The sequence below is a fragment of the Harpia harpyja genome, chromosome 6 (assembly GCF_026419915.1).
Source record: "Harpia harpyja isolate bHarHar1 chromosome 6, bHarHar1 primary haplotype, whole genome shotgun sequence".
NCBI lineage: Eukaryota > Metazoa > Chordata > Aves > Accipitriformes > Accipitridae > Harpia > Harpia harpyja.
The window spans coordinates 40335665-40479843 of record NC_068945.1 but is presented as its reverse complement, the minus strand read 5'-3'; the positions used below and the strand labels follow the sequence as shown (position 1 = coordinate 40479843).

General features: G+C 39.7%; 2 protein-coding genes and 1 long non-coding RNA gene across 3 annotated transcripts; 2 read left to right on the top strand and 1 right to left on the bottom strand.

Moving 5' to 3' along the window:
- The first annotated feature begins 71048 nt into the window (after positions 1 to 71048).
- Positions 71049 to 108805, top strand: BMT2 (base methyltransferase of 25S rRNA 2 homolog). The gene is made up of 5 exons (XM_052789784.1): positions 71049 to 71350; positions 84649 to 84790; positions 92782 to 92955; positions 100336 to 100450; positions 105337 to 108805. The coding sequence occupies exons 1-5, from the start codon at positions 71134 to 71136 to the stop codon at positions 105964 to 105966; spliced, it is 1278 nt and encodes a 425-aa protein (XP_052645744.1). The 5' UTR covers positions 71049 to 71133; the 3' UTR covers positions 105967 to 108805.
- Positions 108806 to 110625: 1820 nt separating this feature from the next.
- Positions 110626 to 139639, top strand: TMEM168 (transmembrane protein 168). The gene is made up of 5 exons (XM_052789688.1): positions 110626 to 110735; positions 114775 to 116041; positions 127727 to 127869; positions 130308 to 130582; positions 134944 to 139639. Exons 2-5 carry the CDS (start codon positions 114905 to 114907, stop codon positions 135489 to 135491), a joined length of 2103 nt encoding a protein of 700 aa, XP_052645648.1. The 5' UTR covers positions 110626 to 110735; positions 114775 to 114904; the 3' UTR covers positions 135492 to 139639.
- LOC128142949 (uncharacterized) lies at positions 116691 to 123086 on the bottom strand. The gene is made up of 3 exons (XR_008235573.1): positions 122223 to 123086; positions 121080 to 121352; positions 116691 to 116808 (listed from the first exon to the last, which is right to left on the bottom strand). It is a non-coding gene; the product is annotated as an uncharacterized LOC128142949 (long non-coding RNA).
- Positions 139640 to 144179: the final 4540 nt, after the last annotated feature.

Sequence of the window (144179 nt, the reverse complement as noted above, 5' to 3'; positions counted from 1 at the left end):
CTAATAATATATTATACTGCATATCATACAGTCATTCATACTGAAATCTTGTTGCTGGGGAAATGACAGCAGATCCTATGACAAAAGAATGTTAGGTTCTAAAACAATGATTATATGGAAGATAGCACAGTCTGTCTAAATGAAATCTGAAAGACTAGCATCCCATAATCTCAATTCACAGTCCTAAAAATATCATGCTGTCCTTTCTGAAAGTAATATAAACCATCACATTAACTCACTCTGAATATTCTAATGGAGGGTTTAGCTTGGAGATGGAATAGATTGAACATGCAAATTCACTGCAAGTACTTCAAACATCAGTTCGAAAGTCATCATTTTTACCAGAACATTCACTTTTATTTGGAAACAGTGGGTTTCAGCTGATGCCCAATGCACACGATTAAATGAAAAGTTGAAAGATTACTTTAAATGACCTGCATAGTTTTCCACTTGTGGTTCAAGATAGTTTTGTACGCATTTTTCCTTCAGGGTTCCCAGGCTTCTCAGGGTTCCTGGAAATTCAACTTACATAGCATTAGCAAAAAATTATATGTAAAAAGAGCATATTGAATTAAATGGATGGAAGTATAATGCCTTTCTAATTGTTTATTAATATCTTAAAATCTCTCTAATTACAGCTATGTTCATAGTAATTATCAAACTTGTTTACTAATTCTTTGGATCTCTTCAGGCTACAACATGTCTTTTCTTAGGAAAATGCCTGAGCTACTGGCCATAAGCATTTTTAGAATAAAAGAATTATTAAAATTCCCTGTCATAACAGTGCAGGAAGGACTTCAAGAGTGGTGGAACCAAAGGGAGAGCGCGTAGGCAAAACCAAGCATGGATTCACAAAGGGGAGGTCATGCTTGACCAACATGATATCCTTCTATGATGAAATGACTGCCTTGGTAGATGAGGGGAGAACAGTCACTATTATCTACCTGGACTTCAGTAAGGCTGTCTCCCATAATATCTTCACAGAGAAGCTGATGGGCTGGATGAGCAGACAGTCAGATGTACAGCTAGGTCCAGAGGGTGGGAGATCATGCTACAAAGTCTTATTGGAGGCCAGTACCCCAGGGGTTAATACTGTGTACAGTCCTGTTCAATATGATCTGGATGATGGGGTAGAGTATACCCTCAGCAAGTTTGCTGATGTTACAAAACGGGGAGGAGTGGCTGGTACAGAAGAGGGTTGTGTTGCCGTCCAGAGGGACCTTGACAGGCTGGAGAAATGGGCTGACCGGAACCTCCTGAAGTTCAACAAGGGGAAGTGCAAAGTCCTGCACCTGGGGAGGATCAGCTCCAGGCACAAGTACATGCTCGGGGCTGACCAGCTGGAAAGCAGAAAAGGACCTGGGGGTCCTAGTGGACACCAAGTTGACCATGAGCCAACAATGTGCCATTGCGGCAAAGGCTAATGGTATCCTGGGCTGCACTGGGAGGAGTGTTGCCAACAGGTTAAGGGAGGTGATTCTTCCCCTCTGCTCAGCACTGGTAGGGGCCACCCCTGGAATACTGTGTCCAGTTCTGGGCTCCTCAGTATGAGAGACATGGACATACTGGAGAGAGTCCAATGAAGGGCCACGAGGATGATTAAGGAACTGCACCATCTCTCCTATGAGGAAAGGCTGAGAGATCTGGGACTGTTTAGACTAGAGAAGAGATGGCTTGGGAGGAATCTCACCAATGTATATAAATATCTGAAGGGAGGATGTAAAGAAGACAGAGACAGGCTCTTTTCAGTGGTGCCCAGTGACAGGACCAGAGTCAATGGGCACAAACTGAAACACAGGAGCTGCAGGCTGAACATCACCTTATGTGAAGGTGACTGAGGCCCAGCACAGGTTGCCTAGGGAGATTGTGGAGTCTCCATATTCAAAAGCCATCTGGACATGGTACTGTGCAACCTACTCTATGTGGCACTGCTTGAGCAGGGAGGTTGGACAAGATGATCTCCAGAGGTCCCTTCCAACCTCAACCATTCTGTGGTTCTGTGATTCTGTGAACCAGAACTCTATTATTATGGTCAGAGATAGTCAAGAGAACAGAGTTGTGATGACTTCTGCAAAGACTAAGTATTTTACCCAGTGACTGTGATGCTGACAGTGTTGCACTTCTTACTGGCTAGACTGAGGCAGTCCCAGAAGCAGTTGGAAGCTCAGACTCAAGTGTCCAGCCTCCTAGTAAAGCCTACACTGTCCATATCTGTACAGCAATGCACGCAGCATGGGCAACAAACAGGAGGAGCTGGAAGCCATTGTGGAGTAGGGAAACTATGAGATAGTTGCCATCATGGAAACATGGTGGGAAGACTCGCACAACTGGAGTGCTGCAATGGATGACTATAAACTCTTCAGGAGGGATAGGCAAGGAAGGAGAGGCAGTGGGGTGGTCCTGTATGTTAGGGAGTGTTTTGATTATCTAGAGCTTAATGATGGTGATGATACAGTTGAGTGTTTATGGGTAAGAATCAGGGGGTAGGCCAACAAGGCAGGTATTATGGTGGGAGTCTGTTATAGACCACCCAACCAGGATGAAGAGGCAGATGAAATATTCTATAAGCAGCTGGCAGAAGTCTCACAATTGCTAGCCCTTGTTCTCATGGGGACTTCAACTTACCAGATGTCTGCTGGAAATACAATACAGCGGAGAGGAAACAGTCCAGGAGGTTCCTGGAGTGTGTGGAAGATAACTTCCTAACACAGCTGGTGAGGGAGCCAACTAGGGAGGGTGCCCAGCTGGACCTGTTTTTTGTGAACAGAGAAGGACTTGTGGGTGATGTGATGGTTGGAGGCTGTCTTGGGCATAGTGATCACAAAATGATAGAGTTTTCGATTCTCGGAGAAGTAAGGAGCGGGGTCAGCAGAACTGCTACCTTGGACTCCCAGAGGGCAGACTTGGCCTGTTTGACAGAGTCTCTTAGGAGGCAGTCCTGAAGGGCAAAGGGGTCCAGGAAGATTGGACATTCTTCAAGAAGGAAATCTTAAAGGCACAGGAGCGGGCCATCCCCATGTGCCAAAAGACGAGCCAGCAGGGAAGAAGACCAGCCTGGCTGAACAGAGAGCTTTGGCTGGAACCCAGGAAAGAAAGGAGACTTTATGACCTTTGGAAGAAAAGGCAGGCAACTCAGGAGGGCTGCAGGGACATCATGAGGTTATGCAGGGAGAAAATTAGAAAGGCCAAAGCCCAGCTAGTACTTAATCTGGCTACTGCTATAAAAGACAATAAAAAATGTTTCTATAAATACATGAGCAACAAAAGGAGGGCCAAGGAGAATCTCCATCCTTTATTGGATGTGGGGGGAACACAGTGACAAAGGATGAGGAAAAGGCTGAGGTACTTAATGCCTTCTTTGCCTCAGTCTTTAATAGTAAGACCAGTTCTCAGGGTATCCACCCCCCTCAGCTGGAAGACAGGAACGGGGAGAAGAATGAAGCCCCCATAATTCAAGGGGAAATGGTTAGTGATCTGCTACACCATGTAGACACACACAGGTCTATGGGGCCAGATGGGATCCACCCAAGGGTACTGAGGGACCTGGTGGAAGTGCTCACCAAGCCACTTTTCAATCATTTATCAGCAGTCCTGGCTAACTGGGGAGGTCCCAGTTGACTGGAAGTTACCAAATGTGACACCCATCTACAAGAAAGGCCGCAAGGAGGATCCAGGGAACTACAGGCCTGTCAGCCTGACCTCGGTGCCAGGGAAGGTTATGAGCAGATCATCTTGAGTGCCATCACATGGCACATACAGGACAACCAGGTGATCAGGCCCAGTCAGCATGGGTTTATGAAAGGCAGGTCCTGCTTGACTAACCTGATCTCCTTCTGTGACAAGGTGACCCACCTAGTGGATGAGGGAAAGGCCGTGGATGTTGTCTACCTAGTTTTTAGTAAAGCCTTTGACACCATTTCCCACAGCATTCTCCCAGAGAAAATGGCTGCTCATGGCTTGGACAGGATTACTCTTCACTCGGTAAAAAACTGGCTGGATGGCTGTGCCCAAAGAGTGGTGGTGAATGGAGTTAAATCCAGTTGGCTGCCAGTCACAAGTGGTGTTCCCCAGGGCTCAGTATTGGGGCCAGTTCTGTTTAATCTCTTCATCAATGATCTGTTTATTAATATCTCTATCAATGATTTGGATGAGGGGATCGAGTGCACCCTCAGTAAGTTTGCAGATGACACCAAGTTGGGCAGGAGTGTTGATCTACTTGAGGGTAGGAAGGTTCTACAGAGGGATCTGGACAGGCTGGATCGATGGGCTGAGGCCAATTGTATGAGGTTCAATAAGGCCAAGTGCTGGGTCCTGCACTTGGGTCACAACAACCCCATGCAGCGCTACAGGTTTGGGGAAGAGTGGCTGGAAAGCTGCCCAGCAGAGAAAGACCTGGGTGTGCTGGTTGACAGCCAGCTGAATATGAGCCGGCAGTGTGCCCAGGTGGCCAAGGCGGCCAGCAGCATCCTGGCTTGTATCAGAAATAGTGTGGCCAGCAGGAACAGGGAAGTGATCGTTCCCCTGCACTCGGCACTGGTGGGGCCGCACCTCGAGTACTGTGTTCAGTTTTGGGCCCCTCACTACAAGACAGACATTGAGGTGCTGGAGCGTGTCCAGAGAAGGGCAACGAAGCTGGTGAAGGGTATAGAGCCCAAGTCTTATGAGGAGCGGCTGAGGAAACTGGGGTTGTTTAGCCTGGAGAAAAGGTGGCTGAGGGGATACCTTATCACTCTCTACAACTACCTGAAAGAAGGTTGTAGTGAGGTGGGTGTCAGCCTCTTCTCCCAAGTAAGAGGAGATAGGACAAGAGGAAATGGCCTCAAGTTGCACCAAGGGAGGTTTAGATTGGCTATTAGGAAAAATTTCTTCACCAAAAATGTTGTCAAGCATTGAAACTGGCTGCCCAGGGAAGTGGTTGAGTCACCGTCCCTGGAGGTATTTAAAAGATGTGTAGATGTAGTGTTTAGGGACATGGTTTAGTGGTGGGCTTGGCAGTGTTACGTTAACAGTTGGACTTAATGATCTTAAAGGTCTTTTCCAATGTAAATGATTCTATGATTCTATAAGACCTCAGCCAAAAGGCCAAGTAAAAATGTTTACTTGAGAGTCATTTAATTACAGAACTGTGATAAACATCTGAGGATAGTAGACATGGATTCATTAGCTTTCCATGCTGTGATGTGTGTTTCTTTAACGATGTCAGTTGTTAGAAGTGTCAGTTTTCTTGTTTTCCTCACATTTTGTATATTTAACAGATGGTCACATCTTAAAGATCTGATCCTAAATGCTCCCTCCTATAGATGTAACCTTCATCACCACTGTCATCTTTTTCTTCCAGCGAGGCTGTTTTCAGACTTGGGATCTCTTCTCATCAAGTATTGCATTTTTTTTGTTATGTTTTAGGGACAGAAAGAAAAAAATGTTTTTTTCACAGTTGGTAATAATCTCTTAGTATAGCAGATTTCAATGTAGCTTGCCAATGTTTCCTACTGATTTCAAGTGTCTGAAGTGATAACTCACCATTAAACAATCTTTGACATTATTCCATGTCTACACCATTATATAAAGTAGTAGTTATTTCAATCATGGAACACTTCTACTTCCACTTTCCTTTTCAGTTAGTTCAAAGATATAAGAGAAAGTACGAAGTTCCATCTCCATTCAAGATGACAGTAATTTCAGTCCCTATAGCAAGGTTCTTTTGTCAATTTATGACTTCCAAAAAAAGCAACTTAAAACAAATAAACAGTAAGGAAGAAGTCTCTATAAAAATTAATAACTCATAACAAATTTATTTCTGGATATACTACATCAGAATAATAATTTGCATATTTTCTGCCAACTGCCATTTGCAGATCCCTGGGATGGTTTTCATCTAACTGCGATCATAACAAACCTCTCCATCTGTGTATTTTTCTATGAGAAATGTTCATCAGAACTGTTCCCAAAAGCTTGTTTGAGCTTATGGGCTCAAAAATCTCAGTGTGGTTCCATCATTCTCATAGGAAAAGTGATACAGAATTTAAGAAAAAGTTATAATTGTTCCTTAAGCTTGCTCAGCCATTCCAATGAATAGATCAACTATAATTTTGCTTTGAAAGCACTACAAAACGTATATTAGCAATACTATTTCATTAAGTCCTTCTAAATTCTAAAATATGTTTTCTAACAATTTATGTGAAATGTTTGTCACTTCAAATCTACTAAATTCCATACAACTTTATAAGCAAGGATAATTATTCTGAAAAATGATAATTCCACATTTCTATAGCATTTCTATAATATTTTCTGAAGGCTCCAAAAGTTCTCCCCAGAGAGTTGCAAATTAAACACATCAGTATCCCAGAAAATATGTTAGCTCCCTTTTACGTGTGGATAAAATGAGGCCATAAGAAGAAGGTCTGCCACTTACTAAGGTATTTCTTACTCCTGGCAATAGTTGCCTGTGGTGTTGGATACAGACATACTTGACAAGTGATTTATAGCAAAGTCCCAGAGAAAACCCTTGTTAGAATGAGAAAAAGATCTAGATACACTGAATCTCAATTCTGTTTTAACCTTAAAATTATCATTTGACTTTTTACTGATGGAATGGGAACAGCTATAGTAAATTACAACAAAAGGTTGTATATAAAGGAAAGATCTTATAGTCTCTTTTGAAACAAAAGTCTCAGTGAAATGAAATTCAGGAAAGTACTTCAATGCACATGTGAACCCACCCTTGTTTACAGAAGTGATTTGCAAAAGTGAGTCTTCTGGGTTTCCCAATTCAGTATACAATTCTCCTCTGTTCCAGAACCTTGCAGGTAAAGAGGTAAGCAGAACTAAGGGAATGAGCATTCTTCCAAGAAACAGGAAGATTTAGGAAGGGAGTAAGGATTATCTGAAAAACGTGTCACGGCTTCTTTTAAAATAAGCCATCTTTTAAAGTTGGCCATCTAATAAAAATGTGCATTTTCCTACTTTCAGACTGAAATAAATACATCAAAAGGAAAACATTTAAGCAAGTATTAAACTTCAGGAGTGTGCCTAAGTGAGGTACTGAGTAAAAAGACTGGCAGAATCAAAGCCGAATACGGGCAGGGAATTGCTTTTGCAGGCAGTAGGACTTTCCTGGAAGAACACAAGGACAAGCCATCTGCTCTGAACCGGACAGGAACACTAATCTAAATGAGAGATCTGACTTAATACTTTTATTTATTATTTTCTATGAAGTCAGCCAAGCAAACATTTTCATATCAGATTTACCTTGCAAATCCGGTAAGGCACATTTCTCATGTGAGGCACCTTGCCAACAGTGGAGCAGTAAGTACTATATCTAAGTAAGTGTGCCCTATATCTAAGAGGTAAAGGAGGCACTATACCAGCTAGCATCGACTGGCACCAGTATCACAGGAGAAGGACATCAAGGCATCAAACAATAAAGAAACAGATAAACTTACCACGCGCCACAGCACATAAGCAGCATCTAGCCACATTTGCCAGTGCACTCCTAAGACCAGAAACACAGCCCTAATTTCATGGGAGATGCTATCATTTTTGCCATATGATAGAGGCACATCTATCTAGTCATGGGTTGATGAAGGGGCTGTGGAGAGAGGGAACGAATGAGGCAGGGAACACGTCACAGGCTGGCAAAACCGTGAATTCAACCACCATCCCACTCCTTGCTCATGCCTGCGGGTGCTTGGAAAAGAGGCTGCAGGAATAGGTTGTGGGCTAGGAAAACTGTTAGGCAGGCTGGATCCATCTGATGGGTCATACTTTGGGGAAAACTGAGCTAAACTATCAAAGAAAACAATTGAGAAGCTTACAGGTGTTGCTGAGAAGTTACACTTTTTTACATTGCAGCTCATCAGAGAGCATACAGAAGCACCTCCTTGTTCTAATAGAGTAGATGGTATTAAAGTCATGTGTCCAAAACAACACTAAAATAAATTAATAAATTAAGGGGAAACTAGTCACACAGTCCAGAATGCATTTGCAGTGAAACTCAAAACGAAGTTAAGATAGAGAGATAGTCTTACTTCTGCTTGGGACATGGAAATCTGAGTTCTCAGCCCTCGCACTGATCTCCTGGCTGATTTTGAGACAGTCACTTCACCACCCCATGCTTCTATTTCCCCAGCTCCAAAGTTCTGACAAAAATAATTGTCTCACTTGTTAAGTACTTTTGAGATCTGACTTTATTGATATAAATCAAGGAGAGTGTTTAAGAAGAGGAGATGCAAGCAGAGGTATATAATCTGTTGCTAAAATCTTTATTGGAGGATTAGAGCAGAGCAAGTGTTTTACTGCTTTTTTAAGAAGACACTCAAAGGGTGAACCCAAGAATTACAGATCAATAAGACTTAACCCAGTTCAAGGTCATTCTAAATGCAAGGAATGATTAAAATCAAAACAAAAATAACCCCACTATGGTAGTGACAACAAAGCTCTATCATAAAAAAAACCCAAAGCACAAATAAACAAGATCATGCCTCTTAAATCTATTAGAATTATTTTGTTTATGGATAAAATAAAAGAGACATTGTTGATATTTATATGTTTACTAGTTTTACTGTGGTTTTGGACTATTGACTCTGGGAGAAAGAGTCAGGTTTTGAAAGTTCAAGGCACTTTTGGCTGAATACTCTGGAATGCAATGGCACGGTGATGGATTCTAGATTAGCTGGAACCATACAAGAGAAATGTCTAGGTTTTCTGTTAAAACTAAGTATTTTGGACAGCTGAAAAAAAAGAAAACAAAAAAAAAGAAAAAGGTAGCTTTCATTTAAAAAGGCATAGAAAATAATCAACAATATTTCTAATCCACGTCCTTGGCTAACCCTCACAAAATAGTAAGCGGAGATTAGGAGGATCAGAAACACAGTGACTATTGGGAGAGAGAGGGATGACTAGAGCCCTGTCCAGAGGGTTTTACAGAGAGAAAGGGTCTGGGACAAGCTTTGCCTTTTATTGCATACATAAAAACACCTTGCATGCTGCTGAATTATAGTCCTTCACTTCAGAGAGCCTGCAGGCCATACTCATGAACTACAGTACTGAAAGTGCTGTAATGTCACCACAGGCATTGTCACAATTTCCCCTTGAATATCGTTATAGAGCTCATGAGTAAAGCAGTTTAATTTCCAATAATTTTTGTGATCAGTTTGTAGTAAGAAGTACATTTTAACACTCAAACTTTCAGATTGCCACAATAAATAGGCTACAATTTTCTTTCAAGAGTTCATTTAATTATTTAGACTTGTAGAAATACAAGCAGTGCTATGCTGATGAAATTTGGTAAGATACAGTTTTCACTCCTGGAAGAAATGTTTTAGGAGACTTTGAAAATACATTTCTGGGAACTGTGATTTGATTTAAAACATATTTTATAGAGAGTGGGATGGGGGAGTGTGTTGGATGCAATGAATAATATGGAAAAAAAATCATATCACTGCACCAAAATGCAGTGGATTTCAAAAAGGAAGGTGATCCCCTATAACATATTTTATAGGAATGCTGTAATTAACTAAAGCCTTTTCTGATGTCTAAGATAGTGCAGCAAGTAAACAGAGTGTAAATTTGGTGTTTACTCAGCATTTATACAAGGGATTATGCACTGTGATACAAAGCAAGGAAAGATTTGATTTGTGACTTTATATTGGTAGATCACAAATTCATAGAGCTCCTATGATCAAGGAGCCATGATGATTACCAGCTCCTAATAAATGCCTAAACTTTCTCTGACGCACAGATTTTCGTTTCCTTGATAGGAATGTTGTCAGACTAGGTTTCATTAGCCATGTTTACTTTTTTGATATCTTTGCTCATTAAAAAAGGAGTTAATTAAATGAGTCCCAAATAGTGAAAAAAAAATTCTATGTAAACCAAAAAATGTCTGGTTGGAAGGCTGCTATTTAGACACGATATTGGCAATGAAAAAAAAAATTCCTGTCCCTGTGCAAGCTTTTGCAAAGCATTTTTAAGGACAGTCTTAATGTTGCATTAAATAAAACAAGCAGAGCAGCATGCAAACTCTTTGCTATGGCATTTTTTAATAGCAGAATTTACTGTAATTTTGAGGCAGTCAGGTTTCCCAAATTCCCAAAAGAACATGAATGTTTTCAGCCTAATCTTTGTGAGGCTCAGGACTCTGCCACAAAGCACAAGTCTGTATCATTAAGATAGCAGTTCTCGGCAAGTGACAGAAATAACAGCTCGCTTTCTCACAACAAAAGATGCTGAAGTACAACCAGCATTTTCTAAACTCTTTTAAAATGCCTTTAAAATAAATATATATGCTTATTTACCTCCAATGTACTATAAAAAATCATGTCCATTTTCTCTTACATTTTTAGAAGTAGCATTCCAGGATGCCATGGCTAAAGCACACTGATGCTGTCAGAAATTATTATCTCAGTGGCTTCAAGATGTCAAAAAGTCTCTCTTAACTGATAGGAGAGGAATTTAGTGTCAGACATTTTCAAGATAGAAGATGACCACCTTTTCCTTCTTAAATAAGAAAATGCTGTTAACTTGGGAATCCTCAATTAAATTAGAAGCTTATGGCAGTGTAGCAAAGAGCTGGGCTAAAGACAGATCCCTTTGTTAAATAGAGAGATTTTATTAATACACATTGTGCTGTGTAGGAGAGTGACACAAGAGAGACCTTTGTTAAGGTTTATTTTACATAACGGCAATTTACCCAGGGGAGCAGTGCTTATAGGTAAAGTGCATCCCCATGCAAGCAGCTCTCCTTGGTGGGGGATTGATTCTCCCAGCGATGGCAGGCAGCAGCTGTGTCACTATTCTCTGTGGGCTTCCACGGGGGTACAAAAGCTGTATTTTATCCAGGTTTTGTGCGAGCCCTGCCAATAACACAGAACATCTCCCAACTTCTGCCCCTCCTAAAATGGCCAGTTCCCAGTAAAGAAGAAGATAGGAAATACAAACAATGGTCTCAGGGTCCAAGATTTGTAACTCTCATCAGTGCTTTCATCCACAGCAGACTTTTTTTGTCTTTCTCTAGACTACTTCAGTTTCAGAGTATTTGTTATTCTGTTACCCTCATCTGAGAAAAATAATAGAAGTTAATATTTTCCAAAAATTCACCTCAGTCTCACACACAGCTGATATCTTACATTTCTCTCATTAAAACTAAGGCCTGTATTTAAAGGATCTTGGTATTAAATTATAACAGTGCTCCTATGGAAGTACATACATTTATTCGAGCACCCAAAAACATTCAACATGATTAATGTGATTGCAACCAATGACAAGGTAATTTAAAATGATCACTAAAAATATCACCCTCACATACATACATTATTTTTAGAGTATCTACAGCAGTAGCAAAAACAGCACAGAGAACTGGGCACAACTTTCACAGACACAGTATAAGATGTTAAATCTAAAAAGAATAAATTAAGTTACTGGCATCTGTTTGTCTAGAAATAGAATCATCTTACAGTATGCTCTGTATAGAGATGGAAAACACACACTTTTGAAAATGAATCAACATTTTCAGAAAAAGCCACTAATTCTGAGTATGTCATATTCTAGTTGCTCAGCTTGGACACACAAAGGCTGGTTTGTTCCTGAGCCCCTCTCCATGTTTGAAGTCCTCTGTCCATGTGTTTTCTCTTGCGTATAAAATGGAAAGCATGGCCTCATATACTTGGAGGTCCCAGGCACCAGACCCCATCTACTTCCCTCCCTGCTTAGTATCTGCCCAGCATTGAAAGAAAATAACCATTTTTTAAATGTGTTGATTTTAACCATTAATTTCTCTTAAATGTTGAGGGGAGGGGAACAACCTTTACTTCACTCAATAAAATTCCTATTAAGACCTGTAAAATTGCCAGGGTGGTTGAAAGTCAAGCCACCTTACAGATCATGGAAAGAAAATATTATCATGATCTCCAGAAAATACTACTACAGTAACAAAATAAATATATGTTAATACTCACTGTATAATTTTTCTTAATTTTCACTAAAATTTTCAGGTGCACAACTCCTGCATCATAGAGTAGGATACAGCTTGCGAAATCTCAGGAAAATCCAGTTCTCTTTTTCCTTTTCCAAAGTAAATTAAATTTCTATAGACAAGTACTTTGTCAAGATGCTAATGCCAACAATTTACCCAACTCCACAAGTTGTGACAGTATGAAGTTATAAAATGTCAAAAAAGGTAAAGGCCATGTTTCATGATATTTTTAAAGAGCACATTTCCTTTTAGTTTAATCCATGTTCATGAAACTGTTTTGAAGATTAAAAGTTCTGTGTGTATGCATTACAGCTATTAACAATATTAATTTATTTGTATTTGGGCAAAAAAGAAGAAATAATGCGTGATATCGGTTAAGCAGGGTAGGCAACAGGCATTACAGCTGTCTACTTGTTTATTTGCTTGATAATATTTTGCCATTAAAATTAAACTTAAATTGTGAGAGCAGCATATTCCTGTAGCTTGGCTTACATCTTCCCTCACACACTTCTTGCAGGCTCCTGCCCAGGAAAGCATCAGTGTGATGAATTCTGTTGGACTTAACAGGATTCAAACACAACCTGAAATTAAAGCACATGTTTGAGTGTTTTGAGAAATGTTTTTATGCATGCTTTTCATATTTTTTTTAAAGAATTTAAGAACAACTGTTATTTAAGAGGTTAAGGACAATTACATCATTTTGCTAGTTACATCTATTGCATTATTTTGTGTTACACCTTGTACTGCTACTTGCTGGAGAAATACTTGTGTAGGGTCATAATACCTGTGCTTGGTGGGACTCTGCAAAAGCCTGGAGATAAGTTAGTAAGCTCAAGTTCAATTGTAAGTATACTGTGATGAAAGCTGTAAGTAAAATCACAATTTTGCCAAAGAGAAGATGAATTTTACTGTTTGTCTTTGCACCATAGAATGTTTCTTCATTTCACGCTAAATGAAAGTCAGTCATGACTAAAGACAGCATGTGAATGTTATTCTGCAGCAAACATTAATAAGACCATGTTATTTCATAAAGACTGTCCCATTTTCAGTGTCAGTGAGGCTGGTTTTTGTCATTGATAAGGGCTGTCAAGTCCTGTAGAACTGTATAATTAGAGACCAAGAGAACCGTTGATAATCAATATGGTCCAACTGAAATGATTCCAAAAACTTTTTGAATGTAATAGACTATGATAAATCATTCAAAATTCCATACGTTTAGTTAAAAAAAGGTCTGTAACTATGGTCCAAATTAAATTCTGTAGCACTTTTTGCCATTAGTCCTCTCTGTGATAGTTAACTGCTATCTGTTAACATTGACAGAATATTGAGAAAAGCAAGATAGCTCTGTTATTTTGACTGCTATATGAGTAGGCAATTTTTTCCGTATCTCTTATCTACATGCTTGTATATAACTGTTAACCTATTTTCTGGACAGAGTTACACCTATGAAACTTACTCTAACAATTTTCTCAAGCTTCAAGTAAGTACCTTGTGTTTTAGTGAGCCAAATTTGTTTAACCAAATCAAGTTGTATGCTTTGTGTTGTTTGGTTTGGTTTGGTTTTCCTAAGTATTCCAGATCATTATTGAGTGGTTCCTAGGACACAACCAGAAATACTGGAACAGAAATATGAAGTACTCATTTCCACTCCCCAGTGAGAAATTAACTTGTGAGAGGTGGCTCAGAAGGACAACTGTGCAGATGAATAGGGAGAGCAGAGTCTTTTCAGAAGTAATCTAAGCCCCCAAAAAGGATGGAATAGGTTTTCATTCTATTCTCCATAAGGTGAAAGAGGTGTTAATGAAGAACTTTAACTCAATTTCCTCCTGAGATGGTTCCTGGAAGAGTTACGTTGTTGATGATGCAAGGTAAGACAGAAAACTTCAGTCATGCTCAAAATATGGAAAGGTCAGACTAGTCCCAGAATTTGCTTTCTGTTGTAACTTATAATTACATAGTGCTCTTCCATTACAGTATAATTGGACAGGTCAAAACTGCAGACTAATTCACAAATTAATTAATTCCCAAACTGCAAACAGTTAAAACTTGCTACAGGTTTGTCATTTGTATTCAACTCACATACAAATTCATAGATTCATGTAAAGTCATTAAAATGTTGTGAACAGCCAAAGACTATGTCTCACAATGCCTTTAGACCTCCATTTTACTACACAAAGATATAATCTTTAAGATTCATTTGTGGTCCATAATTTTTCCATATGAAATGTCAGTCTTATTTTTAAACTAGGAGATGGATGGATGGATGGATGGATGGACGGACAGATAGATTTATTTCTACAAATCCTTTTTCCAAAAATGTCGAAGTTGCATCATGTAAAATATCTGGCATCAGCTATAAAGCGGGGGGCTGATCCTTGAATAGTTCTATACCTTTGTGGAAGGCGCTCTGCCAAGTCAGTCTCTTTCAATGACATGGAGAGCAGTGCCGCACACTTTGCATCATCGAAAGCTCTCCAAACAAGAGTTTGAGCAACTGTACTGGCCAAGGGACAGTAGAGAGGGGAAGGAAGCTGACTTGTGCACCTTTATCTGTTCAGCTGTTACTAACAAGGCAAAGAGACGGTTATTACAGATTTGCCCTAGGAAACACTACATATTTTCCCTCATCTCAAAACTAAGGAATAAATTTCTCTCCAACTACTAAGTGACAAGCAACTTCACGTTAAGTATTCTTCCAAGAACAATGTTAGAATGGGATCTCCAGTTGCCAGTTCTCAGTTCTAATCCAAAGCAACCCATTTGTTGTGAGCTGCATTGTAATAAAATCAGTTTTGCAGCCCTTCCTCAGGCCTTAGTAAGATAAATTCTCATTGATTTCTTTTTTGAGTAATCATGTTTTAGACATAACTTTTAATATTTTTTAAATGTGCTGGCATCATTTCTCTAATGTAAGGGAAAATAAAGCGTGAAATGGATTGTCAAATTCATCTAACGACCTACTAACCCTGGGAATGTTAGACGGTGTTAAAGGCTTTGAAACATTTTATACCTTTCCAAAAAAACCCTGGAAACTGTAGCCTCAGACTCTAAGTCTCCATTTTTTATGGGCACTGATATGAGTAAATGAAAACCCTTCCAATACATTATCCATGTCTGCTACACTTCCATTCTCACTTACAACTTCAGAGACCAGAGAAGAATTAAAACATTGTGAGTGAAACCCTGGCCCCACTGAGACAATAGATGATTTGTCATTGATTCACTAAGATCACCAATTCTTTGGATTTTTTGCAGCTTCAGTGGGTGTTTTCTTAGTTACCTGGTTATGCTGGAAAATTCATGTTAAGTCCACAAAAGTATATTAAAAATGAGAGTTTTCTTACAATAAAATTTGGACCAAGCTTCTGCAATTATTCACTATTTGTTTGTATTTTTTATGTAATCATATACTCAGATGTCTTATGAACTCTATTGCCATTGACATAGTATTTCCAAAAATTGGAAAAATTGGACACTTTCTCCCTTCCATAGCAAATACTAAAGATTTCCATTTTAAAAGAATTTTTTGTTGTTGTCATTCTATCAGATATTTAACCAAACACTCTATTTGTAGCTATTGTACTTTAATGGCCAAGCTACTGATATCTCAGTATGTTTCACAGCTCTAAGTAAGGAAATAGTGTCATCCCTATTTACCAGAGACACAAAACCTTCCCATTCTAGCCTCCCATATTTTTAGGCCATTCGGTTTTATTTAGTGACTCCTAGACTGAGCTGAACAACTCATAGTCTGAAAAGAAATCTAGAAAGTTATTCGGCTCTGTTTCAAAAGTAATAAAAACGATGAACTGAAGCAGAAACAATAAGCTGTCATACAGGAAGATTATGGCAGACCTGAAGACTGAACTTGGTTCTCCTGGGTCTCAAACTAACCACGCTAACATCTTATTCTCTGTTCCATTCTGCTCAAGGCAGCTTCCAATAAAATAAGGGAGAAACTCCTCTGAGAGTTTAAGAAGTGTTAGAGCTGACAAAATGTTCCTAACTAAATGCCACCTTGGCAAGCTTAGAACTTTGCAAAAAAATTATTCAAGCTGCATGCCTGCCAAAACTCACCTAAAGACAAGTGGTCTAATTAAGGCACGGGTCAAGTGCTTTTCCCATGGATTGTTTACTAGATAATACACCAGAGGCAATCAGAGGTGTAGGTTCCTGGTGATCAGGAAAACTGGGTCATTTGCATAATTTTTACTCAGGGGTCCTGTTTTCTGACATCTAACTTCGCAGACATAGCCTTGTGCCTCTCTTCATTCACAAAATGTGTACAAAGGGTAGGCTTCCAACTAGCTTTACGCCAAGACACAGTTCTTCCATGAACTAAGTTGTTCCATTCCTGGAAGAATTCCTCTGCAGGAGGACGTAATCCCAAACACCCGTCTACTCTCCAAGCAAGAACGATGCAGGAGCATGGTGCCTGGGAGTTAGCTATCTGCGTCAGATTGCCACAACTACCACGTAGCTTTGCTTGGTGATCGTGGAAGAGCACAGCATTTGGTGGATATCTGAGAGGGCACAAAAGGCTTTTACATGGCTTAGCCTTTGTCTTCGTAGATCAAACAACAAACTTGTTTGGCTTGCCCTGAAACACACTCAAGCTAAAATACAAAATTTTTCTCAGGAAATTAAAAGGACTAAATATTTGGATTAGAAAGCTATTTCAGTCTTAACCTCTATATTCTATCAGCGTGGTGTCTCCATAATCTTTCTCCCTTTCTTTTGTCTCCCTCAGGCTAAAATATTTTGTGCATCCAGCTGAGGAATGTGGCTGGGCAATGGAGAACTCTGCAGCAGGAAAAGAGAAGAAGTTTTTCCTTCAAATGCCAGTTCATTTTAACTTCCTCCATACTCCCTTCCTCCATAGGACCAGGGTACTTGGCTGTCTGCAACTATCCATAGGGCTCCCCTGTCCTGTTTTCCGCCCTCTGTGATGTTTGATCTGTGTTTGTTTACAGTAAACGGTACAGTACAGTATATGTTTTATATAAAATAATCCAGTGGCTGTGCAGCAGAGGGGAAAGTACCACAGATGGTGAGGTGGAACCAGAGGAGGGGAGGGAAAGATGGAAAGAAACTGCGCTTTCCTCAAACGCAGCTGTGCTTGCTCAGTTGGAGGAAGCTTTGGGTTTGGAGGACGGAGCAGGTAGGAGGGAGTCAGCGCAATCCAGGAGATGCTTGAAAGGAGCAGGGCACAGAAACGATGTCAACCTCAGGGGCGGTGGAAAGCAGGAAGCTTCCTAGGGAACTCAGAGAAGCCCCTACAAAGGGAACCCCTGGAAGTTGCTGGGTTGGAAAGTGAGACTGGAAGAAAAGACTTGTCCCGCAAAGACACTGGGAGATTTGTTTTCAAATCTTGGTATTTAATGCTTCCTCCAGTTGGCTTCTTAGAGTTCACTGGCTGTAGTTTATAAGCCTGCATTAAGCCAAAGCTGGGAGCCTTCTAATGTGTTGGTGTGCTCACCTCAAAGAAAATATTGACTAATTCTACTCCCAGGCTCTGTTAATTGGGGTCTGTCATATTCTTTTTTCCTAATGTGGACAACAAGCTGTTTCTGGATTTCCGGCTGTTGCTATATGACAATATCTACAGAAAGGGTTGTGTTGTTTGCACTTAGAGGTGCACCACAAAATTCAGGGACTGTCGTCTCTTTTTTTGTTTGCTTGTTTGTTTTTTGGAACAAATAAAGCTTTACAAATCCCTACTCTAGACCACACTGGGATTCCAGATATTTGGAACTTGCTATTTGTTTGCTGTTTATTTTTATCTCACTTTTGTGATGGGTTGACCCTGGCTGGATGCCAGGTGCCTACCAAAGCCACTCAATCACTCCCCTCCTCAGCTGGACAGGAGAGAGAAAATATAATGAAAGGCTCGTGGGTTGAGATAAGGACAGGAGAGATCACTCACCAGTTGCCACTACAGGCAAAACCAGACTCAACTTGGGGAAATTAGTTTAATTTATTGCCATTCAAAATCAGAGTAGGATAATGATAAAATAAAAACTAAATCTTAAAATACCTTCCCCCCACCCCTCCATTCTTCCTGGGCTTAACTTTACTCCTGAATTCTCTAACTCTTCCCTGCACAGTGGCACAGGGGTACGGGGAATGGGGGTTGGGGTCAGTTCATCACCCCTTGTCTCTGCTGTTCCTTCCTCCTCAGGGGCAGGACTCCTCACTCTTCCCCTGACTCCACCGTGGGGTCCTTCCCACAGGAGACAGTCCTTCATGAACTTCTCCAGCGTGAGTCCTTCTCACGGGCTGCAGTTCTGCATGAGCTGCTCCAGTGTGGGTCCCTTCCCCAGGCTGCAGTCCTTCAGGCACAGACTGCTCCAGCGTGGGCTTCCCACGGCGTCACATCCTCCTTCAGGCACCCACCTGCTCCGGCGTGGGGTCCTCCCCAGGCTGCAGGTGGATATCTGCTCCACCGTGGACCTCCCTGGGCTGCAGGGGGACAGCCTGCCTCACCATGGTCTTCCCCACGGGCTGCAGGGGAATCTCTGCTCCGGTGCCTGGAGCATCTCCTCCCCTCCTTCTGCACCGACCTGGGGGTCTGCGGGGCTGTTGCTCTCACAAATATTCTCACTCCTCTCTCCTCACTGCTGTTGTGCAGCAGTTTTTCCCCCTTCTTAAATATGTTCTCCCAGAGGCACTACCACCGTCGCTGATGGGCTTGGCCTTGGCCAGCAGCGGGTCCGACTTGGAGCTGGCATTGGCTCTGTCGGACATGGGGGAAGCTTCTAGCAGCTTCTCACAGAAGCCACCCCTGTACCCGCGCCGCTACTGAAACCATGCCATGCAAACCCAATACAGCTTTGTAATTCTTGGGACAAAGCTTCTTTTACAGGTAAAGGTAAATGTCTGAATTTCTGCTGCACTGGGACCAAATCACTTGAGTTCCATTTTGTGAACAAATGCAGTTTCACAGCTCATTGCTCAGACAGTGCCCAATGGAGAGGACATGAAGCAAACAAAGGGAAGAAGTGTAGCCATTAGTAACCCTGGTGGTACCTAACCAGAAAAGGGTTTGCATTCCGAGTAGGTATGGCAATTTCCCTGAAATAAAGCTCTCAAGGTGTGCAGACAGAAGATGTTGCCACTTCAGTTAGGCAAATAGATGCAGGGACTGTTTTATTCCTTAAGCCATCAAGAATAGGTTTAGGTTTGTAAAACTTTGTCCTTTAGTATCTTTGCGAGTAAACAGATGCAAGGCAAATTAAAACAGTTGAGACGACTGTATCTAGACTCACTTCAGCAGACTGCGGCTTTCCACAAGGGAGTTATACATCAGCTGAATAATGCAATTTATAAAGAGCATGAGGTGATCTGCATTTATCTACATTCAGGAAATAACTGCATAAAATGAGCCTGATTCTTCTCGCATTTACCCAGTTTTCAGATGAATTCCAGTGGGATTTCTCCTTACAGCACCCTGAATGAGAATCAAAACTCATGGTTTCGCATAGCAGCGATGAATCCAAATAAGCTGGTCTGCCTTTCAACAGGGATGAAAATGGGCACGCTTTTTCAGAGCACCCTATGCAGCTGCCATATATGCATTATACGTTCATGTGACTTCAGTCAGTGTAAGGGAAGGTATTACAACAGGTGGTGCTTGTGAGAGACATGAATTGCACTGTGCATGCAAGCCCATCTCCTGCTCCCCCCCCAGGCTGGGGATCACACGGGGATGCCTGTGCAGGTCCAGCCTGCCCTTCTCTTAGGTCCTTCTCGTAGGAGGTGGGATCCAGATGAGCCTCTCTCAGGAGTGACAGCAGCATTTCAATGCAGCAGCCAGGGTCCAGGGGAAGTCACCAGCTCTCCATGGGTGTCTGCATGCCTCAACAGACCTGCCAGACCTGGGAGTGGCTCCTGTGGATGCTCAGAGCTGCACAAAATCCAGCTCCCATAGGAAATGCCAACAATGAATGCCTTAAAAACATCTTTATGGAGATTTTTTCCAGGTAGCCTTTTGGGTAGAAATACTTCTGAGCTACTGCAGAGGCTTTTCTTGCATAAAATGTTCAACATACTGGTATTCATCTCATTGCCTGTGGGAAGTGCTCTTTAGTATCCAAGAGCCGTTCATGAGTGGATCTATGACTGTGTTCCTATCTCCTCCCGTGAGCATTCGTATCTTTTCTCAGCTGTTAACATCTTGGTTAGTTTTCCGAGGAGATTAGAAGCAAGGCCTTAGGAATGATAAATGCTGCTGAAAATAAAGGGGAAGAATTAAGAAGACAGGCCCAGCAGACAATATCTGTTTTGCTAGGATTTGATTCTACTGAGGGGTACTTTCTTGTGGATAAGAATAACAAGTCATCGCCTTTTCCGGATGATAGGAAAGCATAATAGTTGCACTCTTCTCTGTCTGTTCTGAGTATCTGCTCTTTACTTTTTTGCAAATGAGTTCCTTGTAAAAATGTCACATTGCAGTGCTGCTCAAAGGCTACTTAATATTCTTTTCTTAAAAGAGCCATGTACTCCCTGACATCTGAAGTTTCTTTAATCAGCTCTGAAGACGGCCCATCTTCCACATTGTTTTTCTTGCTAAATTAGAAAGAAACGCACCCCACTTACCCCACCCTCTGCCCCCCACCTACCCCACCCTCCGCCCCCCATCTGTATATTTCTCGTTTGACTTTTGGGGAAATAACTAGCTTTGGGACCAACACTTTAATTGCTGAGATTCTTCTGCTGCCTAAAATATTACTAAAGATAAAGGATTTGGCCTAGTCATGCTTTTAAGAATTACTTACAAAACTAAGCGTTTCACAGGATCTGATTCACTATCTTCAAGCTAACAAGGCACCAAGCATGTCATTATGACCTTCTTGTTCATGATAAGAAGAATTTTCAGGCTTGAACTGGTTTTAATGGCATTTTTCAAACAAGTAAAATACAACATGTAAGAAAATAGAATGTTCATTTCTGTGGAAATTGTAATGTTTCACTCCAAACAGGGATAAAAAAGTAAAATCAGAATTCTATTTATGCTGAAGTACTATGATTTTTTAATATTGGAACACTTAATATTTTATATAGGGACATTATGAAGTATTATATATGAAAAAATACCATATTCAAACAGATACTCTAGCATTAAAGTCTAGAGTGAATCAAAATGATAGTTGAACTAAGAATTTTATCTCATAAAAATGAGCCATTTTTCTCCACTTGTACTTAATTAAGTTTAATCAATTTAAAGAAATGCTTTGTTAAAAATGGAGAAACATGTTTTACTAACACTTAAAAATGAATAAAATTATAGGGGCAGCTGTTTAACCAAAACCCTTTCTGATCAATTTTAAAGTAAAATAATCATTGAAATTCCTGGTCAGCTGCAAGTTTCAACATGTATTTTGAACCCATGAATGGAAATAGGCCACAATTTTCCATGTGGACAATTTAAGATGGTGTGACTATACCTCTTCATTTCCAAAGGGGCAGGTAAGGACAGTAACTGCATTTAATATTGCTTTATGGAGCCATGTAAGTACTGTTGAATGTGTTGAACTGATTTTAAAGAAAAGTCAAGTTATTTTCCTTCCCTCCACAAGTATATCTGCCTTCTAGAGCTCCAGAAGGCACAACACTGCAGGTCCATTACATATGTCCTATAAAAGCCCCCCCCCAAACACTAAGCACAGGAGCTGTGATTTATAGATACATCCCATGATGGTTTGTTGGACCAAAGAACAAAAAGCAGATAGAGAAGAATGTACAGCAGGATCAATGAATCTTTGCAGATTCTGCTGTTCTCCAGTACAAAATGCAAGAAAAGCAACACCTACAAAGTTTGCTTGAGTTATAGTATAGGATCAGCAGCAAAATGGATTCACTACTGCTCCTGCAAACTGTGAAGAAATTCCATCCATGGATCCTTACAAGAAATTCCATGTTCAGTCCCCAGAAAAATGAATGAGGATCGTATCAATAGTCTCAAATATTAACAATAACCTAGTTGAGCCAAATTATATATTCCATTTTAATTTTTCCTTTTAAAATTAATTACTTTTTTGAATTATTTTTTAAATTTTTCTGTAAGTATGAAGGTTGTAAAAATAAAAATGTTATAAATATTTTTTACTTAATTGTTATATTTGTGTTTATGAACAGGTGGTATTCTATATGTGCCATAATTTTAAGTAAAGTAATGACTAGGTTGCTACCAGAGCGGCTCCATTGTGCTAGGTACAAGAAGGAAGATAGAAAGCAAGATCCTCATGGTTTGGGTTGGGTTTTGCAGGTTCTATGCTTCAAATTTATTGTAAATTTAAGGGAAAAGGATGATGGAAATTGCAAAGATCATAATGATGTTTGGTCTGTAGAATGAAAAATGTCACAATTCCTGAAAGGCAGGAAATCTGTAAGCTTATAAAGAATTCACCCACACTGAAAAAGAAGAATACATAAAGACTCAGCAGCACCTCTTCTGTGACATACTCTCGCCTTAAAATGAACTTTGGTTTGGCAGAGAGCTGCAGAAAAATTGTGTAAGTAAGTGCTACAGAGAAGCAGCAGTGAGTGTGTTAGTAGGAAGGGGGTATAGGCAGCAGGCAGGGAAAAGCAGAGGCGAGCATATATATATTATATTTATTATATTCTATATATAAAATAACCTAATACCACCCCTTACCTGCCACATAGCATTGTAGGGGATTGTTGTGGTTTAACCCCAGCCGGCAGCTCAGTCCCACACAGCTGCTCGCTCACTCCCCTCCGGTGGGATGGGGGAGAGAATCGGAAGGGTAAAAGTGAGAAAACTCAGGAGTTGAGATAAAGGCAGTTGAATAGGTAAAGCAAAAGCTGTGCACGCAAGCAAAGCAGAACAAGGAATCCATTCCCCACTCCCCATGGGCAGGCAGGAGTTCAGCCATCCCCAGGACAGCAGGGCTCCATCACGCCTAACGGGGACTGGGGAAGACAAACGCCATCGCTCCCAACATCCCCCCTTCCTTCTTCTTCCCCCAGCTTTCTATGGGGAGCATGACGTCCTCTGGTCTGGGATCTCCCTTGGGTCAGCTGGGGTCAGCTGTCCCGGCTGTGTCCCCTCCCAACCCCTTGTGCCCCCCCAGCCTCCTCGCTGGTGGGGTGGGGGGAGAAGCAGAAAAGCCCTTGGCTCTGGGTAAGCACTGCTCAGCAGTGACGGAAACATCCCTGGGTTATCGACATGGTTTTCAGCACAAATCCAAACCAGAGCCCCATACCAGCTACTGTGAAGAAAATTAACTCTATCCCAGCCAAAACCAGCACAGACATCCGTGGGCACCCTCAGGGCTTGAAATTGCTATTTCTGAGCTATTGGGGTTCTTTTTCAGCCTGCTGTTTCTTCATATTTCTGACATACAGCATTTAACCCTGTGCAGCTATGGGAACCTAGTTTTCAATGAGCAATGAATAGGTTCCTAAAATTTTAATAGGTTTGTTATTTCAGGGAGGGGTGTACAAGATTTCCATATTAAAGGATGTATCAGAAGTACTGGGAAGTGTAGCACATAAGACCAAAGGCAGCACTAAATGGACAGACTTCTCTAAAGGACTTCTTTTTCTTGCTGAAGCATCAGATCATATCAGCTTCTGTTCTTGCTTGTTGTAAGGCACTTTTAAACCATACTGGCAGTATAAAGAACTTCAGTATTACTTGGAAAAGATCCCATACCTCTTTAAACATTGGATCTAGTCAAAAGAATAATTCTGTAACAACAGCGCTGTATTTCTTCCACCCTCTACTCATCTCCAGAGCCAAAGTATTTGTTGCACGATGCTCTCTAGCTCATTCTGCTATCAGCAATGCAGAGCCATTACAGCAATCAGATGTAATCTGCTTTATCACCAGCATAGCAGTTGCGAGGAAAATTTCAGATTACCACTATTTTTATACTAATTCAGTGAAAGCGTACACGGTATTTAAAGCACGTCTTGTTTTTCAGTCCCAGAGTTGTATTTTCAGGCATAAAATTTGGGTGGCTTACTTAGCAATTTTGTTTTATTGAGCGAGCGCATAGTTTGCACAAATTACGAAGGTTGAGTATGAAGCACCAAGGTGGCATTTTTAGCAATTAAATTTTGCAGCCAGGCACGTTTAGCCAAAAGCCAAACTTTTAAGCTGATTTTCATGCCGTGTTGAATTGGTAGAAAATTAGCTGTGGCCAAAGCGAAAACTTTGGCAGTTAAGCTTTATGGCTAAAATAGCTAATGCCCTTTCCCGTGCCAGTACAACCACTGGTACTGTATTCCCACGACTCCCTCTGGTGGCAAACGTCCCCATCCCAAGTGCGGGATAGCATCTTCCCTCTTTTTCTTCTGATGCTACACATGGGTTAGAGGCATGCTGGTGGATTCTCAGCTCATTCGGGCCAGTGGAAATGCTGGTAAAGTTTTTGTTCGAGTTATAAGATCTCTTTTTCTTACTTTTAGTTATATATCTACAGTTCAACTGAATAAACAAACTACTGTTAAATCTGCATAATATTGAAAAGACTGCAGAAAAATGTTAATTTAAATAAATATTTTGTAAAAGAAACAACATTTCTGGTTTACCTACTTCCCTTTCACGTAGCCCACCATTATATAAACACCTCGCAAATGGTCCTGGTTTGTCTCAGGCTAGGCTGCTGAGGCAGAGAGGCATCACAAATCCAAAAATAGGGAACTGCAGCCTAAAGGAGGCAAGTGGTTTTCCCGGTTTCACATGCAAAATCAGTGGCATGCTGGGAAAATTAAATCTGAATTTTCTTCATACCTGGAGCAATTTACACCACCTAGTTATAAAAAGGGACCTTAACGTCTACTAACTCACTTTCAAGGTTTTTCTTTTCCCACCATTGGAGACAGCACTGCCTACCTGCTGCAATCCTCGCCAGACCATCCCTCACTACCTGCTGCCTAGACACGTAGTAGCGGAGCCTGACAGTCTCTGTGTGTCCAAAATCCTGGCAAATGTGGTAGGAATTTGATGGCAAAAGACCCATTGTGGTCCGGTCGCCCGACTTTATGAAAACTGATTGGTACCAAAACTATCTTACATAATTAAGTCACTTTAATGACCGCTAAACTCCTTTATAAACATTGTGTTGCAACTTTTTTTCACTTACGACTTGTCCTTTCTTGTGCACATCTGACCTCACTTTCATCAAGCAATGCCATCATGGCTAAAATATCAAGAGAAATTACAGATTTTAAAGAAAAATTGATCATCATCAAACTCACTAGCTGAAAGGAAGATGAAAATATTTCTGGTTCTGCTGTCAAATCAACTGTGTTTTATTTGTTACATTACACAGATTAGAAACCCGGGTTTTCACAAGGGCACTGTGCTGGTAAGTCCCACTCCATACCCACACCGAACATGTAATTCCTCCTCTTATCATGAATAAATCGTCTCAGCTGAGTACATAAGGATGATGTGCAAAAGCAGCATGACTGGCCCAAAAGGTAGAATGATATGGTGGTATGTCTGAGGCATGAAAGGAGAATGTGGTATGAAGCACTGTAATGCATGATGATGTACTGGGGATCAAAACAGAGCAGTCTGCCATTAAAGAATAGCGTGCATTACTGGAGACTGGGAGACTAAGGAGGTCTCTTATGTCACCTCTGCTAAACAGGATCCTACTATTTTTAACATTTTAATTCAGGTTAGAATTCAGGTCTCTCTTTCAGACACACACGCCTCCCTGCCTATATATACGTACACAATATACGTGACATAATTTTCCATTGCCTCAAATGGAAATTTTTATTCAGTGATTTCTTATTCCAAGGCTGTTGTTCTGAAGAAAGGTAGTCCAGTTACGTGATCCTAGTGAATTCATTATGACTAAGGCTCTGGTCTTTATCCTGTAAGTACCTATGCATGGGCTTTTTATGCTTGAATTTTATTTTTCTAGATGAATCATACCTATTGCAGCTCCCATGAAACCGAGGCATGCCTGCCCCTGGTGATGTGGAATCAGGATAATGGTGCAGATGGAACCTGAACACATCAGTCCTGTCCCTGTCTGACAGAGAAGAGTCAACTCTTGCAACACTTTTTGCCCTGTTTAGGTTTGCCCTGAATTATAACTTCTTAGAGTAGTCTGACTGATATTACAAAAGAACGAGGACTGCCAACTATAAAAATTCATCAACACCAGAGGCCATTCCCATCCCAATATAATAACCATTTGGTTGCATTTCTCCCTCCTGAGTTTTTTTCTCTGGCAAGTGAATCTTCTTTTTCTAGCTGAGTGGATCAACTACAGGTGAAGGCAGAGCTACCTAAACCAGCTAAAAACCAGAGCATTCTCCTGGTACAGGGACAGTGTGGATCCAAACACCTGCAAGCTCAGGAATGGGTAGAAATCAGAGTTTCCTGTTCCTGGGTAAGTGCTCCCAAATGTCAGGTGTAAGTAGGACCATGGCAACTAATGAATTAAACAGCAATATTCCCTGCAAAGCCTCTGGATTTTGTCTCAAGCATTCAATACTGGGGAGCCCTAAACTGAACTACTCATGTGAAGTGTTGAGTTATTGGTATCACACTCTGTGAATGACATGAACCAAACAGAGAAAACACAATAACAATGCGAATGGTGGAAGGGCTGAAATCCAGAACTTACAAGGAAGGTTATGGAAGAGTTAGGGTTGTTGTTGGAGGTCACGATCAGAAACTTGGGTACCTCAAAGACTGACTGCTGCTAAGTAAGAAGGATCTGTTATCCATGTGTGTGGTGATAAGACAAGAAATAGTACCCTTAATCAAAGAAAGGATAGTTAGGCCAGATATTGAGGCACATTTTCTTGCAGCAAGGTAATTATGCACTAGAACAGCTCACCAGGGGAAACAGTAGATTCTCTGTCACCAGAAGTCTTGAGCAACAGGTCAGATGCAGACACAAACTCATTCAGCCTGGGGCTAGCAGAGGATTAGATGATCTCCAGCTCTCACTTTTAGTGTTATTTTTCTAGGTGTTAGGATTCTCAGAGCACATGTAAGGGGTGAACCTCTGAGGTGGAAAGGCATCCAAACTCTATATTGCAATAGGTTGTTCATCAGGAAATAGAAACATGCCCGAGTGAAGTAGTTGCTTGTATTTAGGTGCCTGAAGAACTTTCAGACTGACATTGCAAACATCTCCAGGATAAGGCAAGAGCAGGGATGCTCTCTGCAAAAATGTATTGCACACAAAGTTTACAGCTGAGCACAGTAATACTCATTCACAGCATATTGGCATGTGACAGGCAGGGAATTTTAGACTTCAATGAAGCATGACTAGCTAATAATAACAATTGCATAGTTTATTTATGGATGTAAATTTGCATAGGTTCCTTGGGGCCAGTGAGGTCAACAACCCAACAAGTTTTCTTTTCCCAGCTCTGCGACAAAATTGTGCAATCATGTATACCAAGATATACAGTTAAGTCTAGACAGATAATGTCTCACCTAAGCAGTAAATGTGTATAACTCAGGTTTAAACATGGTATAATTCAGGCACAAACTCTTTTCCATACCTGAGTTATACAAAGCATCCACAGCCTATCTGTTGCACCTTTTCTTCCTGTTCTGCTTCTTTAGTAATCCGTCCAGCATTTAACCTGAGTGTTTCAGAGGCACTTCCTCTCTTAAATTGTCCCCGAGTTCAACCATCTGAATGAACAGAAACTGTAATTGTTTCCTGTCCATATCATGACCTCCTTAAATATCCCTATTTTTAAGTACAGTATGCATTGATGGTGGATCCTTAGCTAAAACTACAGCATCCATGATCATGTACGCTTAACCAGTCATCAAAGGATAGTATAAGCATAGATTCACGGTCTGATTCATCTGGGGTTTTATGTACACAAGTCCCTGAGCCATTAGCTGTTGACACAGTCCTGGGTAGAAGTACTTATTAGTGGATCTAATTTTTTGTACAGAAACATATATCAGCGGCACCATATAGCTAACTGTGATAAAGACACGCAGAATACAATTTGGATGATACCCTTGTTCTTCAGTGATTTTATTCATCAAGAAGTCATATGGAATAGATATAATTAACATTGCTCATGTATTTTCTTACAGCATTCGCAGCATTTTAACTGACTGTGTTGCACAGAGGCACTAAAGAAGCCCTGCAGTGTCCAGCTGAACAATGCAGCCGGGAAGAAGAAGAGTCGAGCTCCTCTCCCTTCCCTGTGAGAGGTCCCGCTCGCCACCTCCGAGGAGTCTTGCAGCAGCATTAGCTAGAGCACTTGCAGTACAAAATACTCCTTGCTTTCAACCGAGGTGAAACAAAGTACTGGCTCCAAGAAAAGATAAATAAGCCTTCAAACCTGTGATATAAAGAAAGTAATGTAAATGAGAAAGGGATGAACTGAGCAGGAAATAAAAAGGAGATGGTTTTACACTGCAGCTGTTCTACTTACTGTGTGGTAGAAGCCTGTATGTTGAAAAATGCTTATTTCTCCCTGGGACTAAAGCACTAACCCTGTCACATTATGCCCCAGCCACTATTTCTAGCCCCGAGCCCATCTCTCCTCACCCCCACATCACTTCTTCCCCTTCCTTGCTGCTCCCTCAGCTGCAAGCTGCAGCCCGGCCACAGAGGCGCAACAGCAACTGGCCAAGGGGAAAGGTCTCACTGTAGGTTTGCAGGCAGTGGGTACAAGGGTACTTATCGAGGTTCTGCCTTTGTTCAGTCCCTTTTGCTGAGAGCCTGGTCCCCGGGCATGCTGCAGGCTGGCGCCAGGACGCTGGCTTCCCTCCCTGGGTCCTCTTCACTGCTGAGTTTTTAACTCGACGAGCCGTGGCTCGTTCTGCACACGCAGCCATGGGTTGCAGTAGTACGTGGGCGGCTGCCGGAGTGCCAGGGCAGAGCAAAACTTCTTCTCATTAAGGTCTGTGGTCATTCCTACTAATGTAGCAATGTTACTGAGACACTCAGAGGAGGGTGATTTATTGATGTATTGCAAAAGCGTGTACCTTTGCTAACAGGTAGTTGAACGATTGAAGGCAATGTTTTCATTCCTGTAAACTTGCTTATTGGCTCAGTCTAGGAGAAACAATGAGTACACAGAGGAGAAGGCTTCAACCGCCTTTTTTTTTTTTTTTTTATAAAATGTCCCATAATTAGTTTGTCAAGGTTGAAGGATCATATTTATGAACAGGTTGGTTCTGGGAATAGTCTTTGCTTGTTTTTGTGGTCAGATAGGAGCAAAACCTGCTTCCCACATGTTTGTCTTTCCATCTACCAGAGTAACATCTTTCCCTAAGGAACTTCTGAATTATCCTTTTTTCCGCATCTTCTTTTCTCTGTTTTTCTCCAGTCACTGGATATTTTGTTTTCCCTTTTCACTTACTGCAATATTTTCATGTACATTTTGAATCTACTTCTTCTTAAACTCCTTGGTGATTTAATGAAATTCATATGTCTTTGATTTCTTTCCAGAATCACAGCCTAAAACTTATTTCCTATCCTCTCTTTGATGTTTTGCTTTAGGGGAATGTTCTTTAGATGGACTATTCTTAAATGGCACCCTCTGTGGAGACTCTATTCCTTTCCGTAAGTACATTTTAAACTCCATCTTAACAGCGCACTCTAGTATTCACCTTTAATGTCACCCTGCTTATCACATCAAAGTAATGTTTGTCCGTAGTGCTTCACTGAGGTGTAATGAACAGTATATCCGACAAACATCCGATGATTTGCATGTGAGTACGCTTCAGTGTGGTTTCTCCTGAAATCACACCCTGTCTGAAACAGAACTCACTTTGCTTCTTTACGAATAAGCAGACTCGTCTCCAAGCTGAAATAACAGAATCTCCTACCAAATTTCTAGCAAGAGGATTAAAACTCTTCAGAGCACCCTATGGGGAGACAGATGAAGCCTCGAGAGGGCTGAGCTCCTCCAAAGCCTTGTAGACCATCTCCTGGGTGGGAAGAGCCGGGTGGAGCAGGCGTGTTAGTCGGCACTGCTTCCCCACGCACAGGTCATACGGGCCCCTGTGCTACTACTCGTGCGGTTACCATCCTCTCTGCTGGCGTCTCACTATTTTTGAATCATAGGAAGGTCAGATATTTCAGATTAGAATCTCACTAGAGATGACTAAGTGTTTCCATAACATATGCATCCCTCAGTAGGCTGCTACCACGGTAATTCGGGCTGCTTCAGCCCTAAAGACTTGCTCTGAAATAGTCTCTTCCCCAGGCAAGCACCTCCCCAGTTGAAGAGTTCAGAGCACCCGGGCAAGGGCAGGCTGCCGAGCGCTGCTCCAAAGGCACCTTCAGGGCTAATGTGTTTGACATTGTTTTGCTTACGCTTCCTGCTGCAAATCAAGACGACACTTAGGAAATTAATATATAAAGCCCCTTTATTGCACCGCTACGTACCGTTAGCAGTTCAGAGACCAGCTGTGAACACTTGCTTGCCAAAGCTTCCTACTGACTTTGTGAAAGCATAGAGCACTTCATCGGACCATACGGAGACAGTTTTTTAACCTTTTTTCCCCACATCTTCTCACTTTTCCCTCCCCAGTGTTGCTAGCCTCAGCTTTTTGTAACCCGGCAGAGATGCACTCTCCTTAGAAGGACGAGGCAAATCCATCAAAATCTAATGCTCTGCCCCATTTGAAGCCATTCAAGAAACAGCACACATGAAATGAGGCTTTCTATTATGGTTTTCAGTGAATAAATATACATCAGAAGGGTGTCACGGGGGCACTGCGCTAAAAAATTAATGTTTTAAGGGGGTAGTATATACATATTTTCTTTAACAGAACATTTTCTGTGAACTTTGATCAGAATACACTTATTCGCAGAGATCATTTTTCAAAAATAATTACTATTGGAGCTGTTCATATTATTAGTTTTCATAAATTCATCCAGTCACAATTAATATCTGCCTGTCAAGGACCTAAAAGGGAAGGCATTCAATATTTCTTGTCTCTAATTTTAGTATGATCTGATTTTCCTCTGGTTGCCTTTCCAAACACCTGGGGCCAGCCATATGAGTAAATTAGATAGTGCTAAAATGCATATTAATGAAGCTCAAGCAATGGTTCCCTAAAGGGACAGTAAAACTATATATAGCTCCTTTTTTTCCCCTCTCTTGGCTAATGTGCCTTTCAACACATTTAGGTCCTAGTAAAGTCACGCCATTTTGGAATAGCCAAAAAAATACAAAGAAACTGTTAAAATAAAAACTGAGAAGCACATTTATTTGAAGTGTATAAATGATCACACCTTTTAGCACTTGCATTTTAAAATTACTTCCTATTAAAAATGGATTGGATTTTCTTTTAATTGACTTATCCTATGAGAAAAAAATAATATCAAGATATTTGGAGTGGTAAAAAGTGACATATTCGTTAATTGCCTACAGTGATTTCTGCATTTTCCTCTCCATAAAAAACCATAGTGCTCATTATAATGGATAGCAGTGGAGGGTGGACAACCAATTACCACGCGTGACCCTCAGGATATGGAATGAAAAGAAAGAGTTTTGGGAAAAGGGCACTGGAATAAATCCCAGTTCCTCCAGGAAGTCCCGTGGTGTTATCGGGGATTGTCTACAGCAGCATTTCAGTCTGGAGCAGGAGGGTGATTTTTAAGTGAATCACTGCTGATGACACCTTGCTTGGCACCACAGAGTGGTCATAGAGCACATGCACCAGCTTCATTCAGGAGAAGCTAAACTGGAAGATAGACTCCAGAGGCACATTTAAAGTGCACCGACTGCTAATGGGCATTCAGCTCACAGAAACAGACTAGATGAAGTCCAAAATGGAAAACTCCTAAATGTGTGGGCACTGGGTCCTCAGCACCACCACTTTTAAACCAGGTGGATGCAGAGGGAACTGCTTGGATGACTAGGGAATACCAGGTTATCATACCAGAAAAAATTGGTTTCGTAATTAGACCAAAGGTTTAGAGAGGATGTGACTCAGTGATAAACAACAGGAAGGGAAAAGAACTACCAAGTCACAAAACAAACTGACACAAAAACAAGTGAGTATTAATTGCTCACATCCTAGAAATTAGAAGGAAGATCTAAACACAGATCTAAGGATTAGAAGGAAGATCTAAACAGAACTGAACTTTTGGAGCAACCTTTCAACTGGAATATCATGGCTTAAGGGAGCTCCAAATGCTTTTAAAATGCAGTTTATGGAAGGAATTGTATAATATGGCTGCTTTTAAGTGTAGGGGGCAGAATCTGACAGTTTAATCTGTTAGAAAGTGATGTTTCATTCCTAAGCATTTTCAAAGCACCGATGTAAGTAAGTCATCCATATTATTATAATCAAACCACATTTTAAACAGATTCAAGCCATTTTTAAGTGCCTTTAAGTGTAAAAAGAGGGGAAAAATATACAGATGACTTCTCACTGTAAAAAAAATTGGGCAAATCTTTAGGATGAGGAATAATGTCTCAAACTCTAATTGGATGGAAATATTGAAAGTGGCATATTTGTTAATTGCCTACAGCGATCTCTGCATTTTCCTCTTCACAAATACTGTAGTGCTCCCTATAACAGATAACAGCTACAAAGAGTGTCTTTAGAAACAATGCAATGGTCATGCAATTGCAGCTTGTGGATCTACATGCCAGGTAGCAGTCCTGCCTATTTATGTATTTATTTCTAATGCACAGTGTAAGGCATATCAGAAGAGGCAATCAAGAGCAGAGACACTCAGAATCAGTGGCTACTTCTCCAAGTGTTGCATGTCAGCCAGGGGCTTTGCCATGCGTGATTTTCAATTAGAAAGAGGAGATGTGGATTCAGGAAGCATTCACGTAGTTATTAAGGTTTTCATTTTCTTCTGAGCACCCTTCAGAGTCAACAATTGAAAATACAGGATAAGAGCTCTCTCTGTATTTAATAAAAATTTGCTTTCTCCATTCTACTCTTCTGTCCCAGTGAAATGAAATTTTTAAGCGTGCCAAAGTGTTAGCTGCTACTTTAAAAAACAGCATTCAATTTTACAACTATTGAAGTTTCATTCTGAGTATTTTATTATTCCTATTATTGGTTTCCTTCCCCCACTACCTGTGCTAGGTTTCCTTCTCTACCCTCAAATACCCACCCTCTTGCTCTTCCCTCTGAAGGTAATCCCAGCCTCCCTGCCAGAATCTCCCCTTTGCCACCATGGGCAATGTTTGGAGCCTACTGGTTTCCAGCATCAAGAACTGCAGAAGCAAGCAACCCTGCTACCTGCCTCCTCCCTCCCTCCCCACTACCACTCATCTCTAGGGGCAGGCAAAATGTGTCTGTCTTCTCTTGAAGCTGAGCAACAGTTCTTGAGGTAGGATATCTTGGTAGGAAGTGGTTATTTGCTTCCATTGATTGCTCTGGACACCCTGGACACTGGCAAAGCTTGACTCAGGTGCTATCCAGCCTTGATGTGGGTAAAACTGGAACTAACGCTGGCCCCTCCAAGAAGTAAAGATTTTGTGAAGATTTGGGGGATCACTCACGATGAAATGGGCAGCCAGCTGGGAGAAGGAAGGTCACCCAGATGCAGGTGCACAGGCAAAGGATGGTCTCATTGAGAAGCAGTCCATGGGTGCTATGAAGAAAAATTGGCAATTTCAGTGTGGTCTCCTAGGGTAGGAACATTAATTCAGGGCTCCCACAGAATTTCCTGGGAGCTCTGCTTTTATTCTGTAACCATATGATGGTTCAATTCGGCTCTGAAAAATTAAAATGCCAAACATTAAGTTAGTGCATATTAATAAATGCAGAGTTAAAAACTAAAGAGAGAATGGAAAGAAAGCAAGATTTGGCTAAGATATTCTGACTACATCACACAGTGTCTTTCTATAAAAATAATTCCAGGTCAGTTAAATTGCTCTTAGAAAAATTAAATCTTATGCATAAAATATGCAAGACCTTTAACTTTTCATCTTTTATGTTTTAATTGTATGGTAAAACATTATTTTGTTAAAGTAATTTTGTGCATTTAATTTTGAAGCCGTTTTCAAAAGTCAATGACATGGTTTTAAAATATAGCACATCAAATGATATTTCCATCGATATACAGCAGTTGCCATAAACAGCCTTAATTTCCGGTCTAAATTACTGATCTAAATATATTCAGACAAATTAATGCAATGGAAAATTACAGAACCCAAATTGTATATTTATTTATTGCAACATGTTTCACTTGCATCTTGTCTGCCATTCATACAAAGTTACTTCAATTTTAGTAATTTTTTTCCATTTTCATGCTCAAATTGAGAGGAAGACGTCTCCAAATGTTCATAACCGAGTTGAAAAACAGATTTTTGGACTAATCTGTTCACTGGAATATTATTTCCTATATGTCATACATTACAGCTTCATTTAAACTGTTACCACTGTGTTCAGCTGTTTAAGACTTCAAGTAAGTGAACAATAAGTAAAAGTGGCCTTTCAGGTTATGTGTGGGGTGTTTTTGAAGCAGCAAGCCCTCCAAAGAGTACTGAGGCACAGAGAATTACCAGTACACGTGTGGGTATTTTTCTCAGCCTGTCTCCTGATGACGGCTTCGTAATTGGTTTTGGAGTGACACACAGTGCGGGCAGTCTGAACCAGGGCACTACTGAGACTGGCTTCATTGAGAAAGGGTTGTATTCATTGAGGACAGGATTTCTAATAGCAAAAATATGTCTTAGCCAGTGATATACCACTAATCATCTCAGGTTGGGACAATAGAAAGTATATTAGCTCCCACAGCAAGCGTTAATGCTGAAAATCAAAAGCGGTGAGTGGTAAAATTTATTTCATAGTCCTCAAGAAGAAAAGACTTCTACTTTACTACAAATTAAGACCTGGTTTCTATGAGACAGCAGACCATCCTCTCACTCTCCAGACTATTTTAAAATTAAGTCTTTTTCTCTTCTTTCAGACATTGTAGCTTACTATGAACAAAAAACCTTAATTGTTCGGTATGTCACCTTCTGTTTGACAGGAGGAAACGAGGAACGATTACTGTGTCTGTGGATTTCACATGGAGCTGGGGAAGACAATAAAAAATGAAGTGACATTTTTTTTATAAGGGAAAATGAAAAGAAACCATTTATGAGCAGCAGAATGAATGGCTGTCTTTGATTTTTTTTGTGTGTGTGTGTCTCACAATTGAATTGGGTTAGCCTCACCTTCATTCTGTTACTTCTTAAATCTCTCACTTGTCGCACTTTGATGTGGTGCAGGGGGCTAGAGGTGGGAATGGGTATCAACAGACTGAGGACCTTCTGCACCTACATGCCCGTGTGAGCCGAGGAGAACCGCTCTGCTCATCCCAGGGAGGAGAAGGCTTTGTGAGCAGCATGTGTTGTGTGCTGGCCCCTCACAGGAACTCAACATCCTTAAACATCATTAAACTGATTGCATTGCCAGGTGTGGCTAATGCTGGTCCAACAGATCAAAAGCTGGTCAAGGGGAGCTGAGGTAAACAGAAAGCATCATATGAAAGTGGGATAAAAATACAGAAACAAAGAGAATAAAATTATATAGAGTAAAGAGAAATTGATTACAAATACAGTTGAGTCAGTGCAAAATCAGCTGGCTCTTCCACATCTCCTGTACCTTCCCCATCACCTTTATCCCTTCTTCCATTCACCTCATAGTCCCTTCGCCTGATGAAAATACTCACTTTGTCTCATGTCTGATATCAAGTAGGAATAATTTGGAAAATCCCATCCGGGACTTCTTCAGGACCAGGTGTCTCCAAACATCCAGATTTGCCCTGGGCACAAATTGGAATTTGAGGTTCTTAAAAACACATAAAGCTTGTGGTGAATGACTTCAGGTTGGGCAACCAAAGGTTGGCTGTCTGCAATCTGTCGGAGCATTGAATATATAGCAAATTGGGAGCCACTATCTTAGGACACAGATAATATTATTCAGTCTGGGAAATTCCCTGTCAGGTGTGTGATTTGTCACAAAAAGCTGGAAGAGCCACTACTGCTGGCACGCAGGTCAACCATGGGCACGCAAAACTGATTTGTATGGGCAGTATACGGTCACCCAGCCCCAGGTGTACAAAAGCTCCTTTTCCAGATGCCTTGCAACTGCAAAAGCAAGGGGAAAGCCATGTCCTATATGCTTTTCATGCAGTGCATGGGATTCAAACATATAGTAGAGGAAATCTGACTTTTTCTCTGACATCTGGCAACCCTAGCAGCAACTGTGCTGCCTTGCAGGCCTTTTCAAACCAGTGCCCAGAGCGTGGACCTTGCAGACGCGGGTCTTGAGGTGGCACTGAAAGATGTGCTGGTGTAGACACAGCGTCAAGAAGGTCCGAGTCAAACTTCCAGCCACAGCCTGTGCTTCCAGCAGCTGAGAAGGCCTACGAGAGAATGATTTGGGGGTCGTAGACTGAGGAACGAAGCCAGAGATGGCTGCTGACAGGACGGGAGGGAAGCAGGGGCTCAGGCAGGAGCAGAAACCCCACAGAAGTCATGCCGGGCGGGAGCAGAGGCGGCACAGAGCCCGGGCCAGGGGTCCCGCGCCGGCTGAGGGGGCCAGCACCCCCACCAGGCCCCGTGCACACTATGGCCGCAACAGGGACGGTTCTGGGGCCTGGGTCACCAGTGCTATGGGGCCACACACCCGTGAGACGTACCAAACCACCCCCCACCCCTCTCCTCAGGGGAACGAACGCTCGGTTTGGCTAGCAGCAGCAGGACAGGACAGGGGTTGGTGCCCAGGGAGAGGGCCGACGCTCATCAAACTTGGGGTAACGAGGCCCCGGACAAGAGCTAGAGCAGTCCTCAGCAGCTCCGCTTGTCCTATGCTTCACATGCGCTTTTGGAGGTGGCAACCTCCTAAAAACAGGCTCTGGGAAACGAACGCCCGGCGGACATTTTAACCATCGGCTGCGCCAGTGGAGATGACCATGAATGTGTTTCAATTGTAATTTCCTTAGAAGGAAAAAAGTTGGCCACAGAGAAAAATAGAACTGGGTTTAGGCCTGAAGAAACAGGTTAAAAAGTTGTTCTGTTCAGGGTTTGCAAAAAGTCATAAAAGCAGGTACAGAAGCGAGGTACAGCAGCTTCCAGCAGCATGCCATCCCAGGTAAAGTGCTCCAGCATGGTTTTTCCTCTTACAAAGGTGAAACAAATGTAACAGCAGCTCTAAAACAAAAAACAGATTTGCCCCAAAGCCTCGTAATGTAAACAAGTTTGAAAATGGTTCTCAGATTGAACTCTGCTCAAGTACAGCATCTTTCCTGCCTTGCTCCTCCCTGCCTCCCTACCTTACCCAAAAATAATGGCCTGGGAAAACAAGGAGTTCCTATAGCTACTCTTGAAGACTGTTGTATTCAGATTTTGGTGAAGTAAGGCAGAAGACATTAGAGCCACTGAATATTTGAATTAGTCTCAGCAGGTCAATTACTACAAAGATTTTCTGCTCTAGTTGCTTGTAGAGAGACGTGCACTTCTTAAAATCCCAGCTATTTTCTGTTTAATTTATTTGCAAAGCAAGACATAACAGTGTAAAGCAAATCAATTGAACAAAACAATTTTATTGGAGTTCATATTCTACAAGATGTACGAGCACGAGACCTCAAGCAAGACAAGCAAGCAGTCCTGTAGCTGTTTTCAAAGACCTCTGCTGTTTGCAGCAAGGTAGGCTGAGCACACCAGCTGTTTAACAGGTTCCCCCCTTGATCAATTATTTAGCCTTTCCTTTTATTTTGCTGAAAGTCCTTCTTTTTTTTTATTTAGTACAATCACTACCTTTAATAAAGGGTGTATGCCTGTACTTCTGCACATTTGAATTTAGAGCACTATAAATCCCTGCTTTCATACCTCTGTTTCAGTGGTTCCTCTCTACCCCCAGTAGTTTGTCAGGCAGGGGAAGGATGAGAAGTCAATAGAAGTTCCAGCAGATCAAAGAACAGGATCTGTCAGGCCTCCACGTCCAATATTGTGTTGCAGTCCTCAGGGGCTGAAGCAGAACCTTTCATTTGAGAACTTGCACTGAAGAAGTTCCAGAATACCAAAAAATGGATGAAAGCCAAAGAAAGTCTGTAGGCTTGAGATCTGCAGGAATAAAGGGAGAATTAACACCATCACACACAACCGCACTTGCTGTCGTTAAGCAGAGGAGATAGATAATAAAGAAAATGTCTGAGGGTAATTAGCTAAAACTGTACTGTAACCTTCAATAGAAAAATAGATACTTTACAAAAATTCCTTCCAGAAATCTTGTAGCTTGTGTTTATTTCTACTTTTTTTTTTTTGCTTTTATTCAAATACCTTATATACACTTTAGATGCAGTTGATATTTAAATTTTGTTCAATCCTTTATGAGGCTCAGTGGACAGAAGCAATTCAATCAGAAATAAAGAAATTATGCGAATAAGCAGCAAGGGAGTACCTCTTCATGCAGTGTACAGAAAAATTAATATCCACAGAACAGCTATTAAATAGGGCAGATCTTTTTCATTGCTTCAGTAGTAAAGCCACACTGATTTTGTATTATACACTCGAGAAAGATGGGTGACAGAGCTGAAATTTGCTAAGAGGGGGCAGGGGAGTAAGAGTTCTACTTACTTGTAATGATAAATCCCGCAGTAAACCACTAACAGCTGTTATTTTACTCACATTAATGATTTCTGCTTTCTTTTTTTTCTTAAAAAAGCTGATTTTGTCAATAAAACAATACACAAAACACCTAGTTTCACACTTGAGAAGTAGAGAACACTGAGTAAGAGATAATTAGTCAAACAAACTTACCAGTTTATATCCCTGTTAGAAGGGAATTATCTCACCATTAATGATCAACAATTAAGCAACTATCCTAGAAACAGTCTTCCTTAAAGACCACAGGGCCAACTGTAGCAGAGGGAAACTGGACAAGCAAAGCAACAGAAGAGACACACGCACTTGCAAAAGCTGCACATCAACAGGAGCCCTCAAAACCCAAACGCCGGGCAGGCAGGTGCCTCGGCGCCGAGAGGGCAGGGGCAGAAGGAGCTATGCGCCCGCCGCCAGTCACAGCTCCTCTAAGCTCAGTGCAGCCAAACTGGGATTAAAATACCACATAGTTACATGCCGCCCTCTTTCATGTCTGAGCTATGAAACAAGGCGTTATAACTGCATGAGCTAAAGCCGGAAAGTCGAAACAGGAGAAGCCCCAATCTGGGGAGAACCTTTCCAACATGCTGAGCAGAAATACAGGTCTGGTCAAAGCAATCGGCTTCCTTGCAAACTCTGAATGGTGAGAAATAGCTGAAACCTAAGCTATTCAAATAGTTTCATCTTCTGATGCGCCGCCATTACATACCTTATTCTCAACAGGAAGGTTCTGCATAACGACACCAGCTTTAACTCCTTAATACAACCGTCCAAAAAGGGAATTTAGAAGTACAGGATAGGACAAATCCCCTCCATGGCTCCAATGCAGACTGGGGTAAAACCACCTTTTCCCCATGGGTCCTGAAGCTTCTTGTAACGTCAAGGTCACGTAACAACCTCTTCAACACCGCATCTAATCTCTCCTCCCTCAAAGGGAGGACCACATTTTCGGAACGTTATAACATGAAGATTTATAATTAGTTGAACTGGGAGGACAAATATGGCCTATTGTTCTTCATCATCTAGTCAATGCTTCTGCCAGTTCAGGGCATTAAAATTATAATGCCTTTGCCTAGTACTTGCATAAAACGGTGAGATAGACACCAGCGGAGAAAACATACTCTTCAAAATTCTCCATACTACACTAGTGCAAATTTCCTATAGTGTGGAAGAAGAATCCATACTTGCACAAAACCCACAATAATGCAAGAAATAAATTCAAAAATAGCTGTTCCTCCCAAGCATAGAATGAAAATTGGAAAATGGGCAGGGGGGGAACTGGAAAGGAACATTTACATGAAATATCTTTTCTCAGAACAGTGACAGAAATTTAAAATAGTATTTGAAATTCTACTCTTATAGTTGCACTTCAGTTTCACACATATTTTGACATACTAATTATAGAAAGACAAGTTATTTTAATTTAAGATTGCATATGAAAATTCCTATGAAATATACAGATGTAACACCCTGGTGTGTTACACTGGTTTATAGGGTGGTTGGCATTGCATACAGTGATGACATCCTATATGATATTTACATTCTATTAAAGTAGCTGGTAGCGGTAATAAAGCCTAGATATATCCTCAGTTTTAAGGTTGTTTGATAACACACTGTTGTTTTAATAACTTCATAATGAATCTACATAGAGATGGTGTGCTGCCAAAGAAAAATTAATATGAGTTTATTCTGTATCAGCACTATAAAATTAGGTCTCCTTTTTAATCCTATTTCTGGGCCATACAAATATAAGCTTTATACTTGCTTACAGGTCATTAATAATGACACTTTCCGCTTTTTATTTTGTCACTGTAGGGATATATAAATAGGAAAAAAATGTACTTAAGTACATTGTGTGCGCACCAATTTAAAGATGTATATATTCTTAGTTATGAATGTGCAGTGCTGATAATACATCTAAGTAAATGATATATATATTTCTTACTCCTCTATTAGAGCTTAGTTTTCCTGAACAAGTAATTAGTGTAAAATTTTCATTTTTTCATGTTTCCTAACAAGGTAGTGGAAGAATGCAACCATGCAGCCACCTATTATTTTGTAGTAAAAGATACTGCAATGGAAATCAAAAGCTACATGTTGCAATTTTTAACAGTTAAAAAAAAAACCACAACAAAAAAACAAAACCACAAAACCACATTCACACAAATCCCCAAATGCAGCTTCAACACTGTGAGAAAGCACTAGGTTTTTCTGACAGTTTAATAGCTGAAACAAAAGTGAGAAAGGAGAACATGACACCTACAAGTAAGCAGGGGAAGGTAATGTAAGGAAAGATATCTGATCATTACCATGTAATCACAGCTGGCAAAAAAGAGACAGATTTCACATGCAGATTTCTATTGAACTGAAAGACCCAGCGAAGGCTCAGCTCAGTCCCAGCTAATGGGATCTGTCAGGAGGTAGAAACCACATGAGACATCGATTATCTTCCCCGTTAGAGGAGAATTGCTTCTAAGCAGGAAATGACAGAAAATTTCAGTATGGTCCCCAAAACCCCCGCGTGCCTTACACATTCGCAGCGCGCTGACTCTGAAGAGCCAGTTGCTGTTTTGTGCAGCACAGCTGGATGCGGAGGACAGGCAGACACTGCTGCACGGGGCTCTTCACGCACAGGAGAACAGGAGGGGGTCTGGGTAGCAGGTTTTTCCCCTTATTGAGGAGGTACCAGCATGGCTTAATCTGTTCTGTACTTCAGCTGGCTGGTGTCAGAGCGCCCTGCAACATACTGCCTACCTACAACTGGCCCCTTATACCCATTGCGCTTATGGAGATAACGCAACTGGGCTGGAGGTAGCCAAGCAGACGAGCTAAGCCACCTCTCCAGAGCCAACAATGTGTGACCCACCACAGACTCCCTCTGTTCACATAAACATATAATTTTTAGCTTTCATTTGTGAGGTAAACTTGTATTTTACTTACTTTGCAAAAAAAACACCTTTCACAAGATTTCTGGGATGACTGAGAACAAATAAACAATAATTTTACTACTCTAATGTCTTATCTCTTATGCATCTCACACACAAGTCACCTCTGGATAATTTTTATGGAAGTTAAATGGAACCAGAAATATTCATATACAAAAACTTTGATGTATCCTTTTCAAGTTTCACATTACTGTGTCTTATGAACTGGGAGAAGTTAGAAACGGGGTTATGTCCTTTTTAGAACAAGGATCAGCAGATTTATCATCATTGAAAAGGACCTTCCAAAGTGCCTCTTACCCATGACATAACATTTAATTTGAACAAAATATACGAGGTTACTTAACGGCAACACAGATCCAGGAGTGGGAGAGGCCTGAGCTGAAGGTGTATGTGAACACTTGTTTATTAACAACTGCCTAAACAGAACCATTAAACTCCAGCAACCTCTGATTTCTATGCCAACAAAACCCACTCAGTCTGTAAACAAGACAAGTTCAGTTCAAGCTTGAGAAAAGTATTAATATTCCAAAAAGTGATTTCAGAAAAGTTTGTTATGAGATGGGTAACAGCTAAAAAAATAAATGTTTGAAGGAAGAGTCTGACTGAGCAGTCTTGTCCCGGTTATTTTTAGCTAGCGTGACATTCTGGAAAACTAGAGGCCGCTACAATCAGCTGCAAAATATGTTAATTCTAAAATTATTTTTCTACACAAGCTGAGGGGAAAATGAGGTGTAAAATAAATGTTACACTACCTTGTATCAACTAGTCAATCTTATTAGGGCACAAAGCAATTAAGGCGATAGGCTGAAAATTGGCCAGGGCAGAATGCAGACAAGACCCAATTAAGACAAAAAGCAATTTGAGTTTACTGAATAATCTATAAAAGCCAATAACAAATTACAAAAGCCAGAGAAAATTACAAGTAGGTTTTGTTTTCAGTGCACAATTAGAAGTATTGAAAGAAAAAAAAAAAAGCATAACGTTACCAAATAATTAGAGTGTGGTTACTTCACATTCAGTCTTCAATGGTGAAGGACAGAAAATGTATTAGCAATTTGAATAGGTTTCTGCATAAAACCAGCTGGTTTTTGTTAAACAGAGGAAAGCAAGGGCTCTGGAGTACTGAATCCACAGAAAGACAGATAACATAGCACCTTCTTTTTAGATGCTGGGTCATGAGCTGGGTTTCTTGCTCTGTTAATGGCCCTGCAGTTGGTGCTCAGGCACCCTAGAGGTGGGCAAAGTCAGGCTACAGTTCACTGATCAAGCTGGCTTAAGGATTTCTAATGCCAAATCAAAATGCATGAAATGATCCCAAAACAACACATCAGCCAAAAGATCTTACAGGGTTTGTGTCATTAGTCCTTCAACAATGATGAATGAAGACAAGGAATAACCCAAAGTCATGACTGAGGCAGGCTCGTGCTGCCCAAGCAGACCAAAGCTTCTCTTTCCCTGCCACGTAGCTTGGAGATACAGGAACTCTTGCCATAAGAGAAATAACTGATATAAATTCCCCCAAGCCAAAGATGAAAGCAAAAAGTTGTGAATTTTTAACTGGAAGATTTAGGCATGTCCACACTCATGTGCGCTGGTTCTTGTGTATCTTTTCCGAGGCAACTTATCCATGTGCAAGAAACATAGACACTTAAATGAAGGTGACTTCTACAAAGCAACTGACTCTGAGGCACCTACCTGCCACAGCTCTCCCCATCAGAGTATTTAAGTGTTTCATTAATGTATGTATGTGCTCCATCACTAGCAACATTAGCAGCTTCAGTCTGACATACAGTATCCTGGTTCATCAGACTTGTCCTGTACAAAGCTACAAAAAGCACAGTAATATTATATATTTTGTTGGCATATACATTTCAGAATACTCAAAGTAAACTTTGAGTGCTTGGTGATGCCAGTGGGCAGCTACCGGAATTCCCAAAGGCAGTTTGATGCCTCGGCTGTTAATTGGAAGGATAACTTCACAAGTCTGGTTGCAAGTCAAGCTTGGAGCTATTCTCCAGACCTTTATATAACTTGCACCACCATGGCACAGGCAAACGTTATCTCATCCAGGATAAAGTTTTCAGGCATAAATATAACCCGAAGGGTTCTTTTGAACTTGCAAGGTATTTTTGTATTAAATCAGGAAGTTGTACTAGGCTGAAACGTGACCAGAGAGAAAACTGAATAGTCTTTTTTTCCTTCACAGTTCTGAAAACAAGTTCTAGCAATTTAACTACTAGGTAATAAATGACTATAAATGAGTAAAGATGATACTGAAAATACACAGACAGGATTTGTGACAGGATTATCAGTGGCTGATTTATCTTTGAGTATACATTAGAGCAGACCTATACCAAAGAACAGAAGTCCTTAATGTTTTAGTACCTATTTCTCGAGGGAAAGATGCCATATTATTATTGCAGTACTTAATAGAATATTCACTGCAGTTGCTTATTCCATTTCTATTTTAGGTATGTCTTCCTTTATCAGGAAAAAAAACGGCAGTAGGAAATGCTTATTAGGGCCAGGGGCTTTTTTATAAGGAATATAACATGTGAAATTAATTTAATCTCTTTTTGCTTTGAAATATGTTGCAGACAGATTGTGATTTTCTTCAACACATTATACAAAACCATTCAAGGATTCATTTCAACAATAATTCACATCCTAAACCTCATTAGTAAGTAGTTTGCTGCCAGTAGTCAGTGTTAAAAATGAACTGTTTCAATTGATTAGTCATGTTGCTTTGTTGGGCTTTTTTTTTTTTTAAACTTGATTGCACTGATGTAAATCAGGCAATAAATTTGCCCATGTGAAGACAAGAATTCAGCACTATGTTTCACCAATATTTTGCAATATTCAGTCAATCTCGATTTTAGCAATCACTCCTACTAGCTAACTTACTTGCTATACTTGCAGAATGCGACCACCAAAACAGTATGAAAACAGGCTAAATGAACTTCTTAACAAATGGGGTAGCTAAAGCTTCACCCAATCTTTATTCACTGTAGAGTCAAACTCATCTTTTTTTTTTATTTCACATTGTATATTCATTTACATGAACATCATGGAGGTACCAATGGAGGTGTCACTTTCTATTTGTACAAGTTACTACACAGGGACTGCAGCCGTAGAGAAGGTGGAACAAGGTTTCTCCACTTGCAGGCCAGGGAAGTGTTATCAAAAGCAGAGTGCAGCTTTACAACTAAAGCTTCAGTGACAAATAAGGTAACTCAACAGAAACAGGAACTTCCCAAGAGCAGCATATTCCATAAAATCGTATTTAGTTTCTCTACCTTTATACGTGCAACTTCTAGAGAGCCATGCTGTGCTGGCTTTTCTTCAGAAGGAGGGAGGGAGCTGCAGTACTTCACCTTCTCTGCTACTGCGGCTTCAAAGACCCCGTTAAGGACACAGAGCTCTGCTTTGATACCATTGCCCCATTCTTGAAGACAGGTAGATGATGGTCTGCCCTCCAGGTCTTACAAACAGAGTCCCTCTGGATCACAGAGACACACCTGCCCTATGTCAAACTCTGGGAAATTGAACTCTGCAGCTTCTATTATAAATTGCCATTTTGCTCCTTAGAAAATCACTGCTACCTTACCGGAACAAGCCTCAGCATTCGAAAAGCCACCTCAGATAGCAAAAGACATACTAGGCTAAGTGAATGCGCTGACCATACAGGTGCTGTTTACAGGGCTGGCAGACACAACCCCAAAACATACTGCAGGATTAGTTTTTGGCTGTACTTTGTATAACTTAAGAGATAACAGTTTACATGCTCTAGCAGTCATTCAAAACACAGTGTTTCCTCTCTCTCATTTAAAGAGTTTAGGAGGAAAAAAAAGAAGTAGTAATAGGAGCTTTCTTAATATTTAATTACTTTTTTGCATAATTGCAAACACCTAGAGCAATGATTCAGTCCTGAAGACTTAACCTTCATCTGCCGAAGGAGGGTTGCCAGATTTTAGTAGTACTCCTTGTAACTATGTAGTGCTCTGTACTTCAGGTCAGTTGTGAGCTGAGGTTCACAAAGATGAACTGGATGGGGTCTTGTAGCAAGCATTTTGTATAACATTTCTCATATGGTTGCTAGAGGAAGGTTCATCTCTGCTCAATAAAGAGCTATGAAGCAAAAAGCAATCTTTCAGTCCTTACTGTTCCTTTCTGGTAGGTTGTTTTCTTCTACTGTTACTCTGTGCTAGAAGACAGCAGTTAGATTTTGGAAGACCTAAACACTGATGTCACACCAGGCTGAAACACGAGTTACAGCTGTTCTTCTGAAGAAGAGGGTGTCTCCCCATTCATCACTCAGCCCCTCATTGTGGGGAGGCAGAGCTGCAGCTTGGATTTCAGCTTCTCATGACATGGCTATGCCAGCACTCCCGCAGGCTGCAAAGACCTGACCTTTCAAATGTAAAAATAGAAAACTGAATTCCCTGGACAGAGAACACAGCTAGAATTTGAGGCAGGAGGATATTTAACTTGTTTTCCTATCAATTAGATAGATTCCTTAGACTACATATACCCTTCAAACTCTCCTAAATTAATAACATTAAAATCTTAATTGGTAACCAGCCCTTTCTGCTTCCCCCAGGCAATTACAACAACAGAATTAGACTCAGGTAACTCAATTAGACACCAGCCTAACCCAGCGCTCTCCAAGCAGGTCTCTAAGCAAAACTCTCCATGAGCTTGATGAAAACAGCATTAGGATTGCTTTGCTGAGGTCAGATAGCATATGCCTACAGTAATCAAGAGTTAAACTTTCTCCTTGAAGGACAAATGCTGTCTTGTTTTTTATGCTATAAACCTCTCTGTTCGGTGCTTGGACTCCTCATCTATTCTGACCCAGAAATTCTGCTGATCTGCTCAGTGCAGTATGAGGTTGACTTTGTTCTTTTCTTGTTTCCCTTCAGTCCTGCTTTTTTCTCAGACTTCACATATAAAAACACATGAACATGGAGGAGGCGTAAGAAAGAGCAGCTCCAAAAATCTGTACGGACATGGCCTCGGACCTCAGTCTGACATAGAGCAGGTCTGTCTCTGTGATCCAGAGGGACCTGCTCATATGAGCTGGAGGGAAGACCATCGTCTACCAGTCTTCAAGAATGAGGCAGTGGTATCAAACTTGGGGCCATATTAAAATGAATCCTTAGCCTCTTGCCTCTAAAGGGAGCCGAGGATAAGGCACAGAGGCATCAGTACAGGTGTCTCCAAAGTACCACCGAGCCATCCTATTCCCTGAAAACTTGATGCATTGCATGTTGTTTTATATTCACTGGCTAAAACGCCATGACTTTGCTACAGAACAACAATTTCCTTGCTCTGGGGAAACACTCCACCCCTAAGCTACCACCCTGGACTCCCACCTATCTGCTCTACAGACACGTGGTGACTTTGCTCGTGCTCCCTTGTACCCTACATCTGCAGAAGGGGCAGGAGGTGCCTCCCCTGGTGAGACAGGCAGTTACCAGTGGCATTTTCCCAGGCTGAGGAAAGCTGACGGCCTGGGCTTGCTCCCCTGGCCTGGGCACCTGCTCCATCTGCTCGGCTGTTATGCAGAAAGTGGGAGGCGCAACCAGACGGAAGGCAAGGCTTCTAAAATTATGTGTGTTTGCAGACATCCAAAAATGAGTTGGAGCTCTTGACACAGGTTCACACCCCCTTTTTTCAGGCTAGGCATTAGAACTCCAAAAGGGGCGAATATTCAGATATCCCCCTGTGCTCAATATCCCCCATCACTAACTCGGAGGAGATTCCTGTTGTACAAGGGCTGATCCAAACCCCCTCTCAGGCACTTAATTCTTCCCGTTGTCCGTACAGGGAGCCTGTATGCTTCACTGTATGATTGCACTTTACTCCAAGCACTTAGAATTCGGGCACTGAAGCACTTAATTCATGAGTACTAAGCCCTTTATTATACCTGCTCTCCATCAGTAACTTACTGATTTTGCTTAAGAAGCAAAATTGATATACACAAGGGTTAAAAGGATTAACGGAAATCTACATTAGAGATTTGCACCAGATGAACCAGATTGATTTTTAAATCCACTTGATTAAATGGGTGTACTTCTTCAAGACTGATTCATTTAGCAATTTCTCCCTCAAAGGCTTCACTGATATTTCGCATACAGTGACTAATTACTTTTCAGAACACTGTGTACTTGTTCTCTGCTTCTGTGGACTTTAGTGACTTCTGCACAGTCACTACATCTGGGTAAAGTGGGTATAAAGTGCTATTCTGCTTGACAGTATTTCACACTGCTCTGCAGGGATGTATGCGGGATCACAAAAGGGGCAAGAGAGCGTCTGACAACTGCTGTTGAAGGTAGAGCTGCAAACAGTGGAAAAATACCTTGGCAAAGCCTTCCCAGGTGGTGGGGCCGTCATACTGGCTTTGTAGGGTGAGAAAAGCAAAGTCAAGGTGGGAGCAGAGTCTGGAGGTGGTTGAGCCCTTGCTGTGGAGAGCACAGAGGAGGAGGAGGAGGAAATGCAGCCCTCCACCACCTGCCCATTCCTCTGCCGCCATGCCGTAGGGCACAAAACAGTCCCCAGGATACCTGCAGGACAGCTCTGGGAGAGCTGGCATCCTGCTGCCCTCCTTATGACAGAGGCAGATGACAAGTGATGATTTAATACCAGCTCTTCCCCTGTTTAACATTCTTTTTATACTAAATTCTTGAACCCCTCTGCTCTACCACTGCACCTGGGGTTTACTTCCCCCTCTTTCTTAACTTTGTAAGCAGTCTTTGTGCAGCTTTGTCTCAGGTTTGCGTAGCTTTTTTTTTTCCTGTCTTCTTCATGTACAAGTGGATTTCAATATAAAAGTCTGACAAGTCTTCAAAAATCCTCTGAAAATTCTCCTCCTCAGTGAAGTGCATGTCAGTATAAAAGTCTGCAAGGTGTTCTAAAACTTCTCCTCCTCAGTGATGCCCACAGAACCTGGACAGGCAGCAGGTTTGGCTGGCAGTCATATCGTTGTCCATCATGCTAACTATTTTCTCATTGCCAGCTTGTGCTCCCTGCTCCTTTTTATTTTATTTCTGTGCTGTGCCTCATCTTACACAGGAACTGTTTACTTCATGGGACGGGCTGAATTTGTGTTGTTTGAATCATACAGATTTAAGGGATCTACAGCTAGGAAATACCTGGGTTTTACCATCCACCTTTTCCTTATGCAAACGGGAGTGTATTCAGATGCTCCCCTTCGGAAGAGAACAGGGTTTGTCGACCAGTCTCAAGGTATGTTTGAAAAGGACAGTTAGTCCAACAGAGAGCTCACTTAGACGGTTCCTGCTTTGACAGGTAGAGGGAGATCTGCATTCACTCACCTCATGCTTACCCCAGTGGCAGAAGCACATTAGATACAGCGCTGGAAGATCTGACATAGCTGGATGTGAGCCAGCACAGCTCTGGCTTTAATCTAGATGCACTTGACTAACATGGGCACAGCGACAGCCTCAGACAGGGCTCCAACAAAGAGGTTCAGATCTCTGAATTCATCCAAATTACAGTAGTCATATGCTGCCCTAAATTCACCTTCTCATTAAAATTAATGCACCATACTAACATATTTATGTAATACCAGTAGTCTCACGTTGCCAGTGCTGTCATGAGCAGGAGGAAGAAGGCCTGTGGTCAAAAGAAACCCTTTAGAAAAGTGTACAGAGGGGATCTTATTTCTTAAATAGCATCACCTTGCTCATTGTAGTGGTTGCACTCACATGCCCCGTAATGACAACAGAAGAAAAACTGGGACAAAAGTTCCCCAGAGATATATCTCCAAAGCACTGAGATATATTCTTTTGCACTCCGTTGCAGTGCAGGAAACCTGCCTGATGTCTGTGGCATTAGTGCCGCTTCACCCGAGCACACACAAGAGGAGGTTAGTGTCCCAAAGCCTCCCCAAGCCAGACTGCTCGTTTCAGAGCCAACCTCTGGGATCCAGTTGCTCTCCTGCTTTGGAATTGCTAGAACATCAAAATTCACTCCCAGCATGTTCACAGGCCTTCTCATAATGTTCTGAACTTAATAGACAAAGAGATCTCTGGAAAATTCATTTTAGTTTTCTTCCACATAGCCAGGCAGGGCCAGAAGGGCAGTTTATGGCTACAACTCCTCTGCTTCTTGGAGGCAGCTTAAAACCAATTCTGAAATTTCCAGGGCTGTTAGTGCCACAACATGCTAAAGCTGCCAGGAGCCTCTTGCAATTGTATACAACCTCTGTTGTGACCAGTAGAGTGTAAGACTCTGCTTGGTCTAAAGGAATAGAGACTAATACTTCAGTGAGGAAGAGCTGCATGCCAAGCCCAGCTCCGACTGGACTCTGACCCTGACTGAAGGAATGAAATTCCTGTCCCAGGGTCTTCAGCTACAAAACAGATACCTGCCTGCATTGGGCTGATGTGATACTTACAGCACCGTGTAAACAGTGTAAACCCCTGTCATACCCTAACCATTGACTTTAGCATTGATGGATAAGGTGTGAATCACGGTGGAAATTAGTTTGGCTTTTCTAATTTGTTACAAATACTGAGCAGTGGAAAGAAAGGTCTCGCCTGACCTCAAAGAGGCGATGCTGCAGAGACAAGGGCCTTTCAAGGTCATGTAGCTACAGTGGAAAGGAAAGACAAAACCAGGAAGGGGACAAGAAAAAAAGTATGTAAAATTAACTAAGAAAGGAAAAAAAAGCCAAGAAAAGGAAAGCCTTTTTAGAAGGGAAATTACAAATTAAAAAAACAACAGGTTGAGGAAAATCAACACACTCAAATAAATTAAAAAAAAAAAAAAGGAAAAAAACCCCAGAAATAAAAAACTCCCCGAATTTTTACAAGAGGTCTTTCCCACAACACTACTCTTGATTCTTCTTGTTAACACTTCATGCGCATTCCTAATGTACTTTTAAAACCACAAGACCTGATTAATCAAATATGGGTATAATATGGATATCTTCCTTGCTAAAAAGCCCAGGAAAAATACCATATAAGGTCTAGGATAGGACTGGTATCTGCTTTTCCCATTAGCCCTATGGATTTGAAGACTAAATGAATATGATTTCAATACATAACGATTGTATTCCTTCTTATTCCCAACCAATCATCCATTAGAATCCCTAATATATTTTGTAAGAAAGACACCACTCTTAAGAGTTGACAGCACTCAATAGAAGAAGATATTCATAAGATTTAAATAATCGCTATGAGATTAATCTCAATTTTGAGGTTGTTCTCCCTTATGATTGACAAGGTTAGCAATTCCATGGTCCCTCCTCTTTGTTCATATTCTGATTGGACTAGTGACTGTGACATGACATAGATTTTCTTGTCCTACTTTCTACTTTGGATAGTAATTCACCTCTTCCTCTGACAATTAAGATATATCTTGGAAAATTACTATTCTATACACTACACTGAACATAAGTCAAAACAATTTCCAGTTCAGTTTGCAGGCCCCAGAGGAAACTACTAGCATGTGCATATTGCACCCTCTATAAACGAACGCATGAATTATACATCAACGTTATACGTCTCAATTCTTTTTAGATTATGAGTTGTTTATAGAGTACATTAAGATTATACAGAATTTAACATGCAAAAACAGTGACCCAAAGCCTGTCCTCCTGAGCGCATAATAAAGGTACCAGATCGCATCTTCAGGGAATATAGCTATACCATTCACAAAAAGAGAAACAATGTGAAGCTTCAAAAAGCAAAATAGAAGGAGTTCACCTTGTATCAGAAAGGCTCCGTGGCTCCACTGACAGACCATCAACAGAAACCAGTAAACACAACCATATCATCATAGGCCTTAAGTGTATGACTCAGCACTATCCAGTTTAGTCTATTGAAACATCTAAAAGTCACATCCTTCCCTGGAAACCTGTGAAAGTTAGCATTAGATGTGGGTTCTCCAACTGTATGTTATTTCTGGTCACAAGTCAAAACTAGCGTAAAGCTTTGAGAGACTAAATTACGCAAGCTACAATTTTATGATCCTGAAATTAAAGATTTCAAGCACAGGAGAATCCACCTTTCTGAAGAACTAATCCCAATGATCACAGTTTTCTCGGCATAACATAAAAACATCTTTTTCAGAATGTAAATGGCTATATTCCAAGAAGTGAATTTCAAGAACTTCAGAAAGAGCAAGAACATCAAAAAAAGGAATCCATGTTAGTAATGGTGGGCAAATGGGTATGAGGATTATGAAGACCTTTACCAAATACATATGTGAAAAAGTACTAGGTCTAGGATTGAGGCAGAAATTAGCAATGATTCAAAAATTACTACAATATTGAACACAGTCTGGAAGTCTAAGCATGTGGTAAGAGAAGATGAGCCGCTAATGTAAGTAGATAAATGCAAGTAAAGGAAAACCTGAGGACCTTCACATTTAGACGAAGTGCTGGGCAAAAAGCATTAGACAGCTTTCTGCACTGCTCAGTATTTGGGGAGAGCAATTAGTAAAAGGAGGAACCAGAACATAACCCCCCCCCAAATTGGTTTTGAAAATTAACGTCAAATGGAAAAAGACACTTTCAAGCTATGATCCCCAAAAGCCTATTTTTAGTATTCATAAAAAAGGCTGCCACTAATTTACCAGCACAGTTAAAGTAAATGGATATACTGAACACTAAAGATAGAAGACATTTTCAGGGATCAGAAATTATGCTGAGGAAAGGCAAATCTGGAAAGAATTACAACTGGGTTGAATTAAGTGAATAATTTTAATGCTTTTTTAATTAAAACAAGTTTCATTCCAAAATTACATTTTCATTTCCAGTCAGAATGATACATTTAACGTGGAGTAAATCCAAATAATTTTACATCTCGTTTTTATGCTTGCCCCACAACAAATCCATTACTCACACAGGTCTGGTAAGTACCTTTCATTCAGACTAAAGGAAGGTGTAATTAAATATTCCTGTGTGTGATGACACCTGAAACAGAAACTCCTGCCCAAGGTTAAAGCCAGTATGGTAAGCAGTTAAGCCAGTTCAGTCAATAGGCTTCTCTGATTTCTCCGTTGATTGCAAGGCAATGGGTTGAGGCATAGATGTTTTTAGCTCTGGGTTATTAGAGGCTGAGGGAAACCAAAGCACTAAAAGCAACCCAGCAGACAGCACAAATTGTATTCATCAGGAGCAAATGCAGAGCTTAGTCTTGTACAGGACTAGTTGCAAAGTCAGACTTGGCTACCATAAGTTAAAAACTTGGTCATGGAACTCTATTTGTATACTGTGTTAGGGCAATTAAGCAAACAAAGTTGCAACAAATAAATACCAAAGATGATCAAATTCTGCTATTGATAGAGAGAAGCCAGAAGAGCCTCCAAATATTGGCAAACCATTTGTGCCAAAGGACAAGACATTACTATGAGGCCAATGAAAATAATACATGCAGAAAACAATCTGTATGAAAAGGCACAAAACCAAAGAAACAGAACCTTGCAGTACTCATCTAAACTGGCCTCCCAAGGCACAAGGCCCTCATGAAAACGAACACTGAAGGGGGGAAAGATACATCTACATACATATATATGTATGTATAAAACCCTTACTTCTGTCTTGGACCAGGCCTTTGGAAAAAGACAATTTGGATTAACAGTAGCCCTGGCTATGCAGCACCATTCAGGTTTCTGTGCCATTTTTCATGCCACGCTTTCAAATCATAACACAGCAAGAAAAGAAAAAAAAAAGAAAAAAAAAAGAAAACCCACAGCATCTGTCATATACAGAGCCCATCCTATTTTTCCTGGTAAAAGTTGCATATGTGTTCATTCATCATCAAGTCCATGAGCTTTTACACGTGAAGGCAGGCCTCGAGTTCCCCTTCTACCTGGCACAGAGAGTAATGAGATCAGAAGTGATCCTGAATCAGTCTCCAGGAAAGTGCTACCTCACTCCCTGACTTTTCTGTTGTGATAGTCAGATTCATTGTACCTGAGCTGACAGCTGCTGTCTTAACCCAGATGCATACCACAAAATGTCTTTAAGGGCCTTATAGAAGAGGAAGGTGATCTTGAGCATACTGTATTTATTTTGCAGAGAGAAGTAAGACTGTGAAGGTAGGACAGGTCATGTGCTCATGGAAATTTCTGTACTTGATGAGATATATTTCTGACAGCACTGAAGAAGTCAGGAGAACAACCCAATCTGCTTTATAAAAGGCCCTCCTGTCTGGGATTCAGCCATCAGCAGGGATGGAACGGCACCTCAAGGGCACAAAACACTGAAGAGCAGCAACACTTTACTTTCTGCAAGCTCTCACTCACATCACTAGAAACAGATCTTTCACCACATTATCCCTGGCTTTCTTGTAGCTTGTTAATAGATGAAATGTTGGCAAAAGAATGGCAGTAGAGCCTGAATGCATCTGACCCAGCTTAATGTTGTTTCTTTCTACAAATAACATAAAAGAAAGCTTACGATTGATAATGTTCATAAATACTTGTTTGTCCAGCATTTTTATGCAGTACATACTAAAAACACTGTAAACCAGCAGCCTGTGAAAACTTTGAAGCTGTTTGGAGTTAGTAGATGCATCCACTCTGGCAACTCTAATTACATCATCAGCTGTTTGCCTGTTTTTAAGACAGTATGTTCACATCTTACTATACTAAGCAAATGGCCAGATACCTTGAGCTAGCAAACATATTGGTCTGTAGTAACCTATCCATCTACTAATACTTATTTCTAGGCCCATGTTTTTAGATAAAGCACATTTCATGATTGATATACTGATATCTGATATACTGATATACATGGAAAGAAGTATTCTTCATTTATGTTTGCTCAGAAGTAGTAACTCACACGCTGTAAAATTCTGCAAAAAGAATAACTTGTATTTTTAAGACATGCTGACAGACAAGCTGATATGGGGGAGTCTAGTGCCTACCATCATCCTGGTTTTGGTGCATCTGACAATTTTCTGTGATGCAGGAAATACCTCACTGGCCTAAACTGGTACATAAGGCCACCCTTGAAACAGGGCAAATCACAAAAAGCTCATTTAGAATTAAATAGCAGGACAGTTATTTTGATTTCAGGACATTCCCTTTGTTTTATATCAGCAATTGTCTCACATGACTGAAATATCATAGGTTATTCCAGGCTGAGGAACAGATTGTAGCCTCAGCTTTTTCTTTCTAGACTTAAATTCCTTTGTTACTTCCATAGGAATGATTCCCCAAAACCTTAGGATTACTGTTGGCTGTCTAGGATTCCACCAAATTTTCAAAATCTTTTTAAACCTGGACACAGTATTCCCAAGTGCAAGCAAAGCTGCATGAAGCAGAATTATTTTCCTGTCCTTAAAAGTCATACCCTATTTATATATCTGGTACAGTACTCATTTTTTGCAACTTCATCACATTGTGAAATCCTGTCTCATTTGCTCTCCATCACCCTCAGGTCTTCCTCTGCGTTACTGCATTTTAAAACTTATGATTAGGGAACTGGCCTTAAGTAAAAATAACCAACTCAATCAGCCCTTACCCAGAATTTTGAGAATTCAGGCAACCCAACAGAATATTCCCCTACTCTCCTAAGTCCATCTTCCCTCGTCACACTGTAAATAAGCACATTTACTCCCACCACACGCTAATCCTATTATAATTACTTCTCAGAAAACCTTTGCTGTGGGTTGAGAGGAAATGGAGAAGAAAATAAAAAACTGTGCCAGAGGCTCCAGTCCTATCAGGGAAAGGTAAGTGTTCCTTCCAGCACTTGGTGCAAGCCTACCACTCTCTATACCTGAGGGTGGAAACAAGAATTGCTGCTTCGTTATAATCACCTTTGCTTCAGCATCTTCATTAGCAACACCTCTCTGAAGCATTTCTCTAGCACCTCTGGTTTCCCTCAAAGCTCCACACAGTTGGAAAACTCCTGCTTGGTGGCAAGTGGGCATTTCCTTCTGCATGGCAAAGGGGCTCTAAGCTGTTTAATTTGGGAGTATGCTGAAGTTACATTTTACATGATATTTCTGCAATCAATACTTCTGGAAACTTCCACATAAAGCAGAGTAAGATGATATTCTTAGTTGATACAATTCTAAAAGTTGATGCCTCATGAAAATCACCAAAATAAAATAAAAACCATACACCACATTACAGCATTATTTACTTTGTATCAACAAGGTTAACTGCGGCAAATTAGCTTCCTGATTTGAAAGACAGGTTACTCAGTCTCTCCTCTGCTGATTGCATTCCTACCATGCAGCAAACTTGTGGAAAAGGAAAGCCTATGGTCAGCTTCTGTTTCTACTCATGTTACACTGCACATACTGAGAGAGCCTAAGGGACCTTCACCCCTGGAAGTTTTCCAGACTCGGCTAGACAAAGCCATGGCTGATCTGATTTAGTTCCAGGACGAGTTCTGCTTCAAGCAGGAGATGGGGTAGATGACGTCCACAGGTTTCTTCCAAACACTTCTGGGAATCTGGTCTGTGAAAGCAGCAGGAAAGTCAGTTGTATCTCGGTGCTTTTTAGATGTCAAATACTGAGTAAGGGAAGAGGAGAAAATGCATCCAAAAATAAAAACAGAGTCAAAGGATGCCTTGTTTTTCCCGTCTCACAACAGCAACAAGAGCCAGGAGCAGGCAGAAAATACAAAAGATCTTTTTCTCTGGCAGCTTGGGTGGGTGACTCACAGCAAGTAATGAACTCTCCGCATACTGCTCCTGTCAGTATGGACTGAATTCACCTTCTAAGCCCTGACCTGGGCCATGCGACTGCAGACAGAAGGAGGGAGCTTGGCTTCTTCCTAGCAGTTTTGTCAATAAGACATAATGCCAAGGACAGCTGAACACAGCAATCACTGAAACTTAGACTTTGCAAAGCAGTTAAAAACCAAGTGACAGGAAAGCAGGTTGAGAAAAATCCCAGCACTCTCACATCCCACAGCTGCTCTGAATTGCAGTAAGCTAAGTCTCTCCCCAGGCTTTTCTTTCCAGAACTCAGAGTGCCTCTGGATCCCATTAACCTTTACACCTACTTACTGCCAGTCAGAAGAATTATGATGCGTGTTCTTGTACTTCTCTATCAGTTAAGTTCCCAACCAAAAATGGTCATTTTCCTTGTGACTTCTAACTTGCAAACCAAACCTGAAGATTAAACAAAGGCAGCTTTTTCATGCGGGGAGCAGGAAACAGAATTTGAGGTAATTTGCAATTAACTTATTTTTGCCCAGTTACTATATATTGTAATTGCAGGCAAACACCAAGGCACTGATGGCATATTTCACTCACTTAGAGTACCGTACATTTTCACATGCTTATATACCTGGCGAAGGCTGTTCATGCTCTTCCAAAGTAATAGGAAGACAAAGTCTTGCAGTAAAGATTTGTTTTTAAACTTTCACTTGTGTTTTGCAGAATCAATGGATTTGTATATCAGCTAAATTTACTATTACATTTATTAGACCCAGAAAGTTGAATTTCATTTGACCTTCAGCTACAGCTACTAGCTTTTAGTCTCTATAGCTCAGACAGCACTATACTAGTGTCTTGCTTCTCCATGTAAATAGGTTTTTCCATATATCTTACACCTGAAGGCAACGAGCATTATGGCTGTGACATCTGCTGCCATTGCAGCTGTGGCTCCAGCTGGTTTTCTTCCCTGGGGTAAACGAACAGCACAATACTTAGATTCTGAGAGGGGGGTTAATTTATTGTAGACAATATCATTATCATCACCAATCATATGTTATTGGTTTTGAAACAAGTTGTTTCACAAGAAGTATGATTTAAGAAGTATTCCCAAGATTTCTCAAGCTTGAGAATGACAAACCTGGTTTTTCTTGTCTTTACTGTATACAGTCTGTTACTGCTTACTTGTACACTAGGCACAACAAGAGCATCTTATGACTGCTTCGCACAGCTCGAGGCTAAAAAGAACCATCTCCACATTGCACAGGCTTTATGACTGGAAGTTTTCCTGTTGAATTCACCAGCACAAGGACCAAAGTGACTGTTCATATTAAAAGTAGGGTTGGTGGAAGCTTTCAGGTTCATATCCTGGGAATGGATCCTTCTTGGCTGCGTTCTCGAAATTGCTCAGGAAGTGGCAGTGCACTTTCCTCTTTCCTGAGGTGTTCCTCCTTTATTTTAAAGAATAAAGTCCTTTGATACTGCAAGAGGTATTTTTATTCCATGCTGAAACAGTCCCTCCTAAGAAGTCTCTTCCTCCCTTATGCTTTCTGACCTTCTACTTCAAGCCTAGTTCAGTTCAAAGTGCAGCAAACTCACACTTGCACGTGAAGTAGGGTGATTTGTGGATGCTTGTGAAGTACACATATATCACAGGATCTCCTGTGGCTGTGGTGGATTAGTCCTAGTGAACGTGGCAGCTCCTTCCACCACTCCTAAAACAACCCACAGATGCTGTTAGTGATCTAGCTGCCACACAGGCACTTGTCCATTAGGAACTGTCCCTGACAGATAAGAAGCTACTGAAAAGCAGTCATGAGAAATTAATTATATTTAATTCCAATTAGGAGAGATCTGAATCTGTGACTTCAGGGTGAAGGAGAATGAGTTCTGTGAACGAATCTCCTACCGTAGGTTGTTCTGAGGAAAGCTGCATGATGTCAACAGTTAACTCCTTTCTGACAGCCAGTCTCTGCTCAAGGGCAGGTAAGGGCAAAACCAGTGAACGCAGAAGTAATTATTTAGGGGAAAAAAGAGACAACATCAACAAGACTTGGAATTTTAACTGACATGAAAGGAGGTTATGCTTATCTTAAAGATGCAAATGTTAGTAAGTAAACACATTTGGTTTTGTTTGTAGATAGCACCATTGATCTGTTTGCCCTTGCTATGTTGTCTAATTGATCACCTAACTGGCTGATTGGATTAAAATGTGTTCCTGGTATGTGCCCTTTCCTCATCTTAGTTTCTATTTCTTAAATTTTTAGACCATATTAAAAATCAGTTTACAATTCTTTTTCTGATCGCAGGCCACCCTTATAGTATCTCTTTATTTTAAACACATTGTGAGCTTTAGAAAAATGTTATATTCCTCTGTTATGTTGTTATGTTTTTTATCTCTAAGTGCTGTATTTACTTGGTCACTTCCCACTTACTGGTAATTGGTTCCTGTAAGAAATCTACACTTTTTACTTACATGAAATCTGCAAGTACTACAATTCAGCTTTACTAGTACAAATCAACCAATCTTTGTGAAACTGCAATCTCATAGATATTATCTGCACTTAGCCTACAGACTGAAAATCAATCTGGTGAAATCTAGAAAGACAGATATTTAGCATAAGTTTTAATTTTTCTTTTCTCTGTAATTCATTAGGTCACCTCCCATCATGTACAACAAATCTTGTAAATTTTTAAAAAATAATCAATACTTGGCTAAAGTTACCATTTCAAAGTATGCACTCTTCAATTATGAAGTATTATTTTGTGATTAAAATATCGAATTGGGAGCCAGAAACCATACAGTATCAAGACCAAAAAAACTGACTTATGGCCCAGTTCTTCACTACCTTGCTCTGCCTTAAGGGTCTATCGACAAGCAGCAACTTCTTTCTCAACTATTCAAAGATGGATGGCTCAAAACTTGCAGTGCAGTTTAGGCCCCTTTGTTAATTTTGGAGGGTGTCCTGGGAATTATAGGATCTCTGTGGCACTCTAGCAGAGGCTACCCTGTGCCAAAATGGCTGAAAGATGAGAGTCTTTGCTTCATCTCCACAATGAAACCAGATGGCAAGAGGAACTTGAGGACTTAAATAAAGGGTCCTCTGAGATAGTAGGTCTAATACCCTACATAATGCAAAGGGTCATTTTTTTTCTTAGCACGTAAACTGTGCACAAGTGACTACACAAAATGTGTGACTTGACAAGAAAGAGATGACTCAATTCTCTTGAGTTATAGAAGGTGATGGAACTGGACTCAATTGCCCCCTGGTTACTCTTAAAGAAATCTCCTTCATTAAAAGTGATATTCTGATCAGCACTAGCTTGAGGCATAGATGCTACATGCCAATTTACCTATGGCTTGTGAGATGATGCATTTGCATCAACATCTCATTTTCGTCAAGAATACATCATTTAAAATACAGTCTTGCTCTTTGTTAAGAAATCTTCAAAGTCTGAATGAGACACAACTAATGATCTGATTTTTTGCCTGGAAATAATCTCAAAGGATAGTACTGAAGAGGGGAACTGCACTTGATCTAGGGCTGTAGTGTACCTAGAGCCCAGTTTGCCCTAATCCTGCTCCAGCTGTAAACTTCAATTTAGTCACGGACCTGTCAGATTTTCTAGGTTGTGTGTGACCTTCACTTAACAGCTTTTTGCCTCATGCTTCCTTGCCTTGGTGTCCAAATTCCATTAATTTACAGCACAATGCTTCCCTTCCATGCTGGTAACCGCCATGCTAGACAGAGCTGGGCCATAAGAGGTGGTGGAGCCAGGGAGGATGGCAGTGGGTCATCTTTCAGTGAGGCCAAAACCAGAGAATACTTCCTACGCATCAGGAATTCTCCCCACCATATGATCCTGAATATGGGGTCTTGCACATTGGCCAAGATGCCCATTTTGAGGCTTGTGAGTTGCTCCTATGGCACTCAGGACCACATTCAACACAATTACATGAATAGTAAACAATAGTGTAATGTGCCAATTAATTTATCCATAAGATCAAAAAAGTGGTTCTTTATTTTTGGCTTTATTCAGTTTACAAATCTCTTCTGGTTGCTATCTCTTCTGGTCTTATTTAAGGACTCAACTCTACAAGTATGTTTAGAAAGAAATTTACATCAGACTTCTACTTATGTGAAATTATAAAATCACACAAGAAACACTGAAGAACTGAAGTGAGAAAATACTTCCACTGAGCATACTGACTTCTATTCCGCAGTCAGAATTACAGCCTGTTCCCAAACTATGCAGTTATTTTGCCCATTTATCAATCAAGATTTGCATGTTTACACACCAGATGCCAACATGTGATCCAATGGCCATTACTGTTTTTGTGTCAGACGAAAGACAGATTACGTTAGTCTGGAGCCAACTGTTTGTAAAACTATTGTAAAAACAGCATATGCAGAGTAATAGTAGTCACAAATCACTTACTAAGCATATTGACCCAAGCCTTGCCACTAAGTTTAAGAGATTCAAATTTAGACCTGATAAGCAACTGCTGTCAGAAGTGGTAGCTGCTTATGTCAGTCATCTCTGAGACTGAGCAAGCACATGTGAATTCAGCAATCCCCAGTAGCAAAAGAAGACTTCAGACTATAGCCATTTGCTTGTCACCTTCATTCAGGTGCCAGGTTCTATAGGAAGAGAGTCTCAGAAACATTCACAGATGACCTGGTAACTTGAAATATCAGAACAGCAAGTATTATAGTCACTGAGCATATACTCAAGTGGAGAGAATGAGAAGATAATTTATTTAAAATAAAATTCCACTAAACCATGACTCACTGAGGATTAGGTAACTCTTTTGGAAGTCTCTTACACCATATCAGTAACACAGACATTTTGGAAAGCCCCTCTCTTTACCGTTTCAAAAATCTCATCAAGTTGCTCAGATTGCAAAAAGGAAACCCTAGCACTTCTATAGAAGTGTCAGCAATGGAGAACTTTAAAAGCTCACCTGTGTGTTGGTATTTCTCTTATTCAGGGTAGAAGAGGAAATTATGCTGGAGTACAATTCAAAACAACAGGATGAACCTCTGTATTCTTTCTCAACAGCCCAAAGATTACATGTTCCCATTACCTTTGGAGTGTGTTAGAAAAATCCCTAGTCTGCAATTTCCAGATAAGCTTCTTCAGGAAGAAATCTAGTTCCTGTCCTCCAAAGGCCTTAAGTGATGTAACATCAAGTGTGGGAGATTCACAGGCAAGGGCGATTCACATCATAGAAACATTTATGTAGTGCTCTTAACCACTAATGTAGGCAGACCCATTCAATCCCCAGGAGCAAAAGGTTCCTCCAGCAAAAGAAAACTGGCCAGGGTCCCATTCATGTTCATCTATACGAAGAAGCTATTGCAAAACAAACAAGACAGGTGTGATTTTAAAGTACAATAGCCATTTGTCTTGTTTCTCTTAGCACTCTGGCTCCAGCAGGTTACAGCGGGGTGGCTACAGAAGCTGCTGTTCGCAGCTGGATGCATGCCCCTTGTTCAGAGGTTTCTGCCTCCATTATAAGGCTGGTTCATGAAGCAGCTGCTGGGCTGCCACAAATTACAGACTAAAATTAAGGAAAACCATCAGGCATAAAACACGACCAAGAATGCATCCTCATCCTAGTTAATCCTAGGCATCCTAAGCAAAGTCAAGGCCATAGAATAAATGAGATTTGTAGGTAGCCTTAAAAAAAGTCTGTCAACAGGGATTCGTAGGATGCCTCGTGCTGGATCTGGGAACAGGGTGAAACTCCAAGTGCCCACAGGAGTCCTCCCAAACATGAGTTAAATATAATCAGTGTCCATACCAAAACCTATGTCTTTCACACCATCTAATTTGAGCTGCTTCTCTCATGAGCCTTCACAGACCAACAGAATTCTTTTTGCGCCACCCAACGGGGTTTACAGGCAACTTCTTTTGAAATAGCAAATTGTGTAAAAATAACTACACATGTGGGCAACCCTTCAACAACTGTAAGGCCAGCTAGATCTTTCTATGTATCTATGGGTCTTTAGACTTCAGCCTGAATGTTAAAAAAATGGAGGTAGCCTTTTACCAAAGTACAATCTGAAATACTTTTAAACCAAAAATTTATTCTCACCTTTTCACATAGGTTTTAGTATTGTTCAGAATTAAAAAAAAAAAAAAACCAGTTAATGAAAAGGCAGGCTTCAAAATTATTTTTAAAATACATTTCTGGTCATGCTTTTAGTTCTAGTTCAGGGACCTTTAAGTAATGATGGATAAAATTCACCTTTACGAGTACAAATGCAGCTTGAAAGGTCATGAGTTATGTAAGAAAATTGGCCATAATTACTTTTTTTGATGCTTCAAAATTATTTCTATGTCTTCTAAGAAAAGGCTGTTTCTATTTATGTAGAAAAGCCTCCAGAAGACCATTCTAGATTCTGAAAAGGCAAGGACAGCGATGCTTCAGGTACCTGTTAGGCTGTGTGATAAGCCTCATGCTGCATTTTGCTGATCACGTCAGGCTCCAAGAGAGGCAAATATTATAACTTTATAATATGAAATTATGCTCCTGCTGGGCATATGACCTGGGAGTTGACAGCCATTTCACCTGGATTTAAAGGAGTCATTCAGCAAAAATCCACCTTTCACGTTCCAGCAAGCAGGAGCTCTGCCTCTGGTTCTTACAACCTTCTTACATTACCTCCTATGTTATAATTTTCCCCATTTTGTAGTATATTGTCATTATGGCTTCCAAAATGATGTCTTTTCCAGAGCAGAAAAGCCCAAATAGACATTTTTATTATAAAAGCATTCTTAATGCCTTTTCTCTGTAATGAAGCCATCAACATTTATAAGGAGTGTTTGCACTGGTTTGAAAACTTTTCTGACAAAGAGTATCTGCATGCGATATGTTTCAAGGAACAAGTCAAAATGGCAAATGCAAGCACTCCAATACTCGATCCCCAGCAAAATTTAGCTGTTTTTGAAAAGCAGAACTGCATTTTCTGTAAAGACATAGGTTCCACCTGACAACCACAACCCTGAAGAAATCAAGTATTTGCAGTTAGCTCTTCCCCTCCCCCTTTTTTCTAATGAATGAAAAAGACACAGCACCTGTAGGGGCTGAAAAATATGTTGTGGTTGTAATCATGGAGCCGTTCAGATCATACAGCTGGGATTCAGCCAAAGCCAGATGAAGGTGCAGGCTGCCGTGTGGCTTGGAGGTGCTTCTTCCCCCTCCTGTTAGGATGCCAGTGAGATTACGGTCGTGCTCTGAAACGTTTTGAAGCTGCCTGGGCACGAAGCGCAGAAGTGTTGTAGGTCTCAAACTCCATGAGGATCTCATGTTTTGTGGTGCCTACCCTAGCTCTGTGTGTGTCTGCACACGTGTCTCCTCCACGGTTTGCTGGATGTGTCTCTCAGCCTGCATTTCCACATCACCCCATCCTCCCTGGATAAATGAGGCGTTCTTGTTTTCAGCGCTGACAACTCTCCTGACGGCAGCAGTTCGAACCTTGCCCTGAGGCAGATGGCAGCTTTTCCTCACGTGTTTCCTCCTTCCTCAACATGGCTGCCACCTTCCATTTTGGACAAATGGGTTTACAGCAGCCGTTTCACCTCCGTGTTTCTCTGCGTGGCTTCAAGGCCGGGCTTCAGCACAGGGACTGCCCTCCGCTGCTTTTAGTGAGACTGAAGTTGTGCCCAGTGATGAAGTGATGGGAGTTGTGGAAATCCTACAGGAAAGCAGGAGCTGGCACCAGAAGTCAGACTGGGGGCTTGGCGGGATCTGAGGGGGCCGAGGCACAGGGAGGACGGGGGCCTGGCGCAGCATTGCCGTTGCAGGGGATCAGGTGGAGGAGATGGCGGGAGCCACGCAGGACCTGCTGGGGGAGGGAAAGCACGACACAACAGCAACAAACTCTGCGTGACAGCCCCTGGTCTCGTGCGGGAATGCGGCAGAGGTGCTTCTGTGGCCCCCCACGCATGAAACGTCCAACGGGAGCTGGAAGAAGGGTGTTTGAAGATAGACATTTACTTCCTTGCTGTTTGACAATTTTATTTTCTTAACCTGCATTTAATGTAATGATTTACATGTAGCTCAAATACATATTTTAAACTATTATTAAACTTTTTTCAGCATTTGAGAATTCATTATTTTAACAAGACTCAATATTCCATCCATAATTATAGCACTCAATAATGGAAGCTTATTGGTCTAAAGTTTTTCTAGGTCTTAACAAGATGGTTAATGTCCAAGAACACTCTTACATGTAGAAAGAGGTTATAGGCATTTTTATTAACCAGAAATCTGAAGGACTTCAAGTCTTAACTAAAATCTGAACATCAATATGAAATGTATGTCTCCATTAACAGCTACAATACCTTTCTATTTCCTAATTTATCAGTTTATCCTCAACAAATTGAAATGCTTATTTAATTTTATCACAACTCTACCTATCTTTAAATAAGCATTTGAGAACTTCTCTCTTCTTCTGCAGACTGTAGTCCCATTCATACCTCAGGGCAGCTGCTATCAGATCATTCTTAATCCATAGCAATAGGAGATAAAATTTTTAAAAAATCTAGTGTGGAGAATGCTTACTTCATGCTATTTGTGTCACAGTTGTTTTATTAGGTGCTCTGGAGAAGAAAAGAAAAACCATTCTTCTAACAGTAGATTATCTGTGGTGCTCATATGGGAGAACTATTGCGAGCCTTTGTGTACTTACTGTCAGAAATTCTGAAACAGCATTAATATTCGTGGTTTCATTTGTCCTACCACCAGTCTTTAGGCTCCCAAGTCCTGATCCTTCAAACTGATGAAGTGAGTACTAACTCTTCTAATTTTATAGATAATATCTTAGGCATTAGCGTCACTGAGGCCAGATTTACCCAAACCTAAAACATGAACTGTGCACAAGCCAAATACCGTGTGTGCAGGGTAAGTAAGAGCTATGGCATTCCTTGCTCTTCCTGAAGTATATTATACTGCCTGCAATATGTTGTCCCAAAGATAGAGCTCCGTTTGATGTTGTATGAAGAGACTTTGTTGTTTCTCTCATCTTCTTAACTGAAAACTTGACTTGAACTTCAGTGGAGTCCTAAATAAACCACATGACAGTATTCAAGAAGCAGGAGAGATTAAAAGGAGTTGGGCAATCTTTGGAATAGACAAGAACAGTTTATGCATACTAGAGATGTATTTCCTTTATAGGTCGTGTCTAATGATACCCAAAATATCTTCTCCCACACCCTCCCAGAACTTAAGAGGGGAAAGAAAGAGAAAAGTGAAATTATGTGGTATACCCTGATCTATCCACAGCATCACAGAAACAGATTCTTCTCCATAGATTTTTTTTTCTGTCTCAAAACTTGACATGCAGCTTAGTTTTTCTCTGGGTGCTTTTTAGCACCCACAACTCCAATCAGACTATGAGGTCATCTGAGTTTATGAGTCAGGCTATGATACCTGCAATACAAGATTACAGGATATTGCAGTATTTCCCAAGTTGAAAATGACCTAATGTACAGCTACATTGCTATTGAGCTGAACTGGAATTATACATACCTGACCCATACAAGAAGACTGGAATTTGAATCCCAAGAATTGAGAACATCTTTAAGGCTATAAGGTTCCACAGATGCACAAATAACCAAACATAAAAGCTTTCCTACTAGCACCGAATTTTCTTAAAGTTAGTGTCTGAATTGATTACTCAGCAAGTTTATGCATAGCAGCTGACAGAAACATGAATCAGTGCTAAAACCACATACTATTTTGACTGACATCGGAAGAAAACCAGTTAGACCTGCTGGATGTTTCGACATCTCTTGCTAAATCAAAGTGATTTTATGAGTTAATCTTTTATGGCAGCAAGAAATCTACTACGAAGAAACTCAATCTAGAAAGAGTAGCTAGTAGTCTTTGCTAAAGCAATCATTATATTGACTCTCTTCATTTAATAATTCATACATTCCAAATAACAGGGGAATGTGCTTAGACTAAAATCAATGAAGAAACAGATTTTTAAGGGAATTCAGGATTACTTTTCAATAAATTATGTTTATATTTAATGATCTTTGTTAATAGAGTATTAACTATGTTTGCGATGCTCATGTTGCAAAGAAGTTGTACAATGAAGCAGAGCATTTATTTGAAAAAATGCATTATCTGTGCTCAGCATTAAAGGATCGTTTTACTTTCTACACATGCACATAACATTCAGAATAACTCAGGTATAAACTACTTTGCTGGTTTACAGTAAACATTTCAGTAGTTCCACTGAATTTAATTCCCATTTTACTATTACACAAGTGACAGACTGAACAGATTAACAAATTCTTAACTTTTCCCTCCTGTGTCAAAAGAAACAGCTCCTTTCCATGGACAGACACAGGTGGTATCTGCTGGCCACAATGGAGGCAGCGAATGTATTGTTTATCAGAAATGCTGGCTACTCTTAAAATTATTCCTGCCTTACTGCAGCACAAACTAACAAGCAAAAGACACGATTTCAATAAATAAAGTCTCCTACCAACATCTAGTTCTCGTGGTCTTGAGGATACATCATTAGACTCCACAGTGAGCCCCCATGTGTGAATGATTTTTCAGCCTTCTTCTCCAAGTTGGGTGTCTCTGCCTACTTGAGGAGCAACTTTAATTGGTCCTTCAGTAGAAGAATCCTCTGCTTTCCAGAAGCAAAATGCTTATTTCTGTAAATATTGGGATACGCAAACTGAAGTCACTATCAAGCCTACTTTTTCCACTAAAATACACAAGGGACTAAGTAAGGGGACCGCTGATGTAAGTTTACTTTTAGAGGTGTCAACCTCCAGGAATGGAATCCAGGATCTGTAGTTATAAAATTATTGTTATGGGGTAGCAGTTTTAATTACTATGTAATTTTAATTACTAAATTACTAAAGTGTGTAGTGTGGAGAAATGTAATAATGGACCAGCTCTTAATCATTGTGCCAGTGCAAATTCAGGGATGTGACTCCTACTTTTTAAATCAAATTATCTTATTTTCATGGCTTATAGGATTCCACAATTAATGAAAAAGAAAAATCATAAATTCAAACCAAATATGCTATCGCTGCCTGTTTGTCTTCCCTTTGGATACACGTAGCAAAAACAGTTCCGCATCTAACAAAGAACCTTTTATTCCTTTTAAGTTACCACAGTGTTTCAGTGTTCCATTAAAATCATTACCTGCTTTTGGTAATATTTTTGCAGATTACATTGCATTAGAGATTCTTATGACCATGTCATCACACTGGAGAGAGTGTTGTCGAGAAAGGTTTCTTCTCTTTGATGCTGTGTCATTTTTTTGGTTCCTTTTCAAACAACCAGCATCTATAAGATAGAAGGGATGAAGAGGCTGAGAAGACTTGATTGTCAAAAGTACCACTGAAATAGAGATGGAAGCAGAGCACTGATTTGTACAGTTCAGAAAGTTTTTATGTTACTTTTCTTCCACAGTTTCCCTGGGGAGAAAGACTGAAAATATAGGCTGCTGTCACCCTTCCCTCAGGAAGGAAGAGCACTTCCACTTTGTGTAATCTCATAGTGAAGATGTGGGTTCAGATCCCCTCGGGCAGAGCAGGGATGTGAACTGGTTTTCCCACATCCTCAGTGAATGTTCTAGCCACCCGAGTACTGGAAAGGGCTGGGGTTACTCCTCCTCCCGGCCTGTGAATTGAGACTTTTGTTTCTAAAACTATTCATGAAAAGTGATGGGCACTGAAATATTGCAGAAATGTCAAAAGCAACTGTTCTAGCCTGCCCTAAATCAGCTTTTTTTTTTTTTTTTAAAGCAAGTAACTAATACACAGAGGATTGCCTGTCCATTTTCTACGTTCAAGATACTAAGTCCAGCTGCTCAAAATGATTCTTTCCCAGATGGTCAAGCTCCATCATCCCCATCAGGACACAGGTAGTTTATTGTCTTATCACCTTGGAGTAAGCGCACGCATCCTTATCACTCTTTCTGCTCTCGTGCCTCAGGGAAAATCACAAGATTTATGCTCACGTTCATTTGTTCCTTGACTCTTCCTGTACCGTGTTCAAGAAATGTATTGAGCACAGATGTTTTTTCTCCACCTTGACAGAGCACTGGGTCATCAGTTCCAGGCCTGCCAGAACCACTCCTGCTTTAATCGCCCGCTCCATCACGCCCCAGTATCTCCATGCAGCACTCTGGGGAAGCGCCTCCTTCGATCGCTTTGCATTCAGAGTCCGTCGCTGGGAGCCAACTCTCACCACATATTCTGAGGTAAGTATCTGTGTATCCTGAAAGGATAAAGCCTCTTCCTCGAGTATTCTTTCATTTTTGTTACTGGAAAAACTTGACATCTGGTAAATGCTGTTTACTTGCTTACTGAAACTAAGCTTCTAAGTTACTTCTTTAAGAAGGAAGAATGTGTTTTATACCTTGGTCTATTTTCATATAGAACCACTTACATTAAAAAATTGATACTTCTCTATTTCCTATTTTTTAATAATAGCTTGTATACCTAGGTAGGAAAGTAGTCTGTGCATTAAAGTACTGAGCTGGATTTTTTCCCCTTGTTTACATATTTCTAAAACACCAGAAAATAATTAAAATATTGAAAATATAAAGCAACAGCATCATTAACTTTTATAAAAAAAGGAGAGCCATGTAAAAACTGTACGGTGTAAAGTCACAGTAATAAAGTATGCCTAATATTGATACTGTAAGTTTTGAAATAATTATGATAAATTAAAACCTCTTTGTATTTAAAACCAGTTAGTTTTAGAAAGAATTCCTAAGAACTGAAAAACAACAGTGATAACGTAATTCAAATAGTAACTTTTTATTATTATTTTGAGAGAGTATATTTCACATAAGTGTAATCTTCCCCCGATTTTCCAATTCTACAGTCAGACTTTCAATTTTCCAAGCCACAGATCCACTCATATTTGACTGTGTACCCTACACTTCTGAGCTTGGAGGCTCGTGACTGGGGAGAGGTTGATGCCACAGCAGTATCTGTTAGGCATCCTCCAAATGCCTCTATCTCTTTTCTGTCACTCTGGTACTCCTACTCTTCTGAGAAGGCTCCCTCAGTGCCCTCCTAGTAACATGCTGCACAAAAAAGACCACCTCACAGTTTTCCTCTTCACTCTGTGCTTCCTCAAATCCTACACAATGTGAAAGTGGAAGGAACACTAACCATCGTGTAGGCTCCCCCTTAATCAAAAGGTTCCTAGTAGTTATGAGTGTAATCTCTTTTTACACCATCTTAATTCTTCTTATGTGGGCTTGCATATAAAACTGGAAATAGAAATATTTCAGAAAGCTATCATTAACCCCACCACCAAGTCTTCTTTCTAATTCAGATTTAACTTCCTGGATCAGTTTGGTGAATATGAAATACAATAATCCATATGAGAAGCTCATTTTCTGATGTTTTCCAAGTCAAAGTAATATATACTGGTATTTTTTCCATTAACACATGATCATTTTTTTTCAGTTTCAAAATTAAAAGAAAAATGTAGCTAAAAGAATAACTCAATCACTACACTTCCTTAGTGCTGATGTCAGCAGCAAAAATTTAAATTCTTCTTCCATCATTCTCCTGTATTTGGAGAAAAAAACCAATCTGAAATATTCTGACAATAAAATACATAATGGTGTGTAAATATAGTGATGGAAGATCCAAACTACGCTGAAGTTTTTTAAGCACTTACTGAAAAGTAACAGTACTGAAAAAGCTGGACCTTTAGGTGTAATGTGCAACCCGCTTTCATGGCGATGGGTGCGATGCAGTATTTGCCTGCATAGCTCGGAGTGAAGTGAAAAAGGGGTGTCTTTGCAGTCAATAACGATGAAAAGCTTTTGTTTGGACATTGCTGTTTTGTCTTGATAATTGCACCTTCAAAAAGAAGTTTGTCAGAAAAGCAGAACAACAGTGCTCTGTGATTAGCTGTAAAATCTTTTTGGCAGGACTGACACGGTGCTGATAAGGACCTGTTATACACCCCCACTGCATAAAGTTGCATGCGGCACTGACTTCTCATTAGGATGAAATCTTGACCCTACCCAAGTCAGATTTGTCACCGATTCAATTGTAGCCGCAATTACCTCCTTAATGTTTTTTAACATCTTCAGAGAAGACAATTAGCTGCTTCTGGCCAAGTCAAACAAGCAAGCGACTTCATGGCAGATTTCCCTGCCGTGATCTCGTGAGGAGTGGTTTTGTCTATCCCGTTTCCAATGACGACTGAAAGAGACAACTGAAGTACTTTGGGTTTGGTGAAAGGTTGAAGCTGGGCAGAGAGAGCTGCAGACGAAGGCCTTCCCCTGTAAGGGGCAGTTTTGTAAGGCTGCGGGTGTTGCTCCTACTCCGGTGGTGTATTTCCACCCAAGTAACGTCAGAAGCTGTACTCTGTCGAGAAATGGGCCCAGCAGTGCCACGAAGACGGAAAAAAGCCTGTACAAAACCGTCCTCTTCAAATGGCCGCATCGACACCACGGACACCAACCTACCGAGGTTCGCTTTACCTTATTTCGAATTCAGTTTGTTTCCGCAAGGGCTTTTGTAGGCAGGGAACAGGTTTTACCACCCTGCGTCAGAGGGATTCGCACCCTGATCTTTTATGGGGGTCTCTGGGGTAGCACATCAACCGGGGTAGCCCCCACTGCCCCTGCGCCCTTACCCTGCTTTTCACCTAATTGCTCCCACTAGTTTATTAAGCACCGCAGGGTGACCCGCTCCAGTTGTGGGGTGTGGAAAGTTCTGCTGGAAAGAACCGAGCCCACACCTCCCGGGTGCCCTCAAGGCCGAGAAGAGGCCAGCAGCCGCCGGCCGCCCCGCCGGCGCGGCCCTGAGGCGGCGGGGGCCGCTGAAGAAAGACTCCATCTCCCGGCATGCCGAGCGGGGCGGCGCGGCGGCGGAGGAGGAGCGGGGGGGGGGGGGACACGGCCGGGCGCGCATGCCCGCCCTGCCATAGCGCCCGGCGCTCACGCCTCCCCCTCAGCCGGGCTGCGCGCGGCCGAGCAGCGGCAACACCATGGAGGCCGTTCCACAGCACCGGCCGCGGCCCCGGTCCCGGCCCCGGCCCGGCGGGGCCGCCGCCGCTGCCGCTGCTGCTGCTGCCGCCGCCGCCGCCCCCGTGCCGCCGCCTCCGCCGCCGCCCCCCCCGGAGCAGGAGCGGAAGCTGGAGCAGGAGAAGCTGTCGGGGGTGGTGAAGAGCGTCCACCGGCGGCTGCGCAAGAAGTACCGGGAAGGTAACCGCGGGGGAGGGGGCCGCCACCTCCGCGCCGCCCAGCTCCCCTCACCGCCGGAGCCGGCAAAGGACGGGATGGGATGGGATGGGACGGGACGGGGGGCCGGCGGGGAGCCACTGTGCCGCGGCGGGAGGAGGGGAGCCGCCCCCGTGGGGGGGGTGGGTAGCTCCGAGAGGATCGGGGTGTCCTCCCGCGGGCGGGGCGGCCCGGTCGGGTCCCCCCCCAGCCGCTGGCGGAGCGGCGGGGGCCGGCTGGACCGCGGACCGCTGCCGAAGGGGGTGTGTCGGGGAGGAGGGGGGGGGGTTGTGGCTGGGAGCAGCTCCGGGAGCAGCTCCGGGCTCGCTTCCTGCTCCTGCCGGGGCGACCGGGGCCGCCGCAGCCCCGCCGAGGAGCCCCGGTCGGGTCTGCCGAGGTTTTGCCGCTTTCCGTGGGCTCTTGGCAGCGGAGACCCCATCCTGGCTCGGGAGGGCTCACGGCACATCTCTAGGAGCTTTTCCTGTGGGGTGTCGGAGAGGAGAACCGGTGTGGACGGATAATGCTGCGAGGTGAAAAGGTGTGCTGTACCCGTGTGTGGACAGATAATACTGCGAGGTGAAAATGTGTGCTGCACCCGTGTGTGGACGTGGGTCCGTATGGACCGAGGTTACCGCTCCGTCTGACGTTTAATAGCTCGTAGCTACAGCGAGGCCTTTCCCCACAGGCAGCTTCCAAGCCGTACCGCAGTGTTTTCCAAACTGTGGACCTGCAGGAGTGGGGAGGACAGTAGTAGGTCATGAATGCCAGAAGAGATCGAATGGTGATCTGGAGGGGCACGGGTCTTTGTGAATTCTTTGTGCTTCCTGTCTTTCAGCCGTGGAGGGATAGTTCAGGCTGGGGCACTAAGCAAAAGAGCAGGGGAAAAGCTGTTATAAAATAAATTACTCTGAGTCCTTGAAAAATCTACTTTGTCATCAGTATTAACGCCCTTATGCAAGGTTCTTATGGGTGGTATTGGAATGCTTAAAACCTCCCAGAAATGCTTTCAGATGAGTGTCAGTGTTGAGATTTGTTTGCTGAAATTTGTAGCCTCCTCAGATTGATTATAATGATCTGTTCAATCTTCTTTATAACACAGGTTACAAAAAATTCATCCATTCATTCTTTCAGTGAGACTACAGCTCTTTGCTGACCTGGTGCATACCTCAAGAAGGACACTTATAAAATGAGAACTCTTCCTGTTGTAGGCACTAGTTCTTGCTGCTTCTCTGCGTCTGCATATGACACTTCTGTTAAAGTAACAAGGTCGTTCTGCCTTCTGGACTTCAAAAGTCTGCCCGGCAGCCTGCCCATGGGATTTGGGCACAGATATCTACCTATGTAGACACTGATCAAGAGTCACTGTTTATTTTGGCCTTGGTGAGCCAAAACTGAAGGGAGGATCTCCCTTGTTCTCCTGACGTTTAGGTGAAGGAACATAGTAGGTTTTAACAGTCAAATCCTGGCAAAAGAGCCCAGCTTCGAGCAGCTCATATTTCTCTGTTATTTCAGAGTGCCTGTAGATTGAGACAGACAAACATTGGCACTGTTAACTTTAAAAAAATGCGAGCAATATCTGTAACAACTGAATTTTTTTTTAGATGAGAGCCTAAATTACATGGAAATCTATGTAAGCCTACTTCTCGGCAAAGAGCAAGTTAGTATGCAAGGCTAAGTTGTGTTTTATCTTTAGTTCAGTGTAACTGGTTAAATGAAAGAACAAATAGTACTCTTAACTTACTTCATACATCCTGTAAATCATGTGTTAGTGAAAACTTTACAGTGATTTTTCTAGTCACTCTAAATTAGCAATGTATGTATTTTCATGGAGGGAGTTAAAACCCAAACAGTTCGTGGCATCACCTCTATGCAACAAGGAAAGCTCCACCCATTACCTACTCATCCAATAGTAGGTGGTCTTTACAAGTTACTACTGATTAGTAGTCATAGTACTTCATGTTAGGTTGTTTCAACTTCAGAATTTTATTTGTGGAGTCTTTTCTCCCTGTATTTCTCTATGCTTCTAAAAACAGGCCCGAGAATCTCCTTCCTAAGTGCCTTTAATGTCATTCTGAAATTGTAATACTAGCACATGCTTGACCTCTGAAGGATCTTTTCTTGGGTTGGGTTTTTTTGGTTTTGTTTTCTAATGCTCAGAGACACTGACTGGCAAGTATGTTACCCTGACAAAATCAAGAGTTGATGGTTTGCTAGAGAGAAGTAAAAAAGCAACAAATAATTTGTAATTTCTCAGTACAAATTGAATTATAACTTGGATATGAAAAAGCAAAGGTAAAAAAATGCATCCTTTCTTATATGCTTACAGCTTGTTACACAGGGAAACCTTCCTGTCTCCACAGTGCAGTGCACCCACCTCCATATGAAGCAGAAACAGAGCTATCTGTATTATTCCAGAATCTTGTATTGTCTTTTTTTTTGTTTTGTCATTTTTTTTTTCTTTTTTAACTCTGCCTCTTCTCACGTTTGCTAGAGTTCTATGAAGCTAGTTTCCATTTTGTCTAAATAAGCAAACAGTACTAGAATTGCTGTTGCATGGACTTTGGTGCTTTGTCTGTCGATACTAAAATAGAATTGCATATTAAATTTGTTGGTAGAGGAAAAAGCATGTTGAGTATCCTTCTGAAAGCTGTATGATTATGTTGCACAGGACGGATAAGTCTAAGAAAGCCCTTGGTATTGTAATATGATCTTAAGTTACTGTCTTCTGTTAGAAGTGTCGAAGGGAAGTAGATATGTCCTTGAGACACCGAGATGTTTGTTGATAGAAGTTATACAGGCTTGATTTCAATAAGCTGATTTCTTTGAGAATTCATTTGCCTTGCTGATGTTAGCAAGCCTTGAGTTTCAATGAGCAATTGTAAAAGGCAAACCAGTGTATTACCTGACTTGCTTATAACTGGCACCATTGTTATAATTTTGTTTCATTTCCCACAATGGTTTCCCTCTTTTTTGAAGATGAGCCAGTGGAAAAGTGACAATACGCTTCAAAACTGCAAGCTAACATGTTTCTGAAGAAGTTGCATACTTGTCAAAGTGCAAAAGCAGTATTTCTTAACTAGGGATGCATCAACAATTTTTTTTGCAGTTACTAAGGAATTACTAGAGTAAAGTTTAGTCAGCATCATGTCATCTAAAGGATTGATGTGTTTTTCTTGGTGAAAAACTGTAACTCTTGAGATTCATCAAAGCTGAATCCTGGCTTCTTTTTTAATTTCTGCTTTTGTTGAACCACTTTTAATTGTAAGTATGGTGGATGGATTTTGTATGTGCTTCTGTGCTGTGGCTCATGTCATATCATAGTCCCAGAGCATGCCAGTGTACTTATGACAAGCATTTGCCATGTTCAGAATGGTTCAGCTTAAACTTTTAAGTTTGCATTGAAGTGCATTTTTTTTGTTTTCTTCAACAATTTTAACTGTATGGCTAGTGCTAACCTTTTCCTATTTTGGGGATATTGCTAATCTAGTGTGACTTCTGGTAGGAATATTTATATTTTCTCCCTTTTTCATCTCCTTTTCTTTTTGTCCTTTTCAGTTTCCTTCCCTTCCCCTTACGCTCTGCCTGTTGTTAATGAGGAAATAAGGAAGGGAAGCATGTAATCGTAAATGCTATGGCAGATTTGGTATTTTGTGATTATAGGACACACTTTTTTTTTTTTTTTCCCCTCTCTCCACTGTGGATGCTAAGGCATTATTGTATGTCATATATTTTAAAATGGTTTAATGAAGTTTAACAAATGAGTGTGGATTTTTTAGTGTGAAGAAAAAAAATGTGTATTTTTTTAATTAAGGTGATTGGTCCCTATCCACACTGAGTGAATGTCAACTAAATTAGCTAATCAAAGTTATTTCAGACTACTTTAAGGCAGTGATAGTGTGAACAGTGAACCAGTCTAGTGGTTCCTAAAAATTCCTCAGGTTAGCCTATAAACTTTGTCTTCATGAAGAAAACATTCTTAAGTGAGAACAAAACATACCGAGGTGTGAGGTGTAACGTGTTCACGTAGGAGTGTATGTCATTAGCATAGGACTCATGTTTTTCTGAAGTTTTATTCCTGCTTCCTGTCCAAAATGGATTAGTTTAATCTTAATTACCTTACACACCAGGGTAAAATCCAAAAGCTGAAACAGTTCTCAGGGGCTCCGTTATTCACTTATGAGAAACTTCAGGGTCCTGCATGCTTAACACAAGCACTTGAAAGTATGGAAATTAGCGTTTTTCATGAAACCTGAATTTTTCCTACTAGCCTACTACAACATGGGGATGGGGAAAAAAACAATGTTTGGTTTAGTCTCTTGCTCTTGGTTCAGTTGCCTGGTACCATAGGTGACCCCGCATTTTACAGGATTTTCCTCTATGCATCTCTTAGGCACCTGAAGCCATGGGCTGGAGCATGTTGTATGAGTTGCATATATGCATGTATGTTGTGTATATTGCATGTATCTTGATGTCTGTCAAGCCTGACAGACAGGCTTGTAAAAGCAGGTTTAGTGGTTTATAGGGAACTAAACATGATCTGTTGGACATCTGCTATGTGGTATTAGTTTGTTTGTTTCCAGTTGCTTGTAGCAGCCAAGTAGGTTTAATTTTTACTGTGATAAAAACCCCTTCCGCTGATACAGAGGCAGCCTTTTTTTCTCCGAGTTGTTGATTACCTTTGTAGTCATGCAGAGCTGTATTTATCAAGTAAACATTTTCTGTGCAGCATGACCCTCAGTTATAGATGGTTTTGTACGTAGTCTGGACCCTCTACTTCTCCCTGGAAATCCCTTGTTGAGTACAAGTGGAAAAAATTTGCTGAGGTATCTGTAAAGGTATTTTATGAAATATTTTGCTGTGTGTTTGCTAAACCATTTCATTTCTCCTTCCATACACCCGTTAAGGCTGTTCAGGCTTAGAATCACACAGAACTGGTATTTGTCCTGATACTAGTCACTGTATCACAGAAGCTGATAGAAGCATTTCTAGGTGGCAGTTTGATTCCTTAAAAGAAAGATTTGTTGAAACTTCAAAGAAATGGTAATAACTTTATTAAGAGGTTTTTCAAATCCAGAAAGTTAGGAAGAATTTACAGGACCCTGCCTGACGATAATAAGTAGCCTGAGTAGGTAAGTGGTTTAGACATTCATGTGAGAAAAGTGTCGTTCTGAAGTCAGTTGCTTTATGGTCTCTTCCTCTCTCATGTTTTTCATGAAAAACCTTGAGAGAGCTTAAGTTCTTCCTGATGTGAAACAGGAAACATTTTGAAATAGTGGCATTTTTCACAGGACAGGAAAACTTTGTCACCGAACTCTACACGGTAAGTTAACAGTTACTCCTTTTTGTTAAATATAAGTGGTTTACTGTAAACCTAAGTTTTCAAGATCTCCATTTGTCTTTCCCCACATGCATTAATTTCTTGGAAGAGGGAGACATTTTGCAGTATTAACTGTTACATTTTCAAGCAATAGGAACTAAATTCCATTTCATTAAAATTAAAATAAAGTTAAAATTGATGCAGTTTTATGACATGAACATTAAGATACGATTGCCCTTACAGTTTACATACCACAGTTTTATAGTGAAACTTTCATTAGAAATCCCATAATATTTTACAGTTTGGGGGTTTTAATCATTGGTATCATTTAGTTAGCCCACAAATTTTGAAAACCCGCTGGCTACAGCACAGACTTGCATCTGCTGAACAAACAGCTATATGTAACCTCCTTCCCTGCTCCTTTATTGCCTTGGTGGGGAAGATGGTGTTCCTATTGCAGGATCAGAGTAATGAATCTGTATCTGTGCCTCAGCTGCTTCTGATTTTTGCTCCTGCTTTTGCACAAATCTACCAAAATCAGTAGTTTCTATTAACGTGTTCATCTCAGCATTGGTGTCATTAAGGTGCAGCGCAGTCCATCCCAGAAAGTCGGGTTTGGGGAAGAGGAGAGAGGGGTGATAGTTTCCAATAGAGTAGATCCAACACCTGGGGGCAGTAATTGCTTAAACCACCACAAATAGGCTCCCCACTGTTCGTGTGACAGCCATCAGAGATTTATAGCAGATCGGAGACATAGATCATTCTTCAGGGTGATATAAGCTGGCCCCCAGTAGATGCTTTAAATAGCAGATGAATTGTACCCTGGGAGTCTGTTTAGCGTAAACAGATAGATATGAAGTTTACCTGACAGGTCAGACATAAAAATCATTTGGTCAAATGAATCCTTTCTATGTGAGTAAAAGGGAGGAACATTGATGTTGAGATAGAGGAAAATGAGATGCTTGCACTTTGTTGTTGTTGTTAAGATTTTATTGTGAAATATTTCAGGTAAATCCCAAGAACTGTAGAGCAAACACTAGTCAGACAAGAGAAGAAAAACATTAGCTCTGACTGCTTGAACTTTTTCCAAGTTGAAGTTCATGGTCAGTATTTAGACATGTAAAATTGGAAAACCGTGGGGCCAAAAATACCTAATTTTGTCTTTCAAAAAAATACTGGATATGCTGTTTTAGTAAGACAGATGTTCAGTAAGTTTCTAGTTTATCTTGTATACACTAAAAGTTGTAAATAGCATAGTATTAGCTGATATTCCTCATGTAATTAATTTTATTAATCATTGCCACAGTATCCAGACATTTAGTAGTACAGCTAAACTTCAACTGACCAGTCACTGTTAATGGGGAAATTTTGTCAGCTATTCATAGGAATTTGATTTCAACTTTAGCCTAGTGGACAGTACAGGGTTGCTTTTCCCATTTACTGCTTAGAATGTTGTAGAAGCTAGTTTACTGTTTCCAGCAAGTAAGTGAGAGGCGGTCTTAAGAGGCTAAAAATGAGATGGATTTTTTTCATTTTGCAGTGCATTGCCATCAACAACAAAAAAGAAAGCTCAAAGATCTTGCTAGGCATTGCTATGGCCAGCAGCCTGTCATCTGAAGTTATCCAGCATTGTCATGGACACTTGTTAATTGTGGGGATAGGTTGCTTTTTACAATGAGCAATTCAAAAAGCTTTATTAATAACTATTGTACGAATATGAACATGTCACTTCTGCTTCTGTCTTTCATTGTTAGTCAATGTATTGAGCTTATTTTCTCTTCTACCAGAGCCATCAAAGGTGTACATAAGAAGGCAATGTGCTGTTAAATAGAAGTATTGAAAAGGGAGTGGATTGAATCTGGTTTTTTTATGTTACCAATTTATATCAGCATGTAGGTAACGAAGACTTCAAACCCTTAAACCCTTGTTTGGTCTTTTTTCTTTTTTCAATTACAGCTACTTTGATTTCAGAAAATTTTAGTTTTCTAAGAGGAAATAATGGCTGTTCTAACTCCAGTTTTTCTCAAGTGTTAAAAACCTGTTGCTTTTGAGGCGAGTTGTTGATTAAGATCTAAACCCACATTGCTTCTACCTGAAGTTTAAGTGCACAGTGTCAGTTAAGTTTTGGGATGCAAGATCTTGTTCAGTGATGGATGAAGTATTTTGTACTTGTTTTTGAGATTGTCAGAGATGACTGCACTGTTTTTCTGAAGAGCACTGATGGAATTAAGGAAAATAGTAATTACAAAACTTCTCTCATGGGTGCAGATAGTACTTTTAACTCTATATGACTTAACTGTTTTATTGCTTGATAAAACAGAATGATTTGAATCAGTTGTTTGGGGTTTTATCGCATTCCAAAATGAAAAATATTGCCTTTAGCAAAACTGAGCTCTGTTTCTTCTATATACAGGGGGTTGTGTTTTGTTTAAAATACCAATTGATATGGTTTGTTCCATCAGAAGTTGAAGAATAATTGACTAATTTTTCTATTTATTTCATAAACATACCTTAAATGACAGTTCCATTTAACACTCTATAAAGAAATGTCTTTTAAAAATAAAAAAGACAAACAATAGGATGGAAGAAGGCTGGACTTTTGTTCTTAAAAACAGACTGCCTGGAGAGAAGAGTTACGGTGTGGGGATTGTCCCACCAAGAACGGCAAACCTGGTCTTCTCAAGCTGTGCCGGGGACCTTTGATGAGATCTTGTAAATAAATGTGGAATGAGGGGAGTTATTCCTGAGCTTGTATGATTCTTTCTTCTTTATTAAAAATGTTTTCAGTTGTTGAAACTTACAGGTAACGTTAGGTCTCTATTGCTGTTACCCACAATTAAAACTATCTTGTAATTAGGATCATTTAAAAATAACTTCTACATGCCTGACCTGTTCTCTCTGTGACAGGATTCAGCAACTGCTGATTACTCTGTGGTTACATTTGGGTATGATTTGGCTATTCTGTGGGCAGTATTAATGTGGGTGGAAACTCTTTAGAGGGTTTCATCTGTTCTAGGCAAATGGTATTGGATTTTTGTTATTGCATTAGAAAAGGCTGTATTACAAAGAACCTACATGTTGGTCAGTCATTTGTTCACTGGCAGATTTGCTAGAAAGAGGTGGGCTCTGGGCTTTTTTGTTTTTTAAAGGAATAGTTAATCTTCAAGGTGAAGAGTAGGTAACTTATTTTCTAGGCAATTCTGGATAGAGAGACTCGTAGAATGATAGAATGGTTTGGGTTGGAAGGGACCTTAAAGATCATGTAGTTCCTACCCCCCTGCCACGGGCAGGGACACCTTCCACTAGACCAGGTTGCTCAAAGCCCCATCCAACCTGGCCTTGAATGCTTCCAGGGATGGGGCATCCACAGCCTCTCTGGACAACCTGTTCCAGTGCCTCACCACCCTCACAGTGAAGAACTTCTTCCTTACATTACCCCTTGTGCTATTGCAACATGCCCTTGTAAAAAGTCCCTCCCCATCTTTCCTGTAGGCCCCCCTTAGGTGCTGGAAGGCTGCTGTAAGGTCTCCCCGGAGCCTTCTCTTCTCCAGGCTGAACAACCCCAACTCTCTCAGCCTGTCTTCATAGGAGAGGTGCTCCAGCCCTCTGATTGTCTTCATGGCCCTCCTCTGGACTTGCTCCAACAGGTCCATGCCCTTGAACAAGAGAGGAGACATTAAATAGTTTTAAAGAGAGCAAGCATTAAATAATTTAAAAATAATGTAACTGTAGTGATTTGAGAGGTGTGTATGACTCCTGTTACGAGCCAGTCTTGCCAATCACGCTTTTCAGCCGGATGTTGGCATAACTGGTTCCTTGATGGGGATCTGAGGTGTATGAAGATCTCTGCAGAATCAGCGCTCAAACTAGGTTTTAAATCACATAAAAGGTGATGTCTAAATGCATAGTAAGAGTGTTGAGTAGTGTTAAACTTTATGTTATGGTATGGTTATGAGTATGTGAGGTGAAAAGCACAAAAATCAAATAGTAACTTTAAGATGTGATCAAAGATGCAAGGCTTTTGTTTATTCCGTTAGATTAGCCTACCACAAACTTCTGTTTAATTTACAGCATTATTGATTGCTTAACAGAAGATTTTATTTCTTTTATTTCTTTAGTAACAATTAGTTTTGTGGTGAAACCTTCCTGCATATTTTACTGCCTTTTTGGTTACACAAGCAATGATTCATAAATAAATGTTTAACTCCACTAGAGTTAATGCAGTATTTGCACATGGATTATAATGTGTTTGAAAAATTTAATACATAGCTCTACTGTGTTCTGGGTATCGGTTTGAAATTGGATGCTGCAAGACCTGTTGTAGTCACTACCTCAAAATCTCAAGAGGTAGGAAGTGTTATTTGCATTAAAGCACGACATCAACTCGGTATTGGAGCATGATGCTGGAATTAAAGTTCCTGTAAATCTAACGTACCTGTCTGTGCCTTCTCAAAGCTCACCCTGGAGAAGAATGGGGGGAAGAAAACCCCAAACAACTTAATGCTATGGTACTTGCTCAAAGGAAACTGGATCTCAGACCCTTCTTTGAAAGTCCATGCACAATGGTGCCAGTGTCTTAAGAAAAGCCTTTATCTGCAGTTGTTTTGGAGCTTACACTAATGAAGGGCAGAAGAATGGGCATCATATCAAAGCCAGTATTGATGATAGGTCAACAGCAGATGCTTAGACGAGTATATATGGGAAGTGCTGCTGAAGTATCAATGTATGCTTCCTTAGCATTCTGTCTTTCAGCGATTTCATGGTCTAGGAGCTCCCGAGTTAGAAATTGCATCTTTGAATATGGAGTTTGTCATGGATTTTCTTCCCTTAGTTTGTCCAGCTACGTGAACTTTTAAGCTTAATTATACGTTTTGTGAAGATATAATGTTTTTTGTTTGGTTTTTTTTTTTGCTTTGAAGCTGTCTTTTTATGCTTTTTCCTGAATGTCTCCTACTCTTAGAACAACCAGAAGTTGTTCCATATTTACTTTTCCTCTGTCACTTGTGATCTTGTGGAGGTCTGTCCTCTGCTACTTTCATCTGCCTTTTTCTTGCCTCTGTTTAGATGCTCCTCATACAGCAGCTGTGCTGTATTTGACCCACGTTGCCATTTTCTGTATCTCTAGACCTGCTGTATTGGTAGATGAAAACAAACTACAAGTGCCCACAGAATTGACTTGATATAGGATGTGTGACGGAATTACTTTGTGATGAATTTTTCACTTTTGTTCTGCATGTTTCTCCTAATAGTCTCTATCTTTCAGTTTTATTTTCTTGTCAGCTCAGTGTCAAGAAGCTGTTACTGTCATAGGCAGCTCTGTTGTAACCCAAAGTTCATGTCCCAGAGCGCTGGTAGTCAGCTCCAGGTCTGTTGCTATATATCTAAATTTAAGATCCCTTATCTGTGGACTCTTTTGACCCTCATCTGACTTTCAGAGAGAGGTAAAAGTCTCTGCCTTGTTCAGCAGGAAATAAGAGTTGCTATGAGAGCAGGATTCAGTGTTAGGAAGCCTTGCTACTTTGCTGTAAGAAAGGACTGGCTAGTTAAGAACATCTGGTCTTTGCATATTTCTTCTTCCCCATCTGTCTTAAGTTTTAAGGAAAAGTAGTATTTGGAAATAGATTAATTGCTTAAGAATAGACCAAATGAAGTAATGGACTAAAGGAAGAACAGTATTAAGCTTGGGATTTTGTATTTGTGATGTTTTCCCTCAGTAAGTGTTCACTCGTTTACTTTTTTCCTTTCTAATTAGCCATGTATTCTTCAAACAAAACTTTAGCAACTGCATATCATTTGAGCACTTCACAGTTGTCTGGAGCATGCAGTAAGATTCAGACTATTGTGGCAGAGAAACTAGCAAACTTTATCTAAATTGTACCAGGATTAACTGGCTGTTGAGAATACTCTTTGAACTTGGCTAGTGCTTTCTGTCTTGGTGCTGTATAGGTTCTGCACTTTGTTGATATGAGAAATAAAGATTCCTAAGAGTTGTGCTTGTTTTGCCCCCTTTGCTGGTAGGCCACTGTCTATACTGTTACTTGCTCTCTTTTGTCGGTAGAGTATGTTCTGTCCTGCGTGACTGTTTATACACAAGGCTCTCCAGAAAGCTCTGGAAGAGTGACCCACAGTTTTAGATGAAACCCTTGCAGGGGCTTGCTTGTGACTTGGGTGTTTCTCTGCTCTAGTGGTCAGTTGGTGACCATGCTAGTGCCTTTTCTTATAAAGCATATCTCTCTGAACTTGGATCATTTGGGAAATAATGAGGGATACCACTCAAATATAATACTACATTTTTTTGTCTAGTCTAATTACTTTCTAATATATGCTTGTTGAATAGCAAGCAGAATATGTGATTTTTTGCATAGCTTCCCTATTATGTTAAAACTAAATCATGGCCATTCCCTTCCATCTCAACTGCCATCTCACACAAGGGAGTATAAACACCTAATTTTAAACATGACTCATTTTGATGATTGTACAAGTGTGCTAGATGATTATTTTTGAAGAGAAAATTGCTGTGACATCCCTAAACCAAACTTAAATAGGGAGTAACCTGGATGGTTACTATGCTTGTATGCAACTATCTATACTTGTCCATCACACCCAGTCTTGCTGTAAGTGGAGGACAGGTGAGGTGAGGGATTGTTACTGCTTTGCACACGAGGGAAAAAATAAAAAGGTTGCTACTGGAAGAAATCTGTTATTTACTGCTAATTAAAACAAAGCACATCAAAAAAATTGCCGTAAATGCGTTGTATCAGTAAGAGATTCCTGTTTCTGAGAAGGACAGGGTCATATTGTAAGCTACTTTGAGGCCTTAGCAGACATTAATAGTTAGCTTATGCTTGATACACTTTTAAAATATTTCTTTGTGATAGGTGCTACAAAAACTGGTTCTGGAACCATGTTGTAAAAAGTGTGATGGTTGACAGAGTGAAAGCTTAAAGTATAGATCTGCTCTTGAAAACTTTTTTTTAACTGTATCAGCTTCTAGGTGCAAAATCAGTACATAATTTTTATTCTACAGATTTATATATATTTATACTACACATGTGCATGCATTTGTGATTAAGAAACACAAAAGGAATTAGTGAAGATCATACCGGTGAGCATGTCTTTTTCTATCTTAGGGCAGAAATGTCCTTTCAGTAAGGTATACCAAGGGTTTGCATGCTGTAGAAACCACAATAGGAATTGTGGCTAGCCACTAGCATTTGTCTTGTTTTTGTTTAGCAGTATATTATGTAAAGCAAGTTAGAAGAAGTGGATACTTAGCAGCAAAAGAGGGAAAATCATCGTGCTTAATTACTTTGAAGTGCCAGAACTTAACCTGCAAGACTTCTTTTCAGCAAGGTGAGGAGCATGGAAATAAATCTGTCCCTGGAGATCTGCAGATAAGTTTATCTATGATTTCCTGACCGTAGTTGGTTTGATTCTTCAGTACTGTCCCCTAGAAGCTAATTCATTGGGACTGGCTAGATTAGACAGACATCAGTGAAGGCTTGAATTTCTTTCCCAATGTATTCAAAGAAATCTATATTCTGGGTTAAACTTTCTTTTCAGCATTTTTGCATGTAAAATCATCCACAGTAGTTGCCGTGAACACGAATGCTACTAGGAAACTTTTCAGTCTTTAATTTCTAAAATGTTTGTCATGTTAATGCTCATGCACAGAAACCTGAAAGTGAAACTTCCCAGGGACTTGAATTTCACATAACAAACTGAACAAAATCAGCGTATTGAGAATATTGCTAGTTTCAAGTACACGATAGCCCCTTCCTTCTCCAAAACCTGGAATTTGGTGTTTGACTAGAGAAAGGGGACCTTGTTTTTGTTAGATGCAGGTAAAGTAATCTCTTGGTGCATTATGTAACAACTTTTAATTGGAAGATGGGGATTTTGCCATGGAGGTAATGAGACACTTTGTATCTAATGTGCAATTTTTTGTTGTTGTTGTTTTGTTTAGTGGGAGACTTTGATAAGATCTGGCGTGAGCACTGTGAGGATGAGGAAACTCTGTGTGAATATGCTGTGGCAATGAAAAACCTTGCAGATAATCACTGGGCAAAAACTTGTGAAGGGGAAGGCCGAATTGAATGGTGTTGCAGGTAAATCTTAATGTATTTGAAAGATGCAATTGCCCACTTCTACTTGTAATTATTTTATAATACAAGGCTTAAGTGTTTTTTCCTTTTTTTGCCAATTTTTGATTTGTTCTATAACATGTTAATGATTTATTGCTTCCTAAAACAAATACCTTCTTACTGTTCCAACTTTCTAGGGAAATAGCTTATTAAGTGTTTTCTTATGAGGTGACCCTTTTTTAAAGTATCTTCAACAAACACCTCCCCCCCCCCCCCCTCAGATACTGAAGCTGTTTACAAGTAAACCCATAAAGTAATTTTCCATACATTTGGACCTGAACTAAGCAAATGCAGTGAGTATAGCTGCAGTTTAATTTTCAGGGCTTTGGTTTGATTTGTGTCTATAATAGTGTTTGATCTCTAAATGTAAATCTCTGGTGCTTAATTGTCAAATCTTAACCTCCTGCAACAGACTTTAACCTCTGTGAAACTTGTTTTAAATAGATTTTAAACTTGTTTATAACTTATAGGAATTTTCGTCTAATTTTTGTTGGGTTATCCCAATTGGAAAGTCCCAGTTGGAAAGTGAGTTCAGCTGAACTATTTCAATCCTTGAGGAAAATAAAATCCTAAAAGAGGAGAAATGTTGGTCACTCGGGATTCCTGCGTACAGTTGGTATCCAAGGCATACTATGGAATCTGTGCAGCAGAATAAAACAAAATATTGTTGAAATCTAACTGGGAAGAGAATTTATCAATGGTCATGCCTTTGGGAATGATTTTAGACAAGTGAACAGTAATCTTGTGTGCCAGTCTGTAGGTCCTGCAGGTGAGTGTTGCAAAGTGCTGAGCAGAAGGCAGCAAAGAACAGCAGATGTGGTATTGTTAAATTTAAATTCATTACATGGGTCCTTTGAGCCCATAAAACAAAAAAACAGAGGAGGGAATGACTCTGAAACAGTTGATCTAGAGTACATCTTGGTGGCAACTTGAGCTGTTCTGTGGCTTCTGGAAATGGAACAAGTAATAACAAGCTGATTTCCTTTTTCCCTACCATAGACTCCTAAATATTTGAAAACCATTCCTTTACATATCAGTCTTTTATCCTTTAGCTTAAAAAAAACCAACCACAAAACACATAGTTAAGTGTTTATTTATAGAGCCTTTTCTGGACACGTTTTGTGTATCCTTATCCCAGTTACAAGAGAGGTGAGTTAGGTGTAAATAACTATGCCCAAAAATGGACACAGTGTTCCAATGGCCTTGTCAGGGACAAATAAATTAAAGAAATACTATTGAGGTTGTAATAAACCCCTGTTTATGCTGTTGACCTTGTTTGGTGGGTTTTCTGTGTTTTCTTGTTTGGGTTTTTTTTAATTGGTGTGGCATTGATTTATGCTCACTTGTGATCCCCCCAACTACCTGCTTCTTTTTTACGGGCTTCCTCAGTTGCTAGTTGTTTTCTTGTATTTGTGTTATTCATTACTTCTGTGGAAATGCTGATATTTGTATTTTTCTTTACTAAATTACACTCTCTTGAATCATATGGAATGCTAATACTGCGATTTCTTGCAGCATCTTCCCCCCCTTCCCCAGCTTGGCGTTGTTCGCAGATCAGTTAAGGGCAGTACTGACTGTTCCACTGTTCAGATTATCTGTGAAAAAACTAATTGTACTGGACCCAAGGCAGATTCCCATGGACCATTGCTTGATATTTTCTTACAATTTGATTGTCAACTAATATGCGAAACTTTTTTTCAACAGAGCTGTGTGCACTTACTTTAATTTCAGCTAAACAGTATTCCCTTAGCTTTTGGTAAGCTTGTCTGTTTGGACAGAGGAGGAACAGTTGATGGCCTGTGTATTGAAGGTTTTTGGTTTTGGCTCTGTGTCTCACTTGATTTCTGTTTGTAGTTCCTACAAGATTTACAAAGTAAACATTTAAGTAAGTGTCCAGTTTGGGCCTTGCAGCATGAACTCATATTAAGAAGAGAATCTACCTGGTAAGAGGCACTAAAATGCTCTGTCTCAGTATAAAGCTTCAATTAAAGCATGTACCTATTCAGTTTGCAAAGTCAAGGGGTCGGGAGTTTTACATCAGTAGAAAAAGAGGGGTACTTTTCAATTCTCTGTGTCTCGGATTGAACTGAGGCCTGGATGGCTAGATACCAGAACCTACCAGATTGACTTTTTGTTGTGCAGTTTTTTGTTCGTTGTGAAAGGGCCAAGAGGTGTGCCAGACAGATGGCAGGTCCTGTTGTTGTTACTCCTTGTGTCTGGTGCATAATTGCATGCAAGAGAACTTGACTTGCATGAGACTTCAGTGAAAGCTTTTGCTCAATGCTTTAACTGTGTCACCATGACAGCAGGAAGGTAGCTGATGTATTAGATGAAGTTTAATTTGGGAGTGGAATGCTGAAAATATTTTGGAACCACTGGTGTATCCCTGCTGAAGAAAGGATAGTCTGAGCTCTTTTGTTTCAATTTGAAGGAAGATCTTTTCAGAGATCTGAAACTGAGAAGTGTTTTTTTCCACTAGTTAAAAAAAAAAACCAACCACTTTTTTTCTTACCTTCATTTTCCTTGTATTCTCTTAGAAACTAGCACCTGATAAAGTAAATCAGAGAATGCAGAATAATCACTAGAGAAGCCATGTGTACTTCTTGGGATCAAGAATAACAATTTTCTTGCAGCGTTCTCCTTTCAAAAGCTTTTCTAGCTATTTAGTTGAAGGCACTGGAAAAATGCTTATTCTGATGTTAATTCTTAAACCAGATGGCATAAAACTTATTATTTTACTTCTTCATTAGTTGTCGATTTAAACAAGCACATATCCACACTTCAGAAACTATAAAAGATGGAAAGCAGTACCTGATAGACTGTGCTGATGACCATATGCTGCATTGTATAGGACCAGTTCTATTTATTGTTTCAGGGCAATGTTATACAACTGTTAATTGGGGAGAGGGGTGGGGGGGAAGAGGGATTAAAACTTTATCCCCTTCCAGGTGCAGGTTGATGATCCCCTGAGTGGTGTTGTAAAAAGCCTGGGCAACACTCAACTGTCCTTCCCTTCCTTTCTTTTTACATCTTTAGAAAACTGAGTACAGAGTAGCAAATGGTATTTGGAAATTAACACTTCTGTTTCTCTTTCATTTATATTACAACATAAAACTTAAACCTTAAACCAAAATAGGGTAGGATGATGTTTACCCTGAATAATTGTCCTAACAATTTTTGCTGGCATAGGTAGGCTGGTGAACCTTTGTATGGACATGAATGCCAGCCTGTTCTGGTTCTAGTTAGAACAAAATAAGCTAGACCAGCAGGTTTGCTTCTTACTGTTGCTTTTGCATCAGTGTTAAGACTTGTGTTGACTTGGCTATTTTTTTTAAATAACAAAACCCAAAATCTGCACTTCTATCATGACAAAACAGTATTTAGACCTGCATTTTTTTTAAGAAGTCTTTTGACTGTTTCATGACCAAACTGAAGAAATATGGTCCTGATGAAGTTAAATGTCAGGGGAGAGCAGAACTGTTTGGAAAAACTTGCAAAGAATAGATGTTAGAAGCTTATCTTAAAAATGTGATTTACTGACAAGGACTCAGTGTCTGCCCCTGCATCCATTACTAACTGATATTTTCATTAGTAACCTGTTAGAATAAAATCTGTTTCTTAAATTTGCAAATGAGACCAAACAGAAAAGAATTGTCACTCTGAGAGCAGGATTAAAATTAACAGTGGTGTTAACTATACTAAATATTATTGACTGTACAAGTACAGGCCAGGGAATAATTGGTTGTGTCAGGCTTTTAGAAAAGCGTTTGGATTCTGTAGCAGGCCACAAGCTGAATATGAAACAGTCATGGGATGCTTTTGCAATAAAGGCAAATATCATACTGGAGTGTGTTAATGAGATTGTCCACAAGATATGTAAAGTACTCCTCTGACTTTATTTAGCATTGCTCTTAGCCAAAATACCACCTTGGCCACTGCATTTAAAAAATAACAAACAGCTCAACTCCAAGACAGACAGATAAATGATCAAAAATCTTCTAATTTTTTCCACAAAAGCCTTGTTTTTTTTCTAGAAACTGGAGCTGTCTAGTCAAAAGAAGAGAACACTAAGTAATCTCTTGCAGGATCTTTGAGAATAACAGGTCTCTGCTAGAACTGGAAAGCTGATCCTGTTTGGGTTTGGAAGATTGAATGAATGTTTGAAGTCCCTTCAACACTGTTTTGCAGCTTTTTTGATGAATGCAGTTAGTTGAGCGATTCACTTTCAGGAGGATGGAACTAAGAGGGAATTGGCGTAAACAGGACGTGGGAAATAATTTAAAATAGAAAAAAGACTTAATGTTCATTGTTTGTGTTCGTATGACAGTCTTCATTTTTGCTCTTAAGTACTACTTTGTTCTGACAAAACCGTATCTGTTGAACACTAAAGCTAATTAGAGCAGTGATCATATGATAACTGCTGGTTATTTTTAAGTTCTTGGAATCCTCTGGTAATGAAGGATATTGACTCCAGAAGCTGGCTTGGGGTGGAGGGGTGGACACAACACCAGGGAAACATCTGATTACAGACCTAATTCCATTTCTCAAAAGGTAAATATCTCAAAACCCTATATGATTTTTTTTTTTTTTTTTTTTTTTAAAAAGCAAAGACATGAACTGGACACTTTACCTGTCTCTCTGCCAGCAAACTTAAACAGTTTAGACCTGAAATGTTTATTTTGCTGTTTGTGTAAACTGTAGCAAGTGTTAGCTCAGGTAGCATTTACATTGCACAATTCTTCACAAACAAGTATGTTAATTGTAGAGCTAATATTGTATCATCAAAGACTGAATGCTTAAATGTCAGTTACAAATGGAGCCATGTCAGTTCTCAGAATTATAAAATAGATTCCTTAATTTTATTTTTCTTGTAGATAATTGAGATGCTCTGTTCATTACTTGAGACAGTTGTTAAATGTAGAGTCTTATATAACTGCATACTCAAAACCACACTGTGATCGATGACGGCTTTTAATGGTGGTGAAGTTATGGTGCTACATCAACAAGTTACAATGGGGTAAACTACAGAGTGCCTTACTTCTGGTTAGGTACTGTGCTGTGACTGCCCATCTGCTTACTGTTACCCCACGGTAAGTGTGAGGTCTGCTTCCACAAGGGGAGTACATAGACAGCTCCTCTTGAGGCCTTGGGAGCCAAAAGGGCAACATGTAGTAATCCTGCCAGAATCATTGTAACTTCAGAAAGGCATAAAATGGAGATAACCCTCAGTGATTATGAAGTGCAGTGTTGCCTGGGTTTTTTTTCGTTTGGATGGGTGGATTTGTTTGGTGGGGTTTTTTTTGGTTTTTTTTTTTTTGCTTCCTTGTGGTACTGTACAGGTATGCAGGCTGAGATCTGAACGTCAAGAATTTTATGCAGTCTTGGGCCTTCCTGTGGCTCTGGCCCCTCTGTCCACCAGTGAAAACCCAGGAATAGAAGATGATTCTCCTCATGGTTGACTTTGATACTGTCTTGTTGTGCAGACAAGGAAGGTCAGTTAAGAAGAATATAGAATTATGAGAACTCAGTTGACATGATAGACAGTACATGTCTGTACAAGTATGGAAAAAATAGCGATTTACACCAGTACAAAGAATGAGGAAGAAGTGGCTTCTCAGTGACAAGAGAAACTTAGACTACACTTTACAAGTAGGTGGCTCTTCTGTGCAACAGCTCATTAAGTGTTAAACTGGGCAACATACCAGCTTCTAGTGAGTTAGAAGGTTGATATCATCAATAGTTGAGCAGAAAATACATTCTCCCAAGGTTGTGAACTTTTTGATGTGTTCTGACTTACATGTCAGGGTCAATGGCAGTGCAACGCTATTTAAACTGCCATTGATTCTGGATGTTTTAAGAGATGTAATGAGAAAAAAGAATAAAAATAAAGAGACTGCAAGATGCTAACAAAGTAATAAGGTAGCTGATAAATGGTGAGGAAAAAGATATTTCTTTCTGAGTTTCATTTCTTTGACTAAATGACACACAGAACTAAATAGTTCTAAATTGATCATATGCTTATAAACAAATAATCCAATGTAGTGTAAAATACACTTTTATTAGCATACCAGCAATAATTCAAGTGTTTTTCTAGGGTTCTCTTTTGTTTACTGATGTTTTTAATCTTTTTCCTGCTAAGTTAAATGACTGGCTCCCTTTACTTTAACTTCGTTAATTTTAGAATTGTTGTCTTTCTACACATGCAATCTCTAATGGGTGGAGTTGGTGTGGTTTCACAGTCTATATATCTGGCAGTATTGCAGCCTGGACTGCTATTCATGCTTCTGCATGTGATCTTGCTCCATACTGTTAAGATGTGGATTTTATTTCTTTATTCCACCTAGCTTCTCTTTGGTCTGAAAATAGCTTTGGTTACTGAGGAATTGTTTTCTGCTCTAAGGGTACTGTCTGCATTTTAGACTTTTTATATTTAGTGCAAGAACGCCTAGGGCCTGCTTGAGCAAGTAAAACTTGCTTGTGCTTTCAGTTTTAAACAAGGTCAGTTTTGATCTTGAGTCCTATAAGCATGTCGGCATAGAATTGGGTCCAGAATAACTTATTTTTTCCCTCTCACGGCAAGAATTAGTAACCTGGACATAATGTGCTACTGTAATTATACATTTACTGACTCAAGGTGGTCATTTCCTACCACCTTGGAGTAAAGTGACTTTTATCTGTACCTGTTTGATTGTGTATGTTTCCCTTTAAGAAACTCCAATAACTTTTTTTTTTTCCCTTCACATCTTACATGGTAGAGAGGCTGAATATATTTGGTGCCTATAATATCACCAACACTTAGATAAGGCCTTTGTATTCCAAGTCCTTGTCTCTATTTGTGATTTAAATGCAGCATTATACCAACATGTCCTTTCCTGAATCTGTGATGTGAAATACAATGTTATCTTAGTCCTGCTTTGGATAAGGTGTTATTAAACTACACTTGAATTTATGTTTTCTGGAATGTTTCCTTCAAATGTCTGCAGCTTTGTTAGAGGAAAATTGAGTGAATTTCAAGAAAGCATCATAAAAATGGGTTGTTATGAAAACATCATTCAAACAAGTACTATTTCTGTAAAACTTTACGTGCAAATACTTGGCTGGCACATCTAATTAAAAATACTGCTTTGTGCAGGGTGAGTCAGGCTTTTTAATTTCACAGCAAAAATTGTTTCCAATTCTAGTTCTATTTTGTGGACAAAATTCAGTTATTCTTGATCATAATGTTTGGTTCGCATACACTAATACTGACTACTGGTTGAAGTATGCAGGTGCAGTTTAACTTTTTAGATGATATTCATTCCTTTAAACTGGTTAACATTTCTCTTCAAGTATGACCAGATTATTTTGTTCTGGTTCCTATTAGCAAAATAATTAAGTATGGGGGGAAAAAGTCTTCCACAATAGTACAGCTACTGCAGATATCTGTTACTTAAAAACAAAAAACACCCCAGGCAAACTCAACTAAAATTAAAACATGGTGTATGTAAGCCCATAAGCCTGGACTATGCTTCTTTTCCCCCACATTACGTGCCTTGCAAGAGACAGATGTTTCAGAAGCCCCTGCATTTATGGGGAGCTAGTTAGTAACTTTGCACCTTAGTGGAGAACTGTGGTGCTCAGGTGACAGCTGAAGTTTACCCTCTGGTGACGTTCTGACAAGACTTCTGCTGTCTTGCTCTGAAAGTCTATCCAGATAAAACTATTTTGAATCTGTTTACTCGACTGTGGCTTGTGGCCTAATTTTTGGAAATAAAACACCACTCGACCTCAAGTGTGTCTTTGGGTGTATTGCATCTTTCCTAAAGCTGATTTACCAAAGTTGCAGTAAAACCCAGATTTGTTTAAAAGCTGACAGCACTTGTCTCTTTTAAACCTCTGTCTTGTGTCTTATCTATAGTAATGACCAAAAATAGCATTCTGTTTTTCTGGGGAATATTTTCTTTTTGTCTTTTCAGTGTATGCCGAGAATATTTTCAGAATGGTGGGAAAAGAAAAGCACTTGAGAAAGATGAAAAAAGAGCACTTCTTGCTTCTAAGACCACTCCAGCTTTAAATGTTCCCCAGGCTCCCAAGATTGAAGATCCCTTGCCAAACTTTGGCTTGACGAATCATGAAGCTATAACAGAAGAGTAAGTTTTACTTGTTTTCCAGACTTTTTTTTGCCCCTGTTTGTGTGATAAGGTTTACCTGGACATTTTTTCTCCATAATGTATTAGATCAGTCTGATGTATTTTTAATAGTTAAGAAAGGGCATTTTCATGTGAATATATACATGTTTCAAGAAATATTTATGTTGTAGTATATTTTGGTGGATGCCATAAAAAAGTTTCCTCAGAATGACAACTTGGTCATCTGCACTTAAGTGTTAGAGCAATTTCACTTTTGTATGTCATTGGTGTACAATGTAATTTATATTAAACCTTGAGGTGAAATAAGGGAGACGTTAATTAAGTTAGAATCTAATGGCTGTTCAGCACTGTTGAAAAGTCAATTGCTTATGTAAGTACTAAGTGCCAAATGTAAATATCAGAGTACTTAAAACTTTCTCTTCATAAATAATTGCAGAGAAACTCTTGATTCCAATTATACACTTCAAAAGCAATTTTGAATTATAACCCTTAATTTTAAATGTGCTAGCTTTCTGATGACTGGCTCTGCAGAAATTGTAGTATCCTTGAGGTATTTTCCTAACAACAGTTTTAATTTTGTTTTTGACCTTCACTTGAGTAAGAATGTTATTTTTGGCATTCAGGAGTAGCTTTATTATTTCAGTTACAGTCCCACCCTCCTTTTTTTCCTAAATAACATGGGTCATGTTTGTGGCTATTCCATGTGTGATGGAAAGAATTTAATATTTTGCAAGTATAATGGAATAATGAATGCATAAGCATATTATCGTTAAATGTTACACTTACAACTTGCTTCATATTCTTTATAGACCAGTTCTTACAACTGTCTGAAATTGTGTTTTTTCTGTTCTGTGAAGAGATTTTTCTCAATATTGTAGCATGTCTTGTGTGATCAGCACTTAAGTTAGATACAGTATTAGTTAGGAAGGTAACAAGCATGTTACGAATGTTATTAGCAGATGTGTCTTTTGTGGCTTCTCATGTTTGTAAAGTAACTTGCAAAGGGCATAAAGATTCCAAATACCTATGTAGTTAAATAGTTACATGCAAACCAAAACCATTTTCCTTGTTGTTGTCCTATTATGACAAGACAAAACAGATGCTTCCAAAATGAAAGTAGTGGCTTCTCACAAGCTGACTTCCCCCAGACTCCTCTTTTTAGTGCTCATTTTGCTAAGGCAGCCTCAAAATGAATACCTGTTCTTAATGAGAACTGCCAGGCACTTTAGCACAAAGGGCTGATGAGTTACTAATACCTTATAACATCTCAATAATGCTGGCATTTGCTAACATATAATTTTAGCATTACTATAAATAGCAGTTTGTTGGTACTTGTTTATTTAAATCAATAGGTTTGATGATCATACACTACTTAAAACTGATTTGTCTTCCAGTGGGACACCTTGTCATGGTAAAGCATTAGCTCCCTCTTTGCATGTGCTCCGTCTTCATACTTCGTACTGTTTATAGTGGCTGTTGCAGAGCTAACTTCACATGAGTTTCTTCTTGCTACTAGTAGTCTGTAGCCTTACCTTTTGTTCTGACTAGTGTGTATAGAAAGTAGTTAATAGGGAAGTTTGTATTAAATAATTTTAAAAGTATTTGTTAATATGGTGAGTGATGGTGATTTTTTTTTATCTTCACTCTCAAAACTTTAAAAATACATACATGCATAAAGACATACCAGGCAAAGGCAAGATTCATAATATTTACCCGAGTAAGCAACAAATGATAATAAGGTTTTTAGTAGCTGTACAGACCTTAAAGCAACAAGGCATAGCTGTTCTAAGTTACTACCCAGAGAAATCAAAATTCAATTTCTTCCTCTATGCATTATAAAAGAAATTACAGTTTATCAGAATGAAAATGGATTGCGTATTACACAAAGCATACTTTCCTCCTGAAATGCTTTTCTACCATGTCTACACGGATCAATTAGTGAAGTCTGAATCTTGGTGAGGTCTTGGTACAAGGGGTGTGGGGGAACCTACACACACACGCACGCACATATTTGTTCAAATACTGTCACTCCATTCTGGTCATGTAACGCTACAAGTAAGAGTTGTGGGGTTGTCTATAGGTATGGCTAAGCCTGTGACTTTTTGTTTTACTCTAGTAAGTGTAAAGACAATAATTTTGTTCCTCCCATATATAATCCTCTCTCGAGTAGTATTAAAAACAGGTTGTTTATGTAGGAGCTCTTTCTGAGCTTACCTTTATTGGCATGCCATCATAGAGAGACTGTACTTTGCTTGGTAAGGAGCAAAGCTAGCTCAGGAATAAAAAGTTCCACAGGTAGTAAAAAAGATGCTGGGAGATGTGGAGAGAAGTAGGAAGCACTCAGCCAGCTCTTAAAGGTGATGGTAGGAAACATCATAGGAACCAGAAGTGCAAAGTTTAGCACAACTCAGAAAGTCACTCAGCTATTTTGATGAACCCATTTCCAGTTGCTCATGCTGCCCACCTCTCTGCCAGATTAAAATTGGTGAGTCTCACAGAAATAACTAATGTGAACAGTCCTTTTTTACTTTGATCTATATGAAAAGTGTTGTATTGTCCACAGTACTTCCTTCCATCCCAGAATGAGTTCTTATGTCTCTAACATTATAACTGCCCCTGTTGTGAAGCTGGACATCAAAGTGGCTCAGTCTTGCAAGGTTAAAGTGGCTGTTATCTACTGTTTAACAGCTCCTCCCTTCAATAAATTAGTCCCCTCTTTCTTCTCTTTTTGAGTATTGTTTCTCTTCTTTTTCCATCAAATTAAGCAGTTCTGCTTTTTATCCTTAATCACAACTTTTTTGGTATGGATTCTTCTCAGGTGCTCATTTGACTGTCTCTTATGGTACAACCCATCATTCCTTCTTTCATATGTATCTCAGCAAGCTAGACCTTCCCATTGGATATCTTTATGTGTGGATGTTACAGAAGATTTGAGGCATACCAGTGTTGCCACTCAGACCCAGATGTATAGCTCTTCTGACAGCAGCGTAAGGCTTCAGAATTTTTTCCCCTCCCATCCTTGATAAATAATAATTTAAAACTGTAAACTAAGAGATCAGCATGAAGTGATTAATTTCAGAAATGTATGACCATAAGGAAAGTCACTTTAACTGCTCTATTTCTATTTACTTCCAAGAGAAAATGTCACTTACCTGTACAGCACATAGTTGAATAATAGGTGCATTTTTAAGGGGGCTGATAATCAAGAACTGCAGTCCATTTAATAAAGTTCTTGAAATAAACAAGTGTGGGATATATTTAAAATGCACTCATTTCCCAGGCTATGTATACTTCTTTACCAGTTCCTGATCTTTAACTATGCACATTTTGTTTTTCTACCTGTACACTAATGCATTGGAGAACTGTGGATCCAAGATGTGCTTGGAGATTACCTACATTAGCAAAGTACTTCCCTTGCTTTTAATGTTGCCTTGACTGAAAATCATTAGGAAACAGGAGATTGAAGGGTGATTATCAATTAATTCAGCAAAACTATGCTTCTAACAAGGTCATTGGCTCACTGGATCAGTGGTTGTCACCTAGATAAGTTATATCCTTTAATGAGGAATCTGATTTAAGAGTTACAGTGCTGAAAAAGTAGGTATCTGAACCAGTGGTCTTCAGACCATTTGAATCGATGGTCTGTGTTCTCTGTATATGTTCAGTGACCGAATCTAAGTGCTTCTGAAGACCTTCAAAATGATTTCAAGCACCTGATAACTGGGAGCCTGAGAATTGCTACTAAGCAACTTGTTGCACCTGTGTTCTGAGAGGCAGCAAAATCTGACAAGCAACAGGAAGTCAAGACACAAGTGAGCATCTGAATCTCTGCTACTTTTAAGGTTTCAAAGTACATTTGCATTGAACTTAGACTACAAGGTTCCTTGGATGTGACACACCTATCAGAGCGAATTTGCCCTGTATCAAATGCCTTGGATCTGTTGTCCATTAGTGCAGAATAGAGTTTCTGGCTTCTGGTCAGCTAGGAATCCAGAGTTGTAGCTTTCTAGAAGTGTGCCCCTTCACCCAGTCAAAAATAACGCTGCAGCCAAGAATGCAGGCATTGTAAGAGAGGAAGACAGAATACATCACAGTGATTTTTTTTTTTTTTTTTTTTTTCTTTTCACTCTACCATAGGTGAAATGGGCTCTCCTGGAGGGTTCTGGGTTGTGCTGCTTAATTTTAATCTGTACAAGTATTTCACTGAACACTTTAAATGGAAAATGTTAAGATCTCTAGAGGCAGTTTTCTCTGCACTACAGTCACCTTCCCTCTTGTGTTTCCTGTGGTCCCATGTGTCTTCTATTGCTGTTACCAGACACATGTTTTTGTGTTTGAATGAGAGAGAATCTGCCATTAGTGTCTCCATTTGCGAGACAAAAGACATGTGCTGGTCTGAGAAACCTCATACTAGCCTTGCGTGTAAAAAGACACTACTTGACTTCAGCCTGTGTTTGTGATTTATGGCCACTAGGATCTGAATGGTCACTCTGCAGTATTTAAATTCCTGTTGTACAGATTACGTTGTGATCATCTTCATTCTGAAATAACACTCGGTACTGACTGACTTACAGGACAGCCTGGTAATGTGTGCGGTTTTAACTTAAAGATAATTGTTGCACTATTTGCCTTGGTGATGCTGGTATTTTGACATAAGTATCCCCTGGATATCTTCTATTCCATGTAGAAGCAAAATCCTTAAACTTGGCATTATTATTCTGCCAAATGCAACAAGAAATTTCCTCTTGCTTTTCCAGCATCCTCTCTGTGGTAGATCACTGGGAGTTTAGGAGGAGCACAGAGAGCCCAGATCTCTTTATTGCTGCTTAAAGATATTTTTTTCCTGCAGTATTTCTTACTGCTTTGTTGTTGCTATAAGCACAACCATGGCTTTGTTGGACTCCATTGGCCCTGCAGATCTGTTTCTGAAAGTTTTTGCAGTTATCTGTCTCTCTAGGGCTGAATCTTTCCCAGAAAGATGACAAGCAATATTTTGGAGATGCCAGTTGGAATTGGCTACAGAAACTTGAAGCAAAAAGCAACATTTGCTTGCTGGAAGTTTATCATTCTCCTCCCTGTGAATTCCCTGTGAAAGCTATGAGTTCACATTTTTTTGCCTCTATTAATGGATTTTGGGTGTTCTAAGATCTTACAAGTCATGATGGAAATTTTTAGATGCATCCCCATAAATGGTCTAATAGAACAAGCTCAAACTGTTGGGTGCTAGTGGTGCTGTGTATCTTTTTTATATTTTTGATATGTGGATGCACTCATCAAGTTGGCGTTTAAAGAACAGGTGGATGTAAAGTCTGTACTAGTGGACTTGAACAGAATTGTTTAACTCCAGCATTTACTGGTTTGTTGCAATTGCAAAGAAAGAATAAACAGCAGGGGCCTCCAAATTCAGAATGCAAGGAAAATAAAAAACTGAAGAACAATGTCTTTGATTGTAGGATGTATTCAACAGCTGAGTCCTTGATATTAGTGATAACTGAGTGCAACATTCAAATTCTAATTCATTTAAGAGGGACAGCTTATGAGGTTAGGCAAAATAAGTGCCAGGACAAGGCAAAACCTTTAAATGCAGACGAGATAACTGACTGCCAGTACTTCTGTACAGGTGCATTGATCTTATCTGATACTATGTTATATATACTGGTAACTGGCTTAGTCACGAAGAAAATGCTTATGGTTGCAAACTTGAAGACAACAAATGTTCCTCTAGGCATTGGTCTAGGAGACTATCCTTTGGAAGATAAGGATGCTTTCAGAGGCAAGGCTGCAGTCACTATCCTCAAAAGTTGCCAGGCGTCTCTTTTTCTTTTTAAAACTATATATTTAACTTAAAGAAGAGAGCAATGATGTCTTTAGCTTCATAAAGGCATTTCAGATTGGTTTTGCAGTTCTGTCACAGATGATGTCAGAGCTTCCCAAGAAAACGCAAATCTCATCTGCCAGCCTCTAGCATATCTTCTGCTGTGCCATAACAGGAGCTTCCACCAGACAGTAAAAGAATGTCCTGTCTTCGTTTCTTCTTTCTGATCTCCCACTCATCCATTTAGGTTTTTTTTTACTCCAGGAAGTTTTGGAATCTGGTTGAGAAGATGATTGGCCAGTTATTCAGTGTGAGGTTTGTTTTTTTCATTTTCCGTGATGTTTTGGGAGGGTATATATGCATCTCTGCAGCATTCTGGAACTAAAGTTTTAAAGTGTCCTCAGCAGTCTGTCAACCTCTTTCTATCACTCTAAGCAGTAAGTCATGATTTCTCAAGTTAATCCCCTCCTCCCCCTTTTTTTTAATCATTCACCTTTTGTTGTTTGGTAGCATAGTTAAGTGTTTAGCATTACAGCCATTGGCCTTCCTACCTATAATTTCACCTTGAATAGTAGGGTCATCATGCAGTGGCAGATAAGGAGATAGATTTTTGGCTTAATAAAATGTTCTCCAGAATTCCTATGGGATAAATCGTCGTTTTTGAGTACTTCAGAAGTACTCTGATTAAGACTCTCTTTCTTAAACCAGATGGCTATTTTTGACTATTTCTCATTAAGAAGCTTTTGGATATTCCAAAATAAAACTGATTGCCTTGCATGAAATAGACTTTTTTTTCCCAAGTAGTTTTGAGGGAATACTTCATTTCATTTAGATGTTTAGAATAACTTCCCTACAACTCAAGCAGCCGGTTTTTAAGTTTGTGGCTCTGCATGGACTGATAAACTCTTTCACAGCAACCACTGAAAATAGAATTGGAGTGAACCTCCAGCAGTCATCCATTTTAAAAAAATATTCGCTAACATAAAGCAAATAAAATGTTTTAAAGTTTTTGCAGGGAATAACTAAATGCTTTCATTTTTAGATTTTTTTTTTTTTTTTGCTCACCTTGGAATACCATTATGTGTTCTCTTGTCTTTATTAAACCAATTATGGCACTTCAGATGCTCTTTAAAATGGGACTGACAAGTAGGTAGGTCATTGAGTGTTGCCAGTTTCTCTTTTTAAACTCCTGAAATTTTAACTCTGGTGACTTGTGTGACTTCAACACCAATAAATACGACAAAAAGATAAGTGGGAAACACAAAGTAATAGAGAAAGCCTGTCTAGTGGACACACAAGTTGCCATTTTAGTTTCTTACAACAAGTACACAAGTTAATAGTATTACAGCTGCTCTGAACGTAACTCTTCCGCTTGAGGACCATCTGCTTTACTGATGGAGCTTGGTTCATTAGGTATCTCAGCAATTCAAGTAAGGCATTTACTTCTATTAGTCACTACTGTGGTGTTTTTTGAGAAGTTTTTTGCATTAGTTATCTGAAATTGTTACTCAGAATATAACTTCAAAAATGATGTTTGATAAAACTGAATTCTTGCTGCTTCTTAGATTGCTCCACTCCTTGGGGAAGATCAGATTACTTGATGTTGGTAGCTGCTTTAATCCATTTCTGAAGTTTGAAGAATTTCTGACGGTTGGCATAGATATTGTTCCAGCTGTTGAGGTATGTAATGTTTGCTAAATTTAACATAAATTTGATTCTCAGATATTTTAGAATGCTTCAGAATGACTGTAAAAAAAATGTTTAATACCTAAGTATGCATCCTAAATATCTGTACTTTAATAGGAACTGTGGCCCTCCTAGTACATCCTTTCCCATGAACAGGCTCTAAACTGTAGTTGTGTTTTGTTTTAAAAATCTGATTTTTTTTTTTCAAGAATTATGCCTTTATAATGCAGTTGTGAATCTTAAGATTGGAAAATTTTAGTAGCCACCTTTAATGGCATTTCAGGTGAGTCCTTGCATCCTGAAAGGCATAAGTAAAAATTGAGTAGGCTTACGCTTAGGCGTGAACTTCTCCGAAGTTGCATTTGCTGACAGAAGGAAATGATCAGTGACTGTACTTGGTGAGTTTTTCTGGTGAGTTTTAGTAACCAGAAGTGCATTGTAAGGGGGCTTTTCTGTTTATTGCTAGAAATATTATTGAACTTCCGCAATTGTGAGGCCAAATTTATCAGCAGTTTTGGGGTATATTGCTTCATTTTCTCTAGGTGATAAAGTTTTCAAATGCATTAATTCTGCTGCAATCATGTGTTCTTTCTGTCTTTTGCTCTTTTGTCAGTCCTAATAGCATTTATCAACCAAGCAAAATGACAAAGTGGAATGAAAATGAAAAGATACAGGAAGGAATACATTTCTGACAGAAAACAGAAAAAACTTTGACCATACCCATCTTGACCACTTACAGTTTAAAATCAGGCTCTATTAAAATCAGTGGCCTAAGGTAACTCTCTTTAGAAGTGGAGAGGTGAGAAGTGTATGAGTACAATAACACACCTAACTTGAAAGTAATGTTCTCTTATTTGCTGCAGTGTGGTTTACATGCTAAATGCATGGTATTTTGTTGTGGTTACCAGGTTTAGTCCACTAATGCCTAATTTATATTTTTGCGTATATGCTTAGAGATAATGAAAGATATTCTTGAAAAAAATCTGAGTCTGGTAAATTGCCTTTTAGTGTCATCTAAAACACAAAGAAACTTTGAGTGGACTCCACCTTGCCTAATTTGAAGAATAGGCATCATGATTGCCTTCTACCACTTAAGAGGCTGTAGGACTTCTGCATAGGGCCGTTGGGCATGACACAGGATGTAAAGGAGACACATGCCACTGAAGTGGCAGCCTGTGGCATCTAAAATGGTAATACATGGCAAGTAAATTTCCAGCTAAGATACATAGATCATGGGTGTCTACATCTGGGGTTCTAAGTTCCAATTACAGTCAGTGGAGATCTATTAAAAATAATCAGTGAAACCTAAACGTCTGCTGCTTCACGGTAGGTGAGCTGTGTTCTGACCTTGTGGGCTGTATTGACTTGCTCTCCAGTGACTATAATGGCAGCCTAGGCACCTGAAGTTATATGAGCTGAATCGAACCATTAATTTTGGGGTATGCCTAGTTAATATTTTGCTACCTAATCTATCATGCTGCTTTCATAAGAAAATTACTTTTGTTCTCATGAAAATCAATTTAAATGTACAGTGACCAAAACCATTACTGGATGAGTCCCAGAAAGGTTACTTCTGTGGATGTAATGGAGGAATGTGAGTAATCCATGCCAGACACCAGGAGAGGGAGTAGTCAGGTAGCTGCAATTTCTGTGTACTAACCAGTTCTTCAGGCTCTCTCCCAGTACAAGGGAACGATAAGATAACTGATTTCTTGTCATCTGACAATAGTTAGTACCGTAGCTTGATGATAGGGAAGTCCCTGGAGTGCTACTGTAAAGACCAACATAGTTACTGTAAGGCCTGTCTCGGGCTCACCAGCTTCTCTTACTTCCATTCTTTTGGAGAGTTTGATGCGTTCAGGGCACCTTGAAACCTAGCTAGCAAGCGTTCTTGGAGTGACATGGAGTAGAGTTTGTGCACTCAAACACATCTGCTGGAATAAGCTTAGGCCTGTCTCCAAAACAGAATTAATAAGCCCTGATGTATTCAAGTTGACTTTACTTTGAGCTGCATCAGCACCATAACCTCCTGAATAAATTTATCTTTAGGCCAGCAGTTGCCTGGGCTGACTTAAGGTTTCAGAATAACAGCCAGAGTGTTCTTATGGTAGTTAATGTCATCTTCTGACCTGAAAAATTGATCTGACGACTTAGTGGTAGAAGCTGAAAAAAGAACAACTGGTAAAATCTTCTGATTTAGCAGATCTTTTAGGTAAGATACCAAAATACTTTTTGAAACACATTGAAGCATAGAGGCTTCTTAGGAAGTCAGTTTCTTGAATAAAGTTAAATAGAGGGTTAAATAATTCCTTCTTTAATAAAAATAGATTAATCCACTTTCTGCATATGGAAATGCTTTGGATATAGCCTAAGTAGTTGAGTAAAATACTTCGGCTGATTTGAGGAATAAGAAGGATATAATTGTGAAAAAACTAGGAAAGGAACTGAAATGTTAGTTATATAATAAAAGAATTAATGTCTTCAAAATGTTTAGAATCTCTGTTTCATATAGAGAGAATGTAAACTGTAGAGATAAGAAAATGGAAATTTATTTCCATTAAAAGGTTTTGTGTTTTGAAGGGGAGGGGAACTGCACCAAGAAAAGATTAGTATTCTGTAGGCATTATTCACTCATTTTCAGTGTCTTTGGTGTAAGGTACACTGAGGGAAATGTGCAGTATTAGAAATGAGCAAGGAGGGAAACTGAGACTGGGGTAAACAGAACAGGTTTCTTCTTGACCCAGTTTTTTTGCTGGCTATTCCTTCAAACATTCTGCTTGTAACACAGATATTCCAGAGTACAATTAGCAGTGGTTATTTTCTTAGAGAAGTTTAATTTGTCTACATTAAAAAAAAAAAAAAAAAAAAGACAAAAAGATGGCAAACTTGTAATGCAGGGAGAATCTCCACTTTGGGAAAATCCAAATACAATTTCATACTGCTGCAAAACATGCTGAATATGCAGCAGATGTTGTATTGGAGTAAATATAGTCTGAGACAAAAGAGGCAGGAAGGGTACTGGAATTAAAAATTAGACTATACAAGTAGGATTGTCTTCTTAAATGTCAGTGGATGCACTGAAATACGACTGCTGTTTCAGTGTCTAGGAGGACTTGAACATCAGTTCAAGACTTGTATATCTAAAGTTTAGTAGCAATTTCCAGTTTAGCAGCATTTTTGTCCTAAAACTGCCTGCAGAGTTCAGATTCTACTCAAAACATACTTTAGTCCCGAAATTGTCTTTAACATTATTTCTACATAACTGTTTTATGAGTATTTTTCCATTGTTTAGAAAGACTTGCAGTCTAAATTGTTTTTTCAACTGTATATGTATAACCTCTAATTTTTTAAGCTTTGCATCTAAGTAAAATTAGCATGTTACTCTGAACAATTATTCTTCAAAGCATTTGTTTCTTTTAAAACTTAGTAGAGGTTATCATGAAATTACTACTGTTAATTTCCTGTTCTAAATATTACAAGGAAGCAGAATATAGCCCTGCAGGTATAATGGTTGCAATTAAAATTTCTTGATTATAGCCACATAATGCAAGTCTCTTTCTTGATTTTTGCGTATTGGAGGCCAAGATTAAAGCTACTGAAAAATAAATCACAGATTTTTTTTTTAACGTTGATAACTTTTTCTAATTCACTGCATAGTCTCAGAAGAGAATGTGATTTTATATAAACAGAAATAACCTTCTCTTCTACTTGGAAACAATTTTATGTATCAGTTGCTTTATGAATACCTTTACAATAGTGTTCTAGTGATCTTTTTTTGAGTATTGTTTCATAAAACATGCTATAAATATTTTTGTGGTATGAAAATGCAGCAGATCTAACTCCAGCTTTCAGATGGGCTCCACAGAATGTTTTGTGTCTGCTTTCACGTTCACTTACCTGTTTAGAGTGTCTGTCGTTCACTGCACATTCTCTAGGCATTAATAGCAGTTTTTGTTGCTATCATGTCAAAACCTGTATCTTAATACCTTTTTTATGAAAGAAGTCAGTCCCAGGTTTTGATGAATGTAAAGTGTCAAAACTTAAATGTAGTGAATAGCATACTATTATTCTTATTTTTTGAATGCTCTGTGATTAAGGATGTTAAGAACTTGTTCTTCTCTATGTTGCTTTGTGGTCCCATTGCCCGTCTTTGACAGCTTGAGCGCACAAATGATCAACAGATGAATTTATAGCCCTTGCCTTACTTTGATAATTGCCCAAATGTGTACTGCTACACTTTGCATTTACAGCAAGGTTAAAACATGGACCTGCATCACTGCTGCAAAGCAGTTAGTGTACTGTAACTTTCTAATGTATATTGTCTCGCCGTAGCTGCTCTGTTCTGTACCGGTAAAGAATGACACTTTTTTTCAAGTGACCAAAGTACTAAGTTTCTTGGATTCTTTTTGAAGAACTGGTGGAAATACTGAGGTATCAAATTTAGTTTCTAATTACTAATTTCAGGTTTATAAAAACCTACGAAAGGCTTCCAGCATCTGGAGAAACAAAAGCAATGTAGGCTTATCTGAGTTCTTCTTAAATCACTTGTGAGAGAGTTGATTTGATACTTTGTTCTATTTACACTAAATTTGTTGGGTTTTGGTTTTGTTTTTTTTTAAATTAACAGTTCTCAGCTATCAAATTTCTAGTAAACTACTGCACATCTAAAATTTTGCTTTGCAACTGTAAAAGCTAGCAAGATGTGTTTAATTGTTATTTTAGATTGTTTGATTTAATAGCAAGAGGAACGTTCAGCAGGCTTGACACTTCCTCAAGGGAATGGAGAGGTTGTCATTGATTTTTCTGTGGATTTGGATTGTATTTGCTCTTTAAACTAACCTTGATGTTTGTTTGGGTTTCTGTTTTTCTTATTCCACCAGAGCGTATACAAATGTGACTTCTTAAATCTTCAAATCCAGCAACCTCTCCAACTGGCACAAGATGCTATAGATGCCTTTCTTAAGCAACTGAAAAATCCCATTGATTCTCTACCTGGAGAACTGTTTCATGTTGTTGTTTTCTCGCTGCTTCTTTCTTACTTTCCATCACCCTACCAACGATGGATATGCTGCAAGAAGGCACATGAACTTCTCGTATTAAATGGCTTATTGCTTGTAATAACTCCTGATTCATCTCATCAGAATCGCCGGGCTATGATGATGAAAAGCTGGAAAATTGCCATAGAGTCCTTGGGTTTTAAACGCTTCAAGTATTCCAAGTTTTCTCACATGCACCTGATGGCATTTAGGAAAACTTCCCTGCAAACAACAAGTGACTTGGTTAGCAGGAACTACCCAGGAATGTTGTATATCCCACAGGATTTCAACAGTATAGAGGATGAGGAGTATTCCAACACTTCCTGCTATGTTCGATCAGATACAGAAGATGAACAGCTAGCTTATGGTTTTATGGAGCTACCAGATGCTCCTTACGACTCAGACTCTGGAGAAAGCCAGTCTAGTTCAATTCCTTTCTATGAGCTAGAAGATCCTATATTGCTTCTAAGTTAATGTAGTCATTGAAATGCCCTTTCAGTCAAACCTCTTGCTTAACTAATTTTGCTATACTAACATGGGCTCAACACACAAAAATGGTTTGCATAAAGAAAATGCAAAGGTTTACAGAGTTTGCTATTTTTTTCTACTTTTGAATTTTAAAATTTATTCTTGTATGAAAGTGAAAAATACAAGTTTTATGCAAATGACTCATGTCATAGCATAAATTGCTGTTACTTTCTTTAGATTTGTATCACTAATTTTTTTTCCAGAAAGGTACCATTCTTTTCTTTAGTGCTGTGAAGTGTGAATTCTATTTAATTTGCTAAATGTTGTTTCAATATTTTAACTCAATGTGGTTGAGCTTAAGGCACTGGAGTTGGTGGGCTTCTGAGAAGTATATGTAGGAAGAAATAATTTGCACTTTAATTAAATGTGCAGATAGGTTAAGACACTTGGTTACACATGTCCCTTCTTAATTATGGAACAAAACTTTCTTCCCAAAATTTGTTTCACTCTGGTAAAGCCTGGGCTGGAGAAACTATAATGCTTGCACATTTGATTTTGTTTATTGCAGCCCTCTCGAGATAACACCAAATCGAGATAACACCAAAATGCTGGAATACATTCATCCATAGTTATACATACTGTATAATTTCATTGCATATATAGTAGTTAGACATGAGATTTCCGAAGAGGTTATTCCCCCCCAGAGGACTATGGTACGTCTAGACAATTATGTTTCAATTCAAAGCTGGAACATGGTTTTGCAATTTTATGAGTGTACAAGCACGAACGTGTATCAGTATTTCCCCAGTGATGGTGTTCTGTATTCTCGTCAAACTGTGTTTTTTGGGGGACAGGGTGGGTTTTGTCATGTTTTAAAGTAAATTATTTATGCATTTTAACAACTTTTTCTTTAATTGTTCTTATTTGTAGACCTCCCAGGTTATACAGTAACTACAGACCAATTTTGTAAAAAGGAACATAATTACAGAAGTTTTTCAAAGACACACATATTTGCACAAAGCCGTGTATTCAGACCACACAAATGAAATTAACATACACTATTTGTTTGCTTATTTGGACCCCAAAACCTTCTGTTTAGTTAAATAAAAACTCCATAGCTGTCTGAAAACTGGTCTGCACTGTAAGGAGATGGAACAGAAGTGTTTTACATCTATTAAGTTTTTTAATTTGTGTAATAAATTTGTGAGGTTTTGCAGGAAAAAACAATTCAGTGGTAAAAATAGAAGATTCAGTATTTAGCTTAGCTTTCCCTCCATTTAAAAATAATGGCCAGGATTTTCAGATTTGAATGTTAGGCTGTTAAATCTGTATGAAAGTGCCTAATAATAAATGAACTAGGTGCCACATCATGGTTTTAAGACTGACTTCAGCAAAATGGTAGAAAATACTAATATATAGTTTCATAGTGGTTGTGATGAAATACACCTTACACCATATTAAGCTACCATCTTATAATACAGAAGTTACCAGATAAACTGAAGTGGTAGTGTGGATTTTATAGTGCTTGCTACAAAAATGAAACTTAGTCCTTCCATTGAAGTTTTGCACTGAAAGTGTCACGGTTTGACCTACCTGTTTTTCTTTTATACTGTTTCCTACAAAGAGCCATCCCGCATTGGTCCAGCTTACACTCAAACATGATCTGGACTGCAATGCTTTATTCTTTAACATAAGCTTTTTGTGTCTCTTTCCTTAAATTTAAGGCATCCCCTAATACCTGATTCAAATTTGTTATTCAATCTGAATGATACAGTTATATACAAACTAAACAATTACATTCTGATGTGAAGGAAAAAAAATTAAGTTTAGACATACAAGTATCATGGTTGACTTTAATTTTTTTACAGAGAATATTTCTCTAATGAAATACACAATGGCTTCAAAATTGGCTGTAAGTCAGTATTTGCATCTAATGCTTTACCCCTTCACTTTCACTAAAATGTTTGTCATTCAAAGCCTTTCTTCTTCCCAGTTAACCACTGACTCCAGCAGTGCTCATGTTAAAGCTAAAATATTGGTGCTATAAATTCAGCTGTTTATGGAAACTTAATCTGTGCATACTTCAAAGTGTACCTAACATTTTAACTGATACTCCTTTTAAAAAAAAAAGTTATATACCAGCTAACATATATGTTGGCATCGGTTAATGTAAATTGGTTTGTGATTCATACAAAAAAGCAATTCAGACCAAGATTTATCCCCTAAAAATAGTTTAAAATATTAACATTTAAAATATAAGCCTTTTTGGCAGGTTGGTGACACCATTGTTTTTGTGGTTTAGGGACCTGAGATTCATAACAGCTTGGGTTTGGGGTTTTTTGTTTTGTTGGTTTTTTGTTTTTTTGTTTTGTTTTTACGAGGGACAGTAGATTGTGGTGGATGAGGAAAGTGGGATTTACATAAATACTTACACCTCCCTGAACAATAAAGTGGTGATACCAGGAGTTGTTGGATATTTGGCTTTGGTGCAAGAAGAATGTTTCTAGGTTATGAAATATTTGAAAATTACGACTGTGCAAGAGATCTCTCGTTCTTAAGGTGCTGGAGAGGAGAGGGAAGAAAATGTGTATTCACGTTTCTGTTGTCTTTATGTCACTACTTTTTGTGAACAAAGCACATTCATTAAAAAAAAAAACACTTGAAAACCTTTTTAAAAATTGTTTCTTTGGGGTGGAGATGTTGTCCTTTTTTCTTCCTGTACAATCGGTTTATGCTGAAATCCAGTGAAACCAATGCATAGTTATTTTCTTTATTGTCAAGAAAATAGTTGTGTTGGGTTTATTTTATAAACAACTGAATTATAGTAAAGATGTTAAACTTGGTACTTCAGTTTCAGCTTCTACATCTCAGTTGCGGTCTTTGCTTTATGGAAGGGTTTTTAGAGTTCCTCCAGTCGATCCTGTATCATGTTTCTTTGCCTGCCCGCTCAGGATGTGACCATATTCTAAGGCAGTTCCTCTCTTCTTTCTTTAGATGTTCTTAATCTCTCCTCTACCTCCCTGAAATATCTTTGCAGCACCCATTGTACGTTGGCCCTTTGAGGTCATTGCTGTGTTTTTCTACGTGGTGATTTTGAGTACTGGAGGTGTTGGAAAAGGATGGCAGTGGGAAAAGAAACCCAAAGAACTGAAAATGCAAGGCTCCTACTCAGATCCAGATTCTAAGAAAATTAGATTTCAGCAGAACTGAAGTATGTCCCTAGCACTGCAGAGCCTAGCTGGTATATTCTGGTCTCTTACCTGACAGTGAAGATCAGAAAATGTGATTTCACAGCTGTTCTCAGTATTGCTTCCTGCAGAACCCCTCTGTCCTTTTCTGCTTCAGGGAGACTTGCTGACTTGCTTTAAAAGTGTGATCATTCTAAGTCTTTTTTAATTGTATCTCCATCAGTCAGCAGCATATCTTTGATTCCTTGCAGTTGGGATATATTCAGGTTTTCTGCTCCTTTTTCCTTGTTTCCTTGATTTTCCTCAATTCATTGTTTTGTACCTGTAGAATAGCAGGAAGATTTTTTTAGAAGGCTTGCATTTCACAAACTTGCACAGAAGCTTAGTTGTTTTTTACCTTAAGTAAAATGTTCTCCAAGAAGTTCAATGAATACTTGCTTAAAGAGTATTCCTATATCACAGTTGGACAGATACAGTACCAACTAAGTGTCCATGATGCTGGTAAAGCATCTGAAGCAGGTGAGATTTACTAAGCAACTGAGCTTTCTGCTGTTCTGCTTGTTAAAGTAAATCCACTTTGGGGTTTGGTTTTGGTTTGTTTTAGCCCATGTAACTTTTAGGCCTGTTGGCTGGTTTTATTAAAATTTGAAGAGGGGTAAGGATTGTGGGGATGACAGGTTCTTGTGAATCAGTTGTCTGAATAATTGAGGCAGGAAAGACAGACTGCCAAAGTTTAGACGTTTGAGTATCCAGCTGCCACCAGTCAGCACTAGTGCTTCTTGACTGGGGCGATGAAGGGGCTGGTTGTGGTGACAGGATTACAGGAACAGAGGACGTAACTCCGCAGCAGGCCGGCCCTCTTGCAGCCCGAAGAGCGCCTGTGCAGCGGCTGCCTGAACTTAATTCAAACTGGCGCTACCCTCCTTTTGCCTGTCTAAGCCACGCGGCTATTACGATCCAGAACCTTCCTGCTCTCGCCCACCTGCCTGCAAGGGCCGATTCAAAACCTGCATTTCCAACACGAAGCGTTGTCGAACACTGATGGTGGAGGAAGCGTGTGCCTTCTGTGTAACTTGAGGGTGGCGGAAGCTTTTGTTTGGGAAGCAGGGGTCAGTCCGGGACAGGGCTCCTGCTACCCAGGCGTGGGAAAGGGTGGACAGGGTTCAGCCTGTCTTGCAGCCCTGACCCGAACGCGGCTTTCCCTCTTCTGTGTCCTAGGCACCAGCTGACCGTGTTTACAGGTTTGGGTGTTTTTTCCCCCGTTCTTCCAGCCTCTTAACCTTGCGGTTTTTGTGGAGAACGCGCTTTTGCTCTTGCCTATCACCTGGGTGCTACCGCATCCCCTGAGAGGGAGGCAGCTGCGGGGCTGGAGGCTGCCGCCGGGAACACGGTTACGACCCCGCTCTGCCCCGTCGGCGCAGCCCCCCTTCTACCGACCGGCTCCTCGCCCGGGCCCGGCCTGGGCGAGCGGGGCTCCGGCGGCGGCGTTTGAGCCTTGGCGCGGCCCGTAGGCGGGACGCCTCACTCGGCCTCAACATGGCGGCGGCGCTGCGCGGGGGGCGGGAAGTTTCCGGGACGCCTGTTGAGGTGAGTGCGGGCCGGGGCCGCCTCCCGCGGGTGGTGGGGGGGGGGGCACGGGGGGCTTCGGCCGGCCTTGCCCCGGCGCTGCGTGGCGTGCAGCAGGGCCCCCCTCACCGCGGCGAGGTGGGGGCGAGGGGAGCCGGGCGGCCTGGCGGGCGGCAGCCGCGGGGGAACGGGCCGGGCCGGGCCGGGCCGGGGCAGGAGGTGGTGGTTCGGCCGGGCGCTCTCCCTGTGTCTGGCGGCGGTAATCCCTAATAGGGGCTGGGTGCTAACGCCGGGAAACTGCCGGAGCCGTTCTGCTGAGGTTTAAGCCGACTGTATTAAATACGACTTTCTGTTTAAAGGAGGTCTCACAGAGTGGCTTTAAAAGAAAGAAAAAGAAGAGTAAAGCTGAAGGAAGGTGGGTCCGGTATTTTAGATAGGCCTCACCTGGACTTTAAATCAACTGCGGTTAAACTACTGACCCATCGCTGGGTTTTGTTTCTTTTTTTCTACTTTCTTAGACAAATTAGGGTAGAAACTACTTTGGGAATGGAGTTCCTTTACGTATAGGAAGGCTCTCGGATAGTTTAGTCTCTAAATCTCTACGTAGATGCCAGGTTTTGCTTAAAATTGCGCTTGCAAAAGTTGACAGATATTTAAAACTGTGTGTACGCATTCTGTTTTGGATCTCAATGTGATTTGCTCAGATATGTACAACCTGAAACTTTAAGGCCATTAGTTTAAAAAACAAACACACCACCGCCCTGATTTTAAATAGTCTTAGTCTAAACGGTCAAAGTCTCAGCAGAAATGAGTAACAAACAGCTATGTTTTAAAGAATAAGACATTTAAATTGTTCATTAAAATTGTCTGAATTACTCTCTTACATTTATTTGGCAATTTCTGCATGATGGGATGCATTAATCATGAAAATGCTGCCTTCTCTCTTCACCAAAAAGTTGACCACGTGTTTTCGTTGGAAAAAGACTATTGACTAATAGAGTGGTTTAGTAGCACACCTGTTTGCTAATTGGCTAGAAGATCAGGAAAAGGAGGTTGCATTCACGGTCCGAGCTGTTGTTTTGCAAATACTTAGTGCTCGAGCAGACTTTCTGTTTTTCCACTAGGAACAGGCGTATTCCCCTGCCCTGGCACTTGGCGCAGCACGTGGGGTAGCAGCAGAGGACCTTCTCTTTTCTGCTTCTCCTGATGTAATAGCAGCAAAACTCCACTTGGCACGAGCTGAACCAGTCAGAGTAGTTTTCTGTCAGAATGGCTGCTTGCCTGCAAGGGAGTTTGCCAGGGTAACAATCCCACCAGAAAATAATTTAGCGACTGTAGCAAAATTTTAAGCCAGGCGGTAGGTGGGAGCTTCCGCCCTTTGCGTATGAGCCAGCCTGCTGGCTTCCGTGAGGCTGATTGTCCAAATTAATGTTTATAGCGTTAGCCCCTTGACTTGTAGGGGTTCAAGAGAGGCTCAGGAATCAAGATAACAGGATGGCATGGCAGATGTGCTTCAGCGTAGCAGTAATCACGCGTCAGTGCTGTGGGTTGGAAGGAGATGGGAGATTGTTCCTCTGTATTTGTGGTTTGAACAAGACGTAACTGGGGGCAGCGGAAGGGCATGTGTAGGAGTTGAAATAAATGGCTCCAGGTGTCCATAAAGCAAATGTTGATTGTAGTACAAGAAACGGTGAGACTGCAGACAGTGCTATGATACCTGATGTATTGTGACCTGGAATATGATAGCTAACTTTGGGCTGTGTTATCTACATAAAAGTAGAAACAAATGAAAGGTGGAGAGGAACAGTAAGCATATTGCTAAGTAAGGGGAGAAATATTACGAGACCTTAAGCATCAGGAAACTCAGAATTAAGTTTATATGTGTGAAACATTTATAATAATGAGTACTATGAAAATACACCATTGAAATCCAAAGAACTTTAACTTAAAACGGCATCATGTAATAACCATTTGCTTTAAGTATATGGTATGTATTCTATTTCAGTTAAACAGATTTTTAATGCAGAGTTCTTCCGAGTAATATCTGCAGTGTTGTTAGGTGTTTAACGTAATTTGCAAATACATGTTACCAAACTTAATTAATTTAAACAATAGGATTTCTTAGGCCTAGTTTTTCTCTACACTAATTACTCAAGCTGGTTTTAGACTGGGTGTCAGTCTTCAAATCAGCCAAAGCTTGTGGACAAATCAGTCAATTCTCTTTTTCTTTTGTTGTTCACTGGTTTAAAGAACGAGAATTTAAAAATCAAAAAGAGGATAAAGTCTAAGTTTTGAGTTTCAGTCAGGGTGTCCTGTCATACTTCCCCCAGCATTATAAATAAAAGCAGTAAGCTATAACCTAGCTCTGAGTGTTCTTGACACATTGGTTGCTCTGTCGTACCAATAACTCTTCAGAAGTCTCTGTAAGATGGGCAATTACATAATTACTTAAAAAATTATAGAGGCTATTTATGAGTCTTCTTATGTGTTGGGGACTCTGCCCATAACCTGTATAATCATACTCTTAGATAAACTTTTTGTTAATAACTTCAAAAGCAAAAGGCTTACATAAATATAAATACTACACAGGATTTCAGTAAGTTTTAACTAAGGGAATTTGGATGACTGGTTGTTCTGGGGCTCTTTGTAATTTGTGACACTTCTCAAGAAAATTAGAGACAAAAAAATACTGATGCTGATTTTCTTGTTTCTGTACTTTCTTGTGATCCACCTGTTGTTTTCTCTGCCTTACTTTATCTGGAGGTGTAGGCTCTGTTTTATTCATTCAGTGACTCCTGGTTTAGAGTTTCTAGGCACAAAAGAATCAAAATTGGAAGTATATGTGGTTCTCTTTACATGTAGTTTCACAGAAAGATTGTTCTCTGAGTAATTCTTATCAATTTGTCATTATAACACATTTTGTGTACAGAGTAGGGTTGCGATTTCAAAGTACAAAGTACATTTTTTGCCCTTAACTAAAGAGCTCTGAACTATGCCTCTGACAACTTTGTGTTAAGTAGAAAAGTATATACATATAGTGAAATGGAGATTTTCATGGAAATAGAATTTCCTGAATAACTTTTTTTCCCTAATTATAGCAATTAGTAGCATTGTTTATGTGTAAACTCCCTAAGATTAAACACCTATAGGGTTATAGTGGTCCTCATGTTTCAAGGCTGAGTTCAGACCAGGAAGAAGCTTATCCCATAAAAGAGTAATGATCTCCAGTGAAATCTGCCTAGCCACGTTTTCTTACAAAATTCCCCTAAAAATACTGCTGTCTGTTCCTGTACTATATTTAAAAGAAAAGCATGTCAGTTAAATGGATCTGAGTAGGAGGCACTTATGTTCCAAATATAATATTTATCCCGATCATTTTATTTGGGTTTTTTGTGGGGGAGAAAAGTGGCTTGGAGGGGCGAAAGTGAAGGCTTTGATTTTGCATTAAGAAAAGTCTCAGAAAATATTACCAGATCAGTTGATACATCTGTGTGTCCACTCCCCTTCTGTGAAATGGGGATAATGATAATATCCTTTTTCGTTATCTACTGTGGGTTAAGCTCGTTAACGGATTATGAAGTTCTTTTTGTAAATCCTGTAGCTATTTGATTACTAAAAGGAAGTCTTGCAAAGCATACTGAAAAGGTTTAGTATAAAGTGAGAGCTTACCAAATGTAATGGTGAAGTAAAATAATGTTTTAAAAGAATATTAAACTATTTTAGAAGGTAGTGGATACCATAGCAATATTTTGGATACCCACAGATACCTAATATAGATACCTAATGGATGGATTTTGTGGAAAAACTGCACAGGCCAGGTTTGGTTTACCTTTTCCACTCGTACAAATTATGAAATAAGGTTTATGCAGAACCCATTTTATATTGGTTTTAATAATGACCCCAATTTGAGTGACCTTTAACAACACACTTACTTCATCTTTATTATGTGCTTTTTAATTTAGATGTTAAACTCCCTGGTGAGAAAGGATGTGTCATGTTTATGCTGTATATGATTACAAGGAATTATTTGCCAGTAAAACTTTTTTAATTCTTCTTCCAGGACTTCAGTGATTCTGGACCACTGTTACTGAAATGATATTACAGAAGGCAGCGATTGCATTGTCTTTGTTGGATGAAACCCAAATATTTACTTTCAGTCAAGTGGGCGAAACCCCCTAACTGCAGTTTACATGTGTAGGTCACTGCGTTACTGTGTTAGTCATTGTCTGTATGCAGCAATGACAAGGCTAGAAGAAGCAAACAGAGAAGTGAACATGCACTCATCAGTCAGATACCTTGGCTATCTTGCCAGAATCAACCTACTGGTTGCCATTTGCATGGGCCTTTATGTCAGATGGGAAAAAACTGCAGATGCACTGATTTTGGTAATATTTATTCTTGGGCTCTTTGTTCTTGGAATTGCCAGCATACTGTACTACTATTTTTCAATGGAAACAGCAAGTTTGAGTCTCTCCAATCTTTGGTTTGGTTTTTTGCTTGGACTTCTCTGTTTTCTTAATAATTCTGCCTTCAAAACGGATGTCAAAGAAGAAGCTACTAAATATTTGCTCCTCTCTGCCATTGTTTTAAGGATATTATGTGCTTTGGTTGAGAGGATTTGCGGTTGTATCCATCATCGACCAACTCTGCTGACAACAGTTGAATTTTTGGAGCTAGTTGGATTTGCAATTGCCAGCACAACTATGCTGGTAGAAAAATCTGTGAGTATTATTCTGTTGGTCATGGCTTTGGCCATGTTGATTATTGACTTACGTATGAAGTCTTTTTTGGCAATTCCAAATTTGGCAATTTTTGGAGCCATTGCATCCTTACTCTTTTTTCCATCACTGCAAATCCCCATAAACCCTTTTGCCTTGGCATGTTTCTTCAGCTGCCTGATTTCAGATCCCCTTCTCGACGTTTACTTCAGTGGACTTTCAGTTACTGAACGATGGAAGCCCTACTTGTACCGTGGTAAAATTTGCAGAAGGCTTTCTGTCATCTCAGTTGGAGTCATTGAACTAATCTTTTTCATTCTTGCAGCCTTTAAACTACGTGATTTGGATCTCTGGTATTTTGTGATACCTGGTTTTTCTATTTTTGGAATTTTCTGGATGATCTGTCACGTGATTTTTTTTATAACTCTTTGGGGATTTCACACAAAACTAAATGACTGTCACAAGGTATACTATACCCACCGTGCAGAAAACAACAGCCTTGACAGAGTTATGGCATCTAAAGGAATGCGTCACTTCTGTTTAATTTCAGAACAGCTAGTATTTTTTAGCCTTGTCGCGACTGCTGTTTTGGGGGCCGTTTCTTGGCAGGTAAATAATAATCTATTTATCTTGATCTCCCTGTTGAGAACGCTCCTGAGAATTGTTGGCTCCTTAAAATTCCTGTGACATTTGATGGTGTGCTGTGGCACAGCAATTCAAAGTTGGAACCCTTGGTTTCACCAGCACGCACTTTGAATTTAATACTTTGTGCTGCCTTGACTATGACCTGTTAAGGCAACTGGAACTTACCAGCTTCCTTATGTTGGCAGAATGGGAAGAGTTAATGCTTCTAGGGCAAAAGAAGTGTGCAAAGTATTTTACGTTTACCTACTTACAAAATTGTTTTGCTTTTGAATTCATTGTGCCATAAAATTTGTTTTCAAAGTAAATCATGGTGTTGAACCCTAGTAATGCTCACTATATTGAGGGCTTTTCTTATGGACTATTTTAATTGAATCGAGTCAAATTCATGTTTTAAGAATGTATTTTTCAATAATTTTGCTTTGTGTTTAACCATTAATGTGGAGTTAGAGATCAGCTGATAAACTGGTAAATTGTTGGTGTAGCATGTGCTCTGTGCCTTATTTTCAAATCTGGTTATGCACCACAGGATATGTCCTCTGAAAGACCAGTTCTTAAAATCACACAGCATCTTTGACTTTTCTTTCCATTTCTGAATTAAGGATGTTATCTTTTCTTTAGCAGAAAACATACATTTCTCTCAAAACGTTTGTTGAGTGCCCAAGTTAAAGTACGTTGTGTGTTGTCACAGTTGCAGCAGGGTGTTTGTTGTCTACTTTCTTTTTAAAGTTGATCTAAAACAAGACAACAATCATTTTCGTACCCATGCATCTCTTAAATGAATTACATATATATGATAATAATATATAAAAATTACATATTATTTATGGCAGATCTAGTATACAGAAATGTCTCTATAGTGTTTCCAAAACAGTTTCCTGCCCATTCCTGCAGATTTTCTTAGATTAAATAACTGCGTGGGTGAAAGGTGTTAAAGAACTTGGTGGAAAAGGAAATTGACAGTTATATCGTAAGGTTTTGTGCGTTGGTTTTTTTGTTTGGTTTGGTTTTGGGTTTGTGGCGTTTTTTGGTTTCAGGGGGTTTTTGGTGGGTTTTTTTTGGTTTTGCTTTTGTTTTTTTACATGAAGAGCATTAGAGGTTAACAGACAAGCCTGAGAGGAAGGCTGGGTGGTTATGCTCTTTCTTTGGAAAAGTATCAGCATGCATAGCAGTAGTGTGGGGGCTTGCAGAAAGGACAAAAGGAAGAAATAGAACCAAAAAGAAGTAGAGAAGAAAAATCCCCAAAATGTATTTACAGAAAGTGAAGGTGCCAGTGCACCGAAAGAAATGGGAAAATGGTTTGGGAGACAGAAGCAATAAAGGTGGAATATCAGCATGCTAATATTGCTAACTCCCATACTTTTTTTTCTGAGAATTGTGTGATTTTATCAAAATGCTAGTCTTTGATATTTATATGGTAGATGACTGTTTTTCAGTAAAAGCAATTTTTTACCATCTCTATCAGATAGTCTTATTAATTTCTCTATCCCTGCCCTCCTCCTTTAACATCCTGAGACACAGTAGTTAATAATTACATAGTTTTAAAATTACTTGGATGAAGTCATTCCACCTAGTTATACTAAACAAAGCAGTCGGACCAAATCAAGTGCGTTTAAGTTGTCCAGATAAGTCACTGGAGAGAGGCAGTTACTTTTGGTGGTGTCCAGAGCCTGTCTGCAGGGAGGTAACCACCAGACTTGGACAGGATCTGCTGCTGTACCCTTCAGGGGAAGGGTTCCCTCTCCCTCTGCCATCTCTTTAAAGCACACAGGCGCTTCCTTTAGAACTGCTTCATTACTGCAAGCTGTGTGCCTAAGCGAGGAGGATTGGATTCATACCCATCTTGTCACTTTTTTCTCTTCACATTGATTGATAATTCATAGTAATTTTTTTCTGTCTCTGTCCTCTGCCCCAAAATAACTGCAAGTGTTACTAGTCATTTTCAGTCCTCTCTCATTCTGAAGAAGTGCGGTTGTGCTGTGGAATGACTTGTGTGGGACCATTCACAAGAAGCAAACCGGCAATGCGGCTAAAATCTTAGTATTTGTTATTGGCTAATTTCAGTTTCTAGCGTCCTGTGTGTTAATAAGATAAACTGTTGCTCATCACCTCTGTCTGATAGGTTGTATATTTGCCTATTCAGTGGGAAGAGGAGTAATTGTAGTGGCAAAAGTGAAAGGCATCAAACCAAATACTTTCACTTGTCAGGAGATCCAGTTTTTTATTATAATAATTTATTTTTAGTATTATATTTACATTTCTTTTACTATATTTATATTTCTTTCCTCATGTATTTATAGTAACGAATTAGCTTAAGATTATGAACGCAGTTGTCTCCAACTAAAAGCATTTCTACTTCATAAGATGTTGTGATGTTTGCCTTGCAGATCACTATGTCTATTTCATCTGTTGTCAGAAAATGAAATACTTTATCAGACCTGGCCAGAACATAATTTAATAAATGGATGCATCATTTATTATAGTGATTGCAGGAAGCTGCGGCCTTTTCTGTATTTTTCTGGATAGTGTCAGGTTTCAAAATAATTAGAAGAAAGCAAGCAATGATGTTTATGCCCTCTTGCAGGGCATTTGGTTTTTTCTAGAGGTTTAAGGAAACTAGTGTTTTTTCTTCTTTGTAGGGGGAATTCAAGGCCTTAAGACTCTCCTTTAGAATCCTTTGCTGGATTTTTGAGTCTCCTGTTTCAGGAGGTCTAACAAGCTCAACAGTAATGCAGCAAACAAGCTTCTCCAGTGAATATATAATTTCCTCATGGTGATTTATATGTATTGTAACAGTTAAATAGACAAATCAGACTGTTAGAGATCACTCTCTGCCTTTCCTCTTTAAAAAATAAAAGTTCTTGCTAAATACCTGGTGGGTTGGGTTTTCGGGGTTTTGTTTGGTTTTGTTTTGGTTTTAGGAACACTGCTGCAGAAAAAACCTAGTGACATCAATATGTGATAGAAAGAATTCTTAGGGCTATGTTAGATGCCTTTCCATGAAAACATCAGCTTAAAGTTTATTAAGGGTCAAAAACCCAAATTAAATATTGGGAATTACTGGGAAAGGACTGGAGGTATCATTATGCTACTGTATAAATCTGTAGCTTCCATATTTTGAATAACACTGCAATGCTTACTTGCCATCCTATAGATGAGAAAACGAGGGAGCGTTCAGAGAAGGGTGACGAAATTCATTATAGACATAAAACAGTTTACAGGGAGGGAATGAATAAACAAGGATGTTTCAGTCAGGAAAAGAGAAAACTAAGTGAGAATATGATGAACATGTAAAATATGTGTGATGTGGGAGAAGGTAAACAGAGACAATAAATGATCGGTTTCAGGGCAAAAGTTGAGGGGAATCACGTTGGAAAGAAGCAGGTTGGAGCCAGACAGGTGGGAATAGTTCCTCATACAGTGCTGAGTTAGCTCCAGGGCTGCATATCGTGGCATGCAGTGTGTGCCGAGCGGTTACACAGGCTCAGGAGGAAGCTGGACAAGTTCATGGGAACAAATTCACTGAGGTTCACGTAGTATATGGAAACCACATCTGGCTCAGGAAGTCCTTGAGCCACCAGTGGTTGGAGTACTCTGGAAACTTATGTGCTTGGTCTGTCCTTACAGTCTTTCCTAGGCATCTATTTGACTTCTTTGGAGACCAGAGATTCTTCTAGATGGACCTTTGGTGCAGCCTAATACAGCTGCTGTTACATTCTTATACTATGGAAATTTTTTTACTTAAGTTTTCAACATATTTATTTAGGAATGCCAAGTATTCCTCAGTCACCAGTTCCTGAAAATGTGTTTGCTCTTTTTAAAATTGTTTAAAATATTTTTTAGATGTGTAAGATTAACAGTTTTCAGTCTTTGCAACTTCGGTTTGGGATTTATGTAGTCGTTTTAGTAAGTGTTAATTATATTTGAAATCTGTTAAGTGTCACCTGGAAGCTGAAGCATTTTTGATTTATACCTTTCCTCACTCTGAAGATGTACTGAAAGCTTGTTTAGTGATACTGCATTTGATAAGAGAGGTGGCTTGAAATCACTTCATGGTCTGCCATTTGACCTTCTGTATAATGAATAGAATTGGCTAAAAATCTGAGCCTTGGAAAGGTACTTCCTAACAGTCAGCTATAAATAATTAGCCATAGCATATAAAAAAATCTAGCTCAGCTGTGTGTGTTAGGTTACAGCCAGAAATGGGGTGGTGGAGGGGAGGGGTTCTGTTTCATGGAAAACTTTGTTACAGGCACAGTATATATGCTCTTTTAACATTTTTAATAACTGTAGTATCTGTGCATCACATAAATCTCAAGTGTATGAAAGGTCAAGACCTAAAGGGACAGTTGTCTGCTAATTGGTGGCTAGAAGTATCCTATTTGATTAAAATTGCCAGAAAAATATCAAATCTCCTTTTGTGGAAAGGCTTTTAAAGTGAGGTCAGTTAACTCGCTGTTGCACACACAGCGGTTTTCTGACTCATGCAGAACTGTTGAGGCTGGAAGTCCTGTTTAGCCAAGGACCTTTCTTTAAGGGGAGCTTAGCCCTTGTAATAAGCCAAGGTTTGAAAGTCTCTGTTCCCTGGTGCACCAGGGAAGAAGTGTGCTTCGGAAGAACTGTGGCTGCTGAAAGCAGAATCCCTCTCCAACAGATCAAGCTTTAAATGTAAAGAGCAGAATTGTCAGGTCTGTCTGAAGCTGGAGGATAAGCTCAGGAAGCACGAGAAGTAGAAAAGTCATTTGTTAAAGCTGGTTGCATTCAAAAATGGAGTAGCAGCTTTTCAGTGGGACATGTTTCAGCTGGGACATGGTCTGCTTCTGAGAATAAGCCCTGCTTTAGCTGGAGAGGAAAGACACCTTGCCTCGTCAGTAGAAGTACATGGGTGCTTTCCTTGCAAAATCCGCAGGAAGTGGTCTGCACCTGCCTTTATATTTGTGTGAGTAATTTCAGTCAGATCAATAGACTCCTTAGCTCCAGCTTTCTCATTTCAGCAATTACTCACGTGTCTGTCCATAATTAGGCCCTTGGATGGGACAAGATCCAGCAGAAGTCATGCAAATGACTCAGGCATTACTTCTTTCAGAAGCCAATAAAATGATGAAATGATGAAAAATTTGCAGATGAGGGTCTTGGAATTCACAAGCAATGATCTTGGAAAGGTTTAGGGTACTCTCTTTCTCAGAAGCTTAAAATCAGATTTGTTAAGTGCTCTGTGCCAAGGTAACTACAGGTTTTCTGAATTACTGGCCAAACAGAATTATTATCCCTGGAAGACCTGTATTTAATATTACCAAGAGATAAATGAACTGTGTCAGAGACAGGTAAAGTAATGGAATGAAGTACTTTCAGTACATTATTCTTGGTTTTAGTGAATTTTATGGGTTAGTAAAATAATGGTATTCATGATATGCTTGAGCACGTGTACTTAAATGGACAGTACTATTGAATTATTCATGGAAGAAAAGTTAGTTTATTGTATGTATGAGTATTTTCTTGTTTTGAGGAGAGTTAGTGATTTTGTAGTCTTTATTGTGATGTGATTTCCTGGTGTTTCTTGACAGCTCAGTCTACAATGCCATAATAAAATTGAAGATGGTGACTTATTTTTAACTTCTCTAAAACCAAGATTATTTCCTGAATAGTAAGAAGTTTTCTAAGTAACATTATATTTACTTGCACATACTTTTGTTAACGTCTCAGATTTAAGTAACTTTTTTGAATGCAAATCATATCCAGTCTTTCTCCTTCATTTTCCCCTGCTTTTCTTCCTGACTTGTATTTTTAATCCAGTCCTCCTCAGGCTTTGCTTGTCCAGTTTAATTTTTTTTTTTTTCCCCCCAGAGGCCCTGCTGCATCCTCTGGCCTCTCTCCATGGTTTCTCAAATAGGCATGCCACTCCTGCTTTTTTTTTTCCTCTCTGTCTGTCTGGTCATCTTTAGTTTCCCCTTTTCTTTTCCTCACTGACAGTTTTTCCCCTCCTTGCCAATTTGACTTGCATATCTGTGCCTCGCTATTTCTTTGTAGACTCGTCTGTTCAGTTTCTTTTGTAATACCTTTATTCCCTCTTTCCATACGGTTTCGTCATCTCTTAAGCTGGATGCTAAACCCCCCTTGCTCACTGTTCATCATTTCTTCTCAAACTCACCTGCTATCCTGTTTATTTTTGCTGCCCGTCTTCCTCTCTGCGGTAGGCACTCAGCCCTCCTTGGCTCTCGACCTCTCCAGTCCTGTCCTGAGGGCTACAACAGGTTGCCTGCTCCCATCCACGGTGGCAGCAGACCTTGCTGCTGTCGCCACCACTTCCAGAGGCCCTAGGTCATGAAGGGGATCTCTGGTGACCAGAGGAAGAAAGTGTTCATTGTTAGTCCAAAGAATCTGATTTATGTCTTGCTGTCAAAATCTCCTTGATTTCAGAATTCAAATTTTTATATTAAAAAAAAATCAGAAATCTATTTAGTATGCTTTTAAATTGACAACCACTTCTGGTTTTGCTGGGACAAATACACATTGATTAAAGAACAAGCTTTCCCGTGGTTAGAACAGAAGTCAGGGATGGGAAACGTAACACATTAAATCCGTCTGCCAGTGAACGTGACAAGTATTTTCTGCAAACTTTTTTAGATTTTCCCAGGGCTCTTTCAATAGTCAGAAGTAATGGATTATTTATTGTTCTCTAGAGACTATTATTTCATTCAATAATTTGTTATAAGGCGGTTTCCTCTGGTAGTTGATCAACACTGTAACTTTACAAATTTTGTCTTTAAGCTTCTTTTTACCTGTAATATACATATCTTGTTTTCATTTGGAATAAGCTATCCGTCAAATATTTGTAGATTAGTTATCACATTATCCTTTTTCTCCTGAGCCTTCTCCGTCATGAAGCGTATACTTCTTTGCTTTTGCAGAATCACTGCAGAGTAGCTAAGCAGAACTTTTTATTTTATATTTACTTACGTGTGTGTGTATATGGATATATAAAAATAGGTAAATATTATTCAGCTTGGATAATAGAAAGCAGGGCAGAATTTTTGCTTATAAATACACAAAGACATCTTTGTAAACCTCCTTAGTTGTTGGTCTGTTACATACAATCCTGGGCAGCCTGCTGTAGGTTGCCCTGGTTGAGCGTGGGGCTGGACCAGATGGTTTCCAGAGGCCCCTTCCAGCCCCAACCATTCGGTGATTCTGTGATCATCTCAGCTGACATCTGTTTAGGAATTTATTTCTATTTTAATCAGAAGGGCTTTTCTGTATGTCTTCCTAACTGGCTTCAAATTTAAACTAACATTTCTTTTTTTTTTTTTTTTCTTCCTCCTCATTATTTTTGTCAGTCACAAGTCAGTAATGCTCCATTGTTAAATACAGTTCTAGAATTGTTCCACTTCCAACAGTGGTTTACTCCTTGGGACTGGAGTTGTCCTATCCATCAATATAAAATTATATATCTTGGCTGTAAGATACCTCTAAATTCTTCTGGTGTTTTAACAGTTGCACTTAACAATAAGCATTATTTGGAAAGCTAAAGAAAGTGGAAAGATAATACTACTAGTGAATTTCACCCATCTTTTATTGTTTGTCATTTCAGTCATCAGAGGCAAGAATTACATTCTTTTACCTTTTATACATTATTTGAAATGAGAACACACTATGTATTTCCTAAATATTCGTTTAGAAGAAGACAGACAAATCAAAAATACCCCAAGATGAAGAGATAAGATGGCTTCTCATGTGCTCAGTGGGATTGCCGAGACAGTCCCTGTCTTCTGTTTGCTTTTTGTGCAGTCTGTCTGAAATCAATGGGCACCTCAACTACAGGGATGTACTGCAGGCTGAGATTGCCAGTGCAGTCAAAAACAGAATGAAAATGGGTTGAACAGGTGAAAGAACAAAATCCCTTTCTGGCTCTGCCTGTGCATCCATGGCCATCTGCTCCATTAAGGACCAGTCATCAAATCTTTTGAACTTAGTAAAGCACTGACAGTCTCCACCTGGCATCTTAGCAGTTGCCTTATAAGGGGGACCTATCTTCAGATTTACTGTAATTACCAACTTAATTAGATAATATTTTTTGCTAGTTCAAGTTCTTACAGGTATTTTAAAATGCCACCAGTCGTTTTTTGCAGTGCTGAATTAAAATATTTTATTATCTTACTGTAGAGCTGCTCTAAACATCATTAATCATTCTTATGTTTGTTAGTGATATATTTCTTCTAAATCAAAATGTTGAAGAAGTGCTGACAGCAAGTGCCAGCATCTTTACATTAGATAGATGTCTATACATGTAAAACATCCATACTAGCAATACTTTCCTACTCCATAGCATAAGATGGCCACTAAATGAAGACAAAATTTAAACTTCACATGGAGCTGAGTTGATTCATAACATTATAGAGCTTATTTCCTATTCCTCATTAATACTTGGTACAAATTGAAAGCAGGATACAGAGCAAGATGGATCGCTGAGATGATCCTTACAGTTTCTATATATTCTTGTCTCACAAGTACTTGTGAATTTTCTTGCCAGTATCTTCATATTAGTAGGAATACTTTCAACAATTAAATGTAAATATTTTTTTTTAGAAGTCAGACTCGATCAGAAGTTTGGTGAAAACTATTAATCTTTGTGATGATCTCAAGTTGTGTTACAGTAGAACACTGTAGGCTTAATAACTTGCATGTGGTTTAGGGGATTTGGGAAATGCAGGGAGTGTTTAGAACAACATGGCATGTTGTAAAAAAACTACAATAAAATTCATATAAAGTAATAATATAATAGTATTCTTTAGGATATTATGGTTTTTTTATGGGCAAATGTGTTTTTTATTTTATGATGCATTCACTGTGATCGAAACACTAATGCAATGTAAGAGCAGTTTGCTCTAACAAGATCCAGGAAAAGTAATATTTATGTATGCCATATTTATATAGGATGGAAAAGCTGAACTTGTCATAAAATGCATGCTTCCTGGTCCACGCATTATCTTCCCAAAGTTTAGAAAATCCTCTAACTAACTGATGATGAATAGGAAACTTTTCCAGACAAGCTGTTCAATTTCTGCAGGATCTAAGTATTCTTTTTTTTTTTTTGTAACTTAAAGCAAATTATCCTTCTGGTATCTACAGTTGCAAAAGTAAGTCTCCAAATCTTGAAACTAATTTAGCTGGAGAGCTCTGCTGTTTCAACAAAGTCTTATATTTTACAAGGTTTCTGTAGAACAAAAACTAACCAAATCTTTGTAAGTGTTTATTGCTGCTGCTCCGAGTCCTTTTCATTTTCAGAGTGCATTTGGGAAACTGAGCAACAAAAATGAGCACTTTCTGCTGACATATTTGATACAAAAGTTATATTGTCTTAGTTACAGGATTTTTTTCCTCCTTATTGACAACAAAACAAGTTGAGGTTGCACCATAATTGTTAAGGTGTTTTAAGCTTTGCTGCCTTCTGGTGATTTCAGGTAATTTGGGGGAAATTATTCTGAAAATCCTTATTCTCTGACACAGAATTCTAGAATCACAATATGAATGCTTCTCTGCACTTGTCCTAAATGCATTCCATCTGCTCACTCATTGATCCTGACCCTCTGAGCGCAGGCAAGACTGGGACAGGGAAAGGATTGTATCTGGAAGTGTGCAAGGTATCTCCTGAGATGGCTAAGAAAATTATGTACATAAAAGTGATTGTGAATCTCCTACAATGTGTGTGCTTCATAGGCACACATTGCTCCTTGTAGATTCAAATTATTGGCACCAAAACGTCAAATTACATTATACCACATGAAATCAGATTGCAGTATTAACACTAGCATTATCACCTGTTGATGAACTGGTTATATCCAAGCCAGTTTTGTAGCTCCAGTGTTAGCAAGTCAATAAGCATATTAATTGCACTTCTGTGCTAAGTTGTGCAGAGCTGTGGGTAAAGGGAAGCTCTCCATGGTTGTTCTGTAACATGATTTGATGTCTGCTCAATGTCACGTTCTCATGTCCTTGAGAGCTAGAAGCTAAATAAATAAACTTTTCATTTGTCATGAATTGTATAAAGCTTAGTAGGAGCTGGATATAGTTTTGTAGTGGTTTCAGACGTTGGAATTTGAGAATAATGCTATCAGTTAACAGTAACCAGTTAATTTGAGAATAGTGCTATCAGTTAATAATGCTATCAGTTATCAGTTAATATCAGATTCTGGTGTTTGTGGTTAGAAGTATTGCTGTCACCATTTCAAGGACACATAGGTGAGATCCTTCCATCAGAAGTATAATGGGACACTTTTTAAAACTGGGACAGGTAGCAAACAGTATTCTTAGGTCAGGAAGCACATTAGATGGGTAAAGCTGTTCTTTCAAACTAAGTCATGTAATATTTGTGTTTAAAAACTGAATATAGTTGAGTTGATGCCATGTGCCAACAAGAACTGAGTTGGTTTGGGTGTCATTTTTTTCAGTATATTTTACTTTCCAAATTATTAATAGCTTTGTCTATATGTTAGGCTGAACTACCCGTTCACATCAAATCACTGAGTGTTAAACAATACGGCAATATCCAGGGTTTTAAAAAACATTAATATTGTAGATTTATGCAAAGAGCGCGAATAAAACATAGATGTGGTCAGAGGCCACAGGACTCTTCTCAAGACAGAGATCTGAATTTATTTCCTTTGCTACATAACAAACATTAACAGCTGCACCACGGATATTAAAGGTCTTGGTTAATTATATGTTGTAATACTGTTTCTACCTTTCCTAAAGCATTTAATGCATCATTAAATCCATTCACATCATATTAAAATAATTAAAATTAATCTGTATCTGTTCTGCCTCTCACTGACAGCTGGCATTTCAGAAGTCCATTTTTATTTTACTGGTACTAGTGGTTGAGACTTAACTTTTGAAACTCCTTTTTTTTTACAGAAATCATCTGTGTATCAGTGACTGTAATCTTTTCCAAAACTGCTTTTTACCTACAAAACAGGAAAGCTCAATGTAGGATATTAGCTGTGTGAATGCTTCAGAGTCCCTGTAGTGGATGTCCCTTCTCATCTGATGTTTATGTAACTGATAAAGAATTGTCTTTTTAATTGCAGTAATGTTCACAGATGTTCTCAGAAGTCATCTTTCGTGTGATACATAGTATTCACAAAGAATATTTTAAAAATATTGCATTAAAAAGCAAGAATAGTTAAATCTATATTTTTAATGATGCAATATAGTATGCTATCATTTGATGCTAGGTACATAATATTATGTGTTCTACTTTACTGATTAAGGCCTGATCCTGCAGATGTTTACAGATGTACTTGTTTTATGCACATAAATAATTTTGTGGCATTTTATTTTCCTGCTTAAATGGGTAAAGCTAAGCTCTGATCAGGGCTTTTAAACCCAAGTCCTGTGCTGTTAGCATTTTCAAATGCATTCCTTTCAGAAGAGTGATCCCTGTTTACCAGCCGCTTTCTCCCCAAGCCTTTCATTTGTCTTTAGAGTACTTCACTGTGTAATATGTGGAAAAATAAGTATATATTATGTAGAATAACTTGGTGTTTCAGGACCCAATTATGTGTGATCAAACACAGGGAATTATTCATAAAACTGCAACCAACAGACTGGAGGGATTTTTCATGCGATACCTAAATCTCTCTATTTACTTTTTAGCCAACCAATGGGATCTTCATGAGTGCATTTCTTATCGTTTTACCTCTGGAGTCCATGGCTCATGGGCTTTTCCATGAGCTGGGAAACTGCTTGGGAGGAACGTGTGTTGGGTATGCTGTTGTGATTCCCACCAATTTTTGCAGGTATAGTTACCATGTATTTCAACTTCACGGTTGTGTAAGTGCAGTGTTAGCTGCTAGGGGCAATGCAGTGCTGTCGCTTGTATTTTTCAATAATTAAATACAAATTTAAATAATAGGCAGATTTTGTATTTTTCCTTTTCCTCACCTTCCAAAAAGAATGAGTAACTCCAACTCCACCTTTTTATATGTATTCAGTTTGCTTTTGGAAAGCTAATAAATGCTTTTATGCATAGGCAGATTCCACAGTCCATATCTCACTCAAAGGAGGATTGGGGCATTTGACTGAGTACAGATACTTTACATGAGGAGATTTGATAAACCGAACAGATCAGTTCAAAACAACTTTGAATTCTATTAAATGGATGGTGTCTACATTTAAAGGACGTTGAAATTGGATTTGTGAATGCACTACATGTCAGTTATTGGTATTGTGAATTTACAGCTGATTTTTTGTTCCAATATAAATGTTACCATATGAGAAATGCTTGCGGTGGAGGGATCGTACTATTATTATTTGCCTGTGTTTGTGTTTCTCTTATAAGCTTTAAACTTGCAAATGATACTTTAGTCATATAATTAAAATTGTGTGTACGCATTTTTTGTAAATGATAAACAAGAACTATGTAAGTTATCTATTTGAGTTACAGGAGAAACAGAGTAGTAAGCTGAAGTGACAGGCTTAAAAACAGAACTGCATGGTTTATGAAAACTGCCCAGCTTGAGTATGTGTAATGGATTCAGTGGATAGGGAAAAAAATTAATGGGCAAAGAAACAGAAGGTAGCATGCTGATCTTAGATAAGTGTATCTTAAATAGTGTAAAATGCTGTAAAAAGAAATTTTCTGAGCTTCTGATCTACAGTCTTCAGCTGTGCACTCTTAAAAAAAATCCATATAGTCAACTATTGTTAGGGATTAAAAAAATAAATTTTCAAAATTTACATTACAATATAAATAAATTCTTTTTGTTTCCATGGCAACAATTTAATACTTTCATTGTATTATATTATTCTGGCTCTGGCAGTTCCCTCTTAATTTTTGAGTGAATGAGGTACTCTTGAGCAACTGTTTAGGACTTCACAGAACTAAAATTTCTTATTAACAAAGCTTGACTGTTTCAGTGATGGGCTCAGTCTTCGCTTGCTGAGACAAACAGTAATGATGATGTATTCAATATAACTGTAGTAGTGGAATGTTATCCTTCGTGAAGGCACTAGACAGGTGAGGAGGTGCAAAATTTAATCAGCTAGACTGAAAGAAACCAGGTAGCTTTATACACTGACTTGCAAACAAAATACATGAAGTATACATACATACATGCATATATATAAAAAACAGAAGTCATATTTTATATTAGTAGAGTAAGACTATCTTCATATTTGCACCCACAAAACCTCTCCATGTCTGTAACTGAGCATAAATCAGGCCAGTTTGGTACAGCTGTCAGTCACACTCCTTATCATTACCATTATTACATTGGCTGAAGAGTGATGAATGCATTTCTTTTTCTGAAAATACATCCTGAAGAGCGCTCCCATAACTGGGTGTCTTGTAAGACCAAATGTCTTATTGTCGTGATTAATGAATAGCTATGTAGACTTAAAAATAGAAGTGTGTGTGTATTTTTAGATATATATGTATTTTAATATATATTTTTATAGAGAGTATATATAAAAATACAAATAAAATGCATTTTGGAACCCAGGGACTCTATTGTTATATGCATATTCATACATATATATATACACACGCACACACCCCATATCTATATATACATGGTTTGTTCCAGGTCTAGTTTGTAGTTTTCTTAGAACTTTAATTTTCTAAGCTGTGAATACCATTATCTGAAACGCATTTCTTATGCTGAAAGATCAGCATCTGAACAGCATACACAAGTAAGAATTACTGTATTTGTGTGAGTACCATACTAATAAAGGCTAGTTTGGAACAGAGAGAAATTAATTCAAAATATCTGAGCAAAATGTGTACTTAGATTTCTCTTTAGTCTATTATTGGAAACTAGTTTGCATGATGTTTTGTGCAGATTAGAACTCATTCTCCCTGCACTTCTTTCCAGTTGTGTGTGAAAAAGTGCCTGTCTGAAGGCAGTGCTCTCTCAGTGGGACTTAATGGAATTGTTGAAGCCTACCTAGCGTGTTCATGTTACAGCTCCTCTCTCTCTCTGTCTCTCAGCTGCAGGAATAGCATGGGGTTGAGTAAGGACTAGAAGTGAAGTGTGGCAGAAAGGAGGGGGAAACAGTGGTCCCTCACTCAAGTACAGTATTTTGAATTGTTTATAAACTGTATGTTTCGAGTCAATTTGAATTTAGAACAGTGCTACTTTATAGCAGAGAAAATATGCACAGGGAAAAAAATCACTAGTTGCTAGAAGTCCACTAAGCACGAAATAATAATCATAGCTGTTCTTCTTCTCTTTAGTCCTGATGGCCAACCAACTCTTCTTCCACCTGAGCACGTACAAGAGTTAAATCTGAGGTCTACTGGTATGCTTAATGCCATCCAAAGATTTTTTGCATATCACATGATTGAGACATATGGTTGTGACTACTCTACAAGTGGACTGACCTTTGATACCCTTCACTCCAAGATCAAGTCTTTTCTTGAACTTCGGACAGCAGATGGACCCAGACATGATACCTACATTTTATATTACAGTGGTCACTCCCATGGCACTGGCGAATGGGCACTGGCAGGTAACTGGTTTGGGGATTTTTTTATTAGTAGTTTTGGTATTGATAAACTTTCCAAATCAATTCATTCATTCTTTAAAAAAATCAATACTGTATTGTAAAACTTTGAAGTTTTGGTCACATTTATTATCTGATAGTCCAGAATGGCAAAGAGCCACCAGTCTTTGGAGATCAGGTTGATACAAGCTGCTGGCAGAAAAGGAAGAAAGGAAAGGGTAATGTACAGAGCACAGCTGTTAAGAAATTCAGAGGCTACAAGGAATCGTCAAAACAGGCAAGGTTGCAGGCTAACTACCTCTGTTAGGGGAGAGAATGGAGAAATGCAGAAGCCCATTTTGGATGTAGTTGACTTGATCTAAAGCAGCAGCATTTTCCTTACCTTGCTCTGTATGACAGTCAGGTATGTTACTCTATGAACGTCCGTGTCATCTTTAGTATTTAGTCACTTTGATAAAAATCCTTGTGCAGCTAACTATTTTAGTTGTTCTCAAAATTGTCTAAATATTGTTGACCCCAAGTGTGCACTTAGAACTTTAAGCATGATTTCTTATTCCCCTTAGAATTCAACAAGGTAACTTGAAGGATCACTTTTTTCCTCAGAAAAGTAAAGTGGAAATGACCCCCTTCTGCTCTAAAGACAGATTTCCCTTGTATTTTGAGGAATATTTGTTCCCTGTAATGAACAACCATAATCTTTTCTCATTCCCTGGACATGGCAAGAGCCCACACACCTGCCTCTGAGTGAATTATACAGCATTTTGTGTCACTGAGTGAGCTAGGCTGTCATGAAGGCATGCATGTCCTTAATATGTGCTCTGGTTTTTGTAAAAGATAGAATTAATAAAAGAAATAGGAGGCAGGTCTACAATCCACACTAGAAAAGCAGGTCTTCAAACATACAGCAAACCTTGTGTCATGAAAACAGCTACGGTTTACTGACATCTGAGAGTTCGGGAGTCATTGTGGACGCAGTGTAGCCTCAAGACTATGTAAAGGGCTGGTTTAATGCCTTGTCATGTGCTTGGCATAGACTTCACCGTTTCCCCTTTTCCTGGCTCATTTTTGATCTCTTTATAAAGGGCAGTTCTATCTCAACTGTATTCTTTGGTAAACCTACTGAAGTTTTCAAATCATTGATAGGTTTAGCCTTGCTCTCCTGTTGTATGGAACGGGGCTTCTGAGGTTGCTGTGTGCAAAAGGTGAATCTTGTAGTAAATACCTTGAAAATTTGCAACTGTTTTTCTTCCTGGGACAGAATTAATTCTCTTGGATAGCGCTCTGCCTGCAAGCTCCTGGCTGTTCGTCAGCAATCTCTCTCCAGGGGCATGTGCTCTTGAACAGTGTAGACAGGTAACTAGCTTTGTGTGTGGTCATGCTGAGGTGTTCAGGTGCAGGTCAGTTTTCATCTGGAGGCCGTATACCTGTTTTGGTGCAACTCCATGCCTGAACTGTTAGACCTGCTGAAGAGCAATGCATAGTTTTTTCTCAAAAAAGTTTCATCTGTATCAGTGGGTTAAAAAAGCTACAGCCATACCCTGAGCTCAGCGTGAGTGATGTACCGCAGTGTACGCCAGGGTGGTGAATGACTTCTCCGAGAATAGGGTGCTCTTGTCCGTAAGAGCAGCTGCCACCTGGTGCATTTGCGGAGTGTGTCCACACACTGTGTGGAGCAGGCTGGCAGTGAAACTCTGCCTCCCACCTGTGCTCCAGCCGGCAGCATAGACGTGGTTGGCTTTCTAGTGTATATAGAGCCAAATGTTGCTGCAAAAGTCGGACAGGCTTCCAGCCCAGTCCTGGCTTAAATCTGGCCAGCCTGGACTGTGACAGGGGAGCTCAGGTCTCTGTATACCTGTTCAGGTAGCTGTAGCCTAAATTAAACTCTGTTTTCACTTTTAGGATAAAGGCCAAGGTAACCGTTAAAATAAAAAGAAAGTTTCTGTGCTAAAAGGTGCAGTGTGTAAATGCAGTGGTGTTCAGCTTTCTCACAAAGCTCCTTTTCAGTTCTCTATCCAAGCGCATCTTCAGCTTTTACGTGGAGATATGTATAGTCACATAAAGGAGAGGAACAGGCAGCTGTCACATGCCTTGCATCCTTTTTTGTAATTAATTTTAGATAAATCATGGAGTGTAACCGGATACTTCTTCCAGATAGCACTGCTGAATGTAACTTGAAGTGTAAACTGAAAAGATGAAGGCTGTTTGACGGTGTAATTGTACTGCATGCATTGGACAGTGGCGTTTCATGACAGATGGAACATTTGGTCATCAGCTCCAGTAATGCGTACTGTCCTCTGACCTCTGGAGAGGATGAAGAGAAATGGCAACAATGAAATATAACATTCGGATCTAATAGAAGAAGTAGTATCTCACTGCCGGCTTATGCTGTGATACAGCACAGCAGTAGTGGTGTAGTCTTTGCTTTGTAATGACATCTTTTAAAGGAGGCTTACTGGATTTATTAGTTCACTAATGATGTTCCTCTGTTGTTGGAAGCTGAGATGTAACAGAGTGGTATAAAAGAAACTGTTAACTAGTCATGCATAAAGTATGAGCAGTGAAACGACCTGGGAGGTCATGTTCTCTGAGTGAAGGCAAAGGCAAGAGCTGGGCTAATGAAGCTTTGTCTCTGTTGCTGAAACTGTCGGCTTAACTGCCTGCGAAACCTGCCAGAGAACAAGATGTGGCCAGATGCATGGATTTCTTACACAGCTTGGTGCCTAAATCTTGCACTGGCTGATAAGCCCATGTGTTTGAGGTCAGTAGGGTTAGAAGCTGAGCATGTGTTTGTGTGTGTGTATGAAGGATGAGATGGTTTTCTTTAGGCAGTTCTATCCAGTACTGTTTTGAAATCACCTGCACCCCTGCATAGTTACACTAAAATAAAGTTTATTTATAAGCCTTTAAATTGTGAACAAATAAAGAAATTTTTACTGCTAATTGACACAGAAGGCTTACCTAGAAAAGGAAAACTGCTTCTATATAAGTCTCTGCTGCAAATAACTACAGAAATTTGGGGATCATATACCAAGACAAGTCATTACTGTAAGTTTGTCTATTAAGATTTTCTTTGGTACTAAACTTTCCAGATTTGCATTTTTTTGGAGAAGGTTGTAGCCCTGTAATTTTGCTTTAACTGCGATAGCATACTCAAAGCTTTAACTCTGAGCTAGAGGTAGAAATGTAAGTGCTGAAATATGCAGCTATTCTGTTTGAGATTCATCTGGGCAGTTAAATTCTTACTAACAAGAGTTTAAACGCTGCTAGATGTACTTACATTCCACAATGAAAATCACTATGGAATTAAAATGCAGTTATTTTAAATCACATTTTTCTACCTTTCTTCTAAAAGTCTTCTTTTTTTAAAAAAAATAGTTGACATTTTCAAACTACAGTGGTTATGTTATAAGTCTGTATCATAGCTCCAACCTGCCAACACCTAGACTTACCAGTTCTTCACATTAGTAGTCATTATGGAGCCAATGGAAATTCATTCACTTGTTTGCAAGATGTTTTCCTTAGGCGCTTAAGTAGTCTGCTTTTCAAAGCTATGTAGATCCTGCAGTATCCATTACACTTAACCAGAAGGACTCTCCACTATAGGTAACTTGGTTTAATTACAATCTGCTCTTGCAAAGCATTGTTGGAGCAAGAGCTGAGATGGAACATGAGAAGTTGGACACTCTAGCTGCAAGTGTTTTCTGAACTGATAGGAAATAAATATCGTGGAAAAATTATTATGAGATTTTTGTTTCATTGAGTTGTAAATCCATACCAATTTTCTTGAAGCTCTGAAGACAACTGTGTCTATAGAGTGAATCTCACCATTTCTGGTCACATGAATTTTTAAAGCCAAAGCGATGGTTATGCCTGTAGGTGGCTTTCCTGTTGTGCTTCGAAACTGTTAGCACATGTTGTGTTCAAAAGTCCTCTCTTTTCCTTAAAAGAGGGGTTCTTTTTAATATTAATAAAAACTTATTAAGAAGAGTCCTTTTTTTCCCTTAAAATTACTAAGATTTAATACAAAATAAACTCTATTTCAGGTTTTCTTTCCCTATTTTGCTATATCCACATTTCTTCAGTAGGCTGTAATTTCTTTCACTGTGAGGGAATTCCTTTTTTTTTTTTTTTTTTTTTTTTTAATCAAGGGTGAGTTAATGGCCTCATCTGCCACAGCAAGTCAGGTGGAATCATTTAATACCTCTCTGGAGATCTGCAACATCTACAAACAGGGAGGATCAGTTGAAAAACTTCTGTCATATCTGTCCAGGTTGTTAAAATAAGGGATTCTTGGAACCCGCAGTCAAAATACTACGGAGGTTTCTGTTTCTTCATCCTAATATTAAATCTTTTTTTCCTTGCGGCAGGGGGCGATGCTTTACGACTTGACACGCTGTTGGAGTGGTGGAGAGAAAAGAACGGTACTTTTTGTTCTCGGCTCATCATTGTTTTAGACTGTGAGAACTCTCAGCCTTGGGTTAAAGAAGTAAGAAAAGTAAATGACCAGTATGTTGCCGTGCAAGGAGCAGAAATGGCCAGAGTTGTAGACATCGAGGAAGCAGACCCTCCACAGCTTGGTGACTTCACCAGGCAATGGGTTGAGTACAACTGTAACCCTGACAGCAACATCAGCTGGTCTGAAAAGGGACGTACAGTGAAAGCGGTGTATGGTGTGTCAAAACACTGGAGCGACTACACTTTGCATTTGCCAACAGGAAGCGACGTTGCCAAACACTGGATGATATACTTCCCACGCATCACCTATCCATTAGTACATTTGGCAAACTGGTTTTGTGGTCTCAATCTGTTCTGGGTCTGTAAAGCGTGCTTTAGGTGCTTGAAAAGACTGAAAATGAGTTGGTTTCTTCCCACAGTGCTGGACACAGGACAGGGTTTCAAACTCGTCAAATCCTAATTAGCAACCAAAGAGAAAATGAAGTGAGAGCTCTGGGAACTTTCTCACTGTACCGTACTTACAACTTTTTATATGACTATTTTTCTCTGAAAAAGTCTGCTACACTCACTTTATTCAGCTCTGAGCAGCTACAGTATATGCAACAGTTAGAAACTGCAATCTTAAACAGAAGAGGGTAGGACTATGATATTTGAGTTTTGTTACTGCTCTGTATGTGCGTATGTAAGAGACTTATTTAATATGACCATGCATTTTGGAGACAGTTCGCATGTTCATACACATTACATAAAGCAGCCTTTGTTCAGAGTCACCAGTCTGATGGACAACAGCTCCTGCAAATGTTACAGCATGCTTGTGATTTATATCCACTGTAAGGTTCAAATACAGGAAAGGAACCAAGCTAATATTCAAATCAATTTATATGTCCTTGAAATTATATGCTGGGGTCAAGGGTATTATAAAACAGCACTGAGCCAAAAAAATAGAAGAATGAATAGCCATTCTAAGTAAGTAGCTACCGAGAATCTTTAGTTTCATTTGCTTTTACATCTTCAGCCCCTGCCTCAGTTCTCTACTGCCATCAGTGGAAACTAGCCACAGAAAACGAGGAAATCAGACAACCCTCTAATGTTCTGATGCTGCTCAGTCAATGTTTTCTGAAGTGCAGTTTGAAAAACTTTCAGTGTTAATTTCAAAATTCAGTATCTTGCTGGTAATCTTTTTTAATTAGTTAATTCATATATGGAATAAAAAGTGCACTGAGAGTTTTTCCCTCACATATTAGGGTAGTTCTGTCTTTTGCAGGCTCTAACTAGTTTGTATTTTGAAAAGCTACCCTGAAGAAAAAAAAAACCAACCCAAGGAATTTAACAAAGAAAATAATCCATAGATAAAAAATGGAAGTACAAGTGTCACGTTGCTTCCATGTTTATCTGAAGTCTTTGCTGTGCATAAGACCTTGATTCTGTAAAATGCTGAGTACAGGATTGGACCGATGAGTTCATTATCTATTAAAACCACGAGCAAAGTTTGTCAGAAAGAACAGATTATTCCTGTAGGACAGAAGTGAATCCTGAGTATTCCTCACCTCTGTTCTCTCAGCCACAAGGTCCTCATCTTAATCCTTCCACTTAGAGAGCTGGATGGGACTCTAGAAATCCTGTCATGGCCTTTCCTCTTCAGTCAGAGAAGCTGCATAGCTTTCTGATCTCATTTTCTCAAGTACAGAAAATAAGGAGTGAAAGAACTAAGCGGCTAAGACAGTACAGTTTGTGGTGGGTTTCTTGCATATGTGTGTGCAATCCAGTAGACCTAGAGTTTACTTTTTTATGTTTCCATCAGTATTTTAATAAAAATGTTAGGCATTAGCTGATATTTGTCTAAAATATAACTTATTAATATTTTTTTTATTTAAAGACATGAAAATACTTTAGGAGCTCTTTAAGTCTTTGCCATCAAGGCTTTTTCTAATTCCAATTCCAACTGAACTTTTTAGCCAGCTAAGTTAGAAAATCTGCTAACACTGATACCTGTTAGTAACTCCTGAAAATAAAATGTGTGATTAAATTATGAGATCTGCAATAGCCAGAGTAATTTGCACCCAGCAACTTCAAAATGGTGATTTACAAGTGTGACAGCCATTAAGTTTCTTCATTAGTGTGTATTACACAACTTTGTTTAGCAAGACATCGCCCCCCACCCCACTTTGCCTCTCTCTATCCCCTTCAATAAAGTGAAGAGGGGATAAAGAAATGAGAGATGAGATGAGGTATCCTAACAAAACTCAGTTCCATTGGGTCTTCTCTAAGTAAATGCTGTGATTGCAGCTGTGTCACAGATTCGAGAGGTGGCTGTTCTCAGTAAGGAGAGAGGGTAATCGTACCATCTAACTTCAGGTATCCAACTTAAGTTCCTAACGTGGGAGCCTGAGGTAGGAGTCATCTCATTTCAATTCAGATATCTGAAAGCTAGACATCTGAGTCCGTGCTAGTGACCTGAAGTGCTCCACTGCTCATTAACAAAGAGAAACAAGTATTTCCAGAAGAATACTCATTTGATCTCTATTTTAGGATGAATTTTCCTGTGATTGTGTCTATTAGATTTGTTTAGGTTTTGCTTTCATAAGCCAAAGGTCAAGCAGACAAATCCCTTCTGTCTGTTGAATGACCTTAGAGCTCTTCTGTTCTAAGTCGTCCTCTGGAGCCTGGGCTGGGTACATAAGCTCCTCGTTCAAGCACATAAATTGGATACTTGAAGTTAGGCCGAACGAGCATATGTCTTGTCAGGTTGCAGAAAAGCAGCACTGCCTCCTTTGCAGAAGTCATTTTCAGCCATTTCTGGTCAACAGCCCTTGAGTATAGAGAAAAAAGATTGCATAAAGGCAATCATTTGGTTTGTAAAATCACCATTATTTTGACTGCTATTTCAGTAAAAGTTCATCTGATTGCACCATAAGCTGTTCCAACTTGAGCACTGGAAATTTTTAACAAAGTCCTCGTAAAGCAACACTGTAATACCTGATAGTCACCCTGGGAAGATTTGAAAGTCAAGAAGTTAGTCCTTTCTGTTTTGGAAAAGCTTTGAATATCAACCATAACACTTCCTACTAATTACAATAGGTAAATCTTACTCTGTACCTGCTACTGTTAACGTTTTTACAGACATCATCTGTATCTTTCTTTTTGTACATCAAGGGGAACAGGAAGAGTGTGGGACTCCGGACCTGTCCTGGGACTGTGAGCAGTATCTGCTCTGCAGTGCGGTGATGGGCCTAGCTTTGGGCAGAACAAACGCAACAGTTGGTGCTGATCTTTTGCCTCTGTTTTTTAAATGGTTTCCATCTTACTTATCAACTGTTAGGTTTTCTTTAGGATAGACTGGGTGATCATGAGCAGTTTGCTGAAAGTTAGATAGAGAGTCAGCTAAAAATATAGCAAAAAGATTATTTGCAAAACTAATCGTGTTTCAGTTTTGTTTCAGTTTTCTCAATTAAAGAACTCTAGTTTTCTGAACTTAAAATAGTTTTAATATGAACTAAGGTATTCCTACTTTTGATTTTGTTGGTTGTTTTAAACAGCAAAGGTATGGTAAAAATCTGATTTAAACTAAAAGAATGTTTACAGCCATTCAAACTATGAGGCCTTTTTGGACAGAGACTGTCTTGTGTGTTTCGAAACACAAGAAAACCAGGGCTGTGGGGTGATGAGCCTCAGAAATTCAACAGCATTAATTCTCCACTTCTACACTGACTAATATCAAGGGGTCCTACTGTGACCCACATTCCCAGGTGGAATTTTTCTCCAGCTCCTGGCGCTCATGCACCTCCACAAGTCTCTGCCCAGCCCCAGGTGCGTACCTGAGGGACAACGCACCAGGAGCTCCTAATCCCAGTGAGGAGTTACCCCTCTGCTGTTCCCTGTATGAAATACTGGGGCAATGCCTGAAAGAGAAATTTAAATCTAATTCCAAAGAATGTTACATATGCTATCAGTTACATACAAGTTGTTTTTCTTTAACAGGAACATGCTTACAAGTTGTCTGGATGGAGAAAATCTAAACTTTTTTTTGAGAGGCTCATCTCTGTACTGTTTATTCAGACATTTTTTTATAAAGGTTGTTATAAATTTATATCACAGTAGTAATTTTATGTTGACTTTGTTTCATTTACCTCCTGTATAGTATCAGCCTTGCTGAAACATGCAAATGCACTAAATTCTACAAATTTAAGTCTTTAAAAGGAATTCAAATTGCAAATGCACAGTAGTATTTTTCTCTGAACAAGTATTGGGGAAATAAGCCATTCTTCTTCATTTTTGCACTACCAGAGTTACATATTTGCAGTTCCTTATGCTTTGTATGCCTTGTTATTGTTGTTGTCCAGCCTTCAGTTCAAGTTTTTCCCAGAAATAATTTCTTCACCTATATTGTTTTCCCTTTATTTTACAAAGGCATAATTAATGCTATGCTAGCTGTAAAGCATCTCTGTTGCCAGCAGTAGACAATGTAACTGGGGTAATTTTCTTGTTTATAAATACCTTTCTGTGGGAGGATTTTTACTGGATGTACTGATTTTAGATCTGTAAATAGATTTTTGTGTGTGTGTGTATTTGTGATATTACTTAAATATATTTTGCTGGTTTGGATGCTCATTTCCAGTTCATGTTTTTGTTTATGCATTGATCACTTCCCAAATTTCTGTGCTCCCTCTTGAATTACATGGGATTTTTTTCTGTACAGTTTGTTTCAGAGGGGGGGTTTTTAGCTATAAATTGCAACAGGGTTTACTGAAAATCTAAGGATTATTTGTAGTTTAACAATTTAATAGAAATGAGAAATACTAGCTTAAATTATTAATACATTTCACCTTGTCATTTTTTTATCAGTCAACAAGCTAGTAAAAACGTTTATACTTTGCAACATTATTTTATAGAGACTTAATTGAAGACTTCACTTACATGAGTATTTGTATTTAGTCAAACTTGTCATGTCCAGTAAGATGAAGTTAATGGAGGGTTCCTGTCTGAGTGAGATCAAGCCTGGGAGACGAAGCAGAAGGAAACTGACACTGCAGGATGGCGAGGACAGAGCTGCACATCTGCTTCTCAAAAACTGCTGAGGAGGTTCCTGCACTCCCTCCCCATGAAACAGTCCCAGCAGTACTCTTAACAAGCCGGGGCTTGTTAAGTAAAGACTTAGGTGGGAAATGGAGGGGAAGCAGAGCGTTTAGCGTGGCGAGGGATGACGGGCATGTCAGTGGTAATCCAGGGTCCAGAGCTGCAGAGAATGGCGCTGCACCATTAGCAGTGCTTTTAACGCATTGACTAGCTGAGTACAATGAAGATTTAGTGGCACTTTTTTTTTTTTTAACAGAATGAATTTAATTTTGACTCATCCTTCTAATTAATGATTGAATCCATTACTTTTGCAACTTATTAATCAGTGTTACTTTTTTATTAAATTTCTGTAGATCCTTTCTGTTCAGTCTCAAATTCAGAGGTAACCCTAGAGAGCAATGCAGCTCACCCTCAGTGCTGCCCTGCAGCTATCCTAAGTCCCTTTGAATGGACTCAGGCAACCCAAGGTATGTCTGCATCCATGGCACTAGGTCTGGGGTTTTTGGAGGGGGTTTTGGTCAAATTTTTTGGTGACCTAGGAAATAAAAGTCAATGTAAATAGCCATATGAATGTTCAAATAATGTTTCTTCTTAGGTGCTGTTACATATATTGTCGGAAAACAAGCGTAGCAGAAAAATTCAAGCACATTGATTTGGAGCAAGAAGCACGTAAGGCTTTGATCAGTGTTACCTACTATGCCAGCACTGCACTCGGCTGGACTCCATCAGCTCTTTAATACATTGCCCCCTACCACTATGGAGTAAAATACAAGTACACTATTGCTGCTGTATTATACTGGAGACTGGAAAGCTGGATCCAATAAAGGCTCTCAGTATTATAGAGCTCACCTTTAGAGATTCAGGCCCAGAACGAGTACAACTTCCTCGCACAACCAGATACACACCTTGGGCACTTGTGAAGGGTTGGTCACCCTGCAAGGCAGCAGTCCAACTCTTCGGAATACTGAGTAGGAAGCTATTCCCAACAGGTGCCTGCAGCATCCAGCTGCTTACAACTAGTGACACAAATCTAAAATTTCCCTCCTCATCAGCACTGAATTATTTTCTATTTAGTAACTATATAGCCACTTCAAGGTGTAGTGAAACATTCTGGGCTCAGATAGGACTGCACGGAGCTAGGGAACTGCCAGTTCAGACTCATGCCTGTGCTGAAGCTGATGGAGAAACGCAGCCAGCTTTGTTGATTACAGACAGTTCTATAGTTAATAGCTGCAAAATAAATCACCATGAACCTGACTTTGCCATCCCACAAATGCAAAGCCAGGATACTGCAAGACAGTCTGTGTCGGGAGTATAAAACAGATGACTTGGCTTCCTTTGCAAATCAAAGAGAACAGCCTGATTCAGAGATTGGCAATAGCCAGAAGACAAGTAGAAACTTTTTGCAAAAAAAATGTTTGCTTTATAAATTGTGTATAAGGTCCCTAGATACCATGGTACTGAGTACATTATAAATGCATAAGAGATCCATTAAGAGAGATGGGGAGGGGGGGAAAAAACTGACAAATTAGGTTTATATAGCTGAAAGCCCTAAAGATTTCGTCTGTCTTTCAAAAGAGTATAAAGATTTTTATCCTTAGAGAAAGGTTAGTTCTTTTCCCAGGAAGGAAAGGGCAGAAGAAGAGGAAGAAAAGGAAGAAGGAAAAAAAAAGAAGCCAAGAGGAAAACTAATACTATCAGATGGGTCAGATTCAGCGCTGGGGTCACGAGAATGAGGTTCACAGACCTAGAATTAGGGAGAAGATTCAGAACTGATCAGTTTTGTTTCTTACAGATGTGGCCTGTGTGTACTGTCAGGCTGCCTTACCTTCCAAACCAGGGCAGCAGCATCCAAACCTGCTACTGAACATGTCCCACACCAGCTCCCAAGCCCTGCCAGGGAAAGCTGTCAGCCTGGCCAGAAGCATGCTGTGGCCCATCCTAACAAACCAACAGGATAGACAGGCAAGTTTCTATTCTGGGCTCATGTCCTGGCACCATTTAATTTACTGTTATAAAGATGGCTCCTGATTATTACATTTTTAATACGGTGCCTGAAACCAGATAATGCTGTACAGCTACAGCTGGCCAAATAGGGGGACTTTTATAGTACAAAGGCAGTAGTGGATGTTACATACCCTCAGGCATGTTCCCACAGGGGTGTTTGTGTATGAAAGATCTGTGGCACCGAAGAAGGTTCCCTGTCTTGGGCCGAAGGTTCCCTGTCTTGGGCCATTGCTAGTCAGGAAGATGGCTCAGACCACTTAAGCCAGGTCTCCAACTCTGTTTCATTTTTACTCTCAGGTGAGTCTCTAGATGCTTCTCTGGGTGAGGAGACGTGGTACCTTCCTGGCTGAATTTGAAGCAGGTTTCTAATATCTAAAATTACTCAGTGAAATAAATTGTTTAAAGATCGAGCATGTTCTGATAAGAGATTTGATGAATGCAGACAGAATACAGTGCTGGCATACTCAGACAAGGTACGTGAACTACATCCACAAGGACAGAAAGCGAGGCTGGAAGGGGAGCAGGAAGCCCTGTAAAGGAACCACATCCTGCTTGTCTTGCACCCAGACATACCACAAGACTGCTTGATTTGGGGCAGGAAGTCAAATATTTTGTAATTCCTGCTTGTTTGGCATAGGTGTATAAAAATAGTAAAACTAAGATAACTACCAGGAAGGATTCAGATGACTGACCTATAGCTTACCTCATCTACAAATACAGAAAGTGCATAACAGGCCAGCAGTCGGGAGTTTGCCCCTATCCGAACAAGCCACAACAGACTGGTTCCACCCACAGACAAGAGGAAGTAAGCTTTTGGACCAGTCTGGTCTTGGTGCAACCAAAAACGCGTACATACGCGTCAGAATTAGCTGTGGGAGACTTGTAATAGATGTACGGAGTCTTCAGGCATCTCCAGTTCTGGGTAAGCAATTTGTCCTGCTGGGGATGTCAGACTTAAGCTTAGCAAGTGTGGGGCTCCTGGGAATCTACTCCAAAGCTTCTAATGCATAGTACAAAACTGTATTATTTAGAGACAACTTCTGTGAAGCTGGGGGAAAACACCCAGAACCCAGCCATCTGAAAAGCTAGTGCTTTTCTGGAATTCATTGCTGTGTGTCAGCTGCCCTGTGGCTCTTCTGAGGAAACAACAAAAGGAATTGATGGCAGCCAGGAAATTGCTACACACAATCGCACAGTGAACTGTTGCCACTGGAAAGTTAGCAGCTCTCGCTCGCACGTACCCTGGAGAAGGTTTGTTGGTTGTTGCATGATGCTAGATATCAAGTTGCAGCTGGAGTACTGTTACCATAGTTCATTTTCTAATTCCCCAGCTCTTCACTAAATAACCTTAATAGAGAGTTAAGCTGCGAGTCCTGCCAGAGGGTGTTGCAGATGCTTATATGGATTAAAGAGATCTAGGACAGACTCATGGGAGACAGCTGCACCACAGACTCTGAAGCACAAAGCTAGTAACCGTCTCAGCTACCCTCTCAGTAACCCTCAGGACTCCTCTCAGCTACAAACCATTTGACCCATTCGCATGGCTCATCCCAATTTTGGCCAGTCCTAAGAAAAATGGTGCCGGACTGGATGGGGCTTTGACCAGACCCCATGCAGCTGCTCTCATTTTATGTTCTCCTGCCCCCAAAAAGACCACAGCCCTCCTGTCTACCCAGTGAGCAAAGCACAAAACGACCCCCAAGACCAGCACTGGCTGCCAAATGGTGTCTACCGTGTGTCACCTCAGGGCTGACAGAGTGTGAGAGGGTTAGTAGGTATCTATTTGAGAATCCCAGGATCTTTACAGTCAGTAAAATACCCCAGAATCATAAACTGTGAAAATATTTTCATCTCTAAGTCCATATTAGATTGTAGGACAGTCACAGTGTGACCCCGAATGCCCACAGTTGTGTCAGTATGCTGATTCGACCTGTAATGTCAAAACTGAAGTACCCAAAAATAGCACTTTGAGGAGAGAACTCATTCCCTTTTTGCTGTCTTTTGTCTTCTAGTTACAGTCAGTGCTCTTTATATTTCCAGCAATCCAAGGATGGTTTCAGTTATGTTA

Excerpts from the sequence above, each read along its gene's own strand:
- TMEM168 (XM_052789688.1), top strand. The coding sequence starts at position 114,905 with ATGTGTAGGTCACTGCGTTACTGTGTTAGTCATTGTCTGTATGCAGCA. Across the intron at positions 116,042-127,726 it reads TGGGGGCCGTTTCTTGGCAG|CCAACCAATGGGATCTTCAT; the intron begins GTAAATAATAAT and ends TTTACTTTTTAG. Across the intron at positions 127,870-130,307 it reads ATTCCCACCAATTTTTGCAG|TCCTGATGGCCAACCAACTC; the intron begins GTATAGTTACCA and ends TCTTCTCTTTAG.
- BMT2 (XM_052789784.1), top strand. The coding sequence starts at position 71,134 with ATGGAGGCCGTTCCACAGCACCGGCCGCGGCCCCGGTCCCGGCCCCGG. Across the intron at positions 84,791-92,781 it reads CGAATTGAATGGTGTTGCAG|TGTATGCCGAGAATATTTTC; the intron begins GTAAATCTTAAT and ends TTGTCTTTTCAG. Across the intron at positions 92,956-100,335 it reads CATGAAGCTATAACAGAAGA|ATTGCTCCACTCCTTGGGGA; the intron begins GTAAGTTTTACT and ends GCTGCTTCTTAG.